General features: G+C 45.8%; 2 protein-coding genes and 1 long non-coding RNA gene across 10 annotated transcripts in view; 2 read left to right on the top strand and 1 right to left on the bottom strand.

Annotated features, from left to right (window-relative positions):
• Nucleotides 1-36,840: 36,840 nt before the first annotated feature.
• LOC129622570 (uncharacterized) lies at nucleotides 36,841-38,658 on the bottom strand. Its single transcript, XR_008700071.1, has 3 exons — nucleotides 37,859-38,658; nucleotides 37,307-37,464; nucleotides 36,841-37,163 (listed from the first exon to the last, which is right to left on the bottom strand). It is a non-coding gene; the product is annotated as an uncharacterized LOC129622570 (long non-coding RNA).
• Nucleotides 38,659-39,008: 350 nt separating this feature from the next.
• GGTA1 (glycoprotein alpha-galactosyltransferase 1 (inactive)) lies at nucleotides 39,009-118,360 on the top strand. Of its 8 annotated transcripts, none has more exons than XM_055541030.1 (8): nucleotides 39,009-39,302; nucleotides 83,874-83,989; nucleotides 94,663-94,751; nucleotides 101,244-101,279; nucleotides 102,909-102,974; nucleotides 103,535-103,627; nucleotides 111,392-111,529; nucleotides 115,858-118,360. In XM_055541030.1, exons 3-8 carry the CDS (start codon nucleotides 94,672-94,674, stop codon nucleotides 116,549-116,551), a joined length of 1,107 nt encoding a protein of 368 aa, XP_055397005.1. In that variant the 5' UTR covers nucleotides 39,009-39,302; nucleotides 83,874-83,989; nucleotides 94,663-94,671; the 3' UTR covers nucleotides 116,552-118,360. The 8 variants fall into 8 exon arrangements, with proteins under 8 accessions (XP_055397005.1, XP_055396998.1, XP_055397003.1 ...); XM_055541025.1 differs by lacking the exon at nucleotides 39,009-39,302 and adding an exon at nucleotides 40,293-40,396; XM_055541024.1 differs by lacking the exon at nucleotides 39,009-39,302 and adding an exon at nucleotides 46,954-47,084.
• Nucleotides 118,361-135,252: 16,892 nt separating this feature from the next.
• LOC129623856 (N-acetyllactosaminide alpha-1,3-galactosyltransferase-like) overlaps nucleotides 135,253-143,887 on the top strand; it is a 16,725-nt gene continuing 8,090 nt past the window's right edge. The window contains exons 1-3 of the mRNA XM_055541762.1: nucleotides 135,253-135,266; nucleotides 136,961-136,993; nucleotides 139,570-139,623. Of these exons, the coding sequence (XP_055397737.1) occupies nucleotides 135,253-135,266; nucleotides 136,961-136,993; nucleotides 139,570-139,623 (101 nt within the window). The remainder of the gene's footprint in view (nucleotides 135,267-136,960; nucleotides 136,994-139,569; nucleotides 139,624-143,887) is intronic.

Raw genomic sequence — 143,887 nt, 5'->3', positions numbered from 1 at the left:
TACAGCCTTGATATACTCCTTTCCCAATTTGGAACCAGTCTGTTGTTCCATGTCTGGTTCTAACTGTTGCTTCTTGACCTGCATACAGGTTTCACAGGAGGCAGGTAAGGTGGTCTGGTATTCACATCTCTTTAAGAATGTTCCACAGTTTGCTGTGATCCACACAGTCAAAGGCTTTAGCGTAATATATACGTTTCAATGCTACTCTCTCAATTTATCCGACCCTCTCCTTCCCCCACTGTGTGCATAAGTCTGTTCTCTATGTCTGCATCTCCATGGCTGCCCTGCAGATAGGTTCATCGATACCATCTTTCTAGATTCCATATTTATGTGGGTTAATATGCAATATCTCTTTTTCTCTTTCTGACTTACTTCACTCTGTATAATAGGCTCAGGGTGCATCCACCTCTTTAGAACTAAGTCAGAATGATGCTCCCTTGTTTCACGCTCCCACCTGGGTTTCAGCCTGTTTTTGAGCACTGTGGATACATAACCTGCTCTGAATCAGAAATACAGGGAGGGGCCCTGAGCCTGGACTCTGAGGTCAGACCTCCCGGGTTCCAGGACAGGCTTGGCCGCCTTAAAGCTGAGCCACCCTGTGAAAATCACCCTGGCTCTTTGTCTCTGCTTCTCTCATCTGTCGAGAGGGGTCTCAGTGAGGATTGAATGAGAAAAGTCAGGACAAAGACCCAGCATAGAGCAGATGCTCAATCATCAAGTGTGAAACTGAAAGCTGGTGAGAAGTTGCTATATAACACAGGGAGTTCAGCCTGGCACTCCGTGGTGACCTAGGGGGTGGGGTGGCGGGAGGGGAGGGAGGCTCAAGACCAAGGGGTATACATATAATTATGGCTGATTCACCTTGTGGTATGGCAGAAACCAACACAACATTGTAAAGCAATTTTCCTCCAATTAAAAAATCAATTCAAAAAAATAACATTATTTTTTTAAAATGTCACAGTGAAGATGATTATGACAAACTGCTTTACTTTAATTTCTGTTGGTGCCTCATAACAGCCCTAGCTGGCAAGTATTATAACCCCCACTCTACAGATGGGGAAACTGAGGTTCAGAGACCTGAAGTGATTTGCCCAAGCTGTGCTAGCGAGTGCTGGAGCTGGGTCTCAAACCCTGGCTGGCCTGACTCCAGAGTTCATGTTCTTCCAGAAACAGAAAACCTATGGGGCCTGGGGGCCAAGGTGGCCAAGGATAGTGGCCATGGCTTCTGGAAGGCGAGGAACCGGGAACCCAAAAGGTGATGAGTTTCCATCCTAAGTGTCTCCATACTGAACTCTGGTTGGCTCCGTCTAACATCTTTTCTTGCTGTTCTGCAGGCCCAACATGAAAGAAATGGGCCATCTGCAAGATGAGTAGACTCTGTGGACAGCTGAACCTCTGGTTGTCTTGGCAATGCTGTTCCCGACCTCCCACCTCCACCCCTGCCAAGATCTTCCCATAATAAGTCGTTTTGAGCCTTCACAGAACACAGGCAGCTGATTTCCTTCCATTCTGGCTCCGCCTCCCCATCCCGCCCGCTCCTGTGTCCTTGCTCTGGGGCCCCTGGATGAGTGTTGGAGCTGAGCCCTGCTCCAAGGCCTCCTGCTTGCCTGGGACTGGTCTGTTCACTGGAAAGTCAGGACTCGGAGTGTCCTGATTCCAAAGGGCACTGAGAGCCATGCTTGGAGCAGCGGTGGGCAGAGGAAAGCGTTTGACTTGGGCTGGTGGATACAGCCTGCCCCTGATCCCCTCAAGGCGTCCCCAGGGACCGATAGCCTCTCTCCTTCTCAATTCTGCTGACAAATATGGACTCCTCAACTCTCTCTGGCAGCAAACCCTATCCCATCTCCCCTCTGCCAGTTCAGTTAACAGCAGCTGCATCCCTTTTCACCCCTCATTGACAGGAAGTCCTGAATCACACTTTTGGGTTTCCAGGGAACTCTGAGGATGCTGTGGGTGTCTTGTTGCTGCAGCCAACACATGGCCTCATGGCGCTGCTTGGCCACAGACCTCAGTCTGTCTGCTTGGGCTGCCCCATGAGGCCTGGGTTCTTGTTCAGGCCACTGTGACCCACCCAAGGTGAGGCGCTCCACTGGCAACTTCACCCCAGTGTGGTGAGCTCATCCACTAGGGCGTGAGGCCCCAACCCTCGGTGCCACACCCCCAAAGCCCTCTGGGGCAGGTAGAGGGGGACCCAGGCTTCTGCACTTCTTGGCACCCTGTCCCCCAGCCTTCTCCCCAGTCCCAGGAACCCACCCAGAGGGTTGGCACCTTCCTTTTCTCCCTCTACAAAGATTAAGGGTGTGTCCTGTCCTGTTTCTGTTCAGGAGACTTATTGTGTGGACCAGGGACTTGGAAATGCACCCAACTTTCAAACTCTCCCTGGACGGGAGGGTGCTCAGGCCTGGCTGAGGGTGCAGCCTCCCCTCATTCCTTCCTGAGCCAAATAACCCCTCCTCCCAGCACTCACAGCCACTTATATCAGATTGGTGAAGGAGGCCTCTCTCCGCCCGCCCACCTCCTCCCCGCCTGGAGAAAACAAAGCTCAAGTTAAGCTCTTGCTATGGACCAGCTCTCCATGCTAATGACAGCATCCACAGCCAGTTACCAGCCCCCACAATCTCCCTGAGAGGTGAGGTTCATGAATCCACTTTAGGGATAGACCAGCCCTTCCGTAATGGACTTCATCATAATCAGAAAGGCTGTCATTTGCCAAGTGCCTATGAAACAGCTCACGTGTGTGATGCATGTCTCAGATGGCACTGACCATGCTGGAGATCTGCTAAAAGCAGTCCAATGCTCTCTGCTCTGATTCTTTTTGCTTTATGGCCACGCTGGGTCTTCATTTTTGTGGGGGCTTTCTCTAGCAGCAAGTGGGGGGCTGCTCTTCATTGTGGTGCATGGGCTTCTCATTGCGGTGGCTTCTCTTGTTGTGGAGCACAGACTCTAGGTGCACGGGCTCAGTAGTTGTGGCACATGGGCTTAGTTACTCCTTGGCAGGGTGTTTCTTCCCAGACCAGGGATCGAACCCATGTCCCCTGCATTGGCAGGCCAATTTCTATCTACTGCACTCTCAGGGAAGTCCATACCCCAGCTTTTCACCCTGATTTTATAGTACCTGGGGGTGGAAAGCTTCTGCAAGCTTGTTGCTTTGTGTAAGCTAAACTTCTTTAACAATTTGACCCAGAATGTAATGACCTCACACAATGGAAGTTTATTTTTCTCTCATGATAAGATCTAAGAGTTTGGTTCCAAGTTGGTAGGGTAGACGTGGGGTGAAGGCTGATGATGGATCTGCCATTGTCAACATAGGGCCCCCAGGGTCATCCCACACACAGAAAGGGGACCAGAAGGATGGGAGTTTTGGGGGCCAGGCCTGAATCAGCACTCATCACATCTTATCATCTGCAACTCCATCATTTGGCCAAACTAACCTCAAGGAGGCTGGGGAATGTAGGAAGCTGTGAGCCCAGGAAGGAGAAGCGTGGATGTCATGGACTCAGTGGTCTCTGCCAAACCAAGCTTTCTCAGATCCTTAGCCTTTTCTTCCTTGCTTGTGATCTCTGTTTCGTATTGCCTTGCCTTAAACAGGAAACTTAGTTCTCTCTGACTTACACAAATACACACACCTACACGTACACTCTGTATCAAGCACTGGTGGGACTGGCACATGTTACTGACAATCTGGAGGTAGAGACGGGGTGGTGTTACAAATAGCTTCTGGGAAAAGTGGAAAAGCTTCATTATCCTAAAGCTCTCCTTTGCCCAACCTTGCTTGTCTGAAAGTGGGGCTGGTCCCCCCTCCCCATGCTGGCTTTCTCCATTTTGCTGGCTTTCTCCCCTGCTTCTTCCTCTCCCTCCACCTCACTTCTTATTCTTCCTTTCAAGAAATCCCAGCCCCAAACAAAGCCTTCCTGTGTCTTATCATACCCAGACTCATGAGTCTCTCCAAGAAGTTTATCAAGATGTTTTCCCCAAAGACAATTCCCAGCCCTTAAGATAAGAGTTTTGTTCACATTCTCAGTAACCCCGGGAGTAGGCATTGTTACCTCAGTTGACACTTTGGACATCATGAGAAGCAAAGAACTTGCTTAATTAAAGATCCGATATATAATAAACTCCCCACTTGGCCAATAGACTTGAGTCGGGGGCCGCAGGCTGTGGGCTAAGTGTGGCTAAAGAAAGACCCTGACATTTCTTAGGAGCTCTGCATGGTCCTAGGGCTTGATATGTCTTATTTGAGCTGGAATTCCCCCCACCTCCACCCCCACCCTGACTCCTGCCCCCTTTTCACAAAGAAAGTGAGTATCAGAGACAGAGAAGCAACTTGCTTGAAGTCAGCAGCAGGCCGAACCACCCTTCCCTGCCCAGGTAGTCTCCCCATGTGGGGGCAGAAGCCTGGAGACCTGGGTGTTAGCTCCAGATTTGCTCCTGTTTGCTCTTGGGGAGTACCACAAGTTCAGTGCTTCAGGATGTCCCCTCTCTAGCTTCCCAGTGCCTCGCCCATCTTCAAACAGCCAGAGCAGGGACTTCCCTGGTGGTCGAGTGGTTAAGACTCTGTATTCCCAATGTAGGGGACCTGGGTTAGATCCCTGCTCAGGGAACTAGATCCCACATACTGCAACTAAGACTCAGCACAGCCAAATAAATAAATAATTTAAAAAAGTAAAACAACCAGAGCACTTTGTCAAGGGTGACCAATTTGTCTCAGTTTGCCTGGGACTTGTCTCATTTTTCAAACAGAAAAACTAGCATTCCAAGAACACCTGCTCACTCCTAGGCAAACTGGGAGGTCCGTTTGCTCTTACCTTTAATATTTTCTTGCTTAAGAATAATATACAATTATTTAAAGTACATATGGACTAAAAAGAAATGTTTTAGAATAGAAAGGTGTATTTTGTCTTTGTTTTTCATATATGCCTTTATTTTATTAGGTTGAAAAGCTGCCGTTCAAAACTTGTTTAACTTGAGATAGGACTTTTGTGTTTATCCTTTTGATAGTTCATAGGAACTGAACCAGAGTTTTCTTATTTTTGCTCAAACAACTGTAAATCATACAGGATTTCTTTCACATCTGTTGCAAATTTGAAAACAATTCCCAAGCCTACATGCTTACTATTGCATTCAACTTTCCTGATAACTATTGCACAATTATCTTTTTTATATAAAATATTATTATAACAAAGTTGTTTGGATTTTAAAAGCAACTTATAGCCAGAGTTAGGTGTTTTTTTTTTTTTTTTTGTAATGAACTAAATAAATTTAAAAAAAAGAAGAAAACTGGTGTAGGAATGTCTTGAAAAAATAAAAAATAAAAAAAGAAGAAGAAGAATGGTTTGGGCTTCCCTGGTCGTCCAGTAGTTAAGAATCTGCCTGCCAATGGAGGAGTCATGGGATCGATCCCTAATCTGGGAAGATCCCACATGCAGCAGAGCGACTAAGCCCATGCACCACAGCTACTGAGCCTGCACTCTGGAGCCCATGATCCAGGAACCCAGGTGCAGCAGCTACTGGAGCCCAGGTGCCCTGGAGCCTGTGTTCTGCAACAGGAGAAGGCACCGCAATGAGAAGTCCATGCACCACGGCTAGAATGCAGTCCTGCTCACCACAGCCAGAGAAAGCTGGGGTAGCAACCCAGCCAAAAAAAAAAATAAATGATTTTTTTTAATTATAAAGAAAGAATTGCTTAGTGATTGAGAATGATTAAGAATTCAGTCTCTGGAATCAGATGTACAAGGACTGAGTCTTGTCTCTGCCCCTTATGGGCTGTGCATCACTGGACAAGTCATCACTCCCCCTGGAGTCTTAGTTTCCTCAGCTGTAAAATGGAGATAATAAAAGCATTTTGCTTCAAGGGTTGGTGTGAAGATGTACTGAGCTAGTGTTTAGTAATATATAGTCCCCAGGGTCACAGAGATGATACAGATCTAGCCTCACCCATGAGCATCCAATAGACTGATATGGGTGAAGGAGGCTGGTACTGAGTGTCCCTGGAGCACAAGGAGGGGCTGGTGAAGTTGTCCCAGGGATGACAGGAGACTCTTGAGGGATGGAGAGACATTTGAGTGGGGCTTTAATGATAGACAAATAGGAGTTATTCAAGAGGAGAATGGAGAACATTCCTGGCAAAGGAAACAGGCTGGGGAAGTGCGTGTCTGTTCAGATTCAGCTTGAAACTAAGTTTCTGGAATCTCCTCTGGGTTGAGGTTGGCCATAAGAAAACTTTGCATGAGGTTTGGAAAGTGGAAGTGAATGTAGCCGTGTTTGTGGTCAGGTGATGAGGAGAGAAACTGTTGCAGCTCATGAAGGCTGGCCAACATCTACTGGCTCTCTCTGTGTTTTTTTTTTTTTTTTTTAATGGTATGATGTAGCAGGCAGCTACATCAGGCAGCAGGCACCTACTCCAGCTCTCTTTCTTCTTCTTTTTTGAGTTCTCATTTATTTTCTTATAAAGTCATTGAAAGCAGGGTATCAGTTACTTTTGTGATTTTGTTAAGAAACTACTACAAGAGAGTAGAGTGAAATTTTTCTTTTCTTTTTTTAAACTGAATTACAGTTGTTTACAATGTTGTGTTAATTACTTCTGTACAGCAAAGTGACTCAGTTATACATATATACACATTCTTTTTTTATTCTTTTCCATGATGGTTTATCATGGGTTTGAATATAGTTCTCTGTGTTATACAGAAGGACCTTGTTTTCCTTCAGTTTCTTCTGTATCTTTTGGGTCAGTTTCTTCAATGAAGACTCCACTTCTGCAAGTCAACCACATGATGGAAGCTAGAGGCGGGATGCGAGGAGAGACCACGTGGGTTTGTTTGTTCCCATGAGAACCAGCTTCCCCTCGCTCTCCTCAATTCCTTATCATTTTCCCTCTCTATTGCCTGCCCTGCTGGCCTCTGACGCAGCAATCACCCTAGCTATGTGTAAACGATTTGTGCGCTGTTCCCCTCTCATCACTGCATTAAGTCAGCTCCCTGGAAGACACGGCCGTTCTCTCTCATGCCTAGTGGTTTTGCTTCTCCCAACGAAACCTAACTGATACCCTGAGTCCTGTGTGGCTGGGAGTTGGAGAACTGGCAACATGGGCAAGGGACAGGGAGGGGGTGACGGAAAATGAGGATAGAGAGGTAGGCTGGGGTCCGGAGACTTGAAAGGCGTGAATGTCTGGGCAGGGGGCTTGCAGTTTATCCTGCTATTATTGAGGAACCATGGGAAGTTTTTGAGCAGGAAAGTGATGTGGCCAGATGGGCACTCTCTATATAACATGCTTGATTTCTTTGATTATGTGTTTTTTGTGAGCCAAGCCCTGGGTTGGGTCCTGGGAGAGAAAAGAGAGGGTCAGACATGGGTCTCACCCCCCTACCACCCTTCCCACCACATACACCAGCCCCCCCCCCCCACCTTCCTGCCTCTATCCCAGGGGCTTGTAGGCACATATGAGTTCATCCTCTCATGTGCAGAAGGAACTTTAAGGCAGAGAGTGGTCAAAACCACAAGAAGAGTGCTGGTAAGTCAGTGTATTTCCTCAGTTAGAATATGACTTTCTTAAACCATATTTCTTTTGTACTTCCCCTTCCAGGGTTGAGTATATAGCCATTGCTTCTTGGATTGACTTGAAAAATGCTAGTTCTCACTTTGTCAGAAGGAGATAAAAAACAAAAAAAAACCCCCAAACTTAGGGATTTACACTAAGCAAACAGAAGTTTCAAAAATTGTCTTGTCTCCCCTTGTCTTCATTTACCTAAAAGTGGAGGTGAATCTGGTTATTAATGAGGGGGTGGGACAAGGAGACCATCAACCCTGTGTCTGGGGGTCCTGGCTGGTCAGAGTTGGGATTCAGATGCCTTAGTACACGTGTCCAGTTAGGCGATGTCCTCTACCCAGCACAGGCTGTTGTGCCCACTGATTCACACAGGGCTGAGGCTCTGTCTGGGAGGGACACCCGTGTTCAGACATATGTCAGGGTTCAGATACATGCAGGGGTGTGTGGCAGAATGTGGTGGAGGAGGGAGGGACTGACTGTCAAGGAAGGGGCAAGGGACTTGGGGACTTCCCTGGTGGTCCAGTGGTTAAGAATCCTCCTACCAATGTAGGGGATAGGGGTTCAATCCCTTGTCTAGGAACTATGATTCCACATGCTGTGGAGAAACTAAGCCTGTATGCAACAACTACTGAGCCTGCGTGCCGAGGGTGCGTGCTCTGCAACAAGGGAAGTCACTGCAAAGAGAAGCCCACATGCTGCAAACAGAGCGTAGTCCCTTGCATTGCAACTAGGGAAAAGCCGGCACAGCAATGAAGACCCTGCACAGCCAAAAATAAATCAGTAAAAGGCCAAGGGACCTGGTGTGGCATAGCAGACTCAGCCCCAAGGCCAAGGAGGGGGACACAAGGGATTAGTGGCCATTGTGGAAAACTGCCATCATCTTCCTGGTCCTCCTGGGAATGCAGGAGGTGTCTCTCTAAACTCCATAACATGTAAGGGTCCAAGAAGCCCTTCTATGGGGTTCCAAGACAGTGTGCAGCCCAGAGAGGAAAGAGCTTTCTCCTTTGCAGCCATAGGACAAACCATGGTGGCACTGTGAGGCCTAAAGTGTGGGTGGCAGTGTTACAGGCTGGATCGTGGTGGCCTTGGAGCCTTGGAGAGGATGGGCGCTGGCCGTATCAGACGATGTCTCCTGCACAGCTAGCAGCAATGTCACCTTCGATGTTAGTCACTTTCTACTTCTGAGAGCCTTGGCTGTGGCAGTGACATATAGTGGCAGCCAGGACTGACTCCTCAGGGACCACATCACACTCCTTGGAACTGGAGTTCCTGTGTCAGCAGGTAGGTTTCCAACTTGCAGAGCTGAAAGTCAACTGTTAGTGGGATGTTGTTCGTATCCAGAGTTGGCAAGATCTGGGAAGGTTAGATGATACCAAAATAAGGATGGAGTGGGTAGAAGGATGGTGATCGGATGGGTAGAGAACTGGAAATCTCTTAGGGAGGACGAGAGTGGTAGGATTTTGTGGAGCCTGGCGAGGAAATACAATACTTGGCTCAGATGGTAAAGAGTCTGCCTACAATGCAGGAGACCCAGGTTCAATCTGTGGGTTGGGAAGATCCCCTAGAGAAGGGAATGACTACCCACTCCAGTATTCTTGCCTGGAGAATCCCACGGACAGTGAAGCCTGGAGGGCTACAGTCCGTGGGGCTGCAAAGATTTGGACAAACCGATCCACTAACACTTTCACTTCACTTCAGGGGTGGCGGAGGGCCACAACTCCTTTCAGAGCTCAGGTGGTGGGAGGAGCTGGAACCAATGGGAGAAAGCCACGCAGATGCAGATTATCCTTCAGCTCAAGGAAGAACTTTCGAGAGCCAGATCCCTTCAGGTAATAGTGAGTACCTGGCCCCGCAGGATTTTGGCAGAGGTCGGATGATTCAATGAGGAGGATGCTGAGAACCTGCAGACTCTAAGCTCTGGGTCTCATAAAATAAAAGTTAAATACCAGTTCAACTTTTATTTGAACCAGTCAAATAAAAGTTTAAAAATTATTTTTGGTATCAACACCAGAAAAGGGAGGAAGAACATACACATATGCCTTCCCAAGAGAGGGTTTATTAATCATATACCAAGAAAAAATGGAAGAAAATATAATTTATGTATCCAGTTTCTGTTGCTGCAACAGAGTATCATAAAGCAGTGAATATGAAGGAATTACAACTGGAAGCTGCAGCCTGGATGTGCCTTAGAAACATAATATCAAAGGGGAAAGAAGACTCACAAAAGACCTGCAGCATGATACCATGTATATAAAAGTTTCAAAATGAAGCTAAACCAAAGAATATGTTCTTTAGGGGTGGATACATCCGTGAGAAAACTATTTTTGAAAAGTAAAGGCATCAGAAACACTGCTTTAAGTAGTGGTTACAGCGGGTGGGGAGGAAGCCCTGGGCTGGAGCAGGGAAGCACACAGATGGCCTTGACAGTATCAGCGACTTCAAGCGTCTAATGCACGTGCTTGAAGAACAGACACTTGCTTCATTGCAATGCTTTGTGACTTCATAGTGTAACATATATTGGGCTTTCCTGGTGATCCAGTGGTTGAGAATCTGCCTTGCAATGCAGGTGACACAAGCTCAGTCCCCTGGTCCAGGAAGATCCCACATGCCTCAGGACAACTAAGCCTGTGTGCCACAATTACTGAGCCTGTGCTCTTAGGCCTGGGAACCACAGCTACTGAGCCCATGTGCAGCAACTACTGAAGTCCAAGTGCCCTAGGACCCATGCTCCACAAGACAAGCCACTGCAGTGAGAAGCCCGCACACCACCGCTAGAGAGTAGCTCCCACTCTCTGCAACTAGAGAAAGCCCCCTAGCAGCAATGAAGACCCAGCACAGTCGAAAATACATAAATAAATATTTTTTAAAAACAAAAATGTGACATCTATTTTTGTCTGTTTAATATTTGCAAAAAACAAACAAACAAAAAACCCATGGGCTATATTCAGAATTACACAAAATTGTATGTACATGTATATATATATATATTTAAACTTTTTTTTTTTGGTCCTTTCATATTTGGCAGTTTTTTTGTAGCAGCGATTGAAAAAAAATGTTTTAGACAGAATTCTTTCCAACTGGGCATCGACGTTGATAGTGACACAGAAACAAAGTTGAATGTCAGACTTGTTCTAGAACTTGCGCTTCAGTCAGTCTTTTTCAGCCATCCAGTGTCACCTGAGTATGTGGAAACCCTTTTGCTCACTTGTGCAAATGCAGGAAATTGAGGAACTGTACCTCTGGCTGGCAGAGCTTGCAGCAGGCAGGCTGCAGGGCTGGCTGGGGATGCTGTGCAAGGGGAAAATGGGGACGCAATTTGGAATTTGGAAAGAGTGATGGGGAAAGGGGTGAGGGGAAGGATTGCTGTAAATGAACTTCAGGAAGGTGAGACTGTGTATCTTTCCTGCTCTTAGGATGGGGGTAGAGTCCCCCCTGTGCTCTGGTTCCCCTCTGACCATACCCTCTTTGTGGGGTGAGGACTCTCCAGGGCCAAGGGGACATGTTTTCTCAGAGCTTCCATCATCCCGTTCTTGGAACCACATCCCTGGTACCTGGCATTCTCTACCCAGAGGTCCTGGGGCCTGCCTCCTGAGGGCAGACCACACTAGCCCACACTAGCCAGCGTGCACAGGCCTAGGACCATGAAGGCTGTGCAGCGAGCAGATGTGGACACGGTTTAGAGCAACTGAGGATGCTTGTGCCGGTAGGTGAGGCCCCTGTGGTGGTTGATATGGAGCCGTGGGTGGGGCCAGGAGGAGAGGAAAGGGCCAGGAACCTTCACTGGTATTCTTGTGCAGCTCCACAACTTTTAGGGAGTGGGGAGATGTCCAAGGCTACTTTCATGTCTAAGATTGTCCCCATGTCTGTGAGCCAGTCCCAATAATGTGAAGACAGGATGTGGGATTGAGAGACCACTCTGGCCAATGTGCCCATGTCAGAGGTTTCAGGGGACAGGGGCAGGGATACTCCACATGCCTGTGTTATCTCCTGACCACAACATAGGACACTTAGGCATGAACTGTTCTGCAGGTCCCAGCTAGACATGGGTCAAGGGTCCTAAGCTCTAGGCTCTCCCTGGCTTTGCCACCAACCAGCTTGGACAAATCAGCTCCCTTCTCTACATATTGAAGGTGGAAGATACCAGGAGCCTTGGCGGGTATCAAGGCAAGAAGTGTCTCAGTGGAGGAACCACCGTCCACCCAAGTGTTCAGCCCCCTGGAGTCACCTCTCTGTGACTCCGGTCTGCCCTGTCTCTTACCAAGATGACTGCCCCCAGCAAGCTGAGCCTGTTGCCCTCTTCATACCCCATCTCAGCTCCATGCTGAAGAAATATCCCAGCAGCTGCGATATGATAGCTGTGGTAGGCAACCTCTAAGATGAACCCCCCCAGAATTCCCACTTCTAATATCCATTTCCTCACAGAGTCCTCCCTCTGAGTGCGAGCTGAAACTGGGAGCTTGATTCTAATGAGCAGAATATAGAAAAAGTAAAAAGTGATGGATGTTCTGTCCAAGATTAGAGTACAAAACCCCTGTGGCTTCTATCATTCTCTCAGTCTCTCACTTCCTACTCAGAGGGAAACCGGTTGCCGTGTTGTGAGCTGCTCTGTGGAGAGGCCCATGAGACAAGGAGCTGAGGGAGGCGTCCAGTCAACAGGAAGGGAAGAACCAAGACCCTCAGTCCCGTGGCCCATGAGCAATCGAATCCTGCCCACAAACACTTGGAGGAGCTTAGAAATGGATCTAACAGGCCATCCCCCAGTAGAGATGGCAGCCCCAGATGACATCGCGAGTCCAGCCTTCAGAGAGATCTGGGCCAGAGGCAGCCGGTTAACCTGCTCCTGGCTTTCTCACCCCGGAAACTGTGAGACAATGAATGCTTGTGCTTTTAAGCCACTAAATGCTGGGATGCTTTTTTTTTTTTTAATATATTTTATATTATTTTTTTAACTTTACAATATTGTATTGGTTTTGCCATATATCAAAATGAATCCACCACAGGTATACACGTGTTCCCCATCCTGAACCCTCCTCCCTCCTCCCTCCCTGTACCATCCCTCTGGGTCGTCCCAGTGCACCAGCCCCAAGCATCCAGTGTTGTGCATTGAACCTGGACTGGCGACTCGTTTCATATATGATATTATACATGTTTCAATGCCATTCTACCAAATCATCCGACCCTCTCCCTCTCCCACAGAGTCCAAAAGACTGTTCTATACATCAGTGTCTCTTTTGCTGTCTCATATACAGGGTTATTGTTACCATCTTTCTAAATTCCATATATATGTGTTAGTATACTGTATTGGTGTTTTTCTTTCTGGCTTACTTCACTATGTATAATAGGCTCCAGTTTCATCCACCTCATTAGAACTGATTCAAATGTATTCTTTTTAATGGCTGAGTAATACTCCATTGTGTATATGTACCACAGCTTTCTTATGCATTCATCTGCTGATGGACATCTAGGTTGCTTCCATGTCCTGGCTATTGTAAACAGTGTTGCGATGAACATTGGGGTACATGTGTCTCTTTCTACTCTGGTTTCCTCAGTGTGTATGCCCAGCAGTGGGATTGCTGGGTCATAAGGCAGTTCTACTTCCAGTTTTTTAGGAATCTCCACACTGTTCTCCATAGTGGCTGTACTAGTTTGCATTCCCACCAACAGTGGAAGAGGGTTCCCTTTTCTCCACACCCTCTCCAGCATTTATTGCTTGTAGACTTTTGGATCACAGCCATTCTGACTGGTGTGAAATGGTACCTCACAGTGGTTTTGATTTGCATTTCCTTCCCTTCCCAAACCTGACGGTCTCTGGTCTTCTACGTGCTTTTTTTTTTTGGCTCCATCCAGTCTTAGTTGCAGTGCATGGGATATTCATTGTGTCATGAGGGATCTTTCCTTGCACTGTGGGCTTCTCTCTGGTTGTGGCACACGGGCTCCAGAGAACACAGGCTCAGTAGTTGCAGTGAGAGGGCCTAGTTGCCCTGCGGCACATGGGATCTTAGTTCCCTGACCAGGGATCTGTTTCTCCTGCCTAGAATCTCTGCAAAAATGGGGCTGTTGCTTCTCCACCACTGCATCTCTGAAAATTCAAGGCAATACCGTGATCAGTATCTACCAGCATTAACAACCAGTAATGCTGAAGAAGAAGTTGAATGGTTCTATGAACACCTACAAGACCTTCTAGAACTAATACCCAAAAAAGATGTCCTTTTCATTATAGGGGAATGGAATGCAAAAGTAAGTCAAGAGATACCTGGAGTAACAGGCAAATTTGGCCCTGGAGTACAAAACAAAGCAGGTCAAAGGCCAACAGAGTTTTGCCAAGAGAATGCACTGGTCATAGCAAACACCCTCTTCCAACAACACAAGTGAAGACTCTACACATGGACATCATCAGATGGTCAATACTGAAATCAGATTGATTATATTCTTTGCAGCCAAAGATGGAGAAGCTCTAGAGTCAGAAAAACAAGACTGGGAGCTGACTGTGGCTCAGATGATGAACACCTTATTGTTAAATTCAGACTTAAATTGAAGAAAGTAGGGAAAACCACCAGACCATTCAGATATGACCTAAATCAAATCCTTTACGATTATACAATGGGAGTGAGAAATAAATTCAAAGGATTAGATCTGATAGACAGAGTGCCTAAAGAACTATGGATGGAGGTTTGTGACATTGTACAGGAGACAGGGATCAAGACCATCCCCAAGAAAATGAAAGGCAAAAGGGTTGTTTGAGTAGGCCTTACAAATAGCTGAGAAAAGAGGAGAAGTGAAAGGCAAAGGAGAAAAGGAAAGATATACCCATTTGAATGGAGAGTTCCAAAGAATAGCAAGGAGAGATAAGAAAGCCTTCCTCAGCTATCAATGCAAACAAACAGAGGTAAACAACAGAATGGGAAAGACTAGATATCTCCTCAAGAAAATTAGAGATACCAAGGTAACATTTCATGTAAAGATGGGCACAATAAAGGACAGAAATGGTATGGACCTAACAGAAGCAGAAGATATTAAGAAGAGGTGGAAAGAATACACAGAAGAACTATACAAAAAAGATGTTCATGACCCAAATAACCACAATGGTGTGATCACGCACCTAGAGCCAGACATCCTGGAATGCAAAGTCAAATGGACCTTAGGAAGCATCACTACGAACAAAGCCAGAGGAGGAGATGGAATTCCAGTTGAGATATTTCAAATCCTAAAAGATGGTGCTGTTAAAGTGCTGCCCTCAATATGCCAGCAAATTTGGAAAACTCAGCAGTGGCCACAGGACTGGAAAAGGTCAGTTTTCATTTCAATCCCAAAGAAAGGCAATGCCAAAGAATGCTCAAACTACCACACAATTGTACTCCTTTCACATGCTAGCAAAGTAATGCTCAAAATTCTCCAAGCCAGGCTTCAGCAGTATGTGAACTGTGAACTTCCAGATGTTCAAGCTGGACTTAGAAAAGGCAGAGGAACCGAAGACCATATTGCCAACATCCATTGGATCATCAAAAAAACAAGAGAGTTCCAGAAAAACATCTATTTCTGCTTTATTGACTATGCCAAAGGCTTTGACTGTGTGGATCACAACAAACTGTGGAAAATTCTTCAAGAAATGGGAATACCGGACCACCTGACCTGCCTCCTGAGAAATCTGCATGCAGGTCAAGAAGCAACAGTTAGAACTGAACATGGAACAGCAGACTGGTTCCAAATTGGGAAAGGAGTACGTCAAGGCTGTATACTGTCACCCTGCTTATTTAACTTATATTCAGGGTACATCTTGCAAAATGCTGGGCTGGATGAAGCACAAGCTGGAATCAAGATTGCCAGGAGATGACAGGCAGATGACACCATCCTTATGTTAGAAAGTGAAGAGGAACTAAAGAACCTCTTGATGAAGGTGAAAGAGAAGAGTGAAAAAGTTGTCTTAAAACTCAGCATTCAGAAAACTAAGATCTTGGCATATGGTCCCATCACTTCATGGCAAATAGTTGGGGAAACAATGGAAACAGTGACAGACTTTATGTTTTGAGGCTCCAAAATCACTGCAAATGATGACTGCAGCCATGAAATTAAAAGACACTTGCTCCTGGAAGAAAAGCTATGACCAACCTAGACAGCATATTAAAAAGCAGAGACGTTACTTTGCCAATAAAGGTTTGTCTAGTCAAAGCTATGGCTTTTCCAGTAGTCATGTATGGATGTGAGAGTTGGACTATAAAGAAAGCTGAGGGCCGAAGAATTGATGCTTTTGAACTGTGGTGCTGGAGAAGACTCTTGAGAGTCCTGTGGACTGCAAGGAGATCCAACCAGTCCATCCTAAAGGAAATCAGTCCTGAATATTCATTGGAAGGACTGATGCTGAAGCTGAAGCTACAATACTTTGGCCACCTGATGCATAGAACTGAGACTCATTGGAAAAGACTCCAATGCTGGGAAAGATGGAAGGCAGGAGGAGAAGGGGATGACAGAGGATGAGATGGTTGGATGGCATCACCAACTCAATGGACATGAGTTTGTGTAGGCTCTGGGAGTTGGTGATGGACAGGGAAGCTTGGTGTGTTGCAGTTTATGGGGTCACAAAGAGTTGGACAGGACTGAGAGACTGAACTGAACCGGTGGGGACACGGCCCTTATAGGATGCAAGTACTCCTGGGATAGATATATGTCCATTCAGGGACCCTGGAGTAGTGTCTCTTCAAAACCAGAGGCCTCTTTACCCAGTCCTGCCCATGCCTGGGCTGGAGACATAAATTGTCATTGCCTAGCTGGGCTGGACACTGCACAAGCTTACCTGGACCCTTGTGGGTTCATTTCTTTTTTTCGAGATTGTTTTGATATGGATCATTTTCTAAACTCAATTGAATTTTTTTTTTTAAGGTTTAGCTATTTTTCTTAAAGAATTTCGAGGCATTTGAGGGAACTAGCAGTTACTTTGAATCTTCCACTAGTCAGAATAAACTTGTATCAGAATAATGAGATGTTAGTCTATTACGTAAATCTCAGAAGCTCTTTGTAGCTTCTTTCCCAACAAAACTCTTTATTGAATTTGTTACAAATTTGCTCCTGTTTTATGTTTTGGTTTTTTGGCCCCAAGGCATGTGGGCCCGGACCAGGAATTGAACCCACACTCCCTGTAATTGGAAGGTTAACTGCTGGACCTCCAGGGAAACCCCTGGAGGCTTGTTTGTTACAACCACCAAACACATACTGACTTCAAACACAGACACATCTATTATCCTATGGTTCTGATGTCCGCAGTCTGACACGAGTCTCACTGGATTAAGTTCATGGCATTGACAAGGCTGTACTGCTTTCCTGAAGCTCTCGGGGACAATCTATCTCCTTGACTTTCTAGCTCCAGAGGCTGTCAGCATCCCTCGACTTATGGCTTCTACCCTCAGAGCAGAGATGAGGGTTTGAATACTTGCATTGCATCACCCTAACCTCTCCTTCATTCCTAGACATCTTCTGCCTCCACCTCCCACTTTTAAATATTCTTGTCTTGGGCTCACCCAGATATTCTAGAATTTTTACATTTGATTTTTAAGATCAACTAATTAGCAACTTTAATTCCATCCACTGCCTCCACTTCCTTTGCCACATAATGTAACACATTCACAGTTTCTGGGATTCTGACCTGGATGTGCTCAGGCACTGGTATTACTGCTTTCTGTTCTTAGTAATTCAGAGAAGGCAATGGCACCCCACTCGAGTACTCTTGCTTGGAAAATCCCATGGATGGAGGAGCCTGGTAGGCTGCAGTCCATGGGGTCGCTAAGAGTCGGACACGACTGAGCAACTTCACTTTCACCTTTCAATTTCATGCATTGGAGAAGGAAATGGCAAGCCACTCCAGTGTTCTTGCCTGGAGAATCCCAGGGATGGCGGAGCCTGGTGGGTTGCCATCTATGGGATCGCACAGAGTCAGACACGACTGAAGCGACTTAGCAGCAGCAGCAGCATTCTTAGTAACTGGGCTTCCCTGGTGGCTCAGAGGTTAAAGAGTCTGCCTGCAATGCAGGAGACTGGGTTCGATACCTGGGTTAGGAAGATTCCCTGGAGAAGGAAATGCAACCCACTCCAGTATTCTTGCCTGGAGAATCCCATGGACAGAGGAGCCTGGTGGGCTACAGTCCATGGGGTGACAAAGAGTCAGACACGACTGAGGGACTTCACTTATTCTTAGTAATTAATTAATTAGGCTGCATCGGGTCTTAGCTGTGGCACACAGGATCTTCATTATGGCATGCAGGACCTTGCGTTTCAGTGCACAGGCTTAGCTGCTCCGAGGCATGTGGGATGTTTGTTCCCAGACCAGGGATCGAACCCACGTCCCCTGCAGTGCAAGGTGGATTCTTAACCACTGTGCCCACCAGGGAGGTCCCTAGGAGGCCAGTATCCTGCTTCCACATCTTGTTGTACTGCAAACTCCAGGGCCCCTGCAGCAGACGGGGTGGAGTCAGGGGCTCTGGAGTCTGTGTTTTACCCCGGGGCAGTGAGAAGGTAGGAGGTGGGGGCTGGGGGAAAGCAGAGCAGGTGGGGCTGATGGGGAGGGGGGCAATTTCCTGGTTCCTTTCATCTCCTAAGAGCCTCCTTCCCCTGCGGCCTCAACAGCTGTGTCCTCCTCCCGCCAGCTTCAGGCCCGGGGGGACCGCAAGGCGGATGAATTAAAACCCAGGCCTTGGGTGTGTCTCTGTTAAGAAGAGAACTCCAGACTTCCCAGGTGTGTTCTCCTGACTCCCGAAAACTTGCTTTTCTGTTTCAAGGTCCCCGTGTCACCCTGGTTGCCTTCAGGCTGTTGAAGAGACCCTGGTCTTTGTTGCAACTTGTGGTGGCAAGAGCCATTCCTATGTGTATCTCTTTGCGATCCTGAAATGCCTGGATTCTGAGTCACAGACGGGTGGTGAGGAGAGCCTGCAGGGGGCTTGTCGGAGCCTGCGGATGAATTCCAGTGGGAGCAGGGATGTCGCAACCAGATGGAAAGGAGCCATTTTGTTAAGAGAAGAACTGGAGGAGACAACTGATGATCTGAATGGGAAGTTGTTGTTCAGTCACTAGGCTTTGTGCGACTCTTTGTGACCCTGTCGACTAAAAAGATGCAAGTCAAGTTTTAATTGGGGCAAAACGAGACCTGCAGCCTGGGAGATCGCTCTGAGAGACTGCTCCAAAGAGGCAGTGGGGGAAAATCAATATATAAGATTTTGGTGAAGAGGCAGTTCAACACCATTAAGCACTCCTTTTACAATTGACTATGCCAAAGCCTTTGACTGTGTGGATCACAATCAACTGTGGAAAATTCTGAAAGAGATGGGAATACCAGACCACCTGACCTGCCTCTTGAGAAATTTGTATGCAGGTCAGGAAGCAACAGTTAGAACTGGACATGGAACAACAGACTGGTTCCAAATAGGAAAAGGAGTAAGTCAAGGCTGTATATTGTCACCCTGCTTATTTAACTTATATGTAGAGTACATCATGAGAAACGCTGGGCTGGAAGAAGCACAAGCTGGAATCAAGATTGCTGGGAGAAATATCAATAACCTCAGATATGCAGATGACATCACCCTTATGGCAGAAAGTGAAGAGGAACTAAAAAGCCTCTTGATGAAGGTGAAAGAGGAGAGTGAAAAAGTTGGCTTAAAACTCAACATTCAGAAAACGAAGATCATGGTATCTGGTCCCATGACTTCATGGCAAATAGATGGGTAAACAGTGGAAACAGTGCCAGACTTTATTTTTTTGGGCTCCAAAATCACTGCAGATGGTGACTGCAGCCATGAAGTTAAAAGACGCTTACTCCTTGGAAGGAAAGTTATGACCAACCTAGATAGCATATTCAAAAGCAGAGACATTCCTTTGCCAACAAAGGTCCGTCTAGTCAAGGCTATGGTTTTTCCTGTGGTCATGTATGGATGTGAGAGTTGGACTGTGAAGAAAGCTGAGCATCGAAGAATTGATGCTTTTGAACTGTGGTGTTGGAGAAGACTCTTGAGAGTCCCTTGGACTGCAAGGAGATCCAACCAGTCCATTCTGAAGGAGATCAGCCCTGGGATTTCTTTGGAAGGAATGATGTTAAAGCTGAAACTCCAGTACTTTGGTCACCTCATGTGAAGAGTTGACTCATTGGAAAAGACTCTGAAGCTGGGAGGGATTGGGGGCAAGAGGAGAAGGGGACAACAGAGGATGAGATAGCTGCATGGCATCACTGACTCAATGGACGTGAGTCTGAGTGAACTCCGGGAGTCGGTGATGGACAAGGAGGCCTGGCGTGCTGCGATTCATGGGGTCGAAAAGAGTTGGACACGACTGAGCGACTGAACTGAACTGAACTTACAAAAGGTTTTCTGCTAGTTAGGAAGATGTGATGTCACCATGAAGGGATTTAGTGCCTCTTAGATATGAGGAGATACAAGGATTGAAATAATAAAGTCTGCTCCTAAAAACATCCAACTATCTAAAGACCTGTCCCACCAGATTCCCCGGAACATACAGCATCTCACTATACTCCCTCAGGGGCTGTTGAAGGTCAACAGCTACAGCAGCATGGGATTCAATCTCCCTAAAGGCAGATGGCAAATGCCCTTGTTGTTCAGTCATTGGCAATGCTCTCAGCAAGTGCCAATTTGTAGTTGACAAGTGCTTTTCTGGATATGAGGGGATGCAAGGATTGGGATCATGAAATTATTCCTGAGAATATCTAACTATCTAAAGATCTGTTCCACCAGTTTCCCTGGAGCACATAAACAGGCAGATGGCAAATGCCCTTGTCGTTGTTCAGTCACTAGCAAATGCTCTTGACAAGCGCCAGTTTGTAGTTGACAACCCCATGAACTGTAGCACACCAGGCTCCCCTGTCCTCCACTATCTCCTGGAGATTGCTTAAATCCATATCCTTCGAGTCGGTGATGATATCTAACTATCTCATCTTCCACCGCCTCCTTCTCCTTTTGCCTTCAGTCTTTCCCATCATCAGGGTCTTTTCCAATGAGCCAGCTCTTTGCATCAGGCAGCCAAACTATTGGAGCTTCTGCTTCGTGATTCCCTTCATGAATCACAGTCTTGCCTTGGCGAAGGGGCTTGTGTAACTCAGTGAAGCTATGTGCCATGCTGTGCAGGACCACCCAAGACGAATGGGTCATAGTGAAGAGTTCTGACAAAACGTGGTCCACTGGAGAAGGAAATGGCAACCCGCTCCAGTATTCTTGCCTGAAGTACCCTATGAATGAGGAGTGAAAGTTAGTTGCTTAGTCATTCATGTCTGACTCTTTGTGACCCCATGGACTATAGCCTGTTAGGCGCCTCTGTCCATGGAATTCTCCAGGCAAGAATACTGGAGTGGGTAGAAGTTCCTTCTGTAGGGGATCATCCTGACCTAGGGATTGAATCCATGTCTCCTGCATTACAGGCAGACTCTTTACCATCTGAACCACCAGGGAAGGCTCTGCCCAACCCCACCAGGCCTCCTCTGCTCTAGAGGCCACAGCCCATCCCCATCTTATGACTGTTTCATTGGCTCCCTTTCAGGCCACATGTGTGCTGTTCCTCTTGTCAACTCAGCCTTTATTTATGCTGTTCCCTCATTCTTTAACACTCTTCCCTCTCTCATCCCTCTGTTACTTTCTACTCATCCTTCAGAAGCCAGCTTGTTGCAGAGAAGTCAATTCTGACTCCATGCTACAACTGTTTCTTTGATTCACTTTTCATTGCTTTTGTTATTCTAATCACACATAGCTGACTCAGAGCACCCTGCGGCTCTGCCTGACTGTTAAACTAAAGTGCCTTTGTCCAGCTCATAGAGAGATAATCCGACCCTGCTCACCTGTGAATGGCTACAAAAAAAGAAGAGATGAACACACTCCTTTCCAAAGGCTGGCCCTTTCCACAGATGTTTTGCAAGACGAAAAACCCTTTTTACTTTACTTCCTCACTGCCTTTCCCTCTCTATTCTGCCTTTCGACTTTAGAGAGGCAATGAGAAACCTCTCTCTCTGGCTCTATAAAAGAACCTGATATCCAGACCCAGAGGAGATGGTTACTTTGACAAATAAGTCTGCCATCTTGGTCAACTGGCTTTCTGAATAAAGTCATATTCCTTGCCTCAACGCTTCCTCTCGGATTATTTGGCCTGTCGTGCGGCAAGCAGAGCAAGCTTGGATTCAATAACAAGCTGGGTCATCACACCTTCAGGAAAGTGTTCCCTGTCCTGCTGACACATTTCTGGATTTCCCCACCAGAAGCCCTCAAGGGCACCCCGGACCTGCACCTCTGTTCCAGCATCTTTTAGGCTTTTTTTTTTTCTGCAGTCGTTTCTCCTTGGTTTTCTCTCCCACCAGTTCATAAGCTCCATGAGGGCAGGAAGTGAGCTGGCTTTCACTCAGTCACTGCATCCTTGGTTCTTTATGTAGAGCCCGGCACACACTAGGTGCTTAAAGAGTATTTGCTGAATGAAGGAAAGGGGATCAAGACTTGTGCCCACTAAAAATAGAAGATGCTTCTTTGGAGAGAGTGAGGCCTCCATCATCAGGAGCATTCAAGTACAACTGGATGTTTGTCTGGAGGGTACATATGTGTAGAGAGGAGTCAAGCAAGAGATGCATGTACCAGACGAGCTTTCTGGTCACCTTTGATCCCAAGAAGCCTGAGACCTGGGGAACCCGTAATGAAGTGGCTGGCTGGCTATTGTCTGAGAGACCCACATTGACATCTGGCTCAAATCTAATTCACTTTTTAATCTCCCTTTATAGTTGCAATATTTAAGTCTAAGCATTTATTTTATGATTGGTGTAGTGCTGTGCTCAGTCAAGACTCTTTTCGACCCTGTGGACTGTAGCCCAGCAAGCTCCATCCATGCAACTTTCCAGGCAAGAATACTGGAATGGGTTGCCATTTCCTTCTCCAGGGCGGTCTTCCCGATCCAGGGACTGAACCTGCGTCTTTTGCATCTCCTACATTGGCAGGTGGATTCTTTACCACTGTGCCACCTGGGAAGCCCTTCTAATTCACTTTTTAAATTATGAATGTTTATCTCATTTTCCTCTCCACTATTCATTTTCTCATCTTAGAAACAGGATGATAATAATTATGCCCCAACCCACGGGATTACTGTGTATAAAAATGCTGTCCTACTCTCCTCAGCTGGGTTTCCTAGAAGCAGAGCCTGGGAGGGGCTTCTTGAAAACTTGATTTATTAGAGGCATGGTCTCAGGAAAAGCGCAGGTGGAAGGGTGGGGTTGTGTTGAAGAACACAGGGGGGGCAGAGAAAGAAAGTCATGAAAGGACGTGGTCTTGGCTGTTGATTTAACCTGTTCCCTTGGGGATCTCTGAAGTATGAACTGTATCATCTTCCAACAAGAGGGCTGACTTTCTGTAACCCAGACCAGTCAGGAGTCATTGGTTGCTGGGTGTTCTGAGAGGTACCTGACCTCCCAAGCAAACAACTTCTATTTGGCCGAGGATAAGAAGAGGGCAGCTAGACTTTAGAAGCCAATCCTGGGATTTTCCCGGTGGTCAGTAGTTAAGACTCTGTGTTGTCAATGCAGGGAGCCTGGGTTGGATCTCTGGTTAGGGAAATAAGATCCCACATGCCGTTTGGTGTGGCCAAAATATACAGTTTTTTAAACAAAAGGGAAAAGAATAATGGGTGACATACACTTAAATGTGATTTTAAAAATAAATTTTTAAAAAAGCCAAGGGCACCAGTGGGCGTGAAGGAGACCTGGGTGGGCTCTGGAAACCTCCACTGTACATGTTCATGGTCACTGGAATGGAAAGGGCTTGACCTTGGTATCCTATCGTGTTGTCTAGGAAGTGGAACCTTCCAAAGTTTCAGCAACTTGTCCAAAGCCTAGTTCGTCCAAGAGTGGGAGCAGACCTTGAAACTAGGGTGTCTGCCTCCAAATCCCTTGTCCTTCAAACAATCCTCCTCCCAAGGCTGAGGCTCCCCTGGCTGGGGGAAGGTCTGCCCAGTGGGGGATCTGGGAGCCCCCCAGAACCTGGAAGGAAAGGAGCTCCCACCCCAAATACTCAGCATCAGGGTGTCAACCAGTCTCAGTAGGGCTCTTGCAAACTCACTCCTTCTAGTTCTCACAAAGGAAGTCAATATAGTCTGGTGAGTGAGAGCTGCTGCTAATAAAAGCCTGCCTGAGCCCCCACTGAAGTGCAAAGGGGACTGACTGTGTGAACCACAGGCATTTCCTGACTGCAGGGAGAGAAATCAAGCCTGGGGCTACCAGGCTTCCTGCACACATGGACACACCTAGGTGCACACCCACCCACAGCACACAAGCATGCACACACCACACACAGTTGAACACCAAGATGCCTTTTCAGGCACCTCCCTTGTGAGCAGGCTCACAGCCACCCACAAGCACCCACTCCCTCACACTCAGCCCTGCAGCTGCACACACTGAAATACACACTCACACACTTACATGTGCAGACACAAAGTTACAACACACATCCAGATACCAATATGCCTTCCCAGCTCACCCCCATCACAGGTGCACATTCAGAAGAACATAGGAATGTACACACAGCCACATACGCATGTGACTATCAGGGTCACTCAAGGAGTCACACATACTCTAGAGCATATTCTTTCAGTGATCAGATATTCATTGTGCAGTGGATATCAGTGGTAAATAATCCACCTGCCCATATGCGAGATGCCAGAGATGTACGTTCGATCCTTGGGCAGGGAAGATCCCTTGGAGGAGGAAATGACAACCCGCTCCAGTATTCTTGCCTGGGAAATCCCATGAACAGAGGAGCCTGGCAGGCTATAGTGATGGACTAGCAAAGAGTCGGACATGGCTAAACAACTGAGCACCCACCCACATGGCTAAAGTACTGAGCACGCACACACACACGCACACACACACACACATCGATTTGTCTAGACATGCAGGTATGTGGACACACAGATACACGTTCAAGTATCTCCACACACACACACACACACACTCACACTGATTTGTCTAGACATGCAGGTATGTGGATACACAGATACACGTTCAAGTATCTCCAAACACACACACACACTCAAGCACACACACAGACACAAAGACAGACACACACATGTACACACCATACATAACAAATACACACAACCATTTTCCACCCCCAGCTTTACTGAGGGGGGAGAATTGACCACACACAGTCCGATTTCTCAGTGAGTGAAAAGGACAAGCGGTGTAGTTTCTTAAAACATCTTGCCTCGGTGTTCTCTCCCTGCCTCCCTCTCCCTCCTCCTTTCTCCCACTCCTGCTCTCCTTTCCCCTTTCATCTCTCCCCTCCTTCTCTCTTCTCCCAAAGTCTGTGTGTAAGCTCAGACGCTCAGTAGTGTCCAGCTCTTTGTGACCACATGGACTGGAGCCCACCAGTCTCCTCTGTCCAAGGGATTCCCTAGGCAAGAATACTGGAGTGGGGTGCCATTTCTTCCCCCAAGGGCTCTTCCCTGCCCAAGGATCGAATCCCAGTCTCCTGAGTCTCCTGCACTGGCAGGTAGATTTTTTTACCACTAATGCCACCTAGGAAGTCCCCTTCCCAAAGTCTATCTCCTGTTTTACTCAGGAGATGGGTGGCTACAACCCTGTCACAGTTCTAAGAAATTCAACCTGAAAATCTTGTGGACCTGGATTTCTTTCTTCCCTTGTGTTGCTCCAATGCTTTTTCTTTCTTTCTCTCTTTTTTAAATTGAAGTACAGTTCACTTACAATATTGTGCTAGTTTCTACACAGCAAAGTGACTCAGTTATATATATATATTTTTTTTTTCAGATTCCTTTCCATTATACAATGGTTATTGCAAGATAATGAATAGTACAGTTCCCTGTGCTATACAGTACATCCTTATGATTTATCTATTTTATATATAGCAGTATGTATCTGTTAATCCTATACTCCTAATTTTTCCCTTCCCACCCTCTTTTCCTCTTTGGCAACCATAAGTTTGTTTTCTATGTCTCTAAGTCTGTTTCTGTTTTGTAAATGAATTCATTAGTGTAGTTTTTTAGATCCCACATCTAAGTAATATGATATAATATTTGTCTTTCTGTGTCTGACTTACTTCACTTAGTTTGATCATCTGTGAAAGAAAGTGTTAGTCACTCAGTTGTGTCCGACTCTTTGCAACCCCATGGGCTATAGCCCGCCAGACTCCTCCATCCACAGTATTTTCCAGGCAAGAATACTGGAGTGGACTGTCATTTCCTTCTCCAGGGGATCTTCCTGACCCAGGGATTGAACCCAGGTCTCCCACATTGCGGGCAGACTCTTTACCATCTGAGCCACCAGGGAAGCCTTGGTCATCTCTAGGTCTATCCATGTTACTGCAAATAGAATTATTTCATTCTTTTTTGTGGCTACATAATATTCCATTTTATATATGTACATCTTCTTTATCCATTCCTCTGTTTATGGACACTTAATCCACCCTTTTTCTTGTGCTCAGATCAACCTGACTGCCTTTAGCTGAGGTAGGGCCAGATGCTGATGATCTCAGAGGAGGCGGGTGCCAAGTGGGAAGGAAGAGTAAAATCTGTCCTGGAACCCAGAACTTGAAGAATTTGGTTGAAGAGCTAGAGGGACAAGGAAAGGATCTAGTCTTTGGCCACAGGCTGCACCCTTTACCCCAACTATCAGACCCAACCCCCTCTCCTTAGGAAGAAAGGCTTGAGGCTAGGGAAGAGATAGAAACTTGCTTAAGCACGGACTTGTACCCAGGTTTCTGTATCCTGTTCTGAGCAATTTTCCTCACACCAGCCGCACCTACTCACAGTCTAATGGCTGGATGATAAAGATGATGGCGGTGGTGGTGATGGTGGTGGTGATGACGGTGATGGGTGATGATTATGATGGAATTACTGGCCGTGATGAGGGTATCGACTCACACACAGTACCTACTCTTGCCAGGCTCTGTTCTACACTCTTGGGTAAATTATTACTTTCACTTTGTCCATGAGGCAGCTAAGGCACAGAAAGGTGACATCACTTGCTCAAGATCACACAGTAACGATGCCTGGCAAGCTCAGAGAAGACATTGCCTTGACTCAAATGGTGCACAGGCAGGACGCCAGAGCAAAGAGAGCCTGGGGAGGCCCATCCACGCTCTGGAGTCACTGTACAGATGGGGCATCTGGAGCCCAGGGGAGGGGCCCTCCCCAGGTCACACAGCAAGAGTCTCCTTCAGGGAGAGTTCCAGTGCTGATGCTCATCCAAGCCAGGACTCTCTGAAATGGAGAGTCTCATTACACAGAGAAAAAGTCATAGTTACAGTCAACCACAGGTGGTCTTTGAGTATTGACAGCCTCTAGAAATGATCCATGGTCAGTTTTGTTCAGGACCCCAGCACGTGCAGTGTCCAGTGTGGGGAGAGACCCGCTGCCATAGTAAGTATTAAAAATGAGGGACTTTCCAGGCAGTCCAGGGTTAAGACTCTATGCTTTCACTGCAGGGGCACGGGTTTGATCTCTGGTTGGGGAATTAGGATCCCACATGCCATGTGGCATGGCCAAAAAGAAAGAAAATGGAGGTCATCTCCTCCTCACTCCACCTTCTGCTTTCTGTACAAAAAGAGACACAGGACTGGACACTTGGGTAGCTTGGTTTTGCCTATGGCAATGATTTGAGATGACCCAAGGTGCCCATCCCCCTGCCCCTGTTTCCTCGCAATCACCCTTTCAGTTTCTGACATTCCACCATCTGAGGTTCATTCCTGTGTCCTGATAACCATCGCAACTGTCTTACATGGACAGGTGCCTCACATATCTCATCTCATTGGCTCCTGGGAGGGAGGCTTCCTCCTTACCCAGATATGGAGACTGATCCTGGGAAGGGCTGCCTCCTCCTGATCAAAGATCCCAGCTAGTAATGGTCAAGCCACGATGGCCACCTAGGTTTTTTAGAGTTCAGGACCTTCTCTCTTTACTGGGGCAGCCACTGGTAACTTGGAGTCCTCCTGGCTGTGACTTCTGCCTCTAAAAGTAGGGTGGAATGGACTTTTCATGTGGGGTGCCTCCAGGCCTGTGAGCCTGGGGGCATGAAGCTGAAGCACTGGAGGAACTATGAAGCTGCCTGATGAGGCAGTCAGAGCCAGGCACGAGCCAGGGGCCTCCTGACAGCGCTGCAAAGCAAAAAAACAGACCAGGCTCCCAGCGCCTGGTTTGACAGCCCACAGGTCAAAAGCCAGGACCAATGGAGACAGATCTGAATCAACTTTCTTATCTAAAGAAGGGTTTTGGTTTGGTTTTTAATTTTAAAAAATCTAAAAACAACATTGATGCTTTTGAATTGTGATGTTGGAGAAGACTCTTGACAGTCCCTTGGACTGCAAGGAGATCAAACCAGTCCATCTTAAAGGAAATCAATCCTAAATATTCATTGGAAGGACTGATGCTGAAGCAGAAGCTCCAATACTTTGGCCATCTGATGCAAAGAACTGACTCATTGGAAAAGATCCTGATGCTGGGAAAGATTAAAGGCAAGAGGAGAAGGGGATGACAGAGGATGAGATGGTTGGATGGCATCACCGACTCAACGGACAAGAGTGTGAGCAAACTCTGGGAGATAGTGAAGGACAGGGAAGCCTGGCATGCTGTAGTCCATGGGGTCGCAAAGAGTCAGACATGACTGAGCGAGTGAGAAAGTATGTGCTTACAATAAGCACTGGGTCGGGGAAGACCTGAGGCAGAGGGAACAGCAGGTACAAATGCCCAGATGTGGATTATAGGCGACCTGTTTGAGGGACAGCACAGAGGAGACGGTGGCTGGAGGCTTAGGGGGCCCGGGAAGATTGGTGAGGGACCAGGCAGCCAGGTTCTGCCTGAGCTGAGATCTGCAGGGTGAGGAGGGGAGCAGAGGGAATTAGCATGACTTAGTAGGGGGGACCTCATGTCCACAGGGTTTAGTGACTCAAAAATTCAAAGAATAACTTTATATAATTGACCATAGGAGCTCACATTTATTCGGTGCCTTACTATATTTAGAACCTCTTTTATAGGAACATATGTCATTTTTTATTCTAACATACCCCTGGGAGGTAGAGATAATTATCTCCATTTTATAGATAACTATCTATAAAAGAATAGATAAGTATAGGACAGAAAATTTAAGTGATTCTTTTTCCTTTCAAGGTCACCTGGCTTGTGGAATTTCAGAAACAAAAACTGAACCAGAGCTGATCCCAGGCTGGTTCTATTACACATTTTTTTTTCTAATGCCCAGAACATAATGTTCATTCAAACTCTTGAGAAGACCGAGGACATTAGTGTTTTTAAGTTGCGTTTTTATTTTATTTATGTGCTTAATTTGAAAAATAGAGAAGATATTCTCAGGGAATAACAATCTTGAAATACACAAGGGTTTAAGTGGATTATTTCTTTGACCTTTTTTGAAAGTTGAGAGGAACACACTTTTAACACGGTGGAATGTAGCTTTATTAGTTTTGGTTGCAAATATAAAATTTTATTTCAACTGGTAGAATTCTTTGGCCCTGGAAGCACTGACAGTTTTCAAAAATGAACCCAAGAGCCTTAAAAAACTTGGCCTTCTCCCTGTTTCTGCCTTTTGAAATTAGATATATGTAAATGCCAGAGGTGGAATTTAACATCATTAGAAAACAAATGACTTCCAAGTACCAAACCAAGTAAAAAAGGATATTTCCTTGCCTGGAGATGATGATTTTAATAGCATTTCCCTGGTTCAATAAAGGATGGAGAAAATGATGGGCCTTTAAGGAGCCAAGTCAGCCTCTGGTCTCCTGGGCTTGTCAATTCCTCCCATCTTATTTATTGTCCAACTGGAAGGAAAGCAATTATCTGATGCCAGTCTCAAGTCAGAAAGCCTTCTCTTCCTTCCTTCTCTCCCTCCCTTTCCCCACTTCCTTGCCTCAGTAGGGGAGGAAAGCACTGTTCCTTTACCCTCTTCCGTTCTGTTAATGCAGCCTGCAAATTAAACTGACAAAGACAGATTAACTGGAGAAAAAGGCATGTGTTCCTTTATTGATGCTAATATTTTTATATATGTGGGGGCTTCACAGGAAAAATAAAAGTGAAAACCCAAAGAAGGGATTAGACCTGAGGTCTTATCCACCACTTTAACAAAGGATAATAAATGGTGGAGAAGTGACTAGACAAAAGTAAAGGAGTTGGGGCTACTAGGGGTGGTAAGTTGTGGGAAGGAATATATGTGGAGGAAGCTAATGGAAGGTAAGTGTTATTTGAGTCAGGTTGTTTGGCTTATGCAGACTCACCTGATCGCTGGTGATAAAGGTTGCTTTCCTCCTGGTATGAGTGGGGGTTGGAGGTGGGGGAAGTGGACCTTCACAAGGAGAATTTATGTCACCATTATGAAGGGAAATTTATGCCCTGCTTTTAGGCAGAATGGTAAGGGGGAAAGTGGTAGCAGAGAGTTTTTCCTGTGTCTGCTGCTTCCCAATTACCTTCAGCTCCAAATAGTCTTTATGCCAAAGTGACATATTTTGGGGGTGGTGTATTTTTTTTAATTGTTTTGTTTGATAAGAAGAGAACTTTGTTTACATAAATGCTCCATCATTTTATTTTATTTTATTTTATTGGCCATGCCACGCAGCAGGGATCTAAGCTTCCCCACCCAGGGATCAAACTCCTGCCCCCTGCAGTTGGCAGCACAGAGACTTACCCACTGGACGCTGGGGGTGGGGAGGCTGGAGTGGAGGTGGGGTGGGGAGGCAAGTTCTGTTTCCCTTAGTTCCTCCTTCCCTCCCTCCCTTCCTTCTTTCTTTCCTTCCCTCCTTCCTTTTTGACTCCTCTCTCTTTCCTTCCCATGTGACTTTACTTTTCAGGGACAGTGATGGCAGGGCTGGGCCTAATCCCTCCAAGGCAAACTCCTTCCTGCTTTCTCCGTCCCCAGGGATGATGACTCCAGAGGCTCCCTTCTGTGGACAGGATAAAAGGCAAAGTCTTGGTCTCCGCCTTCCAAGCCTCTCCGCCGTGGCCCCTCAGCCTCCGGCCGGTGGCCCCATGGCTCGGGGGGAGGACTTTGCCTGTCCTATCTGTCCTTTGCACAAGCTCCTCTGCTTCCTGTTCTCATCCTCCCAGCTGCCCTCCTGCACCCCCACTTCTTCCAGGGCTCAGTACTCAGCCTCACCTGCTTCAACTAACTTGACTATTTCTGGCAGCTGCTGTAGAACACTTTCCCCTTCTGGCCCTGAGAGTTTCCCCTCCTTTCTGGGGCCTGAGGAGCATGTGAGAGAAGAAGGAATGAAACCCAGCTCTGAAAAGTTCTAGTAGGTGATTTTGAGGAAGTCACTCCCCCGTAGTCCGAAACTCATTTCCTCATCTGTAAATTGAAGGGCACGGCTGGCCATCTCCTGGGGCTCCAGGGCCCTGTATGTCTCTGGTTCTGGGGAAGTTTCCCATTTCCTTAAGGTGGGATTTCTGTGGGTCGGGCTCATCAAACTCTGCAGACCCTGGTCTTCTCTCCACCCCCTCCTGCTCACTCCCAGCACGCCCCTGCTGATAAGCTCTTCCCCACAAAAGCCTCGAACAATTTTCCATCCACTGAAATGGACTGATGGGGCTTGTAGCAACACAGAAAGTTTTGTTCCTACAGTTATGATAAGTGCTACGAAGGGGACACCTGTGAACTCTGACCCAGTGACATTTCACACAGGGCCTTAGCCAGGTGTAAAAATAGAAGAAGATGTGTTTTCTTCCTGTTTATCTGCAGGCATTCCTGCAGACTCAAGATACCAATCCTTTTTTGTTTTCTACCTTGCAAACATCTCACAATTTCTGGTTTGCCCATTAATTCATCGTGGCATCTTTCCAGTATGTGTTGTATTTGTATTTTGATGTAGTCAAATTTACTTATATTTTTCTTTAAGGTCAGTGCTCTGTGTATGTGTGTTTAAACAAACACTTACCTATTGTGAGGTGATAATGATATTTTCCTCTGAAGGTTTTAGTTTCTCTTTTCCTTTAGGTCAGTTACCCATGTGTTCTGTGGCATGTGTGTGTGCGTTGTGTGTGTTAGGAATCTAATTTTACTTTTCCTATGGATTGCTCAGAAACACTTTTTAAAATTGTGATAAAAGTCATAACATAAAATTCACATTCAAAATGGGTGAGCCGTGTTCAAGTGCACAGTTCAGGGCATTTAAGGCCTTCACTGCTGTGGAACCCTCAGCAGTGTCTATTTCCATACTGTTCTTCATCAGCCCAAGAGGAAACCAAGTACCCACTTGGCAGTCGCTCCCGTGCTCCCTCCCCCAGCCCCTGGTAACCATATGTCTGCTTTCTGTCTCTATGAATTTGCCTATTTTGGATATTTCCATAAAGTTGAGTTATACAATACATGACCTTTTGCGTCTGGTTTCTTTCACGTAGCATGTTTTCAAGGTTCATCCACATGGGAACATGAATCAGTATTTCATTCCTTTTTATGCCAAATAATATTCCTTTGTATGGATGTACCATGTTTTCTTAATCCAGTCATTGCTTGAAGGACACTTGGATTGTTTCCGCTTTTCTGCTGTTATAAATAGGGATGCTATGAACATGCCTGTGCAAGTTTTTGTTTGCCCACCTGCTTCTAATTCTTTTGGGCTCAGCAATACTCTCTGAAGTCTATTCTTTCTCTGCTGATCTGTAGCCCCATTTCTGGCCTACACTGAGTTTCCACATGCTTGTGGGTCTCTTTCTAGGCTCCTTATTTCGTTCCCTTAGTCCCGTAATCCATCCTGGCACTAACCCTATGCTGTTAGAGTTTCATGGTGTGTCTTGATATCTGGCTGAACAACAGCCCATCTCTCACCTCCCTGCTTAGCCGAGACTGTCTTGGTTACACCTCGCCCTTTGCTCTTCCATTCAGGTTTTAAGAGCAGCTTGCCAAGTTCCACAAAACTCTGCTGGGATTTGTTTTGATCGTATAGGTTGATTTGCAGAAAATGGCTATCTTTGTGATGCTGAAGCTTTCCAGCACACACTCATGGCTCTTTCTCCTCCTCCCTAAAGACTTTGGCTCTGCTTGGGTCAAAGAGAGCTTTGGCTCTCCCCTAAGTCTTCACCTGGTGAATTCCTCCTTCTTCTGGTCTCAGGGTCCCCTGCAACCTGTAGTAATCACAATGGTCCCAAAATCATTCATTGGGTGGGTCTTAGTTTAATGTCTGGGCTGCAGCCATCCCCCAGGGCTATGATGCTACATGCTTACCTTGATATCCTCAGCTTGAAGACCAGGGGGGCTGACAGATACCGAGGTCCCAGTAAGTATTTGTTAAAAGAGTGAGGAAGGCCTTCTGGATTCAGAGCACTTTGGTTAGACCTAGAGAGATGGGGAACAAAAGTTACCTAACTTGCCTCTGCCTCGGCTTTCTTTTCTGAAAATCGGGGGATGTGATTAGCATGCACAAAGGATGACATGAGCTGAAGTATGTGAGAGGCACCTGGAGCAATGCCTGGCAAGTCATCAGAGCTACCTGTGCTTACCTGCCTCATCCTTCCCCTCTGTCAATATTCAGCCTCACACTCCTGTGATTCCAAAGCCGTTTCCCCAACATTATCCCATTTTGATTTTGCCTCTCCCATGAACTAGTCACCTTATTCCCTTTCAGCATATGACACAAAGTCGTCTCAGACAGGAAGAATGACTCATCTAAGACCTTAAACCTAGACGTCTTGACCCAAAGCTAATGTATATAATCTTGAAGGTGTTTTACAGCTCAGCCATTCCGTCAGTAGAACTGCCAGTTAGATTTTGAGAGCTATATGTGTGTGCATACGTGCTCAGTTGCCTTAGTCATGTCTGACTCTTTGCGACCTTATGGACCATAGCCCACCAGGTGCCTCTGTTCATGGGATTCTCCAGGCAAGAATACTGAAGTGGGTTGCCATGCCCTCCTCCACGGGATCTTCCTGACCCTGGGATCAAACCCGAGTCTCCAGGATTGCAGGCAGATTACTGCTGAGCCACCAGGGAAGAAGCCCTGAGAACTATATCAGTACAGTTCAGTTCAGTCGCTCAGTTGTGTCTGACTCTTTGCGACCCCATGAATTGCAGCACGCCAGGCCTCCCTGTCCATCACCAACTCCCAGAGTTCACTCAGACTCACATCCATTGAGTCAGTGATGCCATCCAGCCATCTCATCCTCTGTTGTCCCCTTCTCCTCTTGCCCCCAATCCCTTCCAGCATCAAAGACTTTTCCAATGAGTCAACTCTTCGCATGAGGTGGCCAAAGTACTGGAGTTTCAGCTTTAACATCATTCCCTCCAAAGAACACCCAGGGCTGATCTCCTTCAGAATGGACTGGCTGGATCTCCTTGTAGTCCAAGGGACTCTCAAGAGTCTTCTCCAACACCACAGTTCAAAAGCATCAATTCTTCGGCACTCAGCCTTCTTCACACTCCAACTCTCACATCCATACATGACCACAGGAAAAACCATAGCCTTGACTAGATGGACCTTTGTTGGCAAAGTAATGTCTCTGCTTTTGAATATGCTATCTAGGTTGGTCATAACTTTTCTTCCAAGGAGTAAGCGTCTTTTACTTTCATGGCTGCAGTCACCATCTGCAGTGATTTTGGAGCCCAAAAAAAGAAAGTCTGACACTGTTTCCACTGTTTCCCCATCTATTTCCCATGAAATCATGGGACCAGATACCATGATCTTCGTTTTCTGAATGTTCAGTTTTAAGTAAACTTTTTCACTCCCCACTTTCACTTTCATCAGGAGGCTTTTTAGTTCCTCTTCACTTTCTGCCATAAGGGTGGTATCATCTGCATATCTGAGGTTATTGATATTTCTCCCGGCAATCTTGATTCCAGCTTGTGCTTCTTCCAACCCAGCATTTCTCATGATGTACTCTGCATAGAAGTTATATAAGCAGGGTGACAATATACAGCCTTGACTTACTCCTTTGCCTATTTGGAACCAGTCTGTTGTTCCATGGCCATTCTAACTGTTGCTTCCTGACCTGCATATAGGTTTCTCAAGAGGCAGGTCAGGTGGTCTGGTATTCCCATCTCTTTCAGAATTTTCCACAGTTTTTTGTAATCCACACGGTCAAAGGCTTTGGCAGAGTCAATAAAGCAGAAATAGATGTTTTTCTGCAACTCTCTTGCTTTTTCCATGATCCAGCGCATGTTGGAAATTTGATCTCTGGTTCCTCTGCCTTTTCTAAAACCAGCTTGAACAACAGGAAGTTCATGGTTCACATATTGCTGAAGCCTGGCTTGGAGAATTTTGAGCATTACTTTACTAGTGTGTGAGATGAGTTCAATTGTGTGGTAGTTTGAGCATTCTTTGGCATTGCCTTTCTTTGGGATTGGAATGAAAACTGACCTTTTCCAGTACTGTGGCCACTGTTGAGTTTTACAAATTTGCTGGCATATTGAGTACAGCACCTTCACAGCACCATCTTTCAGGATTTGAAATAGCTCAACTGGAATTCCATCACCTCCACTAGCTTTGTTCGTAGTGATGCTTTCAAAGGCCCACTTGAGTTCACATCCCACCATCGTGATTATCTTGGTCGTGAAGATCTTTTTTGTACAGTTCTTCTGTGTATTCTTGCCACCTCTTCTTAATATCTTCTGCTTCTGTTAAGTCCACACCATTTCTGTCCTTTATCGAGCCCATCTTTGCATGAAATATTCCCTTGGTATCTCTCATTTTCTTGAAGAGATCTCTAGTCTTTCCCATTCTGTTGTTTTCCTCTATTTCTTTGCGTTGATCGCTGAGGAAGGCTTTCTTATCTCTTCTTGCTATTCTTTGGAATGCTGCATTCAGAGTTTTATATCTTTCCTTTTCTCCTTTGCTTTTCACTTCTCTTCTTTTCACAGCTATTTGTAAGGCCTTCTCAGACAGCCATTTTGCTTTTTTGCATTTCTTTTCCATGGGGATGGTCTTGATCCCTGTCTCCTGTACAATGTCATGAAGCTCATTCCATAGTTCGTCAGGCACTCTATCTATCAGATCTAGTCCCTTAAATCTATTTCTCACTTCTACTGTATAATCATAAGGGATTTGATTTAGGTCATACCTGAATGGTCTAGTGGTTTTCCCTACTTTCTTCAATTTAAGTGTGAATTTGGCAATAAGGGGTTCATGGTCTGAGCCACAGTCAGCTCCTGGTCTTGTTTTTGCTGACTGTATAGAGCTTCTCCATCTTTTGCTGCAAAGAATATAATCAATCTGATTTTGGTGTTGACCATCTGGTGATGTCCATGTGTAGAGTCTTCTCTTGTGTTGTTGGAGGAGGGTGTTTGCTATGACCAGTGCATTTTCTTGGCAAAACTCTGTTAGTCTTTGCCCTGCTTCATTCTGTATTCCAAGGCCAAATTTGCCTGTTACTCCAGGTGCTTCTTGACTTCCTACTTTTGCATTCCAGTGCCCTATAATGAAAAGGACATCTTTTTTGGGTGTTAGTTCTAAAAGGTCTTGTAGGTCTTCATAGAACCGTTCAACTTCAGCTTCTTCAGCATTACTGGTTGGGGCATAGACTTGGATTACTGTGATATTGAATGGTTTGCCTTGGAAATGAACAGAGATCATTCTGTTGTTTTTGAGATTGCATCCAAGTACTGCATTTCGGACTCTTTTGTTGACCATGATGGCTACTCCATTTCTTCTAAGGGATTCCTGCCCACAGTAGTAGATACAATGGTCATCTGAGTTAAATTCACCCATTCCAGTCCATTTTAATTTGCTGATTCCTAGAATGTCGATGTTCACTCTTGCCATCTCCTGTTTGACCACTTCCAATTTGCCTTGATTCATGGACCTGACATTCCAGGTTCCTATGCAATATTGCTCTTTACAGCATCGGACCTTGCTTCTATCACCAGTCACATCCACAACTGGGTATTGTTTTTGCTTGGCTCCATCCCTTCATTCTTTCTGGAGTTATTTCTCCACTGATCTCCAGTAGCATACTGGGCACCTACTGACCTGGGGAGTTTCTCTTTCAGTATCCTATCATTTTGCCTTTTCATGCTGTTCATGGGGTTCTCAAGGCAAGAATACTGAAGTGGTTTGCCATTCCCTTCTCCAGTGGACCACATTCTGTCAGAGCTCTCCACCATGACCCGCCTGTCTTGGATGGTCCCACAGGGCTTGGCTTAGTTTCATTGAGTTAGACAAGGCTGTGGTCCTAGTGTGATTAAATTAACTAGTTTTCTGTGATTATGGTTTCAGTGTGTCTGCCCTCTGATGCCCTCTTGCAACACCTACAGTCTTACTTGGGTTTCTCTTACCTTGGACGTGAGAACTATATAGGTCTTCCCGAAACAAACAAACAAACAAGTCCAGATCCATAGTATTGACTTAAATTATTTTTATTTTATTGTTACTGAAATAGGTATAAACCTAAAATTAACCAGGAAGCTGTCATGTTCACACTCTATAAACCAACTGTAAAACCAAAACAAAATTTCTAAGTAGATACAAACGCAACCTCAAAACCAATAAAATCCACAATAACAACATTAAATTAATGTGACTGGTGATGCGTTGCTGAAATCAAACCTCTTGCATTGAGTTTAATAGTAGCGGAGTGATGTTTTTACACGTTCTATTTCCTGTGTCTTCGTCTTTTGATTTTGATCACGATGAGCTATCATTTGAGCCACTTGAATTACTGTCATAGTTTTCTTAAAAAAAAAAAACAAACTCATTTATTGTCCAGTTTGATGGACTGAACAATTGAAACAATGCATCCTTAGATGCAATAATGAAAACATGGGGAATGATGAACTTGGTATTACATCATTTGTATATTTACTGTGATACTCACCACTAATGAACTATTGCAAGTGAGTTCACCCAAGACAATAATGGAGCAGTTTGTACTTTTGCAAAGGATGTACTGTGCTGATTGTCATGGAACACCTCCTTCCTGAGCAACCATGAGGGGTTGATGATTCAATTCTCCCACCATTTATTCCACTGGAACTGTAACAGGAGGGAAAGGGGCAGGGCACAACTTTTGAAAGAATGACATTGCCCAAGGATACAACATAAACCGATTAGAATCAAACGAAACCAAAGCGGCAGACAAGATGAGACCTTAATCCTCAATCAACAAGTGAAATGACACGCCCAGAAGTGCCATGACAGTTCCAAAGCACTGTTAAAACACCAAGGAGTGGGCATGATGGCCCAGATCCTGGAAAGCTCCACCCCTTCCCAAAAATAGTTGGAATAATCATCTCACTTATTAGCATATGAAATTACCCAGCCTATAAAAATGAACCACACCAGATTTCGTGGCCCAGTTTGCCCTCTGCAACGGCCCACACTGTCTGGAGTGTGCTGCTTTCCATATCTGAATAAATCCACCTCTTACCTATGACTTTGTCTCTCACTGAATTCTTTCTGCAATGAGACATCAAGAACCTGAGCTTCGTTAGGTCCTGAAACCAGGTACTGGGTGTTTTGGCTGGGTTTGAGTCCCAATCTGAGGTAAAAGGTTTCAGAATCATCAGGAAACTCCATCCTCCCAAGTTTTCAGAAGTCATTTGGCCTCCTGCAGCCTCTTATATCCTTCAAATATTTGATCAGGGCTCTGTTCTTTTCTTATTAGCATGAAACAATTAAAATGATACATCATACTCAGGCTCTGTGCCATTTTCATGGTGTCAAATTACAGTTTCAACACGTTAACATATTTAAGAAGCTAATTTCTTAGCCCCTGAAGTTGAAGTTCAAAGGCAAATGATCCCCGCCAAATAAAATTCTGAGTTTTGCAGCAGCAAAATATATGGTCTGGAACCCAAGAAGTGATAATTGCTGTGGCTACCAGCACAGAACTAAGACAGCCGGAAGTGCCTACATCAACTCACCAGAAGTGAAATGTAGTCACGCCCGGGCTCAGAAGCACAAACTTTGAAATAGATTTTTTTTTTGATTTGTTTTCTAGTTCCGATCTAAAATAGTTCTAGTGGTGAACCACAGGGCCTGTGCAGAATTCTGTTTGAGGAACTCTGGGCCCGAAGACTACTAAGTCTGCGAACAAACCCTGGCAGGGCCGGGGCTAGGTGCCCAGTGGCCAGCCCCTCCCATTCGGAGCTCAGGATGTGGGGGGCTCCGGCGAGAGTGGCTCCCGCCTGCCGGCCTGTCGCTGTCATCTGCACCCTTCCTTCCCCAGGAAACAAACTGTGGATCAGACCTCCCAGGCTCTCCTCTTCCCTCGTGTCTGGCGGGGCGCCAGGGCTTCGGGGCCCCTCCCCGCGGTCCTGGGTGACAGACCCCACCCCACCGTCCGATGCTCCGGGTACCCCCCACCCCCCACTCCGCCCCCACCCCACGGCCACCCCCACCACGCGCAGGCCCAAGAAGGCAAAGAGGCCCAGCCACCCTCACCAGGGATTGTCTTTTCTTTTTTTGCTGGTTTCAGGCTTTTTTCTGCCTGAGTGAAAATGAAACAAACACCCCCCTGCGCCGCCCTGCCACCAGACACACACGCGCACCGGCACTCGCGCACTAGCGCGCCGGGCCTCCCAGCGGCCGAGTCCGGGGCGGGACCCGCTCTGCACAAACACCGCGGGCCGGGCCGAGCTGGGAGCGTGCAGCCCACTGCCCAGCGCCCGTCGGCTCCCTCGCGCCCCTGCCCGCCGCCCCGGAGGAGCGCCCGGCGGCCGGCCGACGGGAGCGCAGGCGGCACACCCCGCCCCGGCACGCCCCGCGGGGCTCGGGAGGAGGCAGCGCGCCGACTGTTCCGGCAGCCGAGGACGCCGCCGGGGAGCCGAGGCGCCGGCCAGCCCCCAGCGCGCCCAGCTTCTGCGGATCAGGTGGGTCCCGCGAGGCGCCACCCCAGCCCCCTGAGCCCGTGAGCCCCCGGGGGGCTGGAGCCGGGTGGGGGCGGCGCGACGAGAGGACGGGCCGCCGCGCCGGCCCTGCCCTGTTGCTGCCCTGCCCGTGTCCCCGCTTTTGTTCTGATCGCTCCCGCGGTGCCCAACTCTGACCCGGTCTCTGTCCCATCCCGTCCCCGTCGCAGCCTCTGCCCAGCTTTCCGGACTCGGGCCTCTTGAAGGGCTGCGGGCAGGGCTTCCCACGGGGTTCGGGGTAGGGGGGCGGGTGGAGGCGGGAGAAGGCAGGTTCAGGGGGCGCAGGGCGGGACCACCGAGGAAGTCTCGGAAGGAGGGAGGGCTCTGCCCCATCTACGGGGCAGGAGGAGGGAAGGGGCGCTCTCGCCTTGGACAGGGTTGGGAAGAGGATCCCTCCGGGAAGGGGGCTCCTGGGAGGGTAAGGGAGGGGCGCAGGAACCCCTCAGAGCCGGGGCGCCGAGAGGGAGAGGTCGGGGAGCTCAGAAAGCCGAGGACCAAGCCCAACACCCAGCACGGGGAAAGTTTCAAACGTAGTAACTTTGGCAGCTACGAGGCCGGAGGCGTCGGGGTGATGGGGCGCGATCCGGGCCCTTCAAGTCTTCAGACCACCACGTTCCAACTCCAAAGGGACACCACCCTGTGTTTGAAAATGGCAGAAAAGCAGCTAAACAGAATGATTGCACAAACTCTTGAAAGGCGTCCAAGAAACAGTAAAGTGGAAAAAAATGTCAGCACGCAAAGAGAGCAAGCAGAGCGACTTGAGATTCCCATTCTTCCCGCGGGCCGGGGAGGGGAGGAGGGAATACGCGGAGGTTTGTCAGCCAGCGCGCTCCTTTCTGCGGAGGCGAGACGCAAGCCCCTGCGGCGGCGTTGGTGGCTTTGCTTGTCGTTTGCGCTCCTCCTCAGCAGGCCTCGTGGCCTCCTCCGTTTATTTAGAAATGGGTGGGTCTCAAGGGGCCGGAGGTGGGGCGGGGAGCATCTGGCCTCGCTGCTTCCTAGGCGGGAAACCCTTTCCCAGGGAGAGCCTCCGTTTCTGCGACCACGAAATAGAGACAGCTGTGAGTGGAGGAAATGCCAAGAGCAGAGGGGCTGGGGTGGGTGGGGGGTCGCGTGTACCTGGGGGAAGGTTGTGGGTGTTCTATCGTCCTTCTGCACCTCTTGGGCTGCACGAAGTTCTTTCTTCCTTCCTGGGAAGTCATTTCTGGGTCTTCCTTGCCTTCCCTACCACATTGAGGGGGGAGGGGGCAGGTGCAGATTCTTAGTTGTTACATGGAACAGGTGCACAATGACTGAACAAGCTAGCTGAAGACGTCCCTCGGGTTCATCTGGTTAGGGGGATTTCAAACTTTGCCCCTGAGAGGCCTAGAGTCCTGGCTCAAGGGGCACCATGGTGGTGGTGGTGGAGGGAGCCTAGGCAGCAGGGCGCTGATCTTTCCCTTCCATCTTTCAGACAGAACCAGTTCAGGTCTGTCTTTGCCTCCTCTAGATACTGGGAAACCCTGGAGGCTGTTTTCAGTATCAGATTCTTCAGATCCAGTCTGATCTGGCCCCTTTTGGTGTAGCAACTGAATCTAGAGGTGTGCAAAGTGATTTGGGTAAGACCCACCAGTGGCCAAGCCTTGCCAGGAAACCTGTGACCTTAGTCATTGGTCAGGAACACCTTTTCCTGGCCCTGGTGGCTCTGAGCTTTTAGCATTGGCCCACCCAGACCCTAACTCCGGGACCCCCAGGGCCACCTCTCTACCTTCAGGGGAGAAACAGCCCAGGAGTCTCCTTGCTAAGCTTTTCCAGGCCTTCAGCGAGTCTTTCACATGCAGTTTGGTTTCACAGGCTGAGGTCAAAAGAATTAGGTTCTCCAGAAACTAATCAGCACACTGCAGCTTGCTTAGCCCAGCCCAATGGGTATCAACCGACTTTATCGTTGAGGCAGTGTAGGCTGAGAGACCAAGTAACTTGCTGGTGGGCACTCAGTTCCTAAATTGCAGCTGGGATTTGAAAGCAGCTCTGTCTCTAAGGCTTCTGCTCTTTGCATTGCATCATCTCTTAGGATGGCTAGAAACTGATTAACGGGCAATTGTCATGGAGATTGGGGCAAGGGGGAGGGGAGAAAGATTGAAAGAGGGACTAGGTTAAGGGGGGGGGGGCTGACATTTATATAGGTGCATCCATAGCATAAATATACTTGTATTTTAACTGAATGTTTTCTGCCCTGTGCATTTGTGGGCACTCAATCACTAAGTCGAATTGGACTCTTTTGCGACCCCATGGACTGTATCCTGCCAGGCTCCCCTGTCCATGGTATTCTCCAGGCAAAAATACTGGAATGGGTTGCCATTTCCTCCTCCAGGGGATCTTCCTGACCCAGTGATCAAACTTCTTTACCACTGGGCCACCTTTTCTGCCCTGTATATTCTCATTATTTTAGTTTTTATTTTCTAGATACTTTACAATTATTTTCTTTTGCTAAGTTTTAACTAAAGTATAATTTTCGTACAATAAAATTCACAGATTGTAAGTGCTAGGTTTACCACATTTTGACAGTTGTTTGCACTCATGTAACCACCACCCAAAATGAGATATGAGATATGAATTGCCCAGGGACGGCGGAGCCTGGTGGACTGCTGTCTATGGGGTCGAACAGAGTTGGACGTGACTGAAGTGACTTAGCAGCAGCAGCAGCAGCAGCAGAAGGTTCCCATTTGTAGTGAATTTTCCTTTCACCCTTCCAAGCAACCAGTTGGTGATTTTCTTCATCACTGATTAATTTTGCCTGCTCTGGAACATCACATAAATGGAATTGTACTGTGTGTCTTTTTCATGTCTAGCTTATTTCACTTGGCATAGTGTTTGTTAAATTCACCCATGCTGTTGTGTATATGAGTAGTTTGTTCCTTTTTAGTGCTGAGTAGTATTCCATTTTATGGATATACCATTGTTGCATATTTATTCTCCTGTTGATGGATATTTGAGTTATTTCCAATTTGGGCTATTATTTCTTCAGTTCAGTTCAGTTTAGTTCAGTCGATCAGTCATGTCCGACTCTTTGTGACCCCATGAATTGAAGCACGCCAGGCCTCCCTGTCCATCACCAACTCCCAGAGTTCACTCAGACTCACGTCCATTGAATCAGTGATGCCATCCAGCCATATCATCCTCTGTCATCCCCTTCTCCTCCTGCCCCCAATCCCTCCCAGCATCAGAGTCTTTTCCAATGAGTCAACTCTTTGCATGAGGTGGCCAAAGTACTGGAGTTTCAGCTTCAGCATCATTCCTTCCAAAGAAATCCCAGGGCTGATGTCCTTCAGAATGGACTGGTTGGATCTCCTTGCAGTCCAAGGGACTCTCAAGAGTCTTCTCCAACAACACAGTTCAAAAGCATCAATTCTTCAGCGCTCAGCTTTCTTCACAGTCCAACTCTCATATCCATACATGACCACAGGAAAAACCATAGCCTTGACTAGACGGACCTTTGTTGGCAAAGTAATGTCTCTGCTTTTGAATATGCTATCTAGGTTGGTCATAACTTTCCTTCCAAGGAGTAAGCGTCTTTTACTTTCATGGCTGCAGTCACCATCTGCAGTGATTTTGGAGCCCCAAACAATAAAGTCTGACACTGTTTCCACTATTTCCCCATCTATTTCCCATGAAGTGATGGGACCAGATGCCATGATCTTCATTTTCTGAACGTTGAGTTTTAAGCCAACTTTTTTTATTATTTCTTAGAGAAGTCTTTTGTGGTCATTTGTTATCACTTAGGAGTGAAATTGTGGGATCATAGAGGGTACCATTTTACATTCCCACAGCAAAGCATAAGACATAATTATTCACATCCTTGTCAAGACTTGGTATTGTCCATCTTTTTTGTTTTAGCCTTTTTTAGAGCCTGGGTAGTAGTATTTTATACCTTCTATTTTTATGATAGAATTTTAAGAGTTCTTGGAGAACACAACATGATCAGGGTGAAGAATATGAAATAAGATGCAAAGAGCCAACTCACTGGAAAAGACCCTGATGTTAAGAAAGACTGAAGGCAAAAGGAAAAGGGGCCAGCAGAGGATGAGATGGTTGGTTAGCATCACTGACTCAATAGCCATGAATCTGAGCAAACTTGGGGAGATAGTGAAGGACAGAGGAGTCTGGCGAGCTACAGTCCCTGGAATTGCAAAGAGTCTGACATGGCTTAGCAACTGAACAGCAGCAACAACAGTGGAGGCCATTGTGAGGCATGACTCCTGAGGGAAGGGACCAAATGGTGGCTGGAATTGTGATTTTAGGAATAGGAATTTATGGGCTCAGGAAAGAGCTCTCTCATGTCAGAATGGAGATTTAAAGATCTGGTCCTTGTACTCTGTAAATAGGCAAGTTGACTCATGCTACCTCTATAACAATCATCTTTATCTCCAGTTCAGATCTCTATTGTAAGCCCCCAGTTCACATGTTTAACTGCCCTTTGGGTATCTCTCTTTGGATGTCCCAAAGGCAATGCAGACTGGACAAATCCAGAACAGAATTCATTACCTCCTTTTGGCTTTCTGTCAGGGATCACTGAATGAATAATTGTGCCACTAGCTAAGAGAATACAGAAAGAGGAATGTCTGAGGTTGAGCAACGAGATACTGAATTTAGTTCCAAGCTAACTGTTGTGGAACAATCTAGGAAGATAAGGACTGGATCAGTTCAGTTCAGTCGCTCAGTCGTGTCCGACTCTTTGCGACCTCATGAACCGCAGCACGCCAGGCCTCCCTGCCTATCACCAACTCCGGGAGTCCACCCAAACCCATGTCCATTGAGTTGGTGATGCCATCCAACCATCTCATCTTCTGTCATCCCCTTCTCCTCCTGCCCTCAATCTTTCCCAACATCAGGGTCTTTTCAAATGAGTCAGCTGTTCGCATCAGGTGGCCGAAGTATTGGAGTTTCAGCTTCAGCATCAGTCCTTCCAATGAACACCCAGGACTGATCTCCTTTAGGATGGACTGATTGGATCTCCTTGCATTCCAAGGGACTCTCAAGAGTCTTCTCCAACACCGAAGTTCAAAAGCATCAATTCTTCGGTGCTCAGCTTTCTTCACAGTCCAACTCTCACATCCATACATGACCACTGGAAAAACCATAGCCTTGACTAGACAGACCTTTGTTGGCAAACTAACGATGTCTCTGCTTTTGAATATGCTGTCTTGTTTGGTCATAACTTTCCTTCCAAGGAGTAAGCGTCTTTTAATTTCATGGCTGCAGTCACCATCTGCAGTGATTTTGGAGCCCAGAAAAATAAAGTCAGTCACTGTTTCCACTGTTTCCCCATCTATTTGCCATGAAGTGATGGGACTGGATGCCATGAAGTGATGGGATTGGATACTATGATCTTAGTTTTCTGAATGTTGAGCTTTAAGCCAAATTTTTCACTCTCATCAGGAGGCTCTTTAGTTCTTCACTTTCTGCCATAAGGGTGGTGTCATCTGCATATCTGAGGTTATTGATATTTCTCCCTGCAATCTTGATTCTAGCTTGTGCTTCCTCCAGCCCAGTGTTTCTCATGATGAACTCTGCATATAAGTTAAATAAGCGGGGTGAAAATATATAGCCTTGACGTACTCCTTTTCCTATTTGGAACCAGTCTGTTGTTCCTGTCCAGTTCTAACTGTTGCTTCCTGACCTGCATACAGGTTTCTCAAGAGGCAGGTCAGGTGGTCTGGTATTCCCATCTCTTTCAGAATTTTCCACAGTTTATTGTGATCCACACAGTCAAAGGCTTTGGCATAGTCAATAAAGCAGAAATAGATGCTTTTATGGAACTCTCTTGCTTTTTTGATGATCCAGTGGATGTTGGCAATTTGATCTCTGGATGGCATTGAGCAATTAAGAGATTACTGGAATATACTCTGAGTAGTTTTGGTGGAGTGGAAGGCAGGTAAGCTAGATTGCTGGTAGGTGATAGAGAAAGAAGTGGAGATGGTGAGTAGAATCAACTCTTTGAGGAAGTTTGTTTGAGAAAGTCAGGGGAGTGATTGAGCTATAGTTGAAGGAAGAGAGGGTGAAGAAAAGGATTTTAGATGGAAAAGACAAGTGAAATATAAGCTCAGGGGAAGGATTCAGTCCAGGAGAGGGCAGGGATGGCTGATAGAGTGAGGTACTGGGAGGAGTAGGAAGGAATGAGGAGGGTTGGCTTTGAAAAAGATGGAGAAGTTTCATCACCTACAAAATTCTGTTGACCCTCCATGTGCACAACTCATAATCATGACATGAGAGGTTCTTCACCATCTGTTCCCTTCTTGTCTCATATATATAGCATATATCAGCTTTGGCTGCAGTTAATGCTGCATAACAAACATCCCCCCATCACTGACTCTTAGTTTATGACCACAAAGTTTTCTTTATTACTCATGCTACATGTCAGCTGGAGGGCAGTCAAGACTACATGGTTTTGTAGACTTTCATTGGGTTCCAGCCAGGCAGACTGTCTGCTCTGTGTATCCTCTCCTCCCAGAACCCAGGCTGAAGTTGCTGCTTCTACCTGATATGTGTTATTTTATGGTGAGAGCTGGAGGGAGAAAGAGATGATGTGATGTTTCTTAAAGTGGCTGCACTGGCATATGATCACTTCTATCCATATTCCATTCATCAAAGACAGTCATGTGACCAAGTCTAGAGTCAATGGGATGGAGATATATGCTCTGCCTATTGGTCCAGAATGGATGCTTAGGACCAGCAATCCACCTGACCACATATATTTATTAGAAACCCCTTCAAACAGATCTGCACCTGTCTTTAACTCTCCAAACTAATCTTCATTGCACCACTGCTCTTTGGCTCCATTGTTCCCCTTTTTTCAAGCATGGCAATTGCCTTTCAAGTCTTTATATCTCTCTATCTGGACACCATCATTCTCTCGCAGCCCCCACAATCTAATATAGTTCAGGTAATTCCACCTCTTTACCAGTTCTGCAGAGAGTCCCTTTACTTCCAACCCAACTGCCCCTTCTGAGTTGGCATGCAACCCTCCTTAACTGAGAGCCCTGCTGCCGGGCACTCCCTGTTCTCTGCTCTAAACTAGCACCCTCCTCATATCCTCTCCCAGCAACCCAAGTCCTCTTTCTAGACACTAGATGATTGGCATTGTCCATCTTTCCAAGGCTCCCCTCTGCTCTCCGGATACAGCACATATTCCTCTAGGTGATATGCAAGGTCTTGCATGAGCTACTCTCTGAAGCTCTCATCATCCTCACCACCCCATCTCTTGGAACTTCTGCTCCAGCCTCAGGGAACTACTGTAATTCCTGAAACCCTCTCCTGGTTTGGTACCTCTGGGCTTTTCCCCATGCTGCTTCCTCTGCTTAGAACACCATTCCCTCCTCCCCTAAAAAGCTACTCACAGACTCCTACTCATCCTTCAAGACCCAGCTTAATCATCTCTAAGCTGCCAGTCTCTTCATTCTGCCTCTTGCTCCCCGCCATGAATTAGGCACTTCCCCGCATGGATCTCTGGGCATCTTGCAATGCACACTCTGACGCACTATGTCACGTGTCATATCTCTGCCCTCCTTGACCATGAACTGCTGGAACCCACTGTGCATGTGACCACAGTGCTCTTTGCCTGGCTCACCCTGCTGGCTGAGAGTGGCGTCCACTGACTGAGTTTGCGCCTCTACTGCCTGTCAGACCTAGAACAAAATACCTCCCCTCTGAGCCTGGGCTGAAAAGCTCTGCTGATAAAACGCTTCATGCTCGCTCCTGCAAGAGAGAGGCCAGGTAGGTCAGACTGGGAAATCAAAGAGTAATGTACATTTGGACCATGGACTGAAGGCAAGGGGGTCATCATTTAGTGTACTGAACCCAGAATTATTTATAAAATTCCTTGCAGTTCTAAAAAGAGGAAGTAAAAGTATGTCATAGAAATCTCTAGACAAAAAGCTGGTCTGCTCAGCTTGTTGCAATGGGGGGTGGAGGCGCCAGACCCTCGGCTACCTCTGGTCAGACCTGGCTGAGGCTCTTGCTAGCACTGTGCTCCAGCTTTGTTGCCAGATAGAGTTTCCTAAAGAAGAGGTGGCGAGGGCAGCGGGGTGGGGACTTGGGGTTCGTGTTTACATGTCGTGTCTGTGGGGAAACTGCATGCTGGGTTTCTCCAGGGATCTGGGTGTAAGGGCATCAGCTTCCTGCAGGGTGTGTTTCAGGCCGTGTGTGGTAGGCAGATGTGAATGGCAGGAAAAAGCATGGAGTTGCTCCCCGGACCGGGTCCTAACTGGAGAGTGAGTGATCTGAGAGAGGGGGCACATGTGGGAAGGCAGAGGGAGAGAGGATGTCTAGAAGGATATGGTCAAGAGGGTTGCATGGCAGAGAGGCTGAGTAGAGGATTGGGCCCTGGAAGGGGTCAGCTGGTTGTGGGTTGACTGCAGGACCCTGGTGGGAATGGAAAAATACTATAGTGTTGTTCTTCCTAGAGTTCTCTACACGAATGGCCAGTTAGATAAGTGAGATTGTTTATCCACCTTGCTTGAGGTTCACGAAAGCCCTGTGAAGCTGGCAAAGCGGGAATTATCCCCCCATTTTACGTGTGGGGAAACTGAGACTTAGAGTGTTGATCTTTTGGCCAAAGGTTCTCAAGAACGAAGTGAAAGAACTGAGGCATGAGAGCCCAGTCCTCACTCCAAACACAGTTTGACTTGGAGATCCTGGTGGGCTGCAGGTAGGGGGAGTGAAGGTGATTCTAAAGGAAGGGGAGGGTGTGGGCTGGGGAGCAGATCCATGCCCAGCCCAAGAGAGGGCTCCTGCCTGGCACTGTGCAGCCCGGAATTAGCCAGAGTGCAAAGTAGCTGCTGGAAGAGGGTGGAGGGAGAGGCCAGGTCTTGTGATTAGTTCTTAAAGAAAGTTTCCAACTCCATCCCGGTCTGAGTGTCTTATCTTTCAGAGCCTTACTTTAACATGCCCTGGTCTTGGCCACACGGGGCAGGGGTTTGTACCATCAGGACAAGTGATCAGGAAGGGCTTCCTGGAGGAAGTGACCTTCCAGCTGGTGGGTGGCCAAGGTGAGTGGGGGTAGGGTCAATGAAAAGAGCGGTGGGCTGAAAGTGAGCTGGTCTTGCCCCACAGGACGTGGAGACTGTCGGAGCCTCAGTTTCCTTGTTAACAAAATGGTTTGAGGCTGTGATCCAGGAAACTTCTCTTTGAGCACTATCTGCTGTTAAACAAAAGGCAGACAAGTCCAAACCTACAGGAAATGAACATTCAAACTAAAAATGTGCCAGGGAGAAGTAGCTGCTGAAGTGTACAGAGAGATCCCAAGCTTTGAGCTTCCCACCTGTGAGTCTGGGTACCAGGAACTGTGGTTCTGAAAGATGCACCTCTTGCCAAGATTCGTGTTTTGAATCAGATCTTACCCAACATTCATCGGGCTGCCAGATCTTCATTTACTGCTGGTCAAAGTGTCCAGAATGTACTCAGCATCTCTGCTAGACACACCTGAGATTAGCAGTAACCAGAGAGGTACAATCCCTCCCCTGCTTCCCTGCTGAGATGGAAGTCAGCTTGGGAGACAGTCATTAAATAGCCAACTGCACAGAGGGAGCCATGAAGGAGAAGCCTGGGAGGCAAGGTCGGGGGTGGGTGGGGGGCAGGGGTCTGTACCTGTCAGGGCAAGTGATCAGGAAGGGCTTCCCGGAGGAAGTGACCTTCCAACTGTGGCCTGCAGGATTCAGAGGCTGAAGAGGGAAGAGTGTTCCGGGCAAAGGTAGGAGGCCCTGAGAAACAGTCATCCTCATCTTCTCCAGGGCTGTTCCCGAATCCACATGGCCCTGGTGTCTGGAGGGGCACTGAGGGGGGTCAGCTGCCCAGCGGGGTGACGTTGTATTTGGCAGCATCTATGTGCAGAAGTGCAGCTGTCCTTTCTCCTCTGTCAGGGAAACCACGTGTCCTCAAGTGGCCAGCCAGCTGTCCCCAAGAGGAACTTGCCTGGCATTTGCAGGGAAAGACAAGACACTTCACAAAATCAACAGTGAGGTTTACTTTAAGGGGAACATGGCCCCCAGAGAGCAGGGACAGGGGTCTGGATGCTCTAGGTTGATCCATGGTTGTCTGTACATTGGTGTTTTGTATGGCAAACTATTTTCACATGTTAGCAAGAGCTGTGCAGAGGGGGGTGTGTGCAAATTAATTGAGTGCTTAGGAATTCATTCCCTGGCATGAAAAAGCTCCCTGAATGTTTGAGGCTGATGTGTTGAGAAACGCAGGAGAATCCGTGGCTGCAAGCAAGGGATGAGGCTTCTAGCTCACTGAGGCAGAGGAGGCGTGCATTGGAAGGATTTTTTGCTCTTGCTCATGGTATCCCTGGGGAAGCTGGAAAGCAAGCTGCCCAGAACTAGTAGAGGCTGGGCAACAGACAGCATGCTTAGGGTCTCCCAACAGGAGCTAATTGTAGTTTTTGCTGCCACTGGAGCTGTGGTAACATTTCAGTGGCATCTGAGCCTCAGTGCTTCTTCTTTAGGACACAAAGCTACTAAGTGACCACACTGAGGTCACTTTCCTGCATTCCAAGTGCAGATGAATGGCCAGGGGGAGGGTCTAGGTCGTTCCATTCTGGTGGAGGAAGAAGGGTCCTGATGATAAGCTGAGAAGTCACAAAATGCTCCCAAGCTGCCAGAGATGGGCGTCCAGTAGTGCCATGAAATCCTACATGTGTAAGCAGAGTCACAGGCCCATAGCTACCGGAGGGCAAAGTGTTCTGGAGAGCTTTCAGAGGGGCAGCTTGGCCTTGGTCAAGTTATGGAGCCCCCGAGCCTCAATGTTCCCATGTGTAAAATGGGTCGATGTGGATTTGAGAGATAATCTATGTGTCTAGTGCCTGATGTGGGGCTAGTGAGTGGAAACTACTGTTACCATTATTATTAGTAGAAGTGATAGTAACTTCATTCTGCTGTTAACCAGTGCAGTTATATTCCTGAAGGAAGAAACTCAACATATGAAAATCTAGAGGAATTAAGAAGTGACCACACACATTCATACAAACAGGTTCTCTGCAGGGTGTTCCTTTAAATTTTTACCTTCACAATAGACTTACGATAAGATTTAATGTGTCAAATAAATAAACAAACAAAGGAAGGAATGAATCACCATCTTACGGACCCTCCTTAAATAGTACTGTTGAAGAGAACAATTTTATTCCCTGGGACTGACAGATCTGTTTGAAGATCTTGTACTAGCTTCCTCACTGTGGAAGCCTTAAAAAAGGAAGAGGGAAGTTGACTGCCTCAGGACTGGGGCACCGCCCGCACATACAGCCCCGGGAGAATTGGACTACACTGCCACACTCTCTCCCTGGAAAAACAAGACTCCCACAAACACGGAAGGCCTGGATTAGAGCTGGAGGTCATGGTGTGCCCTTAAATATTTCATGACCAGCTGAAAAATGAAAGCTCAGGGACTTCCCTGGCAGGCCAGTGGTTAGGACTCTGCACTCCCGCTGTAGGGGCAACGCGTTTGATCCCTGGTTGGGAAGCCAAGATCCTGCAAGCCATATGACGGGCCAAAACAACAACAACAAAGACCCTGGTATGTTGTTTGTCAGTTTCCATAGTGGAAATATTTCCACTGTGAGTGGGGAGCATGCTGCTATAGAGTATTCTCCACTACATCTAGATACAATAGATGTAAATAACCTTGAGTACAGCATGTAGTAAAACAATTAGGAAGTGATGAGTTTTGATGACTATCTTTGATCTGACTACATTTCATTTAGTCTTGAATTTATAGAATTTAATTTTTTCATAGTGACTTTGTTTAACAACTTGCTCGCCAAGTTCCTGAAGATTTAACAACTGGCTCTTGCCTGAGCCAGCTTCAGCGTGCTGCTGGCTGGGGAGGTCCTTGGGGACCCTAGAGGACCCAGTGAAAATGGATCATCCCCGCAAACATGTTTCCCCTGCCCTGAGGCAGTCTCTAACATGCCAGCCTTCTATTTACTTTATTACCCTTGTCCCCACCTGAAATTATGTCTTTAGTGACTTGTTAATTGTTACTGATTTGTTTATTTGTTTACCAACTAGAATGTGAGCTCTGTGAGAACAAAGGGCTTCTTTGGTGCTTCATCTCTGAATCCCCAGTGCTGAGAACAATGCATGCGTGCAGCTGCCCCTCAATAGCCATGGATCGAATGCACGAGCAGAGACAGGGCTAGAAGCCTTCAAGGGTTCAAATCTTGCCTCTGCTACAAAGTGCATCTTTAAAAAAACTGGAGTGTAGTTTTACAGTGCTGTGTTAGTTTCAGCTGTACAGCAAATAGATTCATTATATTATATATATATATATATATTCAAATTCTTTTCCCTTATAGGTTATTAAAAGATACTGCATAGAGTTCCCTGTGCTATTCAGTAGGTCCTTATTGGTTATTTCAAATGTGTGTGTGTTAGTTGCTCAGTTGTGTCTGACTCTTTGCAACTCCATGGACTGTAGCCCGCCAGGTTCCTCTTATTCATGAAGTTCTCCAGGCAGGAATACTGTAGTGGGTTGCCATTCCCTTCTCCAGGGGGGTCTTCCCAACCCAGGGATTGAATCCAGGTCTCCTGCACTGCAGGCAGATTCTTGACTATCTGAGCCACCAGGGATCAGATCAGATCAGATCAGTTGCTCAGTCGTGTCCGACTCTTTGAGACCCCATGAATCACAGCACACCAGGCCTCCCTGTCCATCACCAACTCCTAGAGTTCACTCAGACTCACGTCCATCGAGTCAGTGATGCCATCCAGCCATCTCATCTTCTGTCGTCCCCTTCTCCTCTTGCCTCCAATCCCTCCCAGCATCAGAGTCTTTTCCAATGAGTCAACTCTTCGCATGAGGTGGCCAAAGTACTGGAGTTTCAGCTTTAGCATCATTCCTTCCAAAGAACACCCAGGGCTGATCTCCTTCAGAATGGACTGGTTGGATCTCCTTGCAGTCCAAGGGACTCTCAAGAGTCTTCTCCAACACCACAATTCAAAAGCATCAATTCTTCGGCGCTCAGCCTTCTTCACACTCCAACTCTCACATCCATACATGACCACAGGAAAAACCATAGCCTTGACTAGATGAACCTTTGTTGGCAAAGTAATGTCTCTGCTTTTGAATATGCTATCTAGGTTGGTCATAACTTTCCTTCCAAGGAGTAAGCATCTTTTAATTTCATGGCTGCAGTCACCATCTGCAGCCGCCAGGGAAGGCCCTCTTATATATCAGATCAGATCAGATCAGTCACTCAGTCATGTCCGACTCTTTGAGACCCCATGAATCGCAGCACGCCAGGCCTCCCTGTCCAACACCAACTCCCAGAGTTCACTGAGACTCACGTCCATCGAGTCAGTGATGCCATCCAGCCATCTCATCCTTTGTCGTCCCCTTCTCCTCTTGCCCCCAACCCCTCCCAGCATCAGAGTCTTTTCCAATGAGTCAACTCTTCGCATGAGGTGGCCAAAGTACTGGAGTTTCAGCTTTAGCATCATTCCTTCCAAAGAAATCCCAGGGCTGATCTCCTTCAGAATGGACTGGTTGGATCTCCTTGCAGTCCAAGGGACTCTCAAGAGTCTTCTCCAACAACACAGTTCAAAAGCATCAATTCTTCAGCGCTCAGCCTTCTTCACAGTCCAACTCTCACATCCATACATGACCACAGGAAAAACCATAGCCTTGACAAGATGGACCTTTGTTGGCAAAGTAATGTCTCTGCTTTTGAATATGCTATCTAGGTTGGTCATAACTTTCCTTCCAAGGAGTAAGCATCTTTTAATTTCATGGCTGCAGTCACCATCTGCAGTGATTTTGGATAGTGTGTATATGTTGATCCCCTAAGGGTGCATCTTTACTTGAGCCTTTTTATCTATAAAAGAAAAGAGTTGGAGCAGAGACCCCCAGGGTTTCCGTAAGCTCTAAAAGGTCTATACCTGATAAAGGCATCCCTTACCCACTGTGCAGCCCAACAGGGATTCTTAGATGAACATCCTCAAGGGAGAAAGCCCGTGCACTGGTTCTTAGGACCGTTGGTTTTATTCTTTTCTTCTGAGGATAGCTTTTCGCACTGAGTGCAGCATGGCTTCTCTTGAGCGCCCATGATTGGCCCCAGCCCAACCTCCTGGGCTGTGCAGACAGAGAGCGCGAGCCAGGCCCTGCCAGTTCAGGGGCAGCAGAGAGTTTGAGGCCGGTTGCATCCATCTGCAGCCACACTTTGACACTCTCAGCGGCTGGTGGAAACAGGTATTTGAGTCTCCTCCTTTTGCAGGTGGATTCTTTACCAACTGAGCTATCAGGAAAATCCACCTGCAGGAGATTCCGGTTCGATTCCTGGGTTGGGAAGATGCCCTGGAGAAGGGATAGGCTATCCACTCCAGTATTCTTGGGCTTCTCTTGTGGCTCAGTGGGTAAAGAATCCGCCTGCAGTGCGGGAGACCTGGCTTCAATCCCTGGGTTGGGAAGATCCCCAGGAGAAGGGAAAGGCTACCCACTCCAGTATTCTGGCCTAGAGAATTCCACAGACTGTATAGTCCATGGGGTTGCAAAGAGTTGGACATGACCAGTCCATGGGGTTGCAAAGAGTCGGACACAACCGAGCGACTTTCACTTTCACTTTTCCTTTTGCAGGTGAGGCTGGACAGGGTTTGGGACTCTCCCTGTGAGGAGCACACCTCCCTGTCTCCAGGGAAGAGGCCACCCATTGCTGTCTAGGGAGTCTGCCTGTCTCTTCTCTGTTGTCTGTTTCCCTCGGGGCTGATCTGACTGAATCCAGCCTCCTCTTCCCTGGAAGGCTCTGGGCAGAAATAGGAACAGAGATAAACCAAAGCCATATCTTCTGCTGCATCTAACCGCCAACTCCCACTTCCCTCAGGTTGTCCCCCATCCCCCAGGGCAAGCTGGGAATGGGCCCACCCCCCGACTACTGACTCTGGGTGCAGCCTCCTTTGGGTGCCAGCAACCCCAGGGAGCAGCTGATCTCCCAGTCCATCTGCTTTGGGGCAGCATCATAGGTTTTGTTGTTGTTGTTGTTTTTACATAGTTCTGTGTTTCTACCACGCTTGGCTCACACTGAGGTTAGGACTTGCTTTTCCTGAGGGCCAGGACTTGGGCACGCGCTGCAAGGCCAGTGGGGCTCTCAGGGCTCAGCTTGCTCCTTCTCCAGATGGCAAACCGGGATGAGGAGCAATTCAGAAACCAGAGACATCACCAAACAGTAACAGCTCACGTTTACTGAACACTCACTCCAGATGCTGGTCTTGGAGCTTTACAGGAGCCCTGCCTTTTCATCACCCAGAAACCCGGTTTATAAGTGAGGAAATGAAGCACAGAAAGATTCAGCGATTTCCCAGGGCCACATGGTAAGGGAGAGATTTGAGACTCAGATACGGGCAAGATGACGGTACCCTTCCTCAAAGCTGCACACTGTCTTCAGAAAGAAGACCGCAGAGCGAGCCGGGAGCTGGCAGAGCCCCCAGACCAGGCCTCTTGCTCAACAGGTGGAGAGACCCAGGCCCAGAGAGGGGTGGAGGCTTCTCTCAGGTCACACAGGGCCTGGGAGGTCCAGCCAGATCCCAGTAGTGCCCTTCCACCTACACTGCTTGAGGGAGGTCTTGGGTACAGAGTCCAGGATTTAGCTGGAAAAGTTCAGAAACTCTTGGCTCCCTTGCTGGCCCCTCCATGCTGTAGAGAAACAAGTGGCCCACCTGCGCCTGGATGTCACATTTCCTGTTTGTGAGCCTGGGTTGTGGTAGAGCCCTGAGGAAGGGCAAGGGGAGGACAGGCCATTCCTTTTGGGAATTTGAATTGTTGGACGGGGGAATTGCTGCAACGTTGTCCCTAAGTGTTTCATTCTTGTAGACAGGGACACAGCCCACCAAGTGTAAGAACCTGGCCGAAGTCACAGAGGGCTCTGGGATCACCCAGGGTTTTGGTTTTGGTTTTAGGGTTGGGTTGGTTTAGGTTTTTTTTTGGTTGTTCTTTTTGAGATGATACAATCATAGAATGTGTGAGCTGGCAGAGATCTAATCAGTGCTTCGGTTCACCTCCCTCAGTTGCTCAGTTGAGAAGCTGAGGCTGGGGTGGATGTGGGCAGGAATGTGAGAGTACTCTTTTTTTTTTTCAAATTGTGTAATGCTTTATTGTATTTGCTGTTGTTCACTCCCTAAGTGTGTCCAACTCTTTGCGACCCCATGGACTGCAGCACACCAGGCTTCCCTGTCCTTCACTAACTCCTGGAGTTTGCTCAAATTCATTTCCACTCAGTCGGTGATGCCATCCAGCCATCTCATCCTCTGTCGCCCCCTTCTCCTACTCAGTCTTTCTCAGCATCAGAGTCTTTTCCAATGAGTCAGCTCTTCGCATCAGGTGGCCAAAGTATTGGAGCTTCAGCATCAGTCCTTCTAATGAATATTCAGGGTTGATTTCCTTTAGGATTGACTGGTTTGAGCTCTTTGCAGTCCAAGGGACTCTCAAGAGTCTTGTCCAACACCACAGTTCAAAAGCATCAATTCCTGAGCACTCAGCCTTCTTTTTGGTCCAACTCTCACATCTATACATGACTATTGGAAAAACATAGCTTTGGCTAAATGGACCTTTGTCGGCAAAGTGACATCTCTGCTTTTTAATACGCTGTCTAGGTTGGTCATAGCTTTCCTTCCAAGGAGCAAGCATCTTTTAACTTTATGGCTGCAGTTACTGTCCAAAGTGATTTTGGAGACCAAGAAAATAAAATCTGCTTCTGTTTTCATTTTTTCCCCTTCTATTTGCCATGAAGTGATGGGACCGGATGCCATGATCTTAGTTTTTTGAATGTTGAGTTTTAAGCCAGCTTTCTCACTCTCCTCTTTCACCTTCATCATGAGACTCTAGTTCCTCTTCGCTTTTTGCCATTAGGGTGGTATCATCTGCATATCTGAGGTTGTTGATATTTCAGCCAGAGATCTTGATTCCAACTTGTGATTCATCCAGTCTGGAGTTTTGCATGATGTTCTCTGCATAGAAGTTAAATAAGCAGGGTGACAGCCTTGGTGTACTTCCTTTCCTAATTTTGAACCAGTCCGTTGTTCCATGTCTGGTTCTAACTGTTGCTTCTTGACCTGCATACAGGTTTCTCAGGAGGCAGGTAAGGTGGTCTGGTATTCTCATCTCTTTAAGAATTTTCCAGTTTGTTGTGATCCACACAGTCAAAGGCATTAGCGTAGTCAGTGCAGCAGAAGTAGATGTTTTTCTGGGATAAAATGGATGTTGGCAATTTGATCTAAATGTTTCATAGTATATTTAACAATTACTTGATTGTTGAAAATTTGGGCCACTTAAGAAAATATTTTTTAAAATTAAATTTTATTGGATTATAGTTGATTTACAGTGTTGTGTTAGTTTCTGCTGTATAGCAATGTGAATCAGTTATACATATAGTCACTCTTTTTAAAAAAGAATGTTTTATGGCTGTGTCAGGTCTTAGTTTCAACTCTCTAGTTATGGGGCACAGGCTCCAGAGCCCATAGACTCTGTAATATGCAGCACACGGACTTAGTTGCCCCAAGGTAGGTGAGACCTTGGGGGCTTCTCAGGTGGCTCAGTGGTAAAGAATATGCCTGCCAGTGCAGGAGACGCAGGTTTGATCCTTGGGTGAGAAAGATCCCCTGGAGAAGCAAATAGCAAGCTGCTCCAGTATTTTTGCCTGGAAAATTCCATGGACAGGGGAGCCTGGTGGGCTACAGTCCATGGGGTTGCAAAGAGTGGGACACAATGTAGTGACTAAACAACATACGGGATCTTAGTTCCCTAACCAGGGATCAAACCTGCCTCCCTTGCATTGGAAGGCAGATTCTTAACCACTGGGCCACCAGGGAGGTCCCTACATCCACTCTTCCCCCCACCCCCAACTCTTTTTAGAATCTTTCTTAAGATTCTAGAGCTGGCTGCTGGCAGAACCCTGAGGATAACTCATTTTTTGAATCAGCATACAACAAATACCATTGAATGTCACCTCTTACCCGATGCTGATTAACAAGGAACTTTCCATCTGGTGGGGAGGCAGATATTAATCCAATAATTATGCGTATGTGTCCAAAGAGGGGTCACTGCCCTCAAGAAAAAAAAAAAACAGGAAGCTATATGGAGAATAAGACTCTTCCCTTAGAAAGTACGTTTGTAGCTGAGACCTAAAGGACAGGTAGTGAGGGGGTGAAGGGGTGTGAGCAGGGGGGAAAGGTGTCCCAGGCAGAGGAAAGAGCATGTGCAAAGGCCCTGAGGCAGGAAGCCCCCCATTTTGTACATGAAAAAGCCGAAGCCCAGAGACTGGAAACCGATCTAGCTAAGCAACCCCAAGAATCTTTCTCTCCCCTCCACGCCCACAAATTCTCTCTAACTTTTTTGAGGGAAAGAGGCAGAAGATAAACAACTAGCTAAACGAGGTAGTGGCAGAGCTGAAATGACAAGGACCCACCCCTTCATGATGAGGGAATTTTAGAAAACCTTAAAACGGGCAGTTTCTGAACCATGGGACCTTGACTAAGACAGTTAGCCCCTCAGAGCCCCTGTTTCTTCATCTGTAAAATGATGAAGCCCTTCCCGTGAAAGGACTCCATGCTGGCTAGTCAATGTGGGAAACAGCCAGGAACTGCCAGCTCCCATCCTGCGCCTCTTCCTAGGTCAGCCCTGGGCCCAGGGTCTGAAGGGGCCTCTCTCCACCCCGTTGTTTGACTGTAATCCTATAACCCACCAGTCAGCATTAACCGTATATGGTACCAGTGTCCCATCAAGACAAAATGAATCTTGGACAGTGAACTTCTAGGAGATAAAGAGGAGGCTCGGGAGCCTATTAATACTATACATCCATCATCTCAATAGACACTTCAACAGGCAGTGCCCTTTACTCCTCCCAGCAGCCTTGCAAGGGGGTAGCTCTTCTGCCCCTGGGCTTGGGAAGGACACCGAATCTCTCAGAAGGATCCTGCCTGAGCTCACATGGCTGGGGAGGGGCCACTCCGGGGCGGGGGAGGCGGGGTGCAGCCCCAGCCTGCTCACCTGGCAGCTACCTTCTGGTCTGTCTGCCCTTGAGACAGCCCTACGCAGAGGGTCCAGGCGCCAGGAAAGTGGACCTATGTGGCCAGGGCAGAGAGCAACCCTGGCAGGCAGATACACTGGCTGCCCTTTTAAACTGATAGTCTTTAAATCTTTTTTCAACATTTATCTGGGGTGGAGGGGGGTGATGCTGGAGGAAGTGGATTTGCAGTGAATCCAAATGGTGAACCTCTTCTCGATTCTGAATTCATTCTACACAAGAACGTTTTGCAGAACAGAAGGGATAGAAATTCACTGACAAAGTCACTTTCCCAGCTGCAGTGAGTTAATGTCCTAAAAAAACACTGGCTGTTCCCCATTTTTCTTTCTCTCTCCAGTGTGCGTTTGAGCTTTTCCAAGCCAGACAGCTTCTTGGGAGGCTCGTTAGAAGATTTGTTTTGGTTCTGTTTTTATTTGAAATTTATTTAAATATAGATGAGAACAACTAGTCTCAGAAAGGTGGACCACTCTGTCCGTCATTTATTTTGACTGAACAGCTTGGGGTATTCTTTGGATGACATATTTGAACTTGGCTCCTTTTATTAATTAAGCACAGAAAATATTGCTTGCATTTACATAAAAGACAGCAATGCATTTTCGGAAAGTATCAAAGAACCACTAGATTTATTTAAATAGCTTTTGGTCTGGTTTTAAAAGTAATGTATTCTCATTGTAGAGCATTTGAAAAATGTAGAGAAGTGGAAAGAATAAAGTGATCACACTACCACAATCTCATCGCACAGAATTCACCGCTATGACCACGTGACACTAGGCGTTGTTTTGTTCTTGCTGTAAAATATAACACAAACTTTTAACACGATTTGAGTGTGCAATTCAGTAGCACTAAGTACATTTGCTTCACCAGTTTCTAGAACTTACCCATCATCCCAAACAGAAGCCCTGTACCAACTGAGCAAATAATTTCCCATTTCTAACTCCTTGCAGGTTTCCCTGGTGGCTCAGGGGTAAAGAATCCGCCTGCAATGCAGGAGAAGTGGGTTCGATCTCTCCAGGGAGATCCCCTGGAGAAGGAAATGGCAACCCACTCCAGGAAACTAAACTACCATCACCAACTCCTTGCAGCACGCAAACATGAAAGTCATTCAGTTGTGTCCAACTCTTTACGACCCAATGGACTGTATCCTGCCAGGCTCCTGTCTCTATGGAAGTCTCCGGGCCAGAATACTGGATTGGGTAGCCATTCCCTTCTGCAGGGGATCTTCCCAACCCAGGGATCGAACCCAGCTCTCCCGCCTTGCAGGCAGATTCTTTACTGACTGAGCCATCAGAGAAGCCCTTGCAGCACATGGTAATCACTAGTCTACTTTCTGTATCTATGAATTCAACTACTCTAGGTACCTCAGCTAAGTAAAATTATACAATATGTGTCCTTTGGTGTCTGGCTTATTTCACTTAGCATAATGTTTTCAAGGTTTATCCAGGTTGAAGCATGTGTCAGAATTTCATTCCTTTTTCAGGCCAAATAGCATTCCACTGTGTGTCTGGACTGCATTTCTTCGTCCATTCACTCGTGGATGGATATCTGAGTTGTCTTCACCTTTTTAGCTTTTGTGAATAATGCTGCTTGAACATCAGTGTATCAATATCTCTCTGAGTCCCTGCTTTCAGTTCTTCTGGGTCTATCGCCAAAAGTAGGATAGCTGAATCATATTGTAATTCTGTGTTTAATTTTTTGAGAAAATGTCCTACATGTCCGGTAACTCTGATGTATAAGATCCAAAATATAAATCATAGTCTATTTTTAAAAATAATTTTATTTATTTACTTTTGGGCTGTGCTGGGTCTTTGTGGCTGCACGGTTTTTTCTCTAGTTGCAGCAAGTGGGGGCTACTCTCTAGTTGGGGTACTCGGGCTTCTCACTGAGGTGGCTTCGCTTGTTGTGGAGCACAGGCTCTAGGGCACTTGGACTTCACTATTTGCCACACGCAGAGCACAGCTGTGGTTCCCAGGCTCTAGGGCACAGGCTCAATGGTTTTAGCACATGCTCTTAGTTGCTCCATTACAAGTGGGATCTTCCCAGCTCAGGGATCGAACCGGTGTCTCCTGCGTTGGCAGGTGGATTTTTTTTTTTTGCCACTGAGCCACCTGGGAACCCCTTTGTGTAATTTTGTACCTGACTTTCTCACTTAATTTTCCGTTTTATTAACTATTCCTTAAAAACATTTTCGAAAGTTTGCGTTGTTATACCACATTTCCTTTCTCCCCACTCATTGATTTCTGGGCCACAGCAAAAGATTTTGAACTATGATGATAAAATAAATAACTTGCTTCTGGTAAACAGCCTTATGTTTTGTTCGTACTTGTTCGAGAAATGCTCACCAAAGATAAGTGGCTGCCCTCAAGAAAATTTTAAATTTCTCCTTGAGGATTCTTGGGGATCATCCAGTTCAGTGTTTTCAAAAGTTCTTTGTCGCCAAGAAACCTTTACTACAAACAAAATAGCAAAGAGATAAAAGGAGAGCTAATCTAGAGAAAGGTGGATGGGACTCAGAGTCCTGCTCTCTCAGTCTCCCCAGCTCTTCTCTGTCTTTGAGGGACTTTGGTGGGGAGATTCTGTTTTTTTTTTCCTGGAACTCAGTTTAAAAACCACCATGCTGATCCAGCATTTTAATTGTAACAAAGAGTGGACATCTTGAGAGAAGAAGGGACTTGCTTGAGGTCAAGTTCATTTTTTAAAATTCATTCATTCACTTATACTTTTTCTCAACCCATAACACCTACTGTGCACATGGCAAGCATCACTTAGGGAGCTTGTTAAAAATACAGGTTCCCAGGACTCTTGCTTCTGGACTGCAAAGCATAGGCGCATGGTGAGACGGGGACAGGAACCAGCTCCACAGTCCACACGGGGCTCTGTCGAGGGGAGGTTTCCCATTGTAGCCCCTGTGTTTGCATATTCAGCCTTTTGACCCGAATGCCCTTCCCCACCCACCGCACTCCTACTCACCCTCTGAGGCCCAGTTCAAACGCAGCCCCTTCCTCTATGAAGCCTGGCTGCAATGGCTTCCTTCCTCTGAGGCCCCCAAAACACAACAGGGGGGCTTCATTCTCACTCAGCCACTCACATTTTTTTCTTTCTATCGTATGTAATTGCTTCCAGGCCTGGCTCCCTGACTACAGTGTAAGCTCCTTAGGAGTTTTTATAATCTCTGCGTGCCCCACTGTACCAGGCATAGATGGGGATGCTTCGTGATTGTTTATTGGCTGGACTTGGATCTAGTACAGCCCCATATTTAGAGGATAAAAAAAAAAAATTGCAGCCCACATAAAGTCTGCAATTTGTGAAAGGTCATACAGCCCATCAGGTGTGTCCTGGGCTCAGCTTGGCACTGGCCAGCTGCCCGGGAAGGCAATTATTTGTCTGGCCTGAGCAGAGAGCATCGGCTCCTCTGCCTTACTGCTGCCTCCCATGATAGCCCAGGTTTTCTGAAATCCAGAAAGCTCCACCTTGCTAGTGATTCAGTGTGCATGTCTGGATGCCTGGCATTGCAAATAAAGTTGAGTTTCATGAAGTTTCACAAAGTATAAAACTTCAGCAGATATTATGTGACAGCCACTTGGACCAAGCCAGTGCTCAGAAGCTAAGAAGCAAGACTAACAGCGACTGTCTAGGGGCGGGGCCAGCCAGCCTGCTATCCAGAGGTGGTTGCTCCAAGCCCTCCTGTTATCCTAAGTTGTGATCAACAACTGATGCTTTTCTAATTAGCACACTGGATGCTAAAATCGTTTTTTAAATTGGGAAAACAGGTGCATTGCTTATTCTGAGAAATGTTATACACATGCTCACAGTGCTGAAATCAAAGGAGTTGTGATGTTTATGTATTTATGCTGTGTGGATGGGATAGCAGTTTCTGTTCACTCCCTGCTGTTGTGTGAAGATGGTATTCCGGTCCTTTACCCCATCCTACCCAGGAACTCTGGGTTCTGTGGGATAAGGTGGTACAGAACCTAGCCTCTGGTAACCTGGCTTTTGCCTCTGCAGGGGTTGTTAGCCATTATTGTGCTCTTTCATGGACTCCTTTGGCATCTGTTAAAATATTAATGTTAGGGGTTGAATTTCAGTTCAACCAAACAGATGCTTCCTCATTGGTAATTGGGGGTAATTCCAGTACCTGCCTCTCAGACAGCTTAGCAAGAATTGAGTAATGAGTATAAAGTGCTGAGAACCCAGCCCAGCATTCAATAAATAGTAGCATTTGCTGCTGCTCCTGCTTTGTTATTGTTTTATTATTATTATATAAAGTACAGGCTCCTACTATTCAGTACCTCACACTCTGGACTGGGATATATATATATAATTATATATAAGTAATTAAAGGTAGAAGTAAAGGTGCAGAAGAGAAGCCTGAGAAGGGGCCAAGGTGGACGCAGAGAGAATGAGATGGTTTCTGGATGAAAGAACACCGGGCTTTGGGTCAGCCAGACCTGGATGAGTTCTGGTTCTGATCCTTAGCTGACTGAGCTTGAGCAAGAGATAGCACCTTCCTAAGCCTCAGTTTCCCTCCCTGTACAATGGGAGTACCAGTAGAATCCATAAGGATGCTGTGGACGTCACCTCCTTCCCTCCCATGATCAGCCAGTTAAATCACACATCTTTGTTGCCTTGAACCATATGCCCCTCCTTGTTTTTCTAGCCAGCTCTCCCCACCCCTGGTCTGGAACAGTCTGTGCCTAACTGGGGAGGGATCAGGCAAGTTGCCATCCCTCCCATTGTCCCTGGGCTGGTGTGGCTGGCTCGGTTACAACCCTAGCAGGGTTGCAGAGCTGCTTGGCACTCTGTGTCCTCGTTCCTGGCCAGTGTTCTCTCTTGGTGCCCAAGGCATCTGCTCCTAACCTGGGTGGTTGTCATGCTGCAAGCCTGACATGTTCATAGGAGTGATGTAGCTTCCTATTCCATAGCAAAGGGAAGCCATAGAAGACAATGCTCTGAACTTCCTTCTCATTCTTTTCAAATTTAGCTGAATCTGCACCCTTCTTTGAGACCTAAGGAGGAAAAAATTTCTACAGGACACTGAGGAACACTCTTATCTCTGCTTCATTTTCCTTTGGTCATGCAAGGCTCTCATTGATGAGGAGGGTAAAGATTTTATAGGGAAGAGTAGAAGATATCCTACTCTGTGTGAGATGGGGAGTGTATCAGTCAGGATGGAGTACGTTATGTTGCAGTAACAAACAACCCCTGAATCTTAGGGACTAAATCCATAAAGGTAGGGTTTTTTGTTTTTTTTTTTTTTTTGGCTATACCTCTCAGTTTGTGGGATCTTAGTTCCCCAAACTGGAGATTGAACCCAGGCCCTCCGCAGTGAGAGCATGGAGTCCTAACCTCTGGACTGCCAGGGAATTCCCTAAAGCTTTCTTTCTTACTCTAGTTATTGTGAGCATCTTGAGTCAACTAGGGGCTGTGCTCCTCATTCAAGGAACCAGGCTGATGGAGCAGTTACCTCTTTGAATGTACTTCATGGCACACAGAAAGAGAGCCCATGAGGGTCTTCCACTGGCAATAAATGTTTGGGCCAGCTCATGTCTTACTGGTCAGACTAGTCACGTGGCCCTACTCAGCCACAAGGGGACCAGGAAATGAAAGCCTACCATGAAGATGGAGAGTAGGAAATATTTCGTAGAACAGAATTAATGAGTACCCTAGGCACGTTACTCCTTTTGTTACCTAGGGCGCTAAATCTACTCTCCAAGCTGAGATAACCAGGCTAGTGGTACCGATAGAGCAGGCTGTCAGCTCTCCTCTGTGAGTGCTAGGAAACCACAACCAGAGAGGAAAACCCCAAGCACTTCTCAGGCTCAAGTGTGAAGCAGAGGAACAAGAAGTCACGCCCAACCGCCAGCCTCTCTAGGGTGGGAAAAAAAGCAGCTCCTCGTGAAGAAGAGCAGCCATGAAGAGGCAGGTGATGCCTGCTGGGAGTTCCAGGTGCTCAATGTGTAGGGAAGGCAGAGGCAATACGTGCTGAACCAGGGTTTGCAAACCACGTTCTTCATCTCAGAACTACGTGGTGTTCTATAAGTGGAGTGCACATTTAGGTGTTTTTGCTCCATTTCTGAGCTCTTTGATGTTTAGGAGAGGGATGTTCTTTCTGAATTGGATGCCTCACTTATCTCCAGGGCACCCCCGATGCTTACCTTCTTCCAGTGGCATTTCTTTTATTTGTTTGTTTATTTGTTTTTTGGCTGCATCAGATCTTAGTTGCACCGATGTCTCGTGTGGGACAGTAGTTGTAGTACGTGGTCTTCAGTGCTTGTGGGCCTAAGTCGTTGCAGCACGTGGGATCTTAGTTCCCCAACCAGAGATCGAGCCTGTGTCCCCTGCATTGCAAGGTACATTCTTAACCACTGGACCACCAGGCAAGTCCTGCCAGTGACATTTCTATGTCCCATCGTGGCATCCAAAATCATTCAAGAGCAGTGGGGGTAGAAGGGGGAGGGAAGGACAGAGATGTGGCCATCCCTGGAAGAGGATTTGGGGTTTTTCTTGGACATAAATAAGGAAACTCTAGAAGAAGACCTTTGACTGAAGCCCTCAGCCCCTTCCCTGAGTGCTTGATTTCCTGTGCTACTGTTAAGAGGCGTCTCCTCCTGGAGAGATGCCAGATACTTGTGTACCAGCCGCAGCTGTCCCACTTCATTGCTGAGTGGGCCCTGATAAGTTATTTCCCTGCCTTGCTGCCTCAGGTTTCTCATCTGTAAATTGAAGTGGCTCAGAAGCCTCAGGCCAGACTTGAGAGGAGAGTGGTGCTGGGTGGTGAGGGTGTTCCATGCAGTGGTAGCTGCATGGATGAGGAGGCAGGTAAGACTCCTCTCTGAATCCTCCCAATGTCCATGGAGCCCAGAGGAAGGGAGTGACTCATTGCTGCCATGGGACACTCACCTTGGTTGCAGGATGTATGTGGCTGCAGGAGAGTTGGACTTCCCACTACACTGAGCTCTATGAGAGAGGGGCCTTATTGGCTAACCCTTGTCAATCTTGTAGCCTGGACAGTGCCTGGCACTTGGTAGGTGCCAGGGTTGTGTGTTAGTCGCTCAGTTGTGTCCGACTCTTTGCGACCCCATGGACTGTAGCCCACCAGGCTTCCCTGTCCTTCACTGTCTCCCAGAGTTTGCTCAGACTCATGTCCATGGAGTTGGTGATGTGATGTACACTATCTCATTTATTATGGTCTAAGAGACCATTTCATGAAAGGACGGGCACGATAAAGGACAGAAATGGTAAGGACCTAACAGAAGCAGAAGAGATTAAGAAGTGGTGGCAAGAATACACAGAAGAACTGTACAAGAAAGGTCTTAATGACCAGGATAACCACAGTGGTGTGGTCACTCACCTAGAGCCAGACATCCAGGATTGTGAAGTCAAGTAAGGAAGCATTACTATGAACAAAGCTAGTGGAGATAATGGAATTCCAGCTGAGCTATTTAAAATCCTAAAAGATGATGCTGTTAAATTGCTGCACTCCATATGCCTGTAAATTTGGAAAACTCAGCATTGGCCACAGGACTGAAAATGTCAGTTTTCATTCCAGTCCAAAAGAAAGGCAATGCCAAAGAATGTTCAGACTACCATATAGTTGCTCTCATTTCACATGCTAGCAAGGTAATGCTCAAAATCCTTCAAGCTAGGCCTCAACAATACATGAACCGAGAACAAGCAGGATTTAGAAAAGGCAGAGGAACCGGAGATCAAATTGCCAACATTCACTGGATCATAGAAAAAATAAGAGAATTCCAGAAAAACATCCACTTCTGCTTCATTAACTATGCTAAAGCCTTTGTGTGGATCACAAGAAACTGGAAAATTCTTAAAGAGATGGGAATTCCAGACCACCTTATCTGTCTCCTGAGAAACTTGTATGAAAGTCAAGAAGCAACAGTTAGAACTGAACATGGAACAATGGATTGGTTCAAAACTGGGAAAGGAGTATGTCAAGGCTGTATATTGTCACCCTCTTTTTTAACTTCTATGAACTATAACTTCTAAGAACTATACAAAAAAGATCTTCATGACCCAGATAACCACAATGGTGTCAACACCAACCTACAGCCAGACATCCTGGAATTCAAAGTCAAGTGGGCCTTAGGAAGCATCCTGATGAACAAAACTAATGGATGTGATAGAATTCCAGTTGAGCTATTTCAAATCCTGAAAGATGATGCTGTGAAAGTGCTGCACTCAATTTGTCAGCAAATTTGGAAAACTCAGCAGTGGTCACAGGACTGGAAAAGGTCAGTTTGCATTCCAGTCCCAAAGAAAGGCAATGCCAAAGAAAGAGCCTCTTAAAGAGGGTAAAAGAGTGATAAAGCTGGCTTAAAACTCGACATTTAAAAAACTAAGATCATGGCATCCGGTCCCATCACTTCATGGCAAATAGAAGAGGAAAGAGTGGAAACAGTGACAGATTTTATTTTCTTGGGCTCCAAAATCATTGAGAACAGTGACTGCAGCCACGAAATTAAAAGATACTTGCTTCTTGAAAGGAAAGGTGTGACAAACCTAGATGGCGCATTAAAAAGCAGAGATATCACTTTGCCAGCAAAGGTCCATATAGTCAAAACTATGTTTTTCCAGTAGTCATGTATGGATGTGAAAGTTGGAAGGCTTTCCAATAAAGAAGTCTGGCTGAGCTCTGAAGAATTGATGTTTTTGAACTGTGGTGCTGAAAACTCTTGAGAGTCCCTTGTGTCGACTAAAAAAGATGCACAACTTGCAAGTTAAGTTTTATTTGGGGCAAAATGAGGACTGCAGCCCAGGGAGCAGCACCTCAGATAGCTCTGAGAGACTGCTCCAAAGCGGCAGTGAGGGAAGGTCAATATTTAAGGTTTTGGTGAAGAGGGAGTTCAATACCATTAAGCACTCATTTTACAAAAGGTTTTTTGCTAGTCATGAGGATCTGATGTCACCATGAAGGGATTTAGTGCTTCTCTAGATATGAGGAGATGCAAGGATTGAGATCATAAAATCTCTTCCTAAAAACATACAACTACCTAGAGACCTATCCCACCAGATTCCCTGGAGCAAAGAGCACCTCACTCCACCCTGAACCCCCTCAGGGTCAGGGTTAGGGTTAGGGGGCTCAGGGGCTGTTGCAGGTCAACAGCTGTAGCCGCAGAGGGTTCCATTTCCCTAGAGGCAGATAGCAAATGCCTTTGTTGCTCAGTTCAGTTCAGTTCAGTCGCTCAGTCGTCTCTTTGCGACCCCATGAATCGCAGCCTGCCAGGCCTCCCTGTCCATCACCAACTCCCAGAGTTCACTCAGACTCACGTCCATCCAGCCATCTCACCCTCTGTCATCCCCTTCTCCTCCTGCCCCCAATCCTTCCCAGCATCAGAGTCTTTTCCAATGAGTCAACTCTTCGCATGAGGTGGCCAAAGTACTGGAGTTTCAGCTTTAGCATCATTCCTTCCAAAGAAATCCCAGGGCTGATCTCCTTCAGAATGGACTGGTTGGATCTCCTTGCAGTCCAAGGGACTCTCAAGAGTCTTCTCCAACAACACAGTTCAAAAGCATCAATTCTTTGGCGCTCAGCTTTCTTCACAGTCCAACTCTCACAGCCATACATAACCACAGGAAAAACCATAGCCTTGACTAGACGGACCTTTGTTGGCAAAGTAATGTCTCTGCTTTTGAATATGCTGTCTAGATTGGTCATAACTTTTCTTCCAAGGTGTAAGCGTCTTTAATTTCATGGCTGCAGTCACCATCTGCAGTGATTTTAGAGCCCCCCAAAATCAAGTCTGACACTGTTTCCCCATCTATTTCCCATGAAGTGATAGGACAAGATGCCATGATCTTCATTTTCTGAATGTTGAGCTTCAAGCCACCTTTTTCACTCTCCACTTTCACTTTCATCAAGAGGCTTTTGAGTTCCTCTTCACTTTCTGCCATAAGGGTGGTGTCATCTGCATATCTGAGGTTATTGATATTTCTCCCGGCAATCTTGATTCCTGCTTGTGCTTCTTCCAGCCCAGTGTTTCTCATGATGTACTCTGCATAGAAGTTATATAAGCAGGGTGACAATATACAGCCTTGACGAACTCCTTTTCCTATTTGGAACCAGTCTGTTGTTCGATGTCCAGTTCTAACTGTTGCTTCCTGACCTGCATATAGGTTTCTCAAGAGGCAGGTCAGGTGGTCTGGTATTCCCATCTCTTTCAGAATTTTCCACAGTTTATTGTGATCCACACGGTCAAAGGCTTTGGCATAGTCAATAAAGCAGAAATAGATGTTTTTCTGGAACTCGCTTGCTTTTTTCCATGATCCAGCAGATGTTGGAAATTTGATCTCTGGTTCCTCTGCCTTTTCTAAAACCAGCTTGAACATCAGGAAGTTCACGGTTCATGTATTGCTGAAGCCTGGCTTGGAGAATTTTGAGTGTTAGTTTACTAGTGTGTGAGGTGAGTGCAATTGTGTGGTAGTTTGAGCATTCTTTGGCATTGCCTTTCTTTGGGATTGGAATGAAAACGGACCTTTTCCAGTCCTGTGGCCACTGCTGAGTTTTCCAAATTTGCTGGCATATTGAGTGCAGCACTTTCACAGCATCATCTTTCAGGATTTGAAAGAGCTCAACTGGAATGCCTTCACCTCCACTAGCTTTGTTCGTAGTGATGCTTTCTAAGGCCCGCTTGACTTCACATTCCAGGATGTCTGGCTCTAGGTGAGTGATCACACCATCGTGATTATCTGGTTGTGAAGATCTTTTTTGTACAGTTCTTCTGTGTATTCCTGCCACCTCTTCTTAATATCTTCTGCTTCTGTTAGGTCCATACCATTTCTGTCCTTTATCGAACCCATCTTTGTATGAAATGTTCCCTTGTTATCTCTAATTTTCTTGAAGAGATCTCCAGTCTTTCCCATTCTGTTGTTTTCCTCTATTTCTTTGCATTGATCGCTGAGGAAGACTTTCTTATCTCTTCTTGCTATTCTTCGGAACTCTGCATTCAGATGCTTATATCTTTCCTTTTCTCCTTTGCTTTTTGCTTCTGTTCTTTTCACAGCTATTTGTAAGGCCTCCTCAGACAGCCATTTTGCTTTTTTGCATTTCTTTTCCATGGGGATGGTCTTGATCCCTGTCTCCTGTCTCCTGGCAATGCTCTTGGTAAGTGCCAATTTGTAGTTGACACTTGGATTGCAAGGAGATGAATCAGTTAATCCTAAAGGAAATCAGCCCTGAATATTCACTGGAAGGACTGATACTGAAGCTGTAGCTCCAGTACTTTGGTCACCTGATACAAAGAGCCGACTCATTGGAAAAGACCCTGATGCTGGGAAAGATTGAAGGCGAAAGAATAGGCCAGCAGAGAATAAGATGGTTAGATAGCATCACCAAGTCAATGAACATGAGTTTGAGCAAACTCCGGGAGATAGTGAAGGACAGGGAAGCCTGGTGTGCTGCAGTCCATGGGGTCACTAAGAGTTGGACACAAGTTAGCAACTAAACAGTAACAACAGAGAGACATTCTCATTTACAGAGGAGAGAAACCAAGTCCTAGGAAGTCAACTGACTTGCCCAGGGTGATATATTTAGTCAACGCTCAGACCAGGCTCGTGCAAGTGCAGGCTCTAACCACTATGCTATACTGCCTCCCGCTACTGTGATGAGATGGAAACAGTGCTTGTCTGTTCGTGATATTAATAATAACACAAGTTGCCTTTTTCTAAGTACCTACGAGGTACCAGGAACTTTACAGATGTTATTCTTCACCTTTTAACAATGTAAGGAGTAGTAAATTATTATCCCTATTTTTATAGACGAGCAAATTGAGGCTCAGAAAGTGATGTGACTTATTCAGGGCCACACAGCAAGAAAGTTGGAGGGTGAGGGGCAGCTGGAATTTGAGCTCAGGCCTGGCTCATTCCAAGAACAGGCAGAAAAAAAGTCATCTCTGCAATGGGCTCCGTTAAGAGATTTTCTTGATTTTGTAGTTGTTTAACTTCTCACTAGGGTTCCTGGAACCTCATCACTACAGATTTATTCTTGGACAGGCTTTTATGCTCAAGTCAACTTACTGTAAGAAAAAAAAATCTAGTGTGTGTGGGGTAAGCCCAAGACAAAGCAACCTCAGGATTTTCTGGTAAATTCTTAGAGTCTTAATACTTCCTGGCCTACATAGGGGAAGCAGGGCAAGCTGAGATGATTCTAGCCCCAGGTGCTAAGGGGGGCTTGTACCACCTCCTGGATTGTAAATGGCCACAGGAAAGAGTCTGGCTGCTGGAGAGGCTAACCTAAGGCATGGGTTGATAGTCAACACAAGCCTGGAATCCTAAAGGGTCCGAGGGGACTTCATTGAACCCTTTTTCTTTTATTGAGCTGTTTTTACATAAAACGACCCTGTGATTTATCCTCCAACCTGCACACCTTTAAGAGTGAATGGGGCATGAAAACGGTGACCTGTTACTTGATCACAACACAGATCAGAACTGTGGTAGGGAAAGCATCTTGATCTTATAGGCTCTGGGAAACTACCCACACCAGGTTGGGGGGGGTGGGTGGCTGTGAAAAGGTAAAGACAGGTGGCAAGAATAGGAGGGTGGTAAAATAGAACAGGAGACCAGGAGATGGGGCAGGTGGAGCAGTGACTTCCCCCCTGGGACACCTGTCCCTCCTGGGACAACTCTGGTCCTGTGCCAGCCCCTGCCTGGTTAACACAACAGCAGTACCTGAGGTCTGCAGAGAGCACTGGGCGTTTGTGGGCACACGTGTCCCTCCAACCAGACTTGCACTTAACAAGTGCAGGGACTGGATGCCGTTTAGTCTGTGCCCAGCCCAGTCCCAACAGTCTCAGGACTGAGTACTTGCCTTTCGAGCATTTGCTGATGATGCTGTAAATGCTAGTGGGCATGGCTTTCCTGAAGTGTGCCAGGGGAGATGATGTTTGGCTTGCAGAGGGAAGAGTCAGGGGCCCTGTCTGTGAGGAGCTGTTAGGTTCAGTGGGAAAGGCGAGGCAGGCAGAACTTACTGATTCTACGATCTTGCCATATTAGTTGATTCTGAGCTTTGGATTCCCTGTCTGGGAAACAGAGGGCTCTTTACTGATTGCAGGGCTTCCCTGATGGCTCAGACAGTAAAGAGTTTGCCTGCAATGTGGAAGACCCAGGTTTGATCCCAAGGTCAGGAAGATCCCCTGGAGAAGGGCATGGCAACCCACTTAGTATTCTTGCCTGGAGAATCCCATGACAGAGGAGCCTGGCAGGCTACAGCCCACGGGGCTGCAAAGAGTCGGACATGACTGAGCACCTAACACTTATGAGAATAGGATTCAATGAGATAGTATGTGTAAATGAAAGGCAGTTTTGATTACTAATAATAAGATTCTGGGAAGGAGAACTCGGCTCTACTGAAAAGATGTGTCTTACAATCAATCAGAACAGTCCAGAGATGAACCAGACTACCCAGGTTGGTGGTGAAGCTTTCTCATCCCTGGGAGTCTTTCTTCAAGCAGAGGCGGTCAGGCATGGATGCTATAAATGGTGTGACCACCTTTGGGAGAGAGGCTGGGTTAGTAGGACCTGGGGGAGAGGAAAGCTGAGAAGAGTGACTTGTTTACGTCCCTGTCCATGTCACCTGAAGACCATGCTGTAGGCCAGCGAGGGGAGCACACAGGACCAGCAGCCTGGGACTGAAGTGGACTAGCCCTTTGAGAAGGGGGGATCTGCTCCTAGGAGGGAGAACAGGAAATAGGCAGAGGTCCCTGATGATTTTCTCTTTTTCCCATGCATCGGCCCCATGCTGGTTCCAGGGCCTCCCATCTTGGCTGAGAGAGAGGAGTCGGCTTCTTTGGACCTTGAGCGCTCAGCTGTTCTGATGGGAGCCTGGTAGAGCTTGGGGTTCGGCACACCTGTTGGCCCCGGGGCACCCTCCCTCCATCCAAGGCTGTACCCTCCCCTCTGGCTCTGGTCTCTGGAGCCTCATCACATGCTCTGGATGCACCAGCTGTGCCCATGCGGGGGTTCTTCGCCCAGAGTCTGTGGCTAGACACGAGGGTGCCATGAGCCCCCGGAGCTGGCAGGCAATGCAGAGTCAGGGAGACACAGCTCCTACCTTTTCATCTAATGGGGAGGGTTAGAGGGCAGGGGGACACTGAGACACACCCAAGGAGTTGCTTAGAATTGGACCCCTGTCTGTCTATTGCCACCATTCCATTTGCCCCACTCCGTAGGATTCTGAGACAGCAGCACCCTTGCCAGGGGAACACAACTTTCCCTCTTCCGGGGGCACGTGTGGCCAGAGGCAGTCACAGGAGTGTCAGCGGGTGGCGCTGAGCTGAGAAGTCAAATGTGGCTTCTCTCAGCATTCCCCACAACTTTGGTGCCTGGCTGCCCTGCCTCTCGGCTCTGCCCCTCAGGTTTCAGGGCTGTGCCCATTCACGTGCCCATTCAGGACTCCCTGTTGTCTCTCAGCCCACCCTTCCCTTGGTGCACAACAGATCTGCCAGCTCTTGCCTGCACTCTGGCAGCTCCTAAATCGGGCTCTGCCCAGGCTCTCTCTCTAGAACAGTGTTACTGAGCTGGCTTTGGCAGGTTTTTCAAACTCAGCGCTTCCAGAACCAAGCACCAACGCCCCCTCCTTCCAACCCCTCCTGTCCATTTTTCAATCAACCGTCTGATCTCCTATACCAGCCGGAAACCTGGGGACCAGCTGGGTTTCCGGATCACCTGCACACAGATTCCTGGGCCTCACCCTGGGCATCCTGCTTGGTTAGAGCTGAGGGGACCTGATGCTCCACATCTCTAACAAGCTCCTAGGTGATGCCGAGGCTGCTGCTTGTTCATCCACACTGAGTCTCACTGAACTAGAATCCTCTCTCTCCCTTCATTCCATGGCTCACTGTTATTCTTGTTACTGGGGCTTCCCAGGTGGCTCAGACAATAAAGAATCTGCCTGCAATGCAGGAGCCCAGGTTCTATCCCTTGGTTTGGGAAGATCCCCTGGAGAAAGGTATGGTAACTCACTCTAGTATTCTTGTCTACAGAATTTCATGGACAGAGGAGGTTTGTGGGCTATAGTCCATAGGGTTGCAAAGCGTCTGACAAGACTGAGCGACTAACATATACACACATTCTTGTTATTATTACCATAGTTAATACGTATTGAACATTTAGGGGCCAAGCCCTATACCAGGCATGCGTTTCAACCTACAAAGATGTACTGAGTGCCAGGTGCTGTAATAGACATTTCCATATTGGTACAAAACATACAGATGTATCTGCCAGTAGAGTTGACGTTCTGGTCAAGGAAGAGAGAAATTTAAAGGAAAAATAAATTACCTACAAAAGGAAGGTAATCTAAAATGCAGGACCATCTCGTCTCTCCAAGAGCATGACACTGAAACAAATTTTGAAAGAGAATTCAGTTCTTATAACCCAAGGTCTCAAGATGCCACTTCTTTCTCATCTCCCAGCTCTCCCCATGGCATTAGGTCTCCACATTCTCCCTGGACGTTGGCCGCCACCTCCTGGCTGAGCTCTCTGCCTGGAGATTTAACTTCTCCCACTTACCCTCATCCTTCAGCCAAAAAAGTCTTCTAAAAAGCAAATCATTGTAGCTCTCTTTGCCTAACAGCATTCCAGGATTCCCTAGTACCTTCAGGAGGAAATGCAGATTCCTCAGGTTTGAGGCTGGTAGTGATGAGATTCAGCTTGGCCCTCCAGCTTCTCTGCCCCCACCCCACCCCCATTCTGCCTCCTTCATCCTCCACACTTCAGCTGTTCTGGATTGGGGCTTCTTAACTTCCCAATTTGCTACCCACCCCCCACCCCACCCCCGACCCCTACACCCCGATCACCACATGATGGTGATGTGCCCCGGATCACCAACCCACCCAGTCTGTCTCTTCACTTTTTGCACAAGGGGAAGCACCTTCTGCCTGTCTTGGTGCCCCCCGCCCCCTACACTCCTGCATCCTCCTTGCAGAACTGATCTTTGGTACCTGTCCTTTCCCTCCTATGAATCTTCAAACCCTTCTCCCCTTGTCTCTGTCCATCATGAATTTTTCAGGGTCAGCAGCATACTCACGAGTATTTCCCTTTTTCTCCATGGCCTTTTTAATTGGACCCTCTCTCCAGCCCTTCCCAAGGCAAGCTGCTGGCGAGAGGTCCTTGCACTCACTGACATCACTTCCTCACCTGAGGTTCATTCCTTGAGCCACTGCAGTTCGGTGCCCAGCTCCAAGCATCCGTGTGTTCTTGATGCCAGCTGTCCCGGGAAGCTCTTCTTTCACATCCTTCCCCTTGAGGTTGATCTTATCCACTCACATCTCAGTGATGCCTAGAGCTGAGTACTGACAGACCTGTAGCATCTTTCTGGGGCATCCCACAGAGCCTGTCCCAGGGTGATATTTCTCTTCTTCCTACAATCCTGGTCAAACAGAGATGATCTAAGGATTCCATCTACTTTCCTCTTTCTAAAGACCACCTCCACCTCCCCGCCCACCTCCAACTGTTGCTTTCAACTCTGTAATTATGTATGGGGTTTCCACCTCCATGGGTGGTTCTGCTAGTGTTTACAGGCTCCCAACCAATAACTATTTAGGTAACTGTCTCTAGTGGATAGAGTCGAGTCTTCCAAAAAGATGTGTTCAAGTTCTAACCCCAAGTGCCTATGGCTATTTTTGGAAATAGATTCTTTGTAAATGACTCAAATTCAGATGAGGTCATCCTGGATTTGGGATGACCAGTGTCATCCAATCCAATGACTAGTGTCCTTATAAGAAGAAGGAAACTTGGACACGACACAGACGCACATGGAGAACACTACATAGACCGTGCTGGGATGGACACAATGTAGACACAAGGGTGCTTTCAGACTGGTGCTGGAGAAGACTCTTGAAAGTCCCATGGACTGCAAGGAGATCCAACTAGCCAGTTCTAAAGGAAATCAGCCCCGAATATTCATTGGAAGGATTGTTGCTGAAGTTGAAGCTCCATATCTTTGCCACCTGATGTGAAGAGCTGATTCACTGGAAAAGACCCTGATGCTGGGAAAGACTGAAGTGCAATAGGAGAAGGGGTGACAGAGGATGAGATGAGATGAGATAGCATCACTGACTCAGTGGACATGAATTTGAGCAAACTCTGGGAGACAGTGGAGGACAGAAGAGCCTGGTGTGCTGTAGTCCATGGGGTCACAAAGAGTTGGACACAACTTAGCAGCTGAACAAGAAGACACAAGAAATGCCACTGACTGCTGGCAACCACCAGAAGCTGCGAGTTGGGTGCGATGGACTCTCCCTCATGACCTTCAGAAAGAACCAAATCTGCTGACACCTTGACTTTGGACTTCTGGCCTCTAAAACTGTGAGAGAATAAACTTCTGTTGTGTTAAGCCACCCGGTCTGTGGTACGGTCTTACGGAAGCCCTAGGAAGCCCATATGCTGACCATCTGTCCATCCGTCCACCAGCCCACCCATCATCAGGCCCTCCTCTGTACCAGACCCTGTGTGAGGACCAGCAGGGACCTTGGGTCAAAGCAGAGCTCCCTGCTGCCCTTGGGAACTTGCACATGGAAGGTAAGATGGACACATGGACACACACACACAGCAACCTGGGCTCCAAGCAGGCCACGCAAGGGCAGAGGGAATTTGGGAGAGAGAGTCGGCCTTGGCCAGGAAGCGGATCTCAGAGGAGGTGGCATTGAGCTCTCAGCTCTGAAGGTTGCACATTCATCAGCCAGCTTTGCAGAGCAAGTGAGAACAGGCCTTCCACAGCCACCAAGCCCACGTGGGTCCCCGCCAAGGAGCCACAGGATCCTGGGAAAGTTCCGCCTCAGTTTCGTCAGCACCTACACGGGGTGTGAGGCCCAGATGGGGACAAAGAATGTGCCTGGGGCTACATGGCCTGTGGAACCATGTCATTGGATTTATAAAGCACTTTCTTGGGCTTTCTTTTCTCTGCTTGTATTATTGGTATTGACCTCAGTTTTTAAAAAAATCTCTTCACTGCAAACCACCCCCTTGCACAGGCTCCTGGGAAAGAAATGTTTCCAGGGCAGGGCTGGGTAGGGGCAGGCCTGAGCGTCCTCCTTATCTTCACGACTGCTTTAGGTGGGAGAGACTTCTCTGGGGCCCTACCAGATTCCAAGTCTCCTCTCTCAAAAGTTGTTCCCCTCACTTCTGCTTTTCTCTCTTTTCTGTTTTTTCTTTCACTGGTTTGTTTGGGCCCCCGCCTTGGGAGGGTTCAGTGGGGCTCCTGAGTGGGCTGGCAATCCTGTGGCATCCTAGCCACCTTCCCCCCAACCCCCCGCCTCCTCCAAAAGCCGGAGCTAGTCTTTCGTAAGATGACCCCAGGACCCTGGGGGGACAGGGCTTGAGTAGGAGAGGATTTGCACATCCTGAAGGGTTGGGCTGCCTGCCTCCCCCCGCAGCTTAGTTTTCCAGCCTCTCTTTAGTGACAAGAAAGAGAGGAGTGCACAAGAAAGAGCCTGTGCATATTGACTCACCAGGTCCCTAGGAGGCAGGAGATGTCTGTCTGAAAAGGTCCAGTGACATCACCTCCTCCATGAAGCCTTCTGGGATTGCCCCGATCAGATTTCTATAGGAGCCCAATTCACAGCTGTACCCCAGACTCAGGCCCAGGCAGGGCAGAGTCGGACTGGAAGGAACTGCACTCCACAGATGAGAAAACAGAGGCACAGAGAAGGAAGCTGGACATGTCTATGTCACACAGTCTGGTGATGGCAGAGCAAGCGTTCAGACAGTACTTTTAGCTTCTGGTACGAAATGATTTTCCTTAAAAAAGGAGTCCTCATGGCCAGGATATCACATTCCAGAATCAGAAGTTCTGTTTAGATGCAGGGTTTGTTTTTTCTCTTTTTATTTATTTTTTATTTTTGGCCATACTCGGCAGCTTGCAGGAGCTTAGTTCCCCAGCCAGGCGTCGGACCCAGGCCCCCTGCAGTGGAAGTGTGGAGTTCTAACCCCTGGACCACCAGGGAAGTCCCATTATTTTTTCTCTCTCTTGAAAATTTGATTTTGATCTGATTCGGGCAGAAGGGCCCCAGTTTTCTGCAGACCCCACTGCTTCCTATTGCATTATACTTGGTCAGAGTCACACACTTCCATCACCCTGGCTTCCACTCAGCATTCATTCAGCAAATATCTATTGAGCCACTAATAGGTGCCAGGTACTGGGTGATAGGTACCAGGTACTGATCCAGGTACTGGGAAAACCCAGAAGTGACCAAGATGGAAGACAAGCCACCCCCGCACCCCAGTAGTTCTTGGGTTCCAGTGGCATTAGGTTCACAGCCCCTGCCTCATTCTAATGGGGGTCCATTAACATGTCCAGCTTAGTCTGGCTTCACCACCACTGGGGATATAAGAATTTGAGGTGAGATGAAATTATGGAGAAACCCCAAGCTTGTCTTCCATTTCAGGGTTGATGACTCAGACCACACAATTCTGTGAGGTTCTTATTTTACCCTTAGTTTCCTTCCTTACAACTTGGGACTGTGATCTTTACCCTACTTTCCTCTAGGGTTGTGTGAAAGCTATCTGGGTGTTTGTAGAGCTCTACAGTGAGCTCTAAACGGGGCGTGACTTTTTGACCTTGAGGGATGCTGAAGCCTTCACCTGTTCAGGAAGTGGTTCGGCTCTGAGGAATGGTGCTGGCCTACTTGGCTTCAAGACTCTCTGCTCAGGGAGGGGTGAGAATTTCTAGGGGGGCGGGAGAGGGAGGGCATCCCCTCGCACCCATTGCCAGATTATGATAAGAATGATCAGGTGTTGCTTTTTCACCTCCGTCTGGGGTCCTCAGCCTGAGGAAGTGGTGAGAACTGAGGGAGGGTGGAGGGGGAGGGGATTTCCTCTTTGTTGGAAGCTCAAACCCAGGCTGCCTTCAGTACCTGGACCTTGCCCCTCGGTGGGAGCTCCTCCCATCTTCCAAGCTGTCAACAAAGCCAGCATCTCCCTTCTCTAGAAAGTGTCTGACCTACAGCATGAAGAACTGAGGTTAGCTTCACAGAGGGACTTCCTGGTGCAAGGGGATAAGGCTGAGGCTCATGATGGAAGCTTGTAGAGGAAGAGGGAGGGCTCTAGCACAGCTTCGGTGGCATCTGTCCTGGAGTTAGGTGGGATGGCAGATCTCAAGAAGGTTGGCTAGGTGTTGCTTGGAAAGAGTCATCATGATTTCATTTTTCCCACCTCTTCTCAAGGAAGTAGACTTGCAGGTACAAACACTCCTGATTGCAGTCATTTATTGTGTGGGCTTTTGCCAGGACCATTTCAGCAGTGACGCTCACAGGTGTATGGCAATACTTAATGATAATGGGACCTTGGGCCAGAACCTCTCCTTCCCTACCTTTCTCCCACCCACCGGGCTACATGGCCAACATTTTTATCTGATGTAAAGCTGTGGGAGCAGCAACCTTGGATTAATTGAACATTAGAGTCTATGGTGCAAAAAGAACATTAGAGTCTATAGCTGTGAAAGAACATTAGAGTCTATAGCTGTGAAAAGAAGAGAAGCGAAAAGCAAAGGATAAAAGGAAAGATATAAACATCTGAATGCAGAGTTCCAAAGAATAGGAAGAAGAGATAAGAAAGCCTTCTTCAGCGATTAATGCAAAGAAATAGAGGAAAACAACAGAATGGGAAAGACTAGAGATCTCTTCAAGAAAATCAGAGATACCAAAGGAACATTTCATGCAAAGATGGGCTCGATAAAGGACAGAAATGGAATGGACCTAACAGAAGCAGAAGATATTAAGAAGAGATGGCAAGAATACACAGAAGAACTGTACAAAAAAGATCTTCACGACCCAGATAATCATGATGGTGTGATCACTGACCTAGAGCCAGACATCCTGGAATGTGAAGTCAAGTGGGCCTTAGAAAGCATCACTACGAACAAAGCTAGTGGAGGTGATGGAATTCCAGTTGAGCTATTCCAAATCCTGAAAGATGATGCTGTGAAAGTGCTGCACTCAATATGCCAGCAAATTTGGAAAACTCAGCAGTGGCCACAGGACTGGAAAAGGTCCGTTTTCATTCCAATCCCAAAGAAAGGCAATGCCAAAGAATGCTCAAACTACCACACAATTGCACTCATCTCACACACTAGTAAAGTAATGCTCAAAATTCTCCAAGCCAGGCTTCAGCAATATGTGAACCATGAACTTCCTGATGTTCAAGCTGGTTTTAGAAAAGGCAGAGGAACCAGAGATCAAATTGCCAACATCTGCTGGATCATGGAAAAAGCAAGAGAGTTCCAGAAAAACATCTATTTCTGCTTTATTGACTATGCCAAAGCCTTTGACTGTGTGGATCACAATAAACTGTGGAAAATTCTGAAAGAGATGGGAATACCAGACCACCTGATCTGCCTCTTGAGAAGTCTGTATGCAGGTCAGGAAGCAACAGTTAGAACTGGACATGGAAGAACAGACTGGTTCCAAATAGGAAAAGGAGTATGTCAAGGCTGTATATTGTCACCCTGTTTATTTAACTTATATGCAGAATACATCATGAGAAACGCTGGACTGGATGAAACACAAGCAGGAATCAAGATTGCCGGGAGAAATATCAATAACCTCAGACATGCAGATGACACCACCCTTATGGCAGAAAGTGAAGAGGAACTCAAAAGCCTCTTGATGAAAGTGAAAGTGGAGAGTGAAAAAGTTGGCTTCAAGCTCAACATTCAGAAAACGAAAATCATGGCATCCGGTCCCATCAGTTCATGGGAAATAGATGGGGAAAAAGTGGAAACAGAGTCAGACTTTATTTTGGGGGGCTCCAAAATCACTGCAGATGGTGACTGCAGCCATGAAATTAAAAGACGCTTACTCCTTGGAAGAAAAGTTATGACCAACCTAGATAGCATATTGAAAAGCCGAGACATTACTTTGCCAACAAAGGTTCGTCTAGCGAAGGCTCTGGTTTTTCCAGTGGTCACGTATGGATGTGAGAATTGGACTGTGAAGAAGGCTGAGTGCCAAAGAATTGATGCTTTTGAACTGTGGTGTTGGAGAAGACTCTTGAGAGTCCCTTGGACTGCAAGGAGATCCAACCAGTCCATTCTGAAGGAGATCAGCCCTGGGATTTCTTTGGAAGGAATGATGCTAAAGCTGAAACTCCAGTACTTTGGCCACCTTATGTGAAGAGTTGACTCATTGGAAAAGACCTTGATGCTGGGAGGGATTGGGGGCAAGAGGAGAAGGGGATGACAGAGGATGATATGGCTGGATGGCATCACTGACTCAATGGACGTGAGTCTGAGTGAACTCTGCGAGTTGGTGATGGACAGGGAGGCCTGGCGTGCTGCGATTCATGGGGTCGCAAAGAGTCGGACACGACTGAGCGACTGATCTGATCTGATCTGATCTGAGAGTCTATGGGCAGTTGAGAACCTCAAGCACTTTCGGAGGAGTAGTTCCTTAATTCTTGCAATAATGGGTAACATGCATGTCTATACCTTTATACGTGCCGGCTACCACCCAACTGCTATTATCCCCATCTTACAGCTGTAGAAACACAGAAGTTAAGTAAATTGCCCAGGATTGCACAGCATACAGGGCAGAGCTGGGACTCAAACCCAGGCAGCCTGGATCCAGAGTCCACATTCAGAACCACCACGCTGTAAGCTCCTTGCCCACCTTGAGAGGTGGGGACTGTGATTATCTCCAACACACAGAAGAGGAAACCAACCAGCTTGTTCCATCAGTCACAAGCATCACCAAGAATGTCTTTTATAACTGCCCGTAACACATTTAGATTTAAACAAACAGCAATAGCCTGCGACCTTTGTGTCTGTAGCAAGCTTTCCCGGGAACACTTAATCCTCGTGCCCACAGAGGTAAGCAGGGTGGGGATCTGGACTTTCGTGTTTCCCAGCTGAAAGGGGTCTGGGATGTGAAGCTAGGGCACCCCACGCCTGGGCTGCACCTTTTTATATTGGCTGCAGCTCTGAGGCCCTGTCATCCTTTGACTCGGGGTGTGGCCAAGAGATAGTCACTCAATGCTGGCAGTTATCTGACAGGTCCTGGACTATCAGGGTTGAAAGGGGCCTTAGTGATTTATTGAATGATGAGATTAGTCAGCCTGGCTGGGAATGGTTCCAGGCTCTTACCTGGAGATGGAAATGGCAACCCACTCCAGTACTCTTGCCTGGAAAATCCCATGGACGGAGAAGCCTGGTAGGCTACAGTCCATAGGGTCGCGAAGAGTCGGACACAACTTCACTTTCACTCACTTACCTGGACAGCCTCTGGCCTCCTTTGATCAGTGGAGCGACATGGCCTGAGGCTTACTTGCTCCAGTTCCCTGCCTCCCAATTAAAGAATGACCACAGGTATGCGTTCCATTGTTTTGAGAGTCCTTAGCCTCAGGTTGCTTTAGGGAAAAACAAAGATCCTGTTGGATCTCCTGGAAGATGAATCTTCTGCCTTCCAGTTTTACATGCTCTGTTGAGCTGTAGATAACCCACCTGGAGCCTCTGATTCTATAACCTGGAGAGAGTCCTCCTGGAGGCAGGAGGAAGGGCAGCAAAGACCCACCGGCTGGTGACCTCGAGTAAGTCATGGAGATCTCAGAGCCTCTCTCCCTTTCCTGACCACGGGGTGGGTGAGCCTGAGGACCCACCGAGATAAAGGGAGAGGCTGTTTTGTAAACAGTAAAGGGGGAGACCTGTGTGATCGGGGGCTGCTTGTCGGCAGGACCGATCTGTCTTGGCCCAGCTCCTTAGCTTCTAAACGCTGTCCCCCTTTCCTTTGTCCACTGACCACAGTCCAGATGCCTGGATCATTTACAACCGCAAATTTTCTCTGAGCCTGTAGAGAGATGCTCCGTGGTGCTCGGAATTGGGGTGTTGAACCCCAGAGAAGGAAACTGCAGGTCTACCCAGGACCCTATGTCCTTCGAGCCAAAGTCAGGGGAAGCCAGAACGCCCAAGCGAAGGCAGTTTCCAGCAGGAAGTTTTCTGTTCATATTTGCTCTTCATATATACACAGAAAAGGCATGTTTGTGATGAATTTCACAAAGTGGACACACACCTGTGACACCACTACCCGGCTCAAGAAATGACATGACCAGCCCCCTGGGAACTCCCTCGGGGCCCCTTCCTAGTCTCGCCCACCCCGACTCTGACTTCTAGCACCAAGGGTTGATTTCACCTCTGAATGTTAAATACATGGAATCTGTCCAGAGCTTCTTTCGCTCAGCACCGTGTGTGTAGGAGCTTCATCCTGGTGATGTCAGTGGCTGTAGCTGGTTCCTTCTCCCTGATGTACGTGGACGCCCACACTTGGTCACACCTGATCTGTCTGATAGTGGGCAGTGGGGTCGTTTCCAGTTTTCCATGCGCTATGAATGTTCTAGTCCACGTGTCTGAGTGAGCTGATGTGCGCTTTCGTTGGGAGTACAGACCTGGGGTGGAATGATAGGCTCGTAAGAGGCGGTTGGTTTGGTTGTAGTAGATGCCGGCAGGAAGGATTTAAACAAGCAGTTAAGCAGGACTTCCAGACCCTGCAGGCTGTGGTGGGCTAGTTCTTGTCACACCTCTTGAAATTTCCTCTGGAAAACAGGAGGAAGAGGCTGAATGAAGCAGGCCTGCATTGGAGGTTGGGGTGGGTAGCCCCTGGCCCCTCTCTGTTTGGTTTTGTTCCCCTTTCCATAGTCTGTCTGGGTGCCCAATCTGTACTCCCAAGGAGGTATCTGGGGCCACTTGGAAGGGATGGGTAGGAGGGTTTTAAGCTTCATTTCCCTGCATCAGCCAAAGTCCCCTGTGTCCTGTGTTTTACATAGTAGGATTTTGAGAATGACAGCATGTGATTATTGTTTTGTTTTTCCTAAAAAAAAAAAGCTTTAGCTATGGAACATTTGAAAATTGTTGAAGGGACCGCTGTGAGGTCCCTTCCATCTGGATAATTCTATTTTGGGATCAGGAGCAGGGTGTGGGAAGGGTTAAGCATTATTCAGTCCAAGAGCAGGGCTGGTCCTCATTGACCTTTTTAAAGTTCTTAAAGCTCAGCTCATGATGCGGGAGATCTTAGTACTTTCTATTAAAATAGTGTTCAAACAAAACGGAAAGCCTACAGGATGTGGGGGAGAGGCTCCATGTGGAGGGACGTTTGGGTAGCCTTTCAGCAGGAGTCTTGAGGACTTGCTCCTTCAGCCACCCCTCTGCATTTTTTCTTTTTTTCTTTTTTAATTCTCCACCAGCTGTTCCTGGTGGTTGTCACTTGGGGTGTTCAGGTTCAGAATGGTTCTTGTTTTCGCCAGGAGTGGGTGACGCTGCTGTCTGTCCTGAGGGTGGTGGCTTTCCTTCCTCCAACGCCAGGCTGAGTTCGGACCTGTAGTTTCGCTTGGTGAGGGAGGCTGGGCCCTTCCTCGGCACCGAGAGAGGAACATCTCTGCCTTTGGCATGCAGCTCTGAGTCAACAGGCCTGATAAACAGCCCACTTCCCAGGACCAGCAAGGAACAAAGCCCCTGACGGCTGTGGGATCCGCCCACCCCCTCTTCCTGAAACAGCTGCTTATTCTTTTGACAGGAGTCAGAACGCTGTACCTTCGCTTCCTCCCAGCCCTGCCTCCTTCTGCAGAACGGAGCTCAATAGAACTTGGTACTTTTGCCTTTTACTCTGGGAGGAGAGAAGCAGACGATGAGGTATGTGACACAGTGGAATGATCTACCTCTGCTGGGTCGGGGTCCCTGGGGGTATCGTGAGTCAGCTGCAGTGTGGACACTCCTGGGGGAGGAAGCCCACTCTCCCCCTGGCTTCTTGCTGGAATCCTCCAGTCATTCTGGAAGACAACAAAGTCCTCTTCTCCCGGCGCTGGATCTAGAAGTGGGTGCTGACGGGGTGCTGGCTCTGTCCTTGGAAGCTCTGCTGGAGTTTGCTGCCCCTGGCAGGACCTCACAGGGCGGGGCTGCAGCCTGGGGTTTTTCTGGGACTCAAAGTGCCAATGCAGGGGTAGGAGGGCTTGTGCATGCAGAGCCCTCTTGGGGCAGCACTGACCCTTCATTTACCTCGCCTTATTTCTCCTGGGAAAACTCTTGTGCAATGATTCCTGGATCAGGCAGCAAGGAAAAGCTGGCTGGACCCAGGCTTCAGATTTCCTGAAGGGGATTCTAGAAAGGGCATTGTGAGAATCCCTCCAAAAACAGGTTATTCCATCTGTGGTGACTGGAGCAACAGCTAGTCGTATATTTAGTCTGAGGCTTGTCTCTTAGTTTCCTCTGTCTGTGTTTACTTTGACCCTTATAATGAAAAACATAACTGGAAACAGACGTCCATGTACCTTTTTTCCCCCACAAATTATACCATGTTTCTTCTAACAGGGAGCATCTCTCCCTAATGCCCACCAGTTTAGAGAGATTTTAGGGTAAAAGCAGAACTTTCTCTCCTCACCCCCAGCACCACCTCCCTGCCAGGAGCTGGGCCAGGAGGGCAGAGGGTCTGCTTTTCAAACACAGCATCCCCCCATCACCACCTTGAGGGTAAGCCCAGTGATCTCAGCCTTTGCGAAAGCTCAGTTTCCTCAGCTATAAAGCTGCTGTGCTGATCAGGATGAGGGATGAACAGGATAGAGTAAGGAAGGCTCAAATGCCAGGTACACAGGAGGCACCTGGAAATGGCAGAGGCGTTGAACCGAGTAGGCGCACCAGCTGGTCCAAGGAAGCCTGTGATTGGCTAGCTTTGGGCCAGTTGCTTAGTGATAACCATGAAAGGCAGGCTTCCCAGGTGGTATTAGTGGTAAAGAACCCACCTGCCAATGCAGGAGACGTAAGAGAGGCAGGAGCCATCTTCCTGGGTCAGGAAGATCCCATGGAGGAGGGTACAGCTTCCCACTCCAGTATTCTTGTCTGGAGAATCCCATGGACAGAGGGGCCTGGTGGGCTACAGTCCAAAGGTCACAAAAGAGTCGGACACTGAAGCAACGTAGCAAGCATGTACCCACTCATGCAACCATGAAAGGCAAAACGAAAGGATGTGCCTGAGAGCTGGCCGAAGAACCTGCGGGTGAGCCTGCAGGTCTGCTGAGGAACAAGAGATACAAGGGTGAACACTGGAAGCCAGCTCTCTGGACCTGAATCCTGGCCCCACTGCTTATGCTGTGTGACACTGGGCAAGTCACTTAACCTTTCTGAGCCTCCATTTTCATGTCTGTAAAATGAGGATAATACTAGAGTGCCTTCACAGGGTCATTATGAGGCTTACCCGAGAGTCTGCTGGGAAAGCGTTTAGCCCAGGCCCTGGCCTGGTTCAGTTGAGGGGCATCCAAGTGTTGCAGGGCCAGAAGCTTATTCCATTTCCAGGCTCCCTTTAGGGAAAAGAATGCAAAGTGGAAGTAAATGCCATCATCCCTTGGTATCCACTGGGGATTGGTTCTGAGACCCTCGCAGATACCAAAATCCAGGGACACTCAAGTCCCTTACATAAAATGGTATGGTATTTACATACCACCCACACACATCTTCCCATTTACTTTTAATCACCTCAAGATTACTTAGAATACCTGCTGCTGCTGCTGCTAAGTTGCTTCAGTCGTGTCCGACTCTGTGCAACTCCATAGATGGCAGCCCACCAGGCTCCACCGTCCCTGGGATTTTCCAGGCAAGAACACTGGAAGGGGTTGCCATTTACTTCTTCAATGCATGAAAGGAAAAGTGACAGTGAAGTCTCTCAGTTGTGTCCGACTCTTAGTGACCCCATGGACTGCAGCCCACCAGGCTCCTCCGTCCATGGGATTTTCCAGGCAAGAGTACTGGAGTGGGGTGCCATTGCCTTCTCTGACTTAGAATACCTAGTACAGTGTAAATGCTATGTAAATAGTTGCCTGCACGCAGCAAATTCGAGTTTTTGAGGCTTTCCTGGAATTTTTTGTTTTTTAATGTTTTTGATCTGTGGTTGGTTGAATCTGCAGATGAAACCCATGGGTACAGAAGGCTGACCGTATTTAGGAAAGGAGGAGACATCCAAACATATAACAAAAACAGACAAATGCTCTCCATAGGAAAAAATCCAGAAAATAACATTGTAATAAAGTGTGAAGATAATATAAAAATGATTAGTATTACTCAGCTGTCAGATGCACCTGTTATATTTTGGCTGCAAACTCTTGGACTGCCTCTTTGCTGACTTTGTAATAACATTTTAAATTGAGACAAAAAGAAGACAAATCAGTTTTTGCCTGTGCTGCTGCTGCTGCTAAGTCACTTCAGTTGTGTCTGACTCTGTGCAACCCCATAGACGGCAGCCCACCAGGCTCCCCCGTCCCTGGGATTCTCCAGGCAAGAACCCTGGAGTGGGTTGCCATTTCCTTCTCCAATGCATGAAAGTGAAAAGTGAAAGTGAAGCTGCTGAGTAGTGCCAACTCTTAGAGACCCCATGGACTGCAGCCTACCAGGCTCCTCCATCCATGGGATTTTCCAGGCAAGAGTACTGGAGTTTTGCCTCTAGCTTGGTTAAATCAAAGGTTGCATTTTATTACCTCGAGTTTAGAAGTTTCTTTCAGCTTCACAGCTTGTTATTGGTGATGCCATGGCTGTGAATCGCTTGGCAGTTTCCTGCTCAGGTGACTCCAGCCAGAGCTCCAGGGAACTGAGCTCTTCCATCCTGGATGGGGTGGTAGGGGTGTGTTGGGGGGATATGGGCACCAGGTAGCTATGAAGTCTGGATTACTGTGACCCCTGAGACCCCCAAGTGGGGAGCAGAACAGCAGTTAGTTCAGCTCCTTCTCTGAATCACAGTGGGGGGCTCCTGGGAGCTCAGCAAGGCCCACCTGTGGGGAGTGGGGTCAGGACCCAGGCCCCACCTGCAGCCCCAGGACTGGTATGATTTCCCCAGACAGGGCTGCATCTCATCTCCGGGAAGCATTTGAGCCTTAACCACTCCCCACCCCAAAAGGAGAGCAGGCCCAATTTGCCAAGGGGCCTGACATGGAGGTTTCATAAGCTTCCAGGTCAGTTGACCTGTGGACTCAACATGACTCGGTTGGCAGTCTTCTCTCATGATCATCACTTCCAAGAAACGGGGGCTATTGCAGAAAGATGAGCTTGGTGTGGCTGAGTGAACCTGTCCTCTCGGCAATGAGATTTCCAGCCTTCTGGCTGATTTCTCACCAGGTCCCAGGTCAATCAAGAAAGACTGTGGTGGAAAGTTAAGTTCACAGGACTTGTTTCAAGGACAGGGAGACTGAGGTCAGAGAAACCATGACTCAGTTCACAAAGCCACTTCATGTGGCCGCTGGGGGTGCCATTTGAGCCTCCTCTTCTTCCCCTCCCCATCGTGGGCCATGGGGTCAAACATGATGTCCGCGGAACTCTGAGCTGGGGGCAGTGGGGAGTGGAGCTGACTATCACCTCAGTCAGCAGGCAGGGAGGGCTCGCCTGTGAGCCTTCTGGGTCCTGCAGTCTCCGATGGAGCCATGTGTTTCTAATCTTTCCCCTAAAAAAGCAGCATCCTCGTTTCGACTGCCATTTGTGGAGCATTTACTGCCCACCAGGACAAAGTGCTGCGTAAACACGGTCTCCTTTTGTCCTTTCAAGAACCCTAGATGGGGGCGTATTTGAAGCTCCATTTTGTCTGTGTAAACAGAGGCTCAGAGCCAGAGAACTTGCCTGGGGTGTGCGTCTAGGGATGCACAGCCTTAGCTGCCAGACTCATTTCTGCCCGGAACGCTGGAACTAAATGTTACAATGGAGGATGTGGAAGATGAATGATAGGAAGTTTCCCGAAGGGTGACTAATAGTCAGTTCCTGGCCCTCTCTCCTGCCCCGCCGCCGGCACCCTCACCTGCTTTGTTTCATTTGCAACACTTGTCACTGTCTGACGCGTATTGTTTTGAGTCTCTCGACCCCATGCAGTGGTCCAGAAGTGACTGCGGCTCGAGGTTGCAGGACGGGATGGGTTCCAGGGACAGGGGGCGATGAATCACAGGCAGAGGAGGATATAGCTTGCGGGAAGGCGCTACTTTCCCCCTGCTCTGCCCCAGATAATGGCTTTTCCAGGGCTTCTGAGTGCCCAGTGATTCAGCTGAGAAGCTCACCTCTCCCCCTGATGTGAGATGGGGAAAAACAAGGGCCACTAGACTTCCCTTCAGAGAGGAGTTTTGCTGGGAAGGAATACCTGGGCTTATACCAGATGGGGTGAAATGATGCGATTCTCTCTAAGCTGTGGGTGTGTGTATCGTCTGTGTGGAAGAATTAATTTATGGGCCTCATGGAAAAGTCTGACGCTCCAGGGAAACAGAAGCGGAAAAGGAGGCAGGGGAAGGGGGTAAGGAAGGTGGAGAAATGACAGTGTGACCCAGCCTTGTGAAATACACTGGGGTTTTTAGCACCATCTGCACATGTTCCAGGAGTGGGAGTGGTTTTATTTGGAAGCCATGGTAAGGGCTGAGTTCTGGGAGTGGCCCAGCAGCGGCCCGTGTGGGTGGTAGGTTGGATTCAGAGAGAAATTGCCAACACCATTGACAAGAGGGCTGAGAGATGCTAGGAGGGCTCAGGTGGAACGGGGCCTGGCTGGGCTAACCTGATCCTCTGAGGGGTGGGGCCAGGTGACTCAGATAGTCACACTCTCCCATATAAGACAGGATGTTTGTACCCTGTAGGGCCTAATTGAGGGGCTTCCCGGGTGGCTCAGTGGTAAAGAATCTGCCTACAATGCAGGGGAGGTTTGTGTTAGTCGCTCAGTCGTGTCCGACTGTATGCTCCTCCATTGACTGTAGCCCACCAGGCTTTTCTGTCCATGGGATTCTCCAGGCAAGAATACTGGAGTGGGTTGCCATGCTCTCCTCCAGGGGATCTTCCCTACCACAGATTGAACCCTGGTCTCCTGCATTGCAGGTAGACTCTTCACCATCTGAGCAACAAGGAAAGGGAGCAGTGCAGGGGTCGCGGGTTCAGGCCCTGGGTTGAGAAGATCCCCTGGATCTTCTGAGCACACACACAGCCTAATTCTATGCTCTAGCCCTTAAATGGGCTATTTAGAAGCAAGCCCACATGTCCTACTTGGTGGGTAACATAGTCAACTACCAGTCTTCAGAATGACGCAGTTTTGAAAATTCTGAGAGACAAACACATCAGTGAAGGGCTTTTAGACCACATTGCCTGCCAAATGCCTCATCATATCCAGAGAGAAAAATGAAAATGTTTTCAAAGACCCACTGGCCTCCCTGCCAACCCTTTGCTGAAGGACTCGAGATTGACTCATTTGGCCAGCTTCCAACTGTGAGTCTTTTAACAAGAGTGACACCTGACCACAGCAAAAAGTCAGCAGATTCAAGTCATTTATAGGATCCAGAAAGAAATGGGCTCCAAGGGACTTCCCTGGTGGTCTGGTGGTTAAGAATCTGCAGGTTAAGAATCCCTTCTAATGCAGGGGTTGATGGTTGATCCCTGGTCCAGGACCTAAGGCCCCACAAGCTGCTGGATAACTAAGCCTGCGCTTTACAAGGAAGACCCAGAGCAGCCAAAATTTAAAAAATAAGAAAAACATTAGAGGGTTCAGTATGGGGAACATGTGTATACCTGTGGCGGATTCATGTTGATATATGGCAAAACCAATACAATATTATAAAGGTAAAAAATAAAATATAAAAAAAAGAAGAAAAATATTAAAAATGGGCTTCAAGAGTTGTCTCTGGGGCTAATTTCTGAGATTAAAAAAATCAAACACCTGCATTTGGAGAGGAGATGAGGGGGTGTCCCTGACGTACGTGTCAGCGTTCTCTACCACGGGAGTTGTGTGTTTAACGTTTCTTACACTGGGAGAAAATTTGTGTTTGGTCCTCAGCAGGTGGGGTTGATAAAGCTTCAGATGGCTGGGGCTTGATCAAAGAAAATCAAAGTCGCCTGGCCTTTCCAAAGAGCTCTTAATCAGGCTGCAGCACAGAACAGATGGATAGACCTTCACGTCCCTAATTTGCATCAATTTGCACTTCACTGTTTAGCATGTTCTTATTCCAAAACCCGATTCTTTTCTCTCAAATATGTTTTGAGCTTTTGCTGAGTACCAGGCTCTTTGCTTTCTTCATTGGGTCCTCACAACAGCCCGTTTTATGGACACCAGTAAGAAGAACTGGCAATTTTTGAGCGTTTACAGGGTGCCAGGCACAAAGCTAAACATTTTACAGATGCCATCTCTTGCAACCATCACCATTTTTTCCCCATTTTAAAGACGAGGAAACCTATCTAATATGGTCTATTACAAGTCCAGCGTCCCTTTTCTGAATCCCTAGGGCCAAATAATTGGAATTCAGAATTTTTTTTTTGTATACAGAGTATTTATCATATATTATGTAATGTCCCAATGCAGCAGCAGCAGCACATAACAAAATACATCAATATTTATACAAAGAAACATTTAAACAGCCTCACTGAGAGGGATAAAGATTATAAATAGCCTCACATCAGTTAGGGCCTGGATGTCAATTGAATTATAAACAGGCTTTCAGTTTTCAGAGCTTGCTGGAGTCAGATGAGGGCCTGAGAAGCTGCTACGTGTTTGGAGTTAGCCAGTTTTGTATGTCTCAAATCCCTACTTCACTCCCAGACTCCTGTGTTCTAATCACCATCCACACTTCTCTGGGAGGGACCATAGCAGTAGAGCGGGGTGGCCACAGTCTCAGTCCAGACCTGTTTGTTTCCAAACCCTGGCCTTTCCTTGCACGCAATGCTCGTGGTATTGATGTAGAAATCAAGTGGCTTTTCCTAGCAGCCAGGACGAGTTGCAAGCATTCCTCTGCATTTTGTAACTTTGCCTTGGGTCCCGGACTCTGTGTACCAGCTCACGAGGTAGTCACAGGAAAGAAGCTCAAACTGAGGTGTCCCTGTGGCCTAGCAGGTCAATCTTCTCATGGTCTCTGGAACACCACCGGTCACAGTTGTATCTGAAAGCGGGAGGGTGAGTTATGACCTTGAGTTCAGCCCTGGCTTTTCCATTGCCAAACAGAGCTCACTTTCTAAGCAAGAAATGTCATGGCTGGTAATCCCACACTTCCTCTTTTTAAACTGCATTTAATAATAAAAGTGATGAAGGGACTATCCCTGGCGGTCTAGTGATTAAGACTCCATTCTTCCAATGCAGGGGGTGGGTGCAGGTTCTATCACTGGTCAGGGAACTAAGATCCCACATACCACTCGGTGAGGCCAAAAAGTTGTTTAAAAGTAGGGAGGAAAAAGAAAATAATAATAAAGGTGATGGAGCGCAGGAGATCCAAGCCAGGAATCATTTCAGAACCCTCTTTGAAAAGAGTTAGAGAATAACCTGTCCCACGAAGGACTGTCCTGGTGCCTTCTCATTTTATTTCACACACTCACTAGGTGACGGCCTCCTCTGGCTCTTTGAGGGCACGGGGGATTCAGGGTTGAATAAGAAGACATCCCTCCTGCCCTCAGGAAGCTCATAGGAATGATCAGAGGAGATGGAGCCAAATGTGGATGTTGCCACGTGAGCCGCCTCCCAAGGTGATATGTGCAGCAACGTGAACAGAATGATGGGGGAGCCGGAGGAGGGAAAGGGGGCTACGCTGGTGGTTGGGGGTAGGGAGTGATGTCTTGCCACTCACACGGTTCACTGGACCCAGGGTAGATAAGACACAACTGGGAAGCTGGAAGAAGAATCAAGGAGCTGGAGGGATTGCAGACATGTTTATTCTCTCCCAGCAGCAGCAGCAGCAAGTCTTCAAAGACTACTGATATACTAAGACAGACAAAAGTGGCCCATGGCCAAGTAGGTGCAAAGGCCCAATGCTACAAAGGTCAGCAATATTGTTGTTTACAGAACACAAGGTGTGAGGCTGTGAGAGAGTGGGACAGGAGAGCCTGACTGGCTCCATGTTGTCAGTCAGTTTCTCCACAAGTGGTCTCTCCAAGGTGATGACGTTGGCTCCCTGATGTCTACTCTCACATTTCCTCCACCTGCTGGCCCTCTCCTTCTCGCCCCCTTCTCTGTCCTACCTTCGAGTGTCGGCATCTTTAAGCTTCAGCCCAGGGCCCTCCTTCCCTTTTGTCTCTCTCCATTATCTCCTTGGTAATTGAATTTATTCCCTTCATGTTAAATATCATCCTTGGTCTATGGACACTCCCCCAATTGCACGGCCTGCCCACATTTCTCTGATGAACTTCAGACTTGAGTTCCGCTTGTCTGTGAGTCTCCATTCAGGTGTTCACATGCTCCTTGAAATTCACACATCCAAGAGGGAACTCATCTTATTTTCCTTCCAGCCTATTCCTCCTCCAACCAATCTGACTAAATGCTACAACCTACATGCTTAAGCAGAAACCTTATTTCTTCCTTCATCCCTAACGACTAAGTTACCAGCCAAATCCTATCAATTCTCTCTCCAAAGTATGTTTTGAATGAAACCAACCATTGAGCCAGCCCATCTCCTCTTTTTTAAAAAATTTTATTTATTTAATTTTGGTTGCCCTGGGTCTTTGTTACTATGCAAGGGCTTTCTCTAGTTGTGGTGGGCAGGGAATACTCTTTAGTTGTCGTGCACAGACTTCTCATTGCGATGGCTTCTTTTGTTGCGGATCACAGGCTCTGAGCGTGTTGGGCTTCAGTAGTTATAGTACATAGGCTCAGTAGTTGTGGCTCGAGGGCTTTAGAGTGCCCAGTATGTGGGATCGTCCCAGACTAGGGATCGAACCCTTGTCCTCTGCATTGGCAGGCAGATTCTTTGGACCACCAGGGAAGTCTCCAGCCCATCTTCCCTGTTGCAATTAGAATAGTCTAGCTTGTCATTTTATCCGTTCCCCACACCCAGTGCCCAGATGGGTTTCTCTGAATGAAGATGGGTGGGGTGACTCTCCAGCTTCAGATGCTTTTGTGGGTCCCCACCCTCTTTCCATGCCCTTCCAGCCTCTGACTGCCCCTGCCCACCCTCTGACGACCGGCCATCACCACCACCTCCCTGCCTCTTTCACTCAGGTGGGACAACTGCGCTATTGTTTCCTTGTCCACGTTTTTTGCTTTTGTTTTCCCAAACACAGGAAGCTTTTTCTCTAGTCAGTCTGGTATGGATACGATTTCTGAAATATTCTCATCTCTTCTCATGGGACTTTCTTTTCCATCCTTTTCCATCCTATCTTCACCCCATGGGAAGCTTTAAAATCATCTCCCCAGTGAGCCCTTCCCCAACCACCCAAATCAAAGTACTTCCCAAGCTGTAATGCTCTACCCAGCACCCCTTCCCCCTTTGATCACAATTTCATGCAGCAATTAAGAAATATTTATGTACCTACTGTGCGCCAGCTGTGTGGGTGTGGTAGGGAAGGCCCACCTGGGAAATGGTTGAGTCTCAATGGTAAAAGACCAGCATGCTTTCCCCTCTGAACGAGGGAGCACATAGTTAGGATATCAGGGGCAGCAGAGCCATGGAATTGATGATTCCCCAAAGTCACATGCCAAGAGGTAGTGCTATTAAGTCAGAGGAGGCCAGCATCCATGGGAACCATTAGCTCAACCCTCACTCTAGAAAAATGGTACAGATGAACTTGTTTGCAAAGTAGAAATAGTCACAGATATAGAGAACAAATTTAAGGTTATCAAGTCGGGGAGGGGCGAGATGGGATGAATTGAGAGATTGGTGTTCACATACTGATCCTGCTGTGTATTAAATAGATAACTAATGAGAACCTACTGTGTAGCACAAGGAACTGTACTCAGTGCTCTGTGGTGACCTAACTGGGAAGGAAATCTAAAAATGAGGGGATATGTGTATGTGTATAGCTGATTTACTTTACTGTACAGTGAAAACTAATACAACATTTTAGAGTAACTGTACTTCAATAAAAATGAATAAACCCTCTCCCACATCCATGGTGGACCTTGTGATCAGTCAGGATACTTTCCCTCTGAGCCTCAAAGTGGCCTTAGCATCTTTCAAAACTCGGGCAGCCCCATCTGTTCATTGAATTGGCTGATTTGCCATTGCAGACCCATGCAATTTAAGGTAGAACCTGCTCCTTGCACATGTGTGTGCTCAGTTGCTTCAGTCGTGTCCAGCTGTTTGCGACACTATGGACTATAGCCCACCAGACACTTCTGTCCATGGGATTCTCCAGGCAAGAGTACTGGAGTGGGTTGCTGTGCCCTCCTTCAGGGGATCTTCCCCATCCAGGGATTGAACTTGTGTCTCCCGCGTTGCAGGTGGATTCTTCACTGCTGAGCCACTGGGGAAGCCCAGAACATGCCCCTTAGTGCTTATTAAATGTTCATCACCTTTTCCTTTTAGAAAGGATATGGGTAGAAATATTTCTTAAAAAAAATCATATCCCACTCTTGCTATATTTAATCTATTTCCCCCCCTCTTCTTTTCTTTTCCCAGGAGAAAATAATGAATGTCAAAGGAAAAGTGGTTCTGTCAATGCTGGTTGTCTCAACTGTCATTGTTGTGTTTTGGGAATATATCCACAGGTAATTATGGGACATGATAAAGTGATGTTAATGAACGTCTCCATCAGCCAAGTCACCAGGTTGAATTAAAATTAGGATTTCTTCCTTCCTGTTTCCCTGAGCCCTAGACTTTAATGACTGTCTTTAAAATCATTAGATCTTCAAGCACTTTCTAAGGAATTCATTATCTTTCTTCCTGCCATGTTCCTAATGTCTCAATTTTTATATAGCTTTGCAGTTCTGGGCAGGCTAGAGCCAGAAACAGTAAGGTCCTATTAAGACCAAAATGTCATATTAAAATATGACCAGATATGGAAATTGCATTAAGAAATTTCAGACAGGAATTCCACGAGAAATTCACCCTGATTTTTGCAGTCCTAAAATATTTGCAAAGTTCAAAGGAACAACTCAAAGTTGTTGACTTTTGCTGCAAAAATACACTTTGAATCCCTGGTGATTCATTTGTGCCTGGCTAAACTTTTGAGTGCTTGGTCTGTTTTTTTTTTTTAACTCTGGAAAACACAATGAATGAAATATTTCTGAGTTTTCAAATTCATCAGTGGATTCACCTCAAATTTTTGAGCTGCTTTGTGTGTTTTGAGAAACTATAATGCCTCAGAGGTTCCAGCTGGAGAGGCTTCTGACAGAAAGAAGTCTCCCCAGGCAGCTACAAAAATGCACAATGGTTTTGACTTTAAGAGGCATCAGTACAGTTCAGCCTTTCTTTCAAAAAGGCCACCTTACACCTAGAGATGGATGAACCTAGAGCCTATTAGACATAGTGAAATAAGTCAGAAAGAGATAAACAAGTGTTGTATATTAATGCATTCATATGGAATCTAGAAAGATGGTACAGATGAAAGTATTTGCAGAGCAGCACAGGAGATGCAGACATAAAGAACAGACTTGTGGACACAGTGAGGGAAGGAGAGGGTGGGATGAACTGAGAGAACAGCATTGAAAAATATATATTGCCATATGTAAAATAGGTAGCCAGTGAGAATTTGCTGGATGCTGCAGGGAGATCAAATCCAATGCTCTGTGACAGTTTAGAGGGGTGTAATGGGGTGGGTGGTGGGATTGAGGTTCAAGAGGGAGGGGACATATGTATGCCTATGACTGATTCATGTTTATGTATGGAAGAAACCAACACAATATTGTAATTGTCATCCAATTAAAAATACATAAATTCAAATAAATAAATAAGGCCACCTTACAACTCTGGGCCAGGAGCACTGTCTTGTCACCATTGATATCTTCATGGTCTTAGTAGCTTCCCAAGTTCAAGATGATGGCCTGGATAAACATTAGAATGTCGCTTTCAATTCTTAAATTCTAAGATTTGATGAGCTCGTAGGACTGTCCTGGCTACCTATAAAGGGACTGCACCTTCAGGTACATCAGTGGAAGGAAGAATCTCTAGACTCTGGAGCTGTTTTTCCCCAGGGTGACCTAACCATTTCTGGAGTATTGTTGTTTCATTCTGAACAACTCATTTTAAAAGAAACAGGACAAGCTAGAGAGTGACCATGTTAAAGGGGTCTACAAACCAGGTCTTTCGAATTGAAGGAAACTGTGGGTACTTAGTCCGAAGAAAAGATGACTCAGTGTTGGATGCAGGGACCCTGGGGCTCCCTTTTCTTGAGGGCTGAGGAAGTATCCTGGCTGGAGTCTGGAACTAGGCTGCCTGGGACTGGTCCTGTGCCATGACTTACCTCCTCTGTTTTGGGCAAGTTACATCGCCACTCTGTTCTTTGGTTTTCAATAAGTTTCCCTGTTGTTTAAAATGGGCATAATGGTAGTACCTGCATCATAGGGTTGTTGGATTAAATAAGTTATTGTGTATAAAGCACGTAGGGTAAAGCACGTAGTGCACTCAGTAAACGTTCGCTGCCATCACCATCACCATCATCACCGCCATTCTCATCATCTGCTCAGAGGTAAGATTTGGAAAATAGAAGGAAGAGCTCCAGCAGGTGAAAGAATCCAACAGAAGAGCGAGCGTCCTCTGGGGTGCTGCCCTGAGCTGAGATACTTGTGTAGGTAACCTTGACAGCATTCGAGCTCTGAATGCTTGATTGGATAACCTTGGCATTTTGAATTGCAGCCAGAGTCACACTTCCAAATTTTGGGTACTTCACAAAATTAAAATATGGGAGCCAAAGGCCCAAATGTGCATATTGGCACTGGCCTCCCATAAAGAGGGTTATTTTGCCGTGCTGGGTACACTCTCTCTACACAGTAACTAGAGCAGCTTCTGGCTGCTCTTCAGGGCCATAGTCTGGAACCCAGACTGCAGCCACATCATTCTTCAATGTGGGGAATCTATTTGAACGTCTGCAAGAGGTTTAAAAGGCAGCAAATTCTTTGCCACCCTGAGAATTGGCCTTGTGATGGTGTGAGGTGAGCTGAGGGCACCAACCTTAGACAGGTGGGCAGCACTTTAGCTAAAAAAGATTTAAAAGTAGCTCAATCAAACACGTCAACTGCTAAGTAAAGAGAGACTATTACCAATAGAGCATCCTGAAAGAATGCCATCCAGGACAGGGTTTGATTTGAGGTTGGATAAAAAGAAAAAATCTTAGAATTTTAGAGATGGAAGAAACTTTAAACGTTTATGATAAAGTAATGATGGTGAGGGTGGTTTTGATGATAGTACCTACTAGTTATTGAGCGTTCGAATGTGCCAGGAACTGCACTAGGCACTCCCTCCAGTTCTTAAAATAGCCCTGCAAGCAAAGTATTAGTCTGCATAGTCTACGTATCTAGATGAGGCACACTGAGCCTCCACAGTGTTAAACGTGAAGGTTGAAGGTCACATTTTCAGGAAGATTTAGGTCTGAGGCTGTCAGAATACAGCTTATTCTCTGACCCACGATACAACCCTTCCTTCAGTTGAGGGTTCTCATTTTTCAAGTGACAAAATGGAGACCAAATAGGTGAAATGACTTAGCAGTGAATTTATGTCCAAGTTCTAATTGGAACTCAGATCTGATTCGTTGTCCAGGGCTCCTTCTTGAGCTGGTTGTTCATGCTGTGAGGGATACAGTATGAGGCTCAGGGAATTCCTACCCTCAGGAGGTTAAACTCTAGATGGAGCAAGCAGATGTGTACATCAATATCAACAATGCAAAGCGAAGGAAGGATATCAGATGTAGAGAAAAGGAACTGTGAGAGTTCAAGGAGGCAAAGATTATGTTCGACTTAGACAGCAATCTCTTTTTTTTGGGATGGGGGAGAGGCATTCATTTACAAATATTTATTGAGCAGCTACTATGTGCCAGTCACTGTACTCAGATTGTACCACAGGAGAGGGGGCATTTGAATTGTGCCTTGAAGGATGAATATGTGTTAAATGTCATGCTCTGCAAGGTGGGTGTTGCTGGGACCTGAAATGTCACAGGCCTCTGGGAGGGGAGGGTGAAAAGGGAAAGATGGCAAATTTGAAAGATGAAACAAGATGGCAAGTCTGACTCTACAAAATGATGTCCTGAGCACCTTGTGGGGGTCTGATTGCCAGGTTGCCGAGGGCCCTCTCCCTCCTCTTTCCCTTCTTCCTAACCCCCTCTTGTTGGGTCTGGAGTCAGATTCCCCAGGTTCAAGGCAATCCAATCTTAGACAAACGACTTAATGCCTAGGTGCCTCCGAGGAAGCATAGAACCTCCTTCATTGATTGTTGTGAGGATTTAATGAGCTAATACATATCAATTGCTTAGAACAGTCCCCGGCCAAGTATTAGCTGTTATGAATATTGTCAGATCAATAAACAGATTTAGAAACAAGAGATATTAGGACTTGGTCCACAAGTGTTGAGCTCAGAGGGGTAACCATAGGTGGAAAGAGGGCATGCATTTCACTCTGGTTAAGTGATATGGACTCCCAGCAGGGGCAGAAGGCAGAGTCTGAAACAAATATTAGTCATTTATATTTTTTTTCAGTGATGAGGGCAGCTAGGGCCAGACAGGTGCAGAGCCAGGGCAGGTGCCTGAGCCCAGGTCCAGAACTCTTTCTACCAGGCTCTATCCCTTTTATTCACAGGGAGAAGGAAGCAAGAAAGATTTAACCATTGGGCACAGCTTCCGTGCACAGAACGGTGGAAGAATCCAGTACGACAAGTCCTATCCCTTTGCCCCCAAATATCTCTTAAGTCAGTGCACTCCTCTCTCTCCATCTCTTTGGCTGCCTTGACCTGGGCCTGGACCACTGCCAACACCTCCTGACTGGTCACTCCGTTTACTCTCTTACTGCCTACAGAGACGACCCGGTCCCACTCCTGCCTAAAACTCTTCAATAGCAAAATCCACAGCAGGCTACAGCGAGGGGACCTCCAGTTACTTCTTTGTTTATTTCCTTGCACATTTAAATGCCTCCTTCCTTTTTCAGGGCCTTTGCATATATATTTTTGGTCTCCAAGAGACACTCTTTCTAATTTCTCTTCCCCTGGACTTCTAGTCATCCTTGAGAACTCAGCTAAAACATTATCGCCTCCTCTGGGAGGCCTTCCAGGTCTTCCTGTTAAGTGCTCCTAGTTTTGCTGCTGCTGCTTCTTTTTTTTTTTTTTTAACAGCTCTTCTTGGAGTTTGGAGTTCCGTAGCTGTGTGATATAGGGTCTGACCTCCCCACTAGCTTGTCTGCACCACAAGGATGCAGGGACTCTGTCTCAGACAGCACTGTATCCCCAGCACTAGGCCACGTGGCACATGCTCAGAAAGTATTTGTGGAATGGAGGGAGGTGGTCTGCTAGAGGAGTCAGATAGTCACTGGTCCAGTCTTGTAGATGCCTTCAGATGGTTTCACTGCCTTCGTTAGCTTCAGAAATGCCCTTTAAGGCTGCTCCCCCTTTGAGGAGGCTCTGAGGTGGTAGGGTGCCAGCTCGGCAGTCATTGGTTTTCTGGGGGAAGATAAATCCTGGGCAAGGGATGGGCCGTGGTGTTCCCCACTAGGAGTTAAGAGGGGAGCCGTCTGGGAGCCCCTCTCCCTCAGTGAAGCCACTGTGGACAATGGAGAGCTGCCATCTTTTATTTTTAAACTAAGACTTGAGATTCTCCAGAGATCTTCTGACCACTGCTTGTTCTGGGTAATCCAGAAGTGATCAAAGTCCCTTGGTGTCATTGGTTTTATCTCCAAGGAAGGTAGGAACCTCGTTCTTGTTCAGTTGCTCAGTTGTGTCTGACTCTTTGCAATTCCATGGACTGCAGCACTCCAGGCTTCCTTATCACTATCTCCCAGAGTTTGCTCAAACTCATGTCCGTTGAGTCGGTGATGCCATCCAACCATCTTATCCTCAGTCATCCCCTTCTCCTGCCTTCAATCTTTCCCAGTATCAGGGCCTTTTTCAGTGAGTCAGTTTTTTGCATCAGGTGGCCAAAGTATTGGAGCTTCAGTTTCAGCATCAGTCCTTCCAATGAATATTCAGGATTGGTTTCCTTTAGGATGGACTGATTGGGTCTCTTTGCAGTCCAAGGGACTCTCAAGAGTCTTCTCCAACACCATAGTTCAAAAGCATCAATTCTTTGGCGCTCAGCATTCTTTATGGTCCAAGTCTCACATCCATACATGACTACTGGAAAAACCATAGCCTTGACTAGATGGACCTTTGTTGGCAAAGTAATGTCTCTGCTTTTTAATACATTGTCTAGGTTTGTTATACCTTTTCTTCCAAGGAGTAGGCTGTGGTCACCATCTGCAGTGATTTTGGAGCCCAAGAAAATAAAGTCTCACTATTTCCATTGTTTCCCCATCTATTTGCCATGAAGTGATGGGACCAGATGCCATGATCTTAGTTTTTGAATGTTGAGTTTTAAGCCAGCTTTTTCACTCTCCTCCTTCACCTTCATCAAGAGGTTCTTTAGTTCCTCTTCACTTTCTGCCATAAGGGTGGTGTCATCTGCATATCTGAGGTTATTGATACTTCTCCCGGCAATCTTGATTCCAGCTTGTGCTTCATCCAGCCCAGCATTTCTCATGATGTGCTCTGAATTTAAGTTAAATAAGCAGGGTGACAATATACAGTCTTGCCATAATCCTTTACCAATTTTGAGTCAGTCCGTTGTTCCATGTCTGGTTCTAACTGTTGCTTCTTGACCTGCATACAGATTTCTCAGGAGGCAGGTCAGGTGTTCTGGTATTTGTATCTGTTTCAGAATTTTCCACAGTTTGTTGTGATCCACACAGTCAAAGGCTTTAGCATAGTCAGTGAAGCATAAGTAGCTGTTTTTCTGGAACTCAGTTGCTTTTTCGATGATCCAACAGATGTTGGCAATTTGATCTCTGATTCCTCTGCCTTTTCTAAATCCAGCTTGAACATCTGGAAGTTCTCAGTTCATGTACTGTTGAAGCCTAGTTTGGAGAATTTTCTGCATTACTTTGCTAGCATGTGAAATGAATGGAAACCTGGAAGTAGCCAAAACCCAAGCTCTCAATTTGGCCCGGGGCTTCAGTGATAATGGCTGCAAAATAGCTTTTCTGAATTAAAAGTAATATGATACATTTTTATTTCTCATTTGCTTTTAGCCCAGAAGGCTCTTTGTTCTGGATAAACCCATCAAGGTAAGTGCTTTTAATTCTAGGTTTCTATGGGATTCTCCCCCTGCCTGCTCTGGCTCCCCTGCAGTCCATTCTTAACTTGGCAGGTGTTGACACAGCTCTGGTCACAGGTGGAGGGGAAGGGTCTCAGGGGTCTGGACTGTATTCCTCTAGCCCCTTAGTCTTATCTCTCTAGAGCCATGACTCATGTTTTGTCCTTGCTTTTTATCAAGTATCTATCTCTTCAGGTAGTCTTGTTTGGAGAACATTCCTGTCTTGCTTATAAAAAAAATCAGGGTAGATATTGTCCATTATGCTACCCACCACATGTTGTATAGAGACACTTGCAAGAAATTTCATTGCGATAAAGGATCAGGAAAAAAGTTTGGGTCTCCTGATGAACTAGTGTGTGGTGTGGTAGTATTGTTATTATTGGTCTTGAGGACTCTGCAAGCCTTGGTTTTTCAATCTTTGGCTTGGTTGCCAGGAAGCTCAGAGCAAAGTGTTATGTTCAACTGCTTGAACTTTCCTTGACCTTCATTTTTGAAACAATTTCTCCCCTGGTATTAAATCTTGGCTTTTATGCTTACATGTCATATGACTTTGGCGATTTGCTCAAACCCACTCAACCAGTATCTCAGTCAGAAAAATAAAGGTAAAATTTTTATTCTCCCAGAGTGGCTCAGATGATCAAGGTCATGTGAACATGCCTACTGAGTGACTAAAATGTTTGTTTCTTCTTGCTTCATTTTTATTCTTGTATTTTTTTCCCTATTTATTGTAACCATATTTTCTTAATCATAAACTACTTCAAGCACTTTTTGAAGAGATGGGTTTTAAAGCACGTTTCTTTTTTAACATGCTATTCATACCTCACCACCTTATTTGTTCAACTGAAGGGTATTGTTTCCTGGATTCCCGTTCCTTTTCCTCTTCTGAAAGGTCCCCACCCTGGAGAGGCTCTCACAGGGAGTGTGGACGCGTCAGTATGTGCGTGGTGAAAGTGGCTTCTAATTACAGTTGGTTGAGCTTCTTACTGGTTTACAGACCCTCGGATTTCCTGCGTCTGTCACTGCTGACCTTTGTAGCAACTCAGATTCTCCTCATTTAGCCAAAGAGATAATTCCTGGAAATGTGAACCGTTTTGTTTCAAGACCACAACTTGCTACAGTAATTTGCATCTTAGAAAGCTCTTTTGTGTATGCTACGTATATTTAGGCTTCAAAGCCACCCTCATGGTAGGTTTCTTATTGTTGTTATTATTATCTCTGACTTTTCAGAGGAGAAGATTCAAGATTCAGAGAGGGGAAATGTCCCCTCACAGTCACCCAGCTAGTAAGCGGCAGACCCAGGATGCAGATTTATGGCTTAGCATCAACCGCACTTTGTTGTTCCGTTTTTCTCCTTCTCTCCCTGTGAGGGACCCCTGGATGGGCTGAGTGCCGGGGGCTGCCCACGGGAGGGGAGATCCAGGTGGCGTCAGGCGCATCCTCTCCCGTTCAGCTACAGCAGTGTCACCTGTATTCCTTTTACAAATGAGCGATTTTTTTACACAAAATTTTAAATGACATACCATAAAAAGAGTTTGGAAATCCCCCCATTTGGGACTGCCTCCTTTTCTAAAAATGTTTGTCATTTTTTCTCATTTCTTAGAAACCCAGAAGTCGGCGGCAGCAGCATTCAGAAGGGCTGGTGGCTTCCAAGGTGGTTTAACAATGGGTAAGGTGGTTGTGTAGTGATCTGTTTATCCACCCAATGCTATAGAGTCCAGATAGAATGGTTTCACAGCCATGACCTCAGTCATTTGTATTTCTGGCTTATTGGAAACACACGAGGCCTCTATTTCATGGTTGGGACTGGGCCATTAAGTTTGGCGGTCATGTTTTTATTTTTTCCCCATTTAACTTGAGGGTGAATGAAGTTCAGGCTAAAGTTGGGATTGCAGGAAAGCCTATCATAAACTAAAATGTTTTTATGAGGGCTGTTTTATTAGTTTTTTCCTCCTCTTGAAATAACCTGATGGTTATTGGGTCATTAAATTGCTAACTGTGCTGACCTGGAAGGATAATAAGCAAGCTGAGTCCTGCACCATTTCAACAAAAGTAGGTCTTTATGAATAAACGTTTAGCATCATGAACCTTTCTCCAGACATTCACTTAGTGCAGGTGTTCTCTGCCTTGGAACCATTTTTATGAGGTCCTCAGCCACCATCCTGATACCATAGGCCAGCCTTCTTGCCTTCCTCAGCTTATTTTTCCCTTTGTATGTGTGACCCGCAGTTACCATGAAGAAGATGGAGACATAGACGAAGAAAAGGAACAAAGAAAGGAAGACGAAAGCAAGCTTAAGCTGTCGGACTGGTTCAACCCATTGTAAGAAAAGAAGTGTCGCCCTGTTTCCAGTAAATCCATAGCTCAGCATAAAGGGGCGGGGGCTATGGAGGCAACAGTGCCATGGAGAACAGCCCTGACTAGGGGGACAGAGACTTAGCATCTATTAGACCTTTACACCAGAGAAGGCAATGGCACCCCACTCCAGTACTCTTGCCTGGAAAATCCCATGGACGGAGGAGCCTGGTGGGCTGCAGTCCATGGGGTCGCTAAGGGTCGGACACGACTGAGCGACTTCATTTTCACTTTTCACTTTCATGCACTGGAGAAGGAAATGGCAACCCACTCCAGTGTTCTTGCCTGGAGAATCCCAGGGACGGGGGAGCCTGATGGGCTGCCGTCTATGGGGTCACACAGAGTCGGACACGACTGAAGCGACTTAGCAGCAGCTGCAGCAGCAGCAGCAGACCTTTACACCAGATTAGATGAGAAACTTGAGAGGCTGGTTGTCTTATTTGTTTGAGCAATAACTACAATGATTTTGACAGCAGTCAGCCAATGGCAGCGGAAGAATCACAATATACTGGGGCTGGAAGGGGGTCTCATAGCCACAGGGTACTATGGAAAACTACAAAGCTAGAGTCAGAGCAAGAAAATTCTGAGATTGGGTTAACTCGGCTGTAAAATGGAAGTGATGTTACAGAAGCTCATAGGGCCATGCGTATATCCTTTAAACAAGTGTACAACAAATGTTTGTCAAACACCCATGATATACTAGCTGGTGTTTTACAAACTACTGGCCACTATCCATTAATATGTTCAGAAACTAGCTGAATGGGTTAAAAGCAGCCTTTTAAAAATTGAAATCAATAGAAAATCAGGGCATCACCTGAGGAAGGATAGGTATTGTTAAGTGGATTTTTGCCTCTATGTATATATGTGTATGTCCATGTGTTTTTGACATGAGATGTATTTCTTACTGTAAATCATGGTAAAAAATTCTGTACTAGGCATTGTGTTAGGTATAGGAGACAGGAAAAATCAATCAGCATGGTTCATCAAGAAGTTCACGGTCCTGTAGGGGCTCTAGATGTGTAACTAGTGTTTGCCAAGACTGATTAAGGAGCTGTGAGCAATCCGACTGAGAAGGCTGTGGTTTGGGGAGCAGGGAGGTGGGAGCTGTCCAGGATGACCATGAGTCCTGAGAGACCAGTGGGTGGTGGTGCCATTGACCAGGAAAGCGTCTAGGAGTGGTGAAGGGGAGGGGTGATGAGCTCAACTAGGGATGCGTATGGATTCAGCAACTTGTGGGGCAACTGGACAGAGATTCATAGGGTGCCTATCTTAGTCGTTCAGGCTGCTATAACAAAATACCATAGACTGGATGGCTTATAAACAACAAATATGTATTTCCTACAGTTCTGGAGGCTGGGGAGTCCAAGATCAAGGCCCCAGACAGGGTGGTGTCTGATGAGGACCCACTTCCTAGTGTATTCATGATGGTGTTCTCACCTTGCTCTCACGTGCTAGAAGGGGAGAGGGAGCTCTCAGGGGTCTCTTTTCTAAGGGCACTAATCCCATTCATGAGGGCTCCACCCTCATGTCCTAATCCTCTCCCTAAGGCTCCACCCCTTAGGTTTCAACACATGAATTTTGGGGGGACACAACAGTCAGTCTGTAGCAGTGCCCCTAAGTGTGGCAGAAGATAGGTGGTGGAGATGTAGGAAGAGGAGCCTTCAGCGTACAGGTGGCAATGGGATCTGCAGGCCTGGATGAGGCACCAGGCCGATGTCTGACATCAGCATTGAAAGGGCCAGTGCGGGGAGAGAAGTCTGAAAAGCAGCAGGGGTGGCCATAGAGGTAGGAGGAGGATCAGGGGAGAACAGCAGCTATCACAGCGTGAGGAATCTTGGTTCTGCAAAGACTGAATATGTTCTGGCAAGTTCTCTTTATTTTGGGACAAAGGATCCATGCCAGTGTCAAAGGATGGGAATTTTGCTTCCTCCCCCCAAGGTATCATTTAAGGAGCTGGACAACAGGGTAGCCCTCTATGGGATGCTAAACCATTCCTGGAAATGGAAGAATATGGAAGCACTGTGGTTTGATAAGCCCCTTAGGTATGTGTGTGTGTGTGTGTGAGGTGGGTGAGAGCCCCCCCAGTGGCCAGCTGGATGAGCTAAGGATATAGTTGCCACGCTTACTTCAAAGGAGGGTGGTACACTTTCACTGTGGTACTTCTGCTTTGCTGAGTGGGACCTGGAGGCAGGGCCTGGGGCTGGGTTACTCCGGTCAGAGAAGAGAAGCAGATCACAACCAGCAGTGGTCACTCTCTCCACCGCCCTCCAAAAGAATGACGAGCAGATATTTAAAGAATATTGATTTGTAGTGACGCCAAATCTAAGCCTTCTAAGGGCACTAAAGTATATTTCTTGCATAAATGAATGAAAGATGAACAACTGGATTCACAGATGACATATTTATAGAAATGTATCCTTTTCTATAAACTACCAGAAGCATGTTAAGTATATTATAGATAAATTTTTTTATATCAATATCTCTTAGCCTCATATCATCACATTCTCTTAATTTTCCTCCTACTTTCTCAGTCTCTTTAATGGGGCCTCTTCCCAAGCCTCAAATATTAGCTTCTGGAGGTTGAGTCCAGTATCCTCATCTCTTTTCTTTATACTATCTTCCAATGTGCTCTCATCCATTTCCATGGCATTAGACACCATCCATGGGAGAATGACTCCCACATTTACATCTTAAGTCCAAAGGTTTTCTCTGAGCCCCTGCTTATGTCTAACTGTCTGTGTGTCTTACAGGGTTTTTGATTCACCCCACCCCCGTTCTTCTCATTCCTATTTAAGTCAGAGTCCAGGAGACCTCTCCAATTCATCCTTCACTCTTTCCTTCATCCATCCTAGAGTCTAAATCATTAGCACGTTCTGTTAATTCTTCTTCCAAAATTCTTCCTACATCATCTCTTTCTTGCCACCCCACAGCTCTTGTCTTTGTCCTGCTGCCTGGAAGGAGTCCAATAAAGAACATGCTGTACGCATGCTACATCTTTCGTAAACTGCTGCCTGATTGATAGAATTTTAATACTTCTTCTGCCCAGCCCCCGGGGACCACAGTGTTCCCATTAAGTATATGCACATGCTCAGTCAAGTCTGACTCTGTGACCCCATGGACTATAGCCTGCCAGGCTCTTCTGTCCATGGAGTTTTCGAGGTGAGAATACTGGAATGGGTTGCCATTTTCTACTCCAGGGGGTCTTCCCATCCCAGGGATCTAATCTGCATTTCCTTCATGGCAGGCAGATTCTTTACCAAGGATGCCACCTGGGAAGCCCATAAATAAGTACGTAGGATATTCAGTTCAGTTCAGTTCAGTCGCTCAGTCGTGTCCAACTCTTTGCGACCCCATGAATCGCAGCACGCCAGGCCTCCCTGTCCATCACCAACTCCCAGAGTTCACTCAGACTCACGTCCATCGAGTCAGTGATGCCATCCAGCCATCTCATCCTCTGTTGTCCCCTTCTCCTCCTGCCCCCAATCCCTCCCAGCATCTGAGTCTTTTCCAATGAGTCGACTCTTTGCATTGGATAGACTTTGGTGTTTTGTTTTGTTTTTTTGGTTAAATTTCATAAGCAAAACTAAGGTATTATAGATACAGTTTTAAGCAAAGCTGAGGTACCATAGATCCAATTTTGCCTTCTGTCTGTTGAGAAGTTTGAGTGAGGTTGGTGTAAATTATAAAATTATGTCTACATTCATTTGACTGTATATGGCTTCCAATTATTTGTATAATTGGTTTTGGAGATGTCAGGAGAAGTCAGTTTCCCCAAGGGAAACTGGGCGGGTTCCGTGAAACATGAACTGTCTTCGATCCCTGGGAATCTTTCTGCTTCTTCTGGCTTTGGATTTGACTTGTTTGGATATCTCATACTAGTGGAATCACAGAACGTTTCTCCTTTTTTGGTCTGGTTTATTTCACTTAGTATAATGACCATAAGGTTCGTCCACATTGTGGCATTGTCAGAATTACCGACTTTGAAGGGCCGAATCAGATTCCATTGTGTGTCTACCACAGTTCGTTTATGGAACTGGCTGTCCATGGACACTTAGATTGCCTCTGTTTGTTGGCCAGTGTGAATCATGCAGTTGTGACTATGACTGCAGAAATATGCATTTTTTCAGCCCCCTTTTCCAAACCTTTTGGGTACACAGCATGAATTAGAATTGAAATATCTGTTTATTCCATGTATTAGTTTTGGAGTAATTTCTGTAATGTCTTGTGCAGTGTCAGAACCATTTCAGTTTATCTTTTTGTATGGTAGAATACTGTTCAAGCTTTAGAATATACCCTGTGTTGCATATTCATTCACCCACCGATGGACACTTGAATGGGTTCTACCTTTGGGCTATTGTGAATAAGGTCCCTATGAATATTTGTGTACCAGTTTTTTTTTTGAATTATTAACAACTACATAGTACTATATATGAAAGAAACGTAAGATGTAAATGCTACCAGATACCTAGGTAGGTGTATGTTTGGGTTATGGAGGCCCTTCTGTGTTGTGGGGAACCTTTGGCCTGTACTTGGGGAACCCGACAAACGGAGCTAACGCAGCAGCTGTGCTGCTTGGAAAGAAGGCATCTGGGCAGTTTTCCGTCTTCCCTGGTACTTTTCCCTCCTTCTAGAGCCCCATCTTGGTGACCTTGGACATCTTGTGGTCTTACACATGTGTCACTTGCCTGCTGTCACTTTTTTTTTTTTTTTCTGGGGTGGGGTGGGAGAGGTTCATCCAGGAAGCTTATCTCAAGCATCCTCCCACCCCCTCGCCCTCCCCTTGGCCTGCCTTTTCAGCCTGTCATCTGGCTTCCTAGTCAGGGTCGCTGATGTGTGGGAATGGCCAGTGGAATTTAATAATTAACAGCTGGGAAATAGAAAATTTTAATTTTTAATGAAACATTAATTTTTAATATTACTACATTTTTTTTTTCCCCTTGCTCAGAGCAATCTTCCCCATCAAGTAACCAAACTGGACATGGGTGTCCTGACTCAGTCCTTTCTAGAAGATGTGGAACTGAGTGGTCGTGCAGTGGAAGAGTGGCAGGCAGCAGGCTGGCCACTGTCAGGACTTTGAGACCCTCAAGGGGTAGGCAGGTCTCATTCCCCTGATCTCGGAGCTCAGCGTGGGGCCTGGCAGGGAGCAGGGACTTAGCAGAAGTGCCTGGAGGAGTTTAGTGCCTTGGTCTGACCCCTCCTGTTGATTAAGTGATAGTTCCCTTCTCCTGCTCTCCAAGCCCCTACTTTCTTTATTTGTGAAATGAGGGTCATGACAGCACCCACTCTAGAAGGTAGCTGGGAGTTTCAATGAAAGAATGAAAGTCAAGGATTGAGCCCCGATGCCTGGAAGTGTTAAATAAGAATACCATCCTTTCCTCCTTTTCCTCCTCCCCTTTCTCTTCTCTTTCTTAAAAATATTACCTTCTCCCTAAATGTTCAGCTCACACGCAGCTGGATGGCTTAGCTAATGGGTTGGGTCAGCACGGCTAAGACATCCCTGACAGGCTTCACTAAGAACGGCAATGGTTGGGATGACAATATATGGGAGGGTTTACATTCAGAAATAGTGGTTATAGAGTGATAAGCCTGTGTGTGTGTGTGTGTGTGTGTGTGGTTTTTCTGGTTTTGAAACCTAGTCATTTAACAAAGCTGGGGGTTTTATGTGACTAAAAGCATCCCATAAGCTTCTAAAAACAAAATACAAAAGCCCATTTCTCATCTGTACTGATAAAAATGCTGAAGTATCTAAGTTGAATGGAAATGATGACAAACCTGGTTTTTAACCCCAGGTCGTCAGCCTAACAAGTAAATATCCAACACAATAAGCAATAGATGTAGTGCTTCAGAGCATGGACTTACTGAGTCAGACTATCTGGGTCAAGATTCCAGCTCGACTCCATAGCTGCTGTGTGACCTCCAATGAGTTATTTAACTGTTCTGTGCTGCAGTTTCTGCTTTGATAAAATGGGAATCAAAATAGCAGCTTCCTCTGAAGGGTGAAGCCCTGGGTACTATGTTGCTCCATAGGAAGTATCCAGGGTACATTAGTTACCCTCATTAGCTGTTTGGCCTTGGACAAGTTAACAAGCTTTTCTGAGCCTTGGTTTTCTTATCTGTACAAAGAACATAATACATGACAGGGCTTTTGCAAGGACTACCTGAGAAAGTGTGTGTGTGTGTGTGTGTGTGAAAGTGTCTTGTGCAGGTTGGTGCAGAGTCCAAAATAGCTGCTTTCACGATTGAAGGGAAACCCAGAGCAGCTGTCCAGGGCAGCCACACCGCTGACATACCCGGGTGTGCAGGTAGAGCCGGGCTGTGGGGTTTGAGACGAGACCCAGCGGGGAGGGCCGGCCGGGCAGTGTCCCTCCCCATCTCTGGAGGAGACTCCTTGTGTGCAGAGGAGGGAAGCAGGCCTGCCACAGGGCACTGGGAGGAGGTGGGAGGGCCTGGTTGGTTCTAGAACAGGAGGACCGCAGAGCTTGGTGACGGAAGAACATGAGGTGTGGACGAGTGTCTATTGGGCGCTGGGGTGAGGAGGGGGTGACCTGGCCTTGCCCAGCCTCCCTGCAAAAACTTAGCTTCAGCCATGGCGGAGGGGCAGTGTTGTGAAAACCCACTCTCCACCCATGTGTGAGGGAGAGAGAAAGTTCTCAGTGGGCCGATCTATTTGCCAATGTCTCCTTGATAGCCTCACCAAGGCCACCTGTGCACAGTCAGCAGGGGCCCGATGGGGCCACCAGGACTCTGCCCCAGTCACTGGCCCTCCCCCCGCAGTGGCTGAAGTGCAAGCACATGGTGGGGCCCTTGTGTGACAGGGGTTCATCTAAATGACTGTTTCAGTCTCCACTTCCTGCCAGGGAAGGGCAGTCACTTGTAAACCCAAATGGGGTTGGAGCTGAGTCCCCACCCCATTCCTGCCTTATCCTGGGCCCCAGCCGCTGCTCAGCCTTTCTGCATTTACTCTTTACAGTTCATTGGTTTGTCTTTGCTCTTACATTGCTTCCTGTGTTTGTGTTGGCTTTGCCAAGTCCCTTTCAAGTGTGCTGAGTGCACAGAACACCCCCCTCCCCCACCTCCAGCTTTGTAAAGAGGAAACGTGATCTGAGAGAGGTGACAGCTAGGGTCCCTGTGTTTCATCCCTGGCTACTGTGAGCCTGCAGGATCCTTTCTTAGGGACTGTCTGCTCCTTGTGTGTCAAATAAACGGTAAAACCAGAAGCCCCATAGTTCTATACCCAGGTTACAACCAGAAATTCCTTTCTGGCAAAAGGCAGATTGAAACAGTTTCTTCCTCTTTCAGCTCTAATGTCACTGTCTTGTCCCCCTGCGTCAAGCATCAGGGCTTTTTCTGGGTCAGATGGCACCCATTGGGATAAATAACGTCTAAAGATGCCACTGGCAGCTTAGGAAGGGGCTGTGGAGATGGGAGTGGGATATTGAAGGAAGATGAGGATAGGGGAAGCAGGAAAGGCGGACAGAGAGCATGAGCTGTACAGGTAAGACCCCCCTAGGGCCCCTGCTAAGGCAGCCCCCAGGCACCTGGGCCACCGTCTCCTGTCCCTCACCCAGAAGATGTCGCAGATGTCACACTGCCAGCTGACTATTCGGGGTTAAACTCTCGTCAGGATTCAAGGATGGTCACCACCAGCCACGTTTGAGCCGTTTTCCGTCAGATGTCTCTGCCCCACCTTAGCAAGGCCATCCTGACTCATGGACTCTGTTTTGTCACCAGTAAACGCCCCGAGGTTGTGACCATGACGAACTGGAAGGCACCTGTGGTGTGGGAAGGCACTTACAACAGAGCCGTCTTAGACGATTATTATGCCAAGCAGAAAATTACCGTCGGCCTGACGGTTTTCGCCGTCGGAAGGTAGGTGTGGCTAATAAAAGTAACCTTGACTTTTCCTTTGTCCCACAGTCAGAAGGTTGGTGAGGGGCTCCCTGGGCTCATGGAGGCTGTTCATGGACGTGTCTGATTCATTAGACAGGAGAATGGAGTAATAGGACTGTTTGAGGCTCCTTTTTGCTGAGGCCCCAGGAGGCTGAGAGCAAGACAGTGGATGGGGAGTGGACAGCTTCCCACCTGAGCGAGGCCCCGGTTGCAGGTTAGAGTGTCTGCTGTACTCACTGAGCCCTGGAGTTTCCAGCACACCCAGAGCCGCCTCCACCCTGACCTCCACGGCCCTCTCTGGGAATTCCAAAAATGCCAGCTATTAGACAGCCCGAACGTGTGTCATTGTTTCTCCCACGCGCTCAAGACCCCAGACTGAGAACCAAGGACAGAAGTGACTAAGCGTGGAGCTTCCCCACGTCAGGCTGGCTGACCGCTCTTCCTGGGCTTCCTCAGCTGCCTCTGCCCTCCTCCTCCTAGAGGCTTTGGCCCCTGGAGATCTGGCCAGCCAGAACTTCCTCTTCCAGAGGTTGGATGGGTTCCTGTTTCTGCTTCCATTTCCTTGTTTAGAACGACATTTCTCCCCAAACTGCAATCATTCTTACTTAAAAGTCGGAGCTGTGATATTAGTTTAAAATATAACCCATTTTGTTCTTTTGGAGAATTTTTTTTTTCTTTATCAAAACGAAAGCAAAAGTTCCCTTTTCCTATTAGCCTCCTCCCTGCAGCCCCCCTCCATGGGCCTTCCCATCTGTATCTTTTCCGAGCACCACATGGGAAGTTGACTGCTCGCTTATACAGACAGCGGTGAAGGCCCAGGTTGATCTGAGTGAGGATCTGTGTGTCTTCACTCCCAAGACCGGCCCCAGCCCAGAGCCCAGAAGCCATCGCCCTCGCCGTGCTGGTCAAGTCCTGATGCCACCACCTGTGCTGGTCCCAGGGGCATCTCTGATGGAGAAGGGTGACTCTGGAGTTTTGACATTTTTACTGGAAGGATCTGTACTGTTATGAGTCTGGAGCAGATGCTTAGCTCACCTCATGCTTTGGTATGAGAGGCGACAAGCCAGCTACCCTGTAGACTGATTTACTCCTGATGTTTCCACAAAGAACAGAATGTGGCCTGCGGCTCCACAATGGCTTCAGCCTTGTATCCGCAGCTTCACAGAACTAAACGTAAATTGTACACCCTGGTGAAAACCCTGAGCTCTCCTTTTGGAGGCAGGAGGGGACTGCTTGTACTCTGCAGCAATAAATCCTCGCAAGAGTAGATTTGGACTTTTAGGAGGTGTGATGTTTGGTTTGTTTTCAAATAACAATGCCCGGAGCCAACTGCAATGCTTTCTTCTCTAAATAATGTTAAACCTCACAAGGGCCCCCTCCCCTCCCCCTAGGATTGTCTCCCAAGCTTCAGGGCACAATAGATTTTTTTCAGAGCCATGGCAAGGTCCCTCTTTCAATTGCTTAGATATATTCTCTCCGTTTAAAGAATCAATACTGTAAACCCCGGGGTTTTTCCAGAGACCAGTATTAAAACCACAGTTTATTTTTGTAGAAACGAACGGGAATCCAAACTGCAACTAAGGAGCAAAAACAAATGCCAGTTATTATTACTCACAAAATGTCATAACTGGCCGGGAGTATGATAAGCAAATTAAACTTAGTCCACATTCGCTGAGCATGAGTCTGGGGGTGATGCAAGTTGTGTTAAGCCAACGCCTTTCCTTCTCTGTCATCCCCATGTTGTCACATGATAGTGTGTAGCTTGGCTCACAAAAGACATGAACGTGTTTTTTGAATGAATAAGTAAATAGCTAAAATACCACATCTATTAGAAGGCCCCAAGTCCAAAACACTGACCACACAAACTGCTGGCAAAAATATGGAGCAAGAAGAGCTCTGATTCACTGCTGGCGAGAAGGCAAGATGGTTCCGCTGCTTTGGAAGACAGTTCAGCGGATTCTTATAAAGCTAAACATATTCTTATCATACAATCTAGCAATTGCATCCTTGGTGTTCACCAAAAAGCTGAAACTTTAGAGCCACACAAAAACTTGCATACGGATGTTTATAGCAGCTTTACTCATAGTTTCTAAAACTTAGAAATAACTAAGATGTCCTTTAGTAGGTGAATGGATTAATAAACTGTGGCACATCTAGGTGGTAGAATATATTACCAGTGCAAAAAATACAAAATCTATCAAGCCATGGAAGAGATAGAGGAACCTTAAATGCATATTCGTAAGTAAAAGAAACAATCTGAAAAGACTACCTGCTGTCAGATTCCAACCTTGTAACATTCTGGAAAAGGCAAACCTATGGAGACAGTAAAAAGATCAGTAGTTGCCAAGGGTTGGCAAAGGGGAATGGATGAATAGTCAGAACATGGAATTTTCAGGGCAGTGAAAATACTCGGTATGATATCATACACAGTGAAAAATACTTGTCATTATATAGTTGTTGAAACCCATAGAATATACACAACCAAGAGTGAACTTTAATGTAAATGGTGGGTTTGGTGTGATAATGATGTGTCAGTCTGGGTTCATAATCTGCAGTGGGTGCTGGACAGTGATAGAGGGGGAAGCTGTGGGAAGGAGTAGGAAGCATGCGGGTATATGAGAACTCTGCAGTTTCAGCTCCATATCGCTGTAAGCCTAAAAATGTTCTAATAATTAAAACCTATTAGAAAAGGAAATGAGATAGTTAAAATAAGTTTAAATCAGAGGTTATTTGCTCTGGTATTTGGATGGGTCTGACAATGGTGGTAGCTGGATAATGTATTGGTGTTTGGGGTAACCACTGGAAAACTCTTAAAGTGAATGTGTAATGTGGAAGGATATTCATGTCCCATAACCCATTCTCTGGGTCCCAGAGAAGGAGAAGAGCGTGGCGATGGTTAGTCTTAGGGCATCCCCAATGGACCTAAGGGGCATGTCACCCTTTCATCTGGTAGGGCAGGATACCGTTGGAGTGGATGTTGGGGTTTCTGAGAGATGCCTGAGAACTAGCGCCCCCTGATGTTGATCGAAGGGTACGACCTTCCAGTTATAAAATGAGCAAGTTCTGAGGATCTGACGTAAAACATTGTGATTATTGTTGATAATATTGTTTTATATACTTATAAAGTTATTCAGATAATAAATCTCAAATCTTCTCCCCCAAAAAGAAATGATGATTATGTGATGAGATGAAGGTGTTAACTAATGCTACAGTGGTGGTAATTTTGTGATATATGTGTGCTGCATGCTCAGCCACTTCAGTCATGTCTGACGCTTTGTGATTCTATGGACTGTAGCCCACCAGGCTCCTCTGTCCATGGTATTCTCCAGGCAGGAATACTGGGGTGGATTGCCATGCCCTCCTCCAGGGGATCTTCCTGACCCAGGCATCGAACCCGCATCTCCTGTGTCTCTTGCATCGCAGGCAGATTCTCTACCCACTGAGCCATCTGGGAAGCCCTTTTGAAATATATGAATATACCAAATCAACTCTTGGCACACCTTAAGCTTAAACTGTGCTATATGTCAATTATATCTCAATAAAACAGTACGAAAAAAGGACTAACACACTTCCGCCTACCCAAAGTCTGGAACCAACTGATAAATAAGACAAAGGGATAATAAGTAAGGTAGATGGTAGTGATGATCATCTTCAGTACAGTTAAAGCTGATATTGAAGAATATGGGTTATAAAACTGAAGGCCCTGAGCCTCCTGCTGTTGAACCACAGAATTAGAAAGACTTAGGCATCCCTCATCCATAGCACGAGACACTGCAGGTGTCTGGATGTTGGAGAAGGGCCTGTATCATTTAGCTACACTGCAGGGCCCAGAGCAGTTGAGAATACATGTTCTCTCCACCTGACTGGCTTCCAAGAGTGAGAGAAGAGAGGCTGGCCTGCCCAGTCACCTTCCAGAATCATTAGGTAAGTCACTTTACCTCCTCAAAGTTGAGTGACTGTATGGTGGAGAGTGGCCAGAAATAATAGTACAGCAATGAACATGTCTTGATGAGAACAGCATGTCGTCTCCTGCAGAAATCCCAGGGTGTGTGTTCAGTTGCTCAGTCATGTCCGACTCTTTGAGACCCCTATGGACTGTAGCCTGCCAGGCGCCTCCATTCGTGGAATTTTCCAGGCAAGAATATTGGAGTGGGTTGCCATTTCCTCCTCCAGGGGATCTTCCCAGGGATCGAACACGCATCTCCCTTGTCTCCCTCATCTCCTGCATTGCAGGCCAAGTCTTTACCCACTGGAGAAGCCTGCAGAAATCCCAGAGGCTACATTTATCCCATTCTTCTTTGTTTCAGATACATTGAGCATTACTTGGAGGAGTTCTTAACGTCTGCTAATAAGCACTTCATGGTTGGCCACCCAGTCATCTTTTATATCATGGTGGATGATGTCTCCAGGATGCCTTTGATAGAGTTGGGTCCTCTGCGCTCCTTCAAGGTGTTTAAGATCAAGCCTGAGAAGAGGTGGCAGGACATCAGCATGATGCGCATGAAGACCATCGGGGAGCACATTGTGGCCCACATCCAGCATGAGGTTGACTTCCTTTTCTGCATGGACGTGGACCAGGTCTTCCAAGACAAGTTTGGGGTGGAGACCCTGGGCGAGTCGGTGGCCCAGCTACAAGCCTGGTGGTACAAGGCAGATCCCAATGACTTCACCTACGAGAGGCGGAAGGAGTCTGCAGCATACATTCCCTTTGGCGAAGGGGATTTTTATTACCATGCAGCCATTTTTGGGGGAACACCCACTCAGGTCCTTAACATCACCCAGGAATGCTTCAAAGGAATCCTCAAGGACAAGAAAAATGACATAGAAGCCCAATGGCATGATGAAAGCCATCTAAACAAGTATTTCCTTCTCAACAAACCTACTAAAATCTTATCCCCCGAATACTGCTGGGATTATCACATAGGCCTACCTGCGGATATTAAGCTTGTCAAGATGTCTTGGCAGACAAAAGAGTATAATGTGGTTAGAAATAATGTCTGACTTTGTGCCAGTACATTTCTGAATTTGAGAGAGTATTATTCTGGCTACTTCCTCAGAAAAGTAACACTTAATTTTAACTTAAAAAAAAAATACTAACAAAAGACCAACACAGCAAATACATATTATTTCTCCTTGTAACTTTGAGCCTTGTAATACGGGAGAATGAACCTGTGGTAATCAGATGTAAATTCCCAGTGATTTCTTAGCTATTTCCGGTTGTGGGGGCGGGGAATGGATACACCATCAGTTGAACCCAAAAAAAAAAAAAAAATTGTCATAGACAAAGAAAAAGCCAGAAACATTCTACATGTACCAGTTGACTTACTGGAGAGAAGTACGCAAAGGGAAGTATTTGGCAACAAGAAAATGATTGTGAGGGGCTGTCCTCTTAATTTCTGTGTCTTCCTGTCTCTGCTGGGTCTGAAGCAACACAGAGTTGCTTTTGCAGCAGGAGAACTCTTAGTAGGACACAGTCTACCTTGGTGATCCTCAAATGGATCAATTTCCTTTCCTTATCAGGATATTGGCTTCTGTGCCAAGACTAGTCAAGATTCCCAATGCATATGGTGAAGATGTTGGGAGTCACAGGCAATCTGAGTGAGTCAGTGGGTGCTCAGCACATAATGAAAACAAAGCCTCCAAGTAAGTTGGCCATGAAATAAGCAAAGAGAGAGTTGAAAGACAGGGAGCTGATCCCCGTGGGGCATTGCCTTCTAAGGGGCACAGGGCATGCGGTTGGCACATAAATACAGCACAGATCCAGGCAGCCAGAGCAGTGTTGTCTTATAAGATGCTTCTTGTTTTGGCCAAGTCATATTCAGTATGCCGGACTCTGGAACTTGAGTCTTCAGATCCTTGGCCAGACAAAGTGGATGGTGTCCGAGGAAACCAAAACCTGCAGGGGACTGAAGAGAATTGCCAGGGGTTACATTTCCCAGACCTGGGCTTCATGACAGTCAGTTGTCAGCAAGTCCTGCCACCATCTGCCCTAACCCTCAGCCCATTAAGCCCCACGTTGCAGGGCTGACATCAAGGAACCTCTCGTTTCCCCTTGCCCCATCTGAACTACTGAAGTATAACAACCAGATGTGTTTAATAAAATGGTTAGTTGATTTTATGTCAAAAGTAGAGGGGATGGTGACGGGAGATCTAGTCCTTGTGACTGAACACCTTACCATTCAATTCCTTTCTCTAAGAGAAGCTATGAAATTGTATATATTATTTAAAGTTAAGCAAGTCAGTGTAAAGGGAGAAAGGCGGCAACATTTACATATGCAGGCATGTTTATATTTTGCTCGTGTTCCAGTTTATGTCATTGCTTTTCATTTTCAAGCGATTGGCTTAAAGAGCCACCTCACTGGCTTGATGCTTAGCAGTGTGGGCTTCTTTGATAAAATGAAACCTCCGTTTTCTCTACTGTTTTACTGTGCCTCCTACTCTTCCGTTATTGCCAAATTTTTTTACAACCCAGTAAAACAAAAGAAAACCAACAAAAATCCTGAAGAAGTGGGCTTGTAAAAGAAAAGGGAGATCAAAGGTCAGTTAGGACTCTTGCTTCTGTATAATTCAAGTTTTTGGGGATCCATTCTGGACTAGGGAGAGTTCATGGTTTAAGTCTGAAAGCAAAGAAATGACGTTTCTTCAAAGATCAGAGAAAAGGAATGAAGTTTCCTTTTGAAGGGATCTTGATTTTTTTTTAATTCACTTAAATTTAAAATCCAAATGGACAAACTCAAAAATCAATAGTTCAATGTTAAAAAACTAAAATAAAATTCCTGATTTACAATTAAATAAATTATTTTCTCAATATAGTCTGGTCTTTGTCATGGATTGTACATTTTCTCTCAAAGATGTTCAGGACTGTCAGTAACAGAATTTTAAATACTTAGACTTTAAAAAGTCATTGGGTCCTTCTAAAAAATGTGTGCACTGTCACAAAGATAGAAAGAACATGGTTGAGATTTGCTAACTTCTATAACAACAAATGCTCATATAGAACTTTCCAAAGTGATGCACTGAAGTAATTAAGTGCCAGTAGGATTAGGCTTCGGAGAAGGCAATGGCACCCCACTCCAGTACTCTTGCCTGGAAAATCCCATGGATGGAGGAGCCTGGTGGGTTGCAGTCCATGGGGTCACTAAGAGTCAGACACGACTGAGCGACTTCACTTTCACTTTTCACTTTCATGCATCGGAGAAGGCAATGGCAACCCACTCCAGTGTTCTTGCCTGGAGAATCCCAGGGACGGGGGAGCCTGGTGGGCTGCCGTTTATGGGGTCGCACAGAGTCGGACACAACTGAAGCGACTTAGCAGCAGCAGCAGCAGCAGGATTAGGCTTGCCCATGAAGGTCAGGGTGGGCAAGAGGGCAAAGGGAGAAAACCATGCCATAACCATTTCTGGTGGTTACTAGTCCTGACCTCTGGGGACTATATCTGGCCAAGGGAGCCCCAAGAGAGACTTGCTGAATTTCTAGCATGACTGGGTGGGTGTATTTGTTATGAATACAAAGTCAAAGTGGAGCAGGCTGATGTAGTGTGGTGCGTGGGATATACAAGAGGGCATGATTCCCTCATAGTAGAGACTTCCTGCCATTTTGCAGATGAGCAAAGTGAGGTTCAGAAAGGTTAAACCACGCAGATAGAAATCATCTGAGCTGTAGCTCACACCAGAGAAGCTGACAAGGATAAATGTGTTGAGCCACTTCAGGCTCCTCAAGTGGCCCACCCCACACACAGGGCCATGTTTCCTATCAGGGAAAATGCTTTATGGAAGAATCTATTAAAGGGGAATTTTTGCCATAAGAATTAATATTTTAAAAACTAGGTATGCTTTTCTGCACTAAAGCTGCCCCATGCATGCATGCGTGTTAAGTTGCTTTAGTTGTGTCCAGCTTTTTGTGACCCTGTGGACTGTAGCCTGCCAGACTCCTCTGTCCATGAGATTCTCCGGACAAGAATACTGGAGTGAGTTGCCATGCCCTCCTCCAGAGGATTTTCCCAACCCAGAGAATGAACCCTCATCTCTTACATCTCCTTCATTGACAAGCAGGTTCTTTACCACTAGTGCCACCTGGGACACCGAAACCTGCCCCAAGGGCATTAAATTAGTTTAAATGTATGATGTAAAAATAAATAAAAGACTCTGTGATCATTCTTAACTTTAGGTTGTGCCTGCAGGGCCCCTATAAACCCCATGGGCACACAGAAGCTGTTATGCCAAGGCATTTTGCCTTGGAGGGCAAAGCTGGGTGAAGGGGCAGGTGAAAGGGACAGCCATGCCTCCTTCTTCCACTCTGGGGGTCCCATGAAGCTGGAGAGGAAGAAATTTCTGTAAGGCTGGAAGGGGCTGTCATCGCTTGTCTGTCTTGTAATGACTCATTTTTTTCCTCTCAGCCAAAGTCACCATGTAATTTACTGATAGCTATGGCAATATTTATAGTTCTAAGAATTTATTAAATCGCCATTTATTAAATGTACCTTATATACATGAATAACACAGGCATGTAGCATACTCACAAGTGTGAAACCCCATAGAAAGCCTGAATACATAATATAGGATGCATACCTTTTAAAGAGAGAAAGCTAGGTTAAATGGGGATCTACTGGTCAAGTCTCAAGGATTCAAACCCAGGACTGTCTGACTCTAAATCCTTTGTTCTTTCCACAGCTCAAGTCTTTCTCTTTCAAACACACACACACACACACACACACACTTTAACCATTTTGTTTTTGAAACTGAGAACAGCAAGGAATCACCACCAAGAACTCTCAATTCTTGTATTAACATTAAAGAAAGAGAACTTAGTGGACTCAAACTCGTCAGAGACAGAAGGTAGGTCTAAACTTACCCTGGAGCCTGGCTGGAAAGCAGTCAAACAGAACCTGAGCGATACAAGGCTCAGGGAAGTTCAAGGGCTGAGGGGGTACAGAGGAGGGAAGGTCTGGGAGGTGGAAACAGTCTCAGAGGGGCTGCTTCTGAATTGAGCATTGAGAGAAGAGAAAGGGATCACTGAGAAGTGGAAATGGAATGAGGTTTCAGAGGGAGGAACAGCAGGTATGAAGCATGGAGGACTGTTCTGAAGCTTTTAGGGAGACCCTGGATGAAATCTCATAGGAGAGCCTGTGTGAAAAACAACAAAGAGCTTGAAAGGGCTTTGGCTGGTTGGGAGCTGCACATTTGCCCAGCATCTGTGCCTTTATTTCTCGCTTTATCTCCTTCATAGAGTCTATGTGGTTTCTATGGCAACTAATGCCATGGTTGGACCAAGTGACCCAGACTAAGCTAATCAACATTTTCCCTCCCCACTCCCCCCCCCTACCCCTGGAGAGCAGATGATCTAAACTAGTCCAATCAAGTTGAATCTCAGGCCTTTTACTGGAAATGTGGATGCATTAGGGAAAGACTAGAGATCTCTTCAAGAAAATCAGAGATACCAAAGGAACATTTCATGCAAAGATGGGCTCGATAAAGGACAGAAATGGTATGGACCTAACAGAAGCAGAAGATATTCAGAAGAGATGGCAAGAATACACAGAAGAACTGTACAAAAAAGATCTTCACGACCCAGATAATCACGATGGTGTGATCACTGACCTAGAGCCAGACATCCTGGAATGTGAAGTCAAGTGGAAAGCATCACTACGAACAAAGCTAGTGGAGGTGATAGACTTCCAGTTGAGCTATTCCAAATCCTGAAAGATGATGCTGTGAAAGTGCTGCACTCAATACGCCAGCAAATTTGGAAAACTCAGCAGTAGCCACAGGACTGGAAAAGGTCAGTTTTCATTCCAATCCCAAAGAAAGGCAATGCCAAAGAATGCTCAAACTACTGCATAATTGCACTCATGGAGAATCCCAGGGACGGGGGAGCCTGGTGGGCTGCCATCTATGGGGTCACACAGAGTCGGACACAACTGAAGTGACTTAGCAGCAGCAGCAGCACATGCTAGTAAAGTAATGCTCAAAATTCTCCAAGCCAGGTTTCAGCAATATGCGAACCATGAACTTCCTGATGTTCAAGCTGGTTTTAGAAAAGGCAGAGGAACCAGAGATCAAATTGCCAACATCCTCTGGCTCATGGAAAAAGCAAGAGAGTTCCAGAAAAACATCTATTTCTGCTTTATTGACTATGCCAAAGCCTTTGACTGTGTGGATCACAATCAACTGTGGAAAATTCTGAAAGAGATGGGAATACCAGACCACCTGATCTGCCTCTTGAGAAATCTGTATGCAGGTCAGGAAGCAACAGTTAGAACTGGACATGGAACAACAGATTTGTTCCAAGTAGGAAAAGGAGTATGTCAAAGCTGTATATTGTCACCCTGTTTATTTAACTTATATGCAGAGTACCTCATGAGAAACACTGGACTGGAAGAAACACAAGCTGGAATCAAGATTGCCGGGAGAAATATCAATAACCTCAGATATGCAGATGACACCACCCTTATGGCAGAAAGTGAAGAGGAACTAAAAAGCCTCTTGATGAAAGTGAAAGAGGAGAGTGAAAAAGTTGGCTTAAAGCTCAACATTCAGAAAACGAAGATCATGGCATCTGGTCCCATCACTTCATGGGAAATAGATGGGGAAACAGTGGAAACAGTGTCAGACTTGATTTTTCTGGGCTGCAAAATCACTGCAGATGGTGACTGCATCCATGAAATTAAAAGACGCTTACTCCTTGGAAGGAAAGTTCTGACCAACCTAGATAGCATATTCAAAAGCAGAGACATTACTTTGCCAACAAAGATTCGTCTAGTCAAGGCAATGGTTTTTCCTGTGGTCATGTATGGATGTGAGAGTTGGACTGTGAAGAAAGCTGAGCGCCGAAGAACTGATGCTTTTGAACTGTGGTGTTGGAGAAGACTCTTGAGAGTCCCTTGGACTGCAAGGAGATCCAACCAGTCCATTCTGAAGGAGATCAGCCCTGGGTGTTCTTTGGAAGGAATGATGCTAAAGCTGAAACTCCAGTCCTTTGGCCACCTCATGCGAAGAGTTGACTCATTGGAAAAGACTCTGATGCTGGGAGGGATTGGGGGCAGGAGGAGAAGGGGACGACAGAGGATGAGATGGCTGGATGGCATCACTGACTCGATGGACGTGAGTCTGAGTGAACTCTGGGAGTTGGTGATGGACAGGAAGGCCTGGTGTGCTGTGATTCATGGGGTCGCGAAGAGTCGGACACAACTGAGCGACTTATCTGATCTGATCTAGGATGATACTGATGACATTAGAAGCTGCTAACACGTCTGGCTTCCCAGGTGGCGCTAGTGGTAAAGAACCCGCCTGCCAATGCAGGTAAACGTAAGAGACGCGGGTTTGATCCCTGGGTCGGGAAGATCCCCTGCAGGTGGAAATCGCAACCCACCCCAGTATCCTCCCCTGGAGAATCCCAAGGACAGAGGAGCCGCCTGGTGGGCTACAGTCCATAGAGTCATGTAGAGTTGTATACGACTGAAGCGACTTAGCATGCATGCAACATTTTTGGGGATCACAAGTTAGGTCAGCCTTAGGATGAAATTGACAATAGGATCCTAGGAGCCGAGACACTGAAGGAACCGCAGTCCTCAATGACAGCCCTGAGCCAGGGGCTCCAGCCTTATCTAAAGTGTGCATGGCCTGTGGGCTCTTGAATGTGTGAGCCAACAAGGTCTCATCATTAAGACACTTGGAATCAGGTTTCTCTGAGAACTAAAAATATCCCCATTGAACCCTTCTAGAATTGCTAGTTCCCTAAAGTCTGCCTTTCCGTGAGCTCCAGCACCCATTACATCACCTGGCTCAAAGACATTGCTAAAAGAGTATCTATTAGATGAATGAATAAATGAATCATCACCTCCACTCGTGTCATGCCTCATAAGAAGTGCTTTTTTGCAATCAAGAAAAATGTTTTTGATTGTGGACTCTGTCCTACTACAAAGTAGATGCTTTTCTACCTGGTCAGAGTGAGAGGTGATAGTCCCTCTGTCGTGTCCAACTCTCCAACTCTTTGTGACCCCATGGACTGTAGCCCAGCAGGCTCCTCTGTCCATGGGATTCTCCAGGCAAGAATACTGGAGTGGGTAGCCATTCCTTTTTCCAGGGGATCTTCCTGACTCAGGTATCAAACCCTGGGCTCCTGCATTGCAGGCAGATTCTTTACCATCTGAGCCACTGGGGAAGCCCTTTCTATCTGGTACCTGGAATTATTTCTTCTAGAGCTTCAGTCTGTAACCTTCAGCTCTGGGTTCAGTGTGGCTCGAGGTCAGTGATGCAGGGGACAAACTTCCTCCATCAGAGTAGAACAGCGGTTCTCAAGCAGGATGATTTTGCACAATCACCACCACTGCTGGACACTCACACCCACTCCTGCACCAACTCCCGGGATATTTGGCAATGTCTTAAGATCTTATTGGTTGTACAACTTATAGGGGGAGGGTTGCTATGCACATATAGTAGGCAGAGGCCAGGGATGCTCCTCGACATCCTACAATGCACAGGGCACCCCTCGCAACAAAGCATTATCTGACTCAAAATGTCAATTGTGATGAGCTAGAGAAATCTGGTGTGAAATTCCCTTGAACGTCATGAAGAAAGAAAAAAGGGGAGCCAATATGCACAATACCCACTTGTCTATACCCAGGGAATATTCCCTGATCGGTACCAAAAGCTTCCAATTCATCTGTTCTTAGTCCCCAGTAACATTCACAGCTAAGATGAAAGTAGTTCCCCATACTGGACACCAGCGGGCAGGAATTTCCAAAGACAACACTTAATCCTAGGCAACTGCTGCTGCTGAAAACACTAAAGATGATTAAAAACATTCTTTTCTGAACCTGGAGAGGACTGCATATTTGTAGAAATATATATGAATTTTGCATAGAAATGAAGATTTCTATAAATATTTAAAGTATGTGGCTGTGAAAAATCAACCAACGTTAGAACACACTTTTGGTAAATTGATGCTTTGGAATTGTGGTGCTGGAGAAGACTCTTGAGAGTCCCTTGGACAGAAAGGATATCAAACCAGTCAGTCCTAAAGGAAGTCAACCCTGAATATTCACTGGAAGGACTGATGCTGAAGCTGAGGTTCCAATACTTTGGCCACTTGATATGAAGAGCCAACTAATTGGAAAAGACTCTGATGCTGGGAAAGACTGAAGGCAGGAGGAGAAGAGGGCAGCAAAGGATGAGATAGTTGGATGGCATCACCGACTCAATGCACATGAATCTGAGCAAATTCCAGGAGATAGTGAAGGACAGGGAAGCCTGGCATGCTGCAGTCCACGGGGTCTCAGAGAGTGGGACATGACTTAGCATGAAGAACAACAATAACAACAAAACTGTTCAGAATAAAAGGGGGTTATGCTAGCTAGGTGTTTTAAAGATATTTTCGTTGCAAAGGACTGACATTCCCCTTGAGTTGTGTAAATCCCAAAGGGAGGTTCCTGGGAGGCTACTGGGGAGTTCTACTGAATGCAAGGGATAGTTGACAGCCAGATAGTGGTACACTGAGGCCGGTTCATACCTGCTTGTGAGAACCTGTTAAGTGCAATACTTCCCTGCTCCCTGTTCAGTGACTTCATGTGGTAGCTTGATATCAGCCACAGTGGGTATATTTGCACCATGGAAATCAGCAAACACTAGAAATCAGGGTTCCATCCCCTTCCTTTCCATTTCCATGTGTTTTTTTTTTTTTTTTTTTTTTTAAAGAAAGTGGTTGTGTAAAAATTTACTAGCACTTCACTGCAACCAGGCCATAAGCAAGAGCCAGGGAAGTACAGGGGCCTCAAGAGTTGAAAACTGTGAACTTCCCCTAAAGGTCTGCAGATATGACCAAGCTCCAGCTATCTCCAGACTCAAGGTTTCTTCCTTCAGAACTCTAAATTCCTGGAAAAGAAAAGCCAAATGGTGTAGCATCCATTCATGCTTTCAGCAGCTGCACCTTGGAGCAGGTTTACTGGAGGGTAGATTGCTCTCTGGGGTGGTTCTCAGAGAAGGACATGCTGTTGTGAGCTGCGTTGATGTCTCTAAAAGTGTCTACGACATTTACTTATAGCTGTCTGGCTGTTGATCACTTCTTTCCAGATATCTAAAATATTCCCTGCTACCATGATTCAAAAACATTATGCACAATTCTAGCACAGCCTCCCTCACCTAATCGACCACAGAAAGTGAAAATGTTAATCACTCAGTCATGTCCGACTCTTTGCAATCCCCATGGACTGTAGCCTGCTAGGCTTCTCTGTCCATGGAATTCTCCAGGCAAGAATACTGGCATGGGTAGCCATTCCCTTCTCCAGGCGATCTTCCTGACCCAGGGATTGAACCTGGGTGTCTTGCATTCCAGGCAGATTCTTTATCATCTGAGCCACCAGGGAAGGGACAAGTAGACCACGGAGTCCACAGCTAATGTCAGAGGGCCAAGTTTCTCAGAGTCTACTATCTCTAGGTAATAACCATTTTGCCTTTGGTTCCTTAGAAAGCCCATCTGACTGTTCTGCAATCTGTAAAATAAATAGTAAATTTAGCTCACATGAGAATCAGTAGTAAAAGGCAAGGAAGGAAGAGGGGGAACATTACAGTAACTCCTATTTTTCCAAAGGAAGGAAAAAATAAAAATAAAAGGAGGGAATGATGGTTATCTGCTCAAGAGGACATTTCTTTACTCCAGAATTCAGATGGCCTCTGCTGGTAAGTTTTCTATCAAGGCTAACAACAGTCTTCATCCATCATCCCAGTTTGCTTCATATCCTTTTAAACGTGTAAAATTTAAAGGTCATAAGAGTCCAGTGGCAGGGCAACTCGTCTGAAACATGGACCAGCTGGAGTGCTTTCTCCTGTCCAAGGTCCTGCTGGAAGCTCACTGCTTTTACACTTACCAGACAAGCAAGAGATTGCTGGATACCCTTATGTGTGGGAACATTGCCTCCAAAATTCAAAGTATGACATAGGAGTTATGTCTCTCTTTAGTAGTAGGAGACTTAAAGCTGCATTCTGGTTGTCAAACTTGGTTGCTTTCTGGAATTACCTTGAGAGCTAATACTGATGCCTGGTTCCAACCCCAGGAATCCTGATTCAGTTGGTATGGGTGGGCACTGGGACTTTCAAGAGCTTCCCAGGTGAAGCACTGGGAAGCTGTCCCTCCACCTAGGCTGGCAGAATTTTCTGGGGTAACTATTTTGGAACTCTGGATTGTATTGAAGGCTTGCATCTTCCAGGGGAGGGCTTGAATGGTAAATTAAGGTTGTTGGTGATAGCGGTTTAGTCACTAAGTTGTGTCTAACTCTTTTGTGACCCCGTGGACTGTAGCCCGCCAAGCTCCTCTGTCCATGGGATTTCCCAGGCAAGAATATTGGAGTGGGTTGCCATTTCCTTCTCCAGGGGATCTTCTCAACACAGGGACTGAACCCAAGTCTCCAGGATTGACAAGCAGATTCTTTACCACTGAGCCACTAGGGAAGACCAGATTAAGGTTAACTGCAATTGATTTCAGCTCTTGGCACATAGCAGCCATTCGTCCCCTTCTTCCAGCCATTGGACAGACCGCTTTGCTTTTGTTCCTGGAGTGACTTACTCACAGCTTGTGGAAGCCAGGATGGGCAAAAAGGACCCTGTCTTCCAAATATTGCATGTCTATGCTCTGATGGCTTCTGATCACAGAGGTGCAGAGAGGCAAACAATGATGCACTTCCCATCATTGTTGCAAGTCCCTCCCCTTCCAGTTGAAGTGACTTCCAGGGGATTTAAAGCGTCAACAACGGTTACCCCTCCCTTCATTTTTTTTTCTTTTTCTCTATTGGTTCTAGATATTAAAGACAAGGACATTCAAAAACAATACGTATAAAGGGAAATTAGTAAGTGACCATGAATACACAGGGAAAGGCTCAGAAAAGACTTCAAAGACCTTAAGTTTATAAGTTAGACTGATTCTTAACACAGAGACAGCCTACAACAATCAAAAAAAGCAAAAATAATAGTTGAAAGCTATAACAAAAAACAGAAAACTGCAGGGGAAAGAGGATAATCTGCTTTCCAGAGTTACCACAGTATTTGATTCAAATGTCCAGTTTTCAATAACAACAACAACAAAAAATCGCAAGTCATGCAAGCAAACAGGAAAGTGTGGACTATTCAAAGGAAAAAACAAATACCAACTGTTCCTAAAAAAAAAAAAAAAAAAAGACTTGATGGAAAATATCCTAGATAAAGGCTCTAAAATAACTGTCAAAGATGCCCAAAGAACTAAAGGAAGATGTGTAAAATTTTAAAAATGAAGTATGAACAAAATGGAAATGTCAATAGAGAGAAGATCTAAAAGTAAACCAAAAAGTAATCCAGGAGCTGAAAATTACAACAACAGAAATAAAAAATCTGCTAGAGGGATTCAAAGACAGGTTTGAGGAAGTAGAAAAAAGAATCCATGAATTTGAAAATAGGACTGTGGAAATTATTGAGTCTGAGAAACTGAAAGAAAAAAGATTGCAGAAAAGTGTACAGAGCTTAGGAGACCTATGGGATACTAGCAAGCTGAGCAATATATGAATTGGAAGAGCCCCAGCAGGAGAGGAGAAAGCATTTGAAAAAATAATACCGAAACTTCCCCAAGTTTGATGAAAGACATGACTATAAACATCCAAGAAGCTCAATACACTCCAAGTCAGAGGAGCTCAAAGTGACCCACATCAAGACACACGATAGTCAAACTTTTGGACGACAAAGGGAAAATCTTGAAAGAAGCAAGAGAGAAGTGATTCATCACATATGACAGAACCTCAATAAGATTATTGGCAGATTTTTCATTAGAAGCTTTGGAAGCCAAAGGGAGTCTTGCAGGTTGAAATGAAAGGACATTAGTCAGTTACCCAAACCTACATGGAGCAATAAAAGATCGCATAAAAGTACATACATGGATAATTATAAAAGCTAGTATTGTAACAACTGCTTGTAACTCCACTTTTTGTTTTCTACATTGTTAAAGACACACACACATACACATATATATTTTAAAATTACCTGTCTGAAACCTAGTATTATTATAACTTTCATTTGTTTTCTACATTATTAAAGAGACAGATAAATATATATACACGTATTTTTTAAATTACCTGTCTAAAAACTAGTATTATTATTATAACTTTGGTTTGTAACTCCAAATTTTGTTTTCTACATAATTTAAGAGACTAATAATTTTAAAAGAATTATTAGTTTATGATTTGGGGCATGCAATATACAAAGGTGTGTAATTTCATGACATCAACTGCCGCAAGGGGTGGGGACAGAGCTGCAAAGGAACAGAGTTTTGGTGTGTCTGGGCTTCCCTGGAGGCTCAGATGGGAAATAATCTCCCTGCAATGCAGGAGATTGGGGTTCAATCCCTGGGTCAGGAGGATCCCCTGGAGGAGGGAATGGCTACCCACTCCAGTATTCTTGCCTGGAGAATTCCATGGATAGAGCAACTTGGTGGGCTATAGTCCATGGGGTTGCAAAGAGTCAGACACGACTTTGGTGTGTTTATGAAGTCAAGCTGGTATAAATTCTAATTTGAGTGCTATAACTTCAGGATGTTAGATGCAAACCCCAAGATTACCACAAAGACAATAGCTATAGAATGCAAACAAGAGGAAATGAGAAATAATCTCAAATACTTCACTATTGAAAAATCAACTAAACACAAAAGATGACAGTAATGCAGGAAATAAGGGAGACAAAAAAAAGCTATAAGGCATATAGAAAGCAAATAGCAAAGCGACAGAAGTCAAGGCCCTCCCTATCAGTACTTTACTTTAAATGTAAATAAAAATAAAGGGAAAACATTTATTCTCATGTAGTGACTGGGATGAGCAATGTCATGCGAAAATACCTACCTGAGTTCTTGTTTGTTCTTCTTATATTGTTTCCCTGTTTATTTCAACCACACCTTCTTAATTGAAAGCCATCTAAAACAACTCCTGAACGGAGATGGGCTTTAAAATAGGTTTCATAATATTATTATACCTGTTCATGCCTCACCACCCTATTTGTCCAACTAAAGAGCATCGCATCCCCTGGTTCCACCACAACCATTTTTTACCCTCCTTCTGATGGCCCCCAGCTCGGAGAGGTTCTCACAAAGAGAGAATCCAGAAACTTCCCTATGTGAGTAGTGAAGATAACTTCTGAATACAGTTTCAGTTCAGTTGCTCAGTCATGTCCAACTCTTTGCCACCCCATGAATTGCAGCACGCCAGGCCTCCCTGTCCATCACCAACTCCTGGAGTTCGCCCAAACTCATATGTATCGAGTAGGTGATGCCATCCAGCCATCTCATCCTCTGTTGTCCCCTTCTCCTCCTGCCCCCAATCCCTCCCAGCATCAGGGTCTTTTCCAATGAGTCAACTCTTCACATGAGGTGGCCAAACTATTGGAGTTTCAGCTTCAGCATCAGTCCTTCCGATGAACAATCCAGGACTGGTCTCCTTTAGGATGGACTGGTTGGATGTCCTTGCAGTCCAAGGGGCTCTCAAGAGTCTTCTCCAACACCACAGTTCAAAAGCATCAATTCTTTAGTGCTCAGCCTTCTTCACAGTCCAACTCTCACATCCATACGTGACCACTGGAAAAACCATAACCTTGACTAGATGGACCTTTGTTGGCAAAGGAATGTCTCTGCTTTTGAATATGCTATCTAGGTTGGTCATAACTTTCCTTCCAATGAGTAAGCGTCTTTTAATTTCATGGCTGCAGTCACCATCTGCAGTGATTTTGGAGCCCCCCAAAATAAAGTCTGACACTGTTTCCACTGTTTCCCCATCTATTTGCCATGAAGTGATGGGACCAGATGCTATGATCTTCGTTTTCTGAATGTTGAGCTTGAAGCCAACTTTTTCACTCTCCACTTTCACTTTCATCAAGAGGCTTTTGAGTTCCTCTTCACTTTCTGCCATAAGGGTGGTGTCATCTGCATATCTGAGGTTATTGATATTTCTTCCGGTATTCTTGATTCCAGCTTATGCTTCTTCCAGCCCAGTGAATACTGTTTAACTATAAGTAAATTTTAATTTCCTCTCTTTTCTCACAGTGGATGATTAACATGATCTACCTTTCATTTCATTGACCTTTCCTTCTACAGTGTTCAATTTCTTTGTAAGTCCACCCACTAACATTTTTATTTCAAATATAGTACTTTTAAAGTTCTAGTTTTTAACTGCTTTCATTTATTTGCTGATTCCTATCTGTTCATTCATTTTGAACAAGTTGTCCATTAAATTCTCAAACTTTTTTTTTTTTTTAATAAAATCTGCTTTAAAGTCCTTATTTACCATTTCCAATGTTTGAGTTATATTGGGGTTCATTTCTTGTCAGTATGTGTCACATATTCCTGTTTCTTTGCATGCCTAGTAACGTTTTAAAAATATATATCTGGCATTATGGATGACATGTAGAAGTTCTGGATCTGTTATTTCCTTCTGTAAAGTGCTGATTTTTGTTTGGACAGTTAGTTAACTGATCTGAACCTAAATTCCAAAACGTATTTCTACTGCAGGAGGCATCAGTTGAAATTACTCAATTTTTATAACCTTGTAAATGTTGCTATTTCCTGGAGAAACTAAAGTCTTTCCTATGCATGGACAGTTAAATTGTCATCCAATGTTTTGGTAAGAGTTTCTATGCCAACTTTGGGGTACCTCATTCTGTGTATCCCTTTTTCTGGTATTTCCCTATGCTTTTCAGCCTCCTTTACAACTCTATCCTCTGACTCTTCAAGTCTTTCTATATGAGTTCTAGCCACCTAGCTCTATGTGAATTGAGGGATAACCTCAAATGAAAAGCTCTATAAATGTGAATTTTGCCCAATACACTTCCCTCCTTTCAAGGATTGGCGTATTTTTAGTCCCTCTCATTTACCTTCAGACATTGATAATTTTATTTAACTTTTTCTTTAAATTTAACCCAGAGCATATGACTCATATAATATATGGGAACATTAGTCTGGTATAACCTATTCAGTTGTGATCCAAAAGAGATTCTAATTCTGCACTAATTTAACTTAGTTATCCTCCTTCACCACCTTCTTTTTTTCTCCTAGGAAGAACTGAAATCAACAGAAAATCTCTAACATTGATACAGCTTTTATTTTGTATATGAATCATGTATAAAGTGAAAGTGTTAGTTGCTCAGTCGTGTCCAACTCTTTGTGACCCCATGAACTGCATCATGCCAGGCTTCCCTGTCCTTCACTATCTCCTGGAATTTGCTCAGATTCATGTCCACTGAGTAGCTGATGCCATCAAAGCATCTCATCCTCTGCTGCCCTCTTTTCCTTTTGCCTTCAATCTTTCCCAGCATCAGGGTCTTTTCCAATGAGTTGATTCTTTGTATCAGGTAGCCAAAATATTGGAACTTCAGCTTCAGGATCAGTCCTTCCAATGAAAATTCAGGATTGACTTCCTTTAGGATTGACTGGTTTGATCTCCTTGCTGTCCAAGGGACTCTCAAGAGTCTTCTCCAGCACCACAATTCAAAAGCATCAATTTACCAAGAGTTAGTTACTCAGTCGTGTCCAACTCTTTTGAGATCCCATGCTGTAGCCCTCTAGGATCCTCTGTCCATGGGATTTCCCAGGCAAGAATAGGGGAGTGGGTAGCCATTCCCTTTTCCAGGGGATCTTCCCAATGCAGGGAGTGAATCTGGGTTTCCCACATTGCAGGCAGATTCTTTATCATCTGAGCCACCAGGGAGGCCCTGAATCATGTTGTATTATTTCAGGTAATTGTAAACCATTGGTGAACAATAATGGCTTCCTTATTCTTTTTTTGAATGGTATAATATGATGAGCCAAAGATTTTCTAATTTTGATAAAGTATACTTTATCATTTTTTCAGCTGTTGTTTTCTGTCACCTAAGGGACATTTATCTATCCCCAAATTACAAAGATATTCTCCTATGCTTTTCTCTAAAAGCAAAATACTCTCTGACATAAATCACAGCAGTATCCTCTATGACCCACCTCCGAGAGTAATGGAAATAAAAGCAAAAATAAACAAATGGGACCTAATTAAACTTAAAAGCTTTTGCACAATGAAGGAAACTATAAGCAAGGTGAAAAGACAGCCTTCAGAATGGGAGAAAATAGCAAATGAAGCAACTGACAAAGAATTAATCTCAAAAATATACAAGCAGCTCATGCAGCTCAATACCATAAATATAAATGACCCCAATCAAAAAATGGACCAAAGAACTAAACAGACATTTCTCCAAAGAATACATACAGATGGCTAACAAACACATGAAAAGACGTTCACTATCACTCATTATCAGAGAAAGGCAAATCAAAACCACAATGAGGTACCATCTCACGCCAGTTAGAATGGCCACTATCAAAAAATCTACAAACAATAAATGCTGGAGAGGGTGTGGAGAAAAGGGAACCCTCTTACACTGTTGGTGGGAATGCAAACTAGTACAGCCACTATGGAGAACACTGTGGAGAGTCCTTAAAAAACTGGAAATAGAACTGCCATATGACCCAGCAATCCCACTGCTGGGCATACACACGGAGAAAACCAGAATTGAAAGAGACACATGTACCCTAATGTTCATCGCAGCACTGTTTACAATAGCTAGGACATGTAAGCAACCTAGACGTCGATCGGCAGATGAATGGATAAGAAATCTGTGGTACATATACACAATGGAATATTACTCAGCTATTAAAAAGAATGCATTTGAATCCATTCTAATGAGGTGGATGAAACTGGAGCCTATTATATAGAGTGAAGTAACTCAGAAAGAAAAACACCAATACAGTATATTAATGCATATATGGAATTTAGAAAGATGGTAACAATAACCCTATATGCGAGACAGCAAAAGAGACACAGATATAAAGAACAGACTTTTGGACTCTGGGAGAAGGTGAGGGTGGGATGATTTGAGAGAATAGCATTGAAACATGTATATTACCATATGTGAAATAGATCACCAGTCCAACTTCGATACATGAAATAGGGCACTCAAAGCCGGTACACTGGGATGACTCTGAGGGATGGAATGGGGAGGGAGGGGAGAGGAGGGGGTTCAGGATGGGGGACACATGTACACCCATGGCTGATTCATGTCAATGTATGGCAAAAACCACCACAATATTGTAAAGTAATTAGCCTCCAATAAAAATAAATAAAATAACTTTTTAAGAAAACTTGTGGCTTTAGCTTTTATGCTTAGATCTGTAATTCACGTTGAATTAACTTTTTGTATGGTGTGAAATACACACAATAACATTGGTGAGTTGCAAAATTTTGGAGTGAGAAAAGCCAAATACAACAAGTGAATCAGTATAATTCTATTTATGTGAAGTTTTACAGCAGGACTAGCTCAGCTATGGTAATAGAATCAGAAAACTGGTTTCCTGGGTGTGGGAAGGTAGTGACTCCAAGGGGCACAGGAAATGTTTTGGGAGTTATGGAGATGCTCTATATCTTAAAGAAGTTTTTACATACACATGTACATTTGTTACAAATCCAATGAACTGTACACTTACATTGCATATGTTTTACTTTGTTTAAATTATACACCAGTTAAAACTGTATTATGAACCTTTAAAAAATCCCCAAGGAGAGAGAAACTTAAGTCATTTTTTTTAGCTGGACAAAAGCTAGTCCCCTGGTAATGACAAAGAGAAGCTACTGGCATATGAATTGTTACAGTAACAATGTCTAATTCTTTCATCATCAAAAGAGAATTTGATGACATCGTCAATCACAGGAGACTGAAATCATAAACACACAAACTGGAGGGCATCACAGAACCAATACTAGGTTATCTGATTCATGATTTTTCAAAGATCTCAAAATGTTCTACCTGAAAACTAGTCTCTTAGGATTCTCTACATGAATTCCCAAACTGCTATACCATAAACATTGTCTCTGAGAAGAGCTGTATAAAATTCCTATGTAATCATTGTGAAACAAAAGGTAAGAGTTTGTCCTTAATGTCAACAATTGAGTCATATCTAGTTCCTTTTCTGTACACACAGGATTTCATATTCCTTAGATTAAGTATTACAAAGGAGTTTTGTAAACTTGGCTCAAATTCCAAGGTCAGTATACAAATAATCTAAAAATGATAGTTTAGCCACCAGCCAGTGATCTGAATCAATTTTATATTCAAATACTTTCGAGAAAGAGCATATATTTTATGCTGTTATCGGTCCTATCGCCTTTCTTAGAATGATCTTCATAATACTGTTTAATTAAAATAATTCCTTCATAACTATACAACTTTTTAGAGTCCAATTCATAACAGTCCCTTTCTCTGACACCCACCCTGTGAGTTAGGCATGGAAGTGGCTTTTATATTTTTCATTTCTGTAGGAAAAGCCCTTTGTACTTTAGAAAAGACATAAGTTTTAAGATCTCTTGTATTAAGGCCAGCTTAGGCCAACTAATGTCCTAAGTCTTTGGGCAGCTAGCTCAAATTGTGTTTCTACTGACTTTACATTTTCATACGGGGAGATATCCAAGGATCAGAGGTGCCTTACACCACCCCAACAAATGTCTATTGCTTCATTTATTACAGTTTCAGTCATGGAGAAGCAGGATTCAACACAGCATACTCTGTGTACATTCTGCTTTATTTAATCTAGTTTTATCTGTTTCTTTTTATTCCCAGGACAGAATGAGATACCAAAGGAAAACAATTCAAGGGTTATTATTTTTATTGTTTCTGTGGACCTTTCAGAGAATGTGTCATTTCAGGTAACTTTAAAAAACTTAATGATATTTTATCTCATGTTGGTAAAGGATCTAGTGTATTCAGAAAGGTGATAAATTCTCCCCCTGAATGAATCATCATCCAAATATACCCAATTATATCCAAATATATTAGCATAAACATAGTCTTCAGCATAAAAGTTCTTTGTTTCTAATGTGATCAAAGGTAATGTAATTTCTGTAGGTCCATATGTGCATGGAGAAGCAATGTTAAGCTACCAAGAGAGTTACCATGGAATTAATGACAGTGTAATGTTAGCACATGTTGTAAACTGGCCATTTTTACATGAGTGGCATTAAAAAAAGAGTTCCTAATATTGGTGACTTCACACATTAAGTGTGGTATTTGCCCTCCACGTATTTGAGCAAGTAGAGAGATTTCATTGGAAATTAGGACATTTCATTTTTTCTTTTGCTTGGTTTCTTTGGCTGTGCTGCATGGCTTTTGGCAGTGAAAGAAGAGTCCTAACCTTTGGACCATCAGGAAATTCCCACAAATGTCATTGTTTAAATGTTATTAAGCAAGCTTCTCTGTCATTTATATCTCAAATAATTACTTTGTTTTTTTCCGATGTAGCATGCAGTCATAGTTGTAATGATTTTGATCATGTTTATTACTGTATCTCTAAAACCAACAATGTATTTGGCACCTAGTGTGTGTCTTAGTCTATTTAAGCTACTTTAACAAAATTCCATAGACTGGTTGGCTTATGAACTACAGAAATTTCTCACAGTTCTGGAGGCTGAGAAGTCCAGGATCAAGGCACCAACCGATCTGGTGTCTGTTGAGGATACATTTTCTAGTTCATACACAGCCATCTTCCCAATGTGTCCTTCAGTAGCAGAAAAGTCTCTGCCATGGGGTCTCTTTCCCAAGGACATCAATCACATTCATGAGGGCTCCATCCTCATGATCTAATCACCTCCCAAAGGCCCTACCTCCTAATGCCATCACCTTAGGAGTTAGGACTTCAACATACAAATTTGAGGGGCATGCAAATATTTCATATATAACATTAAATGTTCATTAAATATTTGGTAATATTAGATAACAAAATTGGTAATAAAATGAATGGGTTTATAGGGATATAAGTCCTGGGTGTTCATTGGTAGGACTGATGTTGAAGCTGAAAACGCCAATACTTTGGCCACCTGATGAGAAGAGCTGACTCATTTGAAAAGACCCTGATGCTAGGAAAGAATGAGGGCAGAAGAAGAAGGGGATGACAGAGGATGAGACTGTTGGATGGCATCACCGACTCAATGGACATGAGTTTGGGTGAACTCCGGGAGTTGGTGATGGACAGGGAGGCCTAGCGTGCTGTGGTTCATGGGGTCACAAAGACTCGGACACTACTGAGCGACTGAACTGAACTGAGCTCTGTCTGCTGGCTAAGTTGCTTCAGTCATGTCCTACACTTTGCAACCCCATGGACTATAGCCCGCCAGGCTTCTCTGTCCATGGCATTCTCCAGACAAGAATACTGGAGTGGGTAGCCATTCTCTCCTCCAGGGAATCTTCCCAACCCAGGGACTGAACCTACGTCTCCTGCATTGCAGGTAGATCCTTTACCACTGAGCCACCAGGGGAGTCCCAGGGAAATAACTCTAGTTATATTAAATGTGGAAACCCTTTATATAAGTTTGAAATTAATACAATGCTTTTCATTTATTCTAAGCACAAAGAAATTACAGAGGATGTATCAGTGCTGGTAAGTCTTTATCTACAAATAGGCTATGACTTCTTTGAAGACTAAAGTAGTTGGAGGGCAATGGACTATCTGCAAGTCCTTGGCAGGGTAAACCAATAGGCAGGGCAAACCAAAGCAATTTTACAAATTAAGGTATTTACAAGTGGAGATATTTGTTTAAGGTCGGAGTACCAGTAGTCAAAGAAAGAGCAGACTGGCAGGGTGCTATCTCTGATAGAGGAGTGAGACCTGGTTAAAGGAAGTGTGTTATAGAAGCCAGAATCCAGAAGCTAGCCAACAGGAACCCTGGATCTTTTAAAGCTCTGGGGAAACACATGGGAGTTGAGTATTGGCTAAAAGACTCCCAGTTATTAATCACATACCACCCGAAAAATCATGCCATCAGAGTGTGTGCAGAGAGAAGCTTCCTCAAAGTTTGTCCAAGATTCAATATCATAAGATGTTCCTTTACTTCTCCCTGTGCTTACGGGAACACACACAGTGAAGTGAAAGCAACTTTCCTTTGTGTTACTTGCTGTCTTCAGGGTCCTTGTCTCTCTCATGGTTTCATGATTGCAACATCCCCACTAAGACCAAAACTCCATATACTTGGGTGAGCTGTGCTATATGTGAAAATTATAAAGAAGGTTTTCATGTACCAGGCAGAGTATGTTTTCTCATGACTAGCAGGGCATTGGAACTCTCCATCTCCTGAAAAAAGCAGGAAAATCCCAGCAAAGGTGGGAACATTCAAGGAAAGCCTGCTACAGCAGATGCTGGGAGAAAGAGTGGATTAAAATGCTTTCTGCCAAAATGTATTCAGTGCAATACAACCTAACAATCATCCTGTTATTAATATTGGCTCTCCTTAGCATCAGGAGTCTACAGCTGTAGCATAGTAATACTTATCATCCAAGGCATTGTTATTGATGGAAGCGGTGCCTGGTAGAATGTCACATCTCAGCCACATTCCAACGTTGCAGTTACGCCCATCTGTGTACATAGGCACAAAGACAATCTCATGACATATGACTCAGCTCCACAGCTGCCTAATCCCCTTATCTCAGCCCAGAATCAGCTCTCCCAGGGTGTCTTAGCAAGAGTGCCATAGAGCTTTTATGAAAGAGGAAAAGCAAGGGCTTAGGAACAATTGCTGGTCTTTTCACCTACTATGTGACTATGGACAAGATAATAAAAGCTGTGCTTCAGTTTATTTCTTAGGAGTGGATTGAATTAGATAATACTTAGGAAAGTATTCAATAAGTATTAATGAAAGAAATCTAAATGTATCTGGCAGATTAGGGAATACTACCCTTAAGAAGGGATATTTAAATGAGACCTAAATGCTATGTGGGAATTAGCTGGTGGAACCTGTGACATGTTTCAGGGACTAACAAAAGGTCAGTGAGTCTGAAAAACTGTCGATGTGGGGCTAGGTAGGAGAGGTGGGTGAACAGTGTGAAAGGTCAGATCATGCAGAGTATCGTGGCTCTATAAGGAATATGGACATGATCCTTAGGACAGTGGGAGGCCACTGGACATTGTTAAATAGAATAATGATTGGTAACATTGGAGTTTCAGAAACATGTTATTGGAAGCAGAGTGGAAATGGAGCGTGAATCAGTTGAAAAGGGAAAATGCAGGGATAAGCAGAGGGCAGCACATTGCTAATTACATGGATAGAAATATGAAGGAAGGTTCATTATATTGTGCTCTTTACATTTGTGCACCTTTTCAAAGGTACATCAACTTTTAAAAAGTGAACAGTGAGGCCAATGAGGAGGCTTTGGTAGCAGCCCAGACAAGGAATGATGCTGACCTGAAGTCGTGTGCTAGCAGGGAATGGAGATAAGGGATGGATTTGAGATGTTTTGTGGGTAAAACCATCAGGGTTTAATGGTGGGTTTGATGTTGGGATTCAGAAGGGCTCTGAGTGGAGAATGACTTTCATGTTTCTGCCATGCAAATCCAAGCAGATTCAGTGAGTTAAGGCAACATACGAAGAGGACCTACTTTGGGGAAAAGATTATGACTTTAAACGTCTTCCTTTGGTAGCATCTGTGCAAATTCAAGTAGAAGACTTCAGAACACAGTTGGGTATACTTAGTCTTAAATTTATGGGAGAAGTATCATTATATATAAGAACTCGAAGCCACAGAAAAATGCCCGGAAGATTGTCAGTTGAGCAAACAGAGAACATAAAAATCCTTCTGAGAATAATGATCACATCAGGGCTTCTGAGCAGATAGGATATTTAAGGCTAACCTTAGGTAGAAAATAGGAATATATTTTAATTGTGGTAGAAGTCACTACAGGTAAATTTGGGGATGAGGTTGCAGAAAGTTGAGGGAGCTTCCATCTGATGACTGCCATTTTCTCTGTGAATTAGAAGATTAGAATGAGAACTGTGGGAACAGATAGACTCCTGGAAAGCACAGAGAATTACTCTCAGGGTGGAAATCATGATTTTTCCATGCCACAACCATCAAAGTTCATTATTAATTTTCTGCTTCATGCTTATTTTGAATTTTACATCTGATAATACATCTCAAACTCTATACATATTATGTGACTCTTTGCATTATTTTTCCTAATAGGTCTGTGAATACTCAAACAGAAGAATTAAAGCTATCAGACTGGTTTTTTCCCAAGTAAGAATTCCAAATCTAATACGTGTGAGATTAATCCATAGACTGCTCAATAGAAATTAACAGATGGCAACAATACTGTGACTGGTATTCCAAATGTTGGCGAGCACATGGATCTTTGATGGTTATTTAAAAAAATAAGCAGTGGCCGAGACCAACTGGAAATGGGCATTAGGACCTATGTCCTCTGTGAGTGAGAATTTAGATGACAGAAACACAAAGGATCCTAGAATGACGGAGAGTCACAAATGTAAGGGTACACTTGAGATCGGTTGGTTGTTTCTCATTTCACCAATGGGAGAACCAAAGCCCAAGTCAGGTGGGCGGGCTGTCTGTGCACTTCCTGCTTTAATACAACAGCTTTCTTCTGGCCTCTCTGCCTCCATCTTCTTACTCTATGCACCTGTCTTTCACCTTGATGCTGTAGATCTGAGGACCTTTCTTAATTAAAACTTTGAAAGGAGACATCCAGTTATTGGATAATGATCCATGACGCATCCTCCCATAATATCACTACATTTGTCAGATCTAATCAGATCATGCAAAGCATACCAGCTATTTAAACAGAGATTTTAGTATAAAGAATTGCTGATTACCATATAGTCATTAAGGGGCTTCCCAGGTGATGCTAGTGGAAGAACTGCCAATGCAGGAGATCTCAGAGATGTCAGTTCGATCCCTGGGTTGGGAAGATCCCCTGAAGGAGGGCATGACACTCCAGTATTCTTGCCTGGAGAATCCCATGAACAGAGGAGCCTGGAAGGCTACAGTCCATGGAGTCGCAAAGAGTCAGACATTTCTAAAACAACTTAGCACCCATGGACAGCCATAAAGTCATTAACTAGGTAACCTGAAAAACTGAAAATGCAACTCTAAGGTGTCATAGAGGGAATAGCTATAGGAAGTAATTATTTTCCCTGGTTCTGAAGAAACAAAAGGAAGGGACTGGAATTATTACACCTTAAAAACTTAAAGACAAATCTCACAGGGCTTAAACTCCGTTGCTGCTCACCTGGTGCGGGTGCCTCTGAGCTCCAGGGAAGGCTCTTGGGGCAGAGAACTAGCCCTTCTAAGGAGGAGCACGGCGAGACTGGTTTTGCACATGTTGCAAACACTGAAAGTTGGATTCAATTGCTCAGGAAAAGAACTGCTATTGCTGTGGTAAAGATGCATTGCTGGAATGGGACTTGCAGGAAGAGGATGCAGACAAGAAGCCCACAAGAAACAGAAAAGAGCAAGTTTCTTCTTCCTCCAATCTTGTAATTTTCCTCCAATGTCCTCTATTAGTACAGCCTAACAGGGTGCCCATTGGCAAAGGAGAAATGTGATTTGCAGTGTCCCAGCTCAAAATAATAAAGCAGGGTATACTGTGGTGGGTTTAACTATGAAAGACAATAGCTTAATAACTGATACAGCATCCCCCTAATAAGACAGGTAAGTTATAGCCTCATAATTCAAGGTACTGATCAATCACAACAGGTGAAAAAAGGACAAAACCATAAAATCATTTAAGTAGATTCCAAATCAGTTCAGTTCAGTTCAGTCGCTCAGTCATGTCCAACTCTTTGTGACCCCATGAATTGCAGCACGCCAGGCCTCCCTGTCCATCACCAACTCCCAGAGTTCACTCAAACTCTTGTCCATCAAGTCGGGGATGCCATCCAGCCATCTCATCCTCTGTCGTCCCCTTCTCCTCCTGCCCCCAATCCCTCCCAGCATCAGAGTCTTTTCCAATGAGTCAACTCTTCGCATGAGGTGGCCAAAGTACTGGAGTTTCAGCTTTAGCATCATTCCTTCCAAAGAAATCCCAGGGCTGATCTCCTTTAGAATGGACTGGTTACAACCAGTCCATTCTACAACTGGCTACTTTTAAGTTTCGATCGCCATTCCTTTTTTTTTGGCGGGGGCGGGGGTCGGTGTTTAAACAGCAGAGATTTATTTTCTCCCATTTCAGAAGGCTGGAAATAGAAGATCAAGGTGTTGGCAAGTTTGGTTTCTTTTGAGGTTTCTCTTCTTGACTTGCAGCTGCCTGTCTCCTTGCTGTGTCCTCACAGGGCTTTTTCTCTGTGTACACATCCCTGGTGTCTCTTACTCTTCTTAAAAGGACACCAGCCCTTTTGGCTTTGGCCCTGTCCTTATGACCTCATTTAACCTTAACCTGTTAGTTGCTCAGTCGTGTCTGACTCTTTGCAATTCCATGGACTGTAGCCCATCAGGCTCCTCTACACATGGAATTCTCCAGGCAAGAATACTGGAGTGGGTTGTCATTCTCTTCTCCAGGGGATCTTTCCGACCCAGGTATCAAACCCGGGCCTCTTGCATTGTAGGCAGGCTCTTTACCATCTGAGCCACCGGAGAAGTCCCGTTTAACCTTAATTACCTCTCTAAAGGCCCTATTTCCAAATATTCAGACTGGGGTTACACCTTCAACCCATGAATCTGGAGGAGACATTCGGTCCATAACAAGCTCTGAAACAGCTAATAGAATCTTTCTCTTGCTGCATGTCAACTCCTATTGCATTTTTCATTTTTTTTCATTGATGATCATTAAAGCCGAACACATTTTCATATGAATATTGGCCACTTGGACGTTCACTTTTGTAAACTGCCTGTTTATAGCTCTTCTCTTTATCACACACAATGGATTGTCTTTTTCTTATAGATTTGAATATACATAATATAAAATTCACCATTTTAATTGTTTAAAAATGTACAATTTGGGGCTTTCCCGGTGGTCCAGTAGTTAAGAATATGTCTTGCAATGCAAGGGAACTTGTTTAATCCCTGGTGCACAAAGACTCCACATGCTGCAGAGCAGCCAAGCCCGTGGGCCATAACTACTGAGCCCACATGCTGCAACTTCTGAAGCCCGCAGAGCCTAGAGCCTGTGCTCCACAGCAAGGGAAGCCACTTCAATGAGAAGGCCGTGTGCTACAATGAAGAGTAGCCCCTGCTCACCATAACTAGAGAAAACCCTGTGCAGCAACCACGACCTAACACAACCAAAAATTTAAGTAAATAAGTCTTTTAAAAATGTATATCTCTAGCTATCAAATTCCAGAATATCTTCATCATAGCAAAAAAGAATCTCTGCCCATTAAGAAGTAACTTCTCATTCCCCGCTCCTTGACAAACACTAATCTGCTTTCCATCTCTCTGGACTTGCCTATTCTGGACATTTCCTATGAAGGGAGCATAGTATGTTTTGTTATTTTTTTTAATGTCTGACTTCTTTCACTTTGCATGTTTTCAAGATTCATCTATATTGTACCATCTATCAGTATTTCATTCCTTTTCATAGCTGAATAATATTCCATGGTATGGATATACCATACATCCATTCACCAGTAAATGGATATTAGGTTGTTTCCACTTTGGGGCTATTATAAGTAATGGTGCTATAAACATTCATGTACAAGTTTTAATTTGAAATCATACTTTCAGTTCCCTTGGGTATATATCTATAAGTGGGTTTACTGGGTATATGGTAATCCTAAGTTAAACTTTTTGAGAAACCACCAAACTCTTTTCCATATGGTTACATCATTTTATGTTCCCATCAACAATGTATGAGTGTTTCAATTTCTCTACATCCTTTCCAACACTTGCTATTTTTTGTTTTTCTGGGTGTGTGTGTTTGTTTTTGCTTATGTTAGGGCCATTCTAGTGTGTGTGGAATATTTTATTATAGTTCCGATTTACATTTCTCTAATGACTAATGATGTTGATCTTGTGATGTCTTTGTCTGGCTTTGGCATCAAAGTAATATTGGCCTTATAGAATGAGTTAGAAAGTTCTATTTCTTTGGAAGACTTTGAGAATCTAATTGGTGTTAATTCTTTAAGTGTTTGGTAGAATTCAGCAGTTAAACCATCTGATCCTGGGGTTTCTTTGTTAGCAGATTTTCAATTACCTTTACTTGTTATAGGTCTATAAGTTTTTCTAGTTCTTCTTGAACCAGTTTTAGTAGTTTGTGTGTTTCTAGAAATTTATCCATTTCATCTATAAGGTCTATAATAATGTCCCCATTTCCGTTCTTGATTTGAATAATTTAAGTCATCTCTGATTTTTTCCTGGTCAGTTTAATTAAAGGTATGCCGATTTCATTTATCTTTGCAAAGAATTGGCTTTTGGTTTCATTCCATCATTTTTTTCTCTATTCAGTTCTCTCTGCTCCAGTCTTTATTATTTCTTCTTTCTGTTGGCTTTGTTTTTCCCTCTTTTTTCCAGTTTTCCTGTTTTTTCCCCTTAAGGTAGAATGTGAGGT

This window comes from Bubalus kerabau, chromosome 11 (assembly GCF_029407905.1).
Source record: "Bubalus kerabau isolate K-KA32 ecotype Philippines breed swamp buffalo chromosome 11, PCC_UOA_SB_1v2, whole genome shotgun sequence".
Taxonomy (NCBI): Eukaryota; Metazoa; Chordata; class Mammalia; order Artiodactyla; family Bovidae; genus Bubalus; species Bubalus kerabau.
Note: the sequence above shows the minus strand (reverse complement) of the source record. Positions and strands in the feature narration are given on the sequence as shown.

Excerpts from the sequence above, each read along its gene's own strand:
- GGTA1 (XM_055541024.1), top strand. The coding sequence starts at position 47,057 with ATGCTCGCTCCTGCAAGAGAGAGGCCAG. Across the intron at positions 47,085-83,873 it reads TCCTGCAAGAGAGAGGCCAG|GAGTCAGAACGCTGTACCTT; the intron begins GTAGGTCAGACT and ends TTCTTTTGACAG. Across the intron at positions 111,530-115,857 it reads ACGGTTTTCGCCGTCGGAAG|ATACATTGAGCATTACTTGG; the intron begins GTAGGTGTGGCT and ends TCTTTGTTTCAG.